Raw genomic sequence first — 106,550 nt, forward strand, 5'->3', positions numbered from 1 at the left:
TTTTCGTATATGTTGATGATTTGACGAAATCTCAATATAATGCATATCAAATCTCAATACAATGAATGTGAAATCTCAATGAAACTGGGTTGATATTTTCGTGTACTTGTGTTGAAATACTCATGTCATTGTATTGATATTTGTAATACACTATGTTCATATAAAAAAAACACGAAATGTTGCTGCGTCGAGCGAGTGAGCAAAATCCGGCAAAAATCGTCTTCTCCGTGTAGTTGCTCCGATTTAGTAGCGGCTAGGGTTTTGAAATTGGAGAGAAAGGGTTTTGTCGTGGGTTGAGGGAAGAGAGACGTTTGGTGTGAGAGAGAGTGATTGGATGGAATGTCAAGCGGTTTCAATGAAAATCACGCTTAATTGTAGGAACTGCCATTTTTAATTCATCATTGTTTTACTCTTATACCCTTATAATGCACGAAATAGGATCAATAATGTAGCATGGGATAAGTTCCACAATTTTGATCTTGACCGTCCACATCTCTAATCTAATGGATGATATTAAGAAGGAAATAAACACTAAGGGGTCAATAGGACCCTAATGCTCGCCATACATATATATTGTAACTATATTGCACGCCTATTTTATGATGATATTTTCCAATTTAATACTAGTAATATAATGCCACTTTCCATGAATAATACATGTCTATTTTGTGCAATTAGATTTATTGAATTGATATTCATTTGATGTGGCATGTGGGCATCCATTTATCAATGAGTTAATGGTGAGGTACACCAATTCGCTATGCCACCTTGGTATAGATGGACCATGGAATTTTTACATTATACATGTATTGATCATAAATATAAGAATCAATTAATGTAAAAACAATACTACTTTTTTAACTGACCTAAAAACATTGCACTAGACGTTTAAAATTAGTGTTTTTACAAATTACATTGTAAAATTAACCACACTAGGAAAAGAATGAGATCAAATTAAATTATCATTCCCATTATATTTAAACTGCGACTTACAAATCGCGTGGATTAAGTTATTACCAAGTTGATCTCATTGCGACCTAATCCGTTAAGGTCAATTATGAACACGACCTGTTAAGTAATTCATCAATCTAAATATGGGCTAGATATGATTCAGACCCGCACACGACACGAATTCGTTAGTAACATGATCATATCCATGTTGACAGAACATAGTAGCAACACGAACTCAGCAACACCTGATAACAACACGAAATGACGTGGACGTGTTGCATAGGAAATATGATCCTACGATGTGGACATGTGGTGACGATGGTCATGACAGTTAAGGCAAAGATATGGTAGAAGGCATAGTATGAAAATTAAGAAAATAAAAACATAACTACACCTCTAATAAATGTAAAAAATAAGGATCACTAGCTCCATATTATCGTGTGTTTATCGGGTCGACTCACTAAAGAATGAACACGTTAAAACTTGACGCTAACACATTGATTTTATATATACCCGTGTCATATCGAAAATTATAAGTCCTAATTTGCACTATAGTGTAGACTGATCAGCCTCCATTGCTCACATGTTTATTTTCTCTAGCACTTTCATGGGCTCAGATTAGTAATATTATTTTGTTGCTTCAAGTGCTCTTCCTATTACCAATGGTCTTTATCAATTTGCAAACCTGGCCCAAAAAGTTGTGTAGCTTATGATTCTTGATTTAATTTTCTTTAATTTTTCTTCTCATTTTAGTTCTGGATTCCCTTTTCACTTTAATATTCTGAGATGGCTGATATTAATTTTATTCAGTCCAATTAATTAATTTGACTATGCATGGACTAAATGCAGATATTTGATATTTTTATTTTAGTAGAGATCCCACAGTTTCAGCAATATGAAGTTAGAATATACTCCCTCCGTTCCAGATAATTCGACCCAGTATTCCATTTCGGGCCGTCCCACGTAATATGTCTGACTTCACTTTTACCATTTTTAGCAGTGGACCTCATATTCCACTAACTCATTCCTACTCACATTTTATTATAAAATTAATACTTTAAAAGTAGTACCCACATCCCACCAACTTTTTCAATTCACTTTCCATTAGATTTCTTGAAACTCGTGCCGGGTCAAAGTGTCCCACATTATATGGGACAGAGGGAGTATATGCACTCGCCAACTGTCTCTCCCTCCATGTTTACGTGGCAATGGAGCCAAATAATTCACATCGGCAAGGTTTTTCTTTGAATCAAAACATTATCAAATCAAACTTAACTATTTATTTAAATTTCATTGATTTGGAATTTATTCAATTATATAGAACCAAATTGATTGAATTGAAATATAGCTTATGTTATTATTTGTTTTTGACGAATAGCTCCAAAATAAAATAATTAGTATCGAAATTATTCAAAAGACCATCATTCAAATTTGAAGTGATGTGATACTTGAATAAGTTTCGTAAGTATAATTAATTAATCATAGAATAAATCAAATTTATTTTGTAATAATTGAAATCTAAATCATACAATCCTCAACTTAAAATAATTAGAAAATAAAAAGACTTCCTTAATGTGTTCAAAAGTGGAAAAAGGATATGTGATACTAATATTTAGAAGCATGTGATGATATTTTTCATTTTTAAAACTAAAAGGTCTAAAGTTGCAACATATAAAAAGGTTTGATGAAATTTACTATTAGTAAAAACCCTGATATAAATTAGGACAACTTAGTGGTAAAGTTTCAATGATAAAATTCTAATGTTCAAAACTCACTATTGCCTCTATAAATTTGAGTACGTCGCTCTTAGTTTACCAAGCATGATTTTTCAACTATTGCACACCAAGAGACTCAAAATACCTATAGTTTTATAGTAATAAATATAAATAGATGAATTTTAAATTTTTTCTCAAAATTAATTTCCTTTAAATTGAAGCTGACTCGTCAGAAGTATTACATGAGTTTAAAGTTCGGATCATAATGCCATTTAAAAAAAATTGATATCTAGTTAAAATATATACTCACTCTGTCACAAAACAATGAAACATTTTCTTTTTCAGTCAGTCCCATTAAAAATGAAACGTTTCTAAAAATAAAAACAATACTCTTTCTATGTTTTTTTCTCTCTTACTTTACTCTATTTTCATTAACTCACAAAACAACACTACATAAAATCATGTGCCGAAAAATAAATGTTGCATATTTAATGGGACGAATGGAGTATATAGCAATGGCATGATAGTTAGTAGACTAGTAGTTGGATGATCATTCCAAAAAAAAAAAAAAATTAGGAGAAATTAGAAGATAAAAAGAGAAAAAAAGGTAGTAGTAAATAAAAAGGTTTTGAGATAGCCTTATCCTTATCGTGTGAATATGTGTTCACGATTTTGATGTGAATTATGAGAAGCTAAAATGCACGTGATATTTGCGTCTTCAAACTTTTATCGCGGTCCCCAAAAAAGCGACTTAGATTTGAAATTCGATTTTGACATTAGTTGGTCTAATTCATTATTTAATATTTGCATACATTAACCCAAAAATATGTTACTAGCTTTTAGTTGCTAACGCGTAAAATTCTCCAATTTAACTAGAATTACATTATATAGCACGTGAATTTCGTGTTTCATACACATCGCTTTACTACTACATCGAATATTTTAGAGAGTTTACCAAACGCTCTATTCGACCCCTCCTTTTAGATAATATCTACTCAGTCCGTCCGCGAATAGGAGTCACATTTCTTTCCGACATAAGTTTTAAGACATGTTAAGAAAAATGGGTGGAAAAAAGTTAGTGGAATAGCCGAATAGGGGTCCCACTAGTATATATTAGTTTTAAATGATACGTGAGTGAAATGAGTTGGTGTGATGTGAGATCTCTTTACTAATTATGAATCGAGACTCTCAATCGCGGACGAACCAAAATGGAAGTATAGGAATCCTATTCGGGAACAGAGGAAGTATATATTACTAGTACTTATCTAATAATTTGTGGTTGATATTTTGATTGAATTTTGATTTTGCATATTAATATGGAAAACGTTTCAAATATTTGTTGAACTTTCATTTTTATCTGATTTTACTAATGTGTTAGATCCGACTACATTTAATTACTTGTCTGTCTGACAATATGAAAATGGCTAAATTGATCGACATATAAAACGATACATTTATGAATAATAGTCTCTAAATTAATGAATTTTGACAGAATTCTGATTTTATATGCAAAGTTTAAAATCAGTCTGATTTTTCATACCAACTTTAAAATGTTTTTTCGCTGTTGTTTGCTAAATCGTAAACTCTTTTCCATCTGGGACTTACACGGACACGGTGACCAAAGAAAATATTCTTTCTATATTTATATTTTTCTATTATTTTTTAAATTATAAATCCAAACGCTAAAACACCTAAAATCATAATCATGTTTAGTTAATATGTTTGCATTTATCGTGTGGAATAAAATGATTAAATGATTATAAATATGGAATATTGATATGTAAAGTTACTGTATATATTAATGCTTTATATAATAAAAGAAAACAAAGCCTAAAATGAAGATTGAGGTGGGTCCCTACACAAATATTGAAGCCTGTCGTGTTACTATGGTGTAGATGCGTTTAAAAAATAATACTACTATAGTATTGAAATCATTTAATGATAAAAAATTTCACTCTACAATTGACATGACATCAATAGTTTATAGATAAATAAAATTACCTTTGACATTTCAGGATAATAATTGAATAAATTGATAGAGTCATAGTCACAGAGAGATGAAATATGTAAATAAAATGGGCTCTACCATCCATAAACTTTCAGTCAATTCATGAACTGCATATGAAAAAAAAATATTGTATGACAATGTATAGACTTTTGATTTACTATTATAATTTTATTAATTCTCACAATAAAATAGTAATAACTTTTACATTTAAGTCTATATATATAATAAAAAATTTATTTAGTCTAACTATGAATAGTATTTACATTTCATTGGCACTTATAATGTTTAGTTCACCTAGCAAAGCTGAAGCACCACAATACTTTAATTCCCTTAACAATAATTTTAAGAATTATTCGTATGTGATATGACTTGGAAACTATTGATAGAAAATAGAAATATTGAAAAATTGAAAACGACCTTATTTCTATAAGAGCACTCCCAATGGAGGTGGCGAATTCTCGGCGATAAATCGCCGATTATCGCCGAATTATCGCCGGCCATTGTGGCGAAGTCGGCGATAATTCGGCGATAATGTTACCGTTGCTTCGCCGAGTGGCGATTTATCGCCGGATTATCGCCGAGCGATCGCCGGCCACTGTGGGCGACGCTCGGCGATAATCGGCGATTTTTAAAATTTTTTTTTTTTTTTTTGGCCGAACGGCTATTTTATCCCACCCCTATAAATATTTCATCCTCTTCCTCCATTCATCACCCACAAACTTCATTCACACAAATTTTCAATCTTTTTTCTCTCCATCTTTATTAAATGAGTTCTGATTCATCGTCTCGTGCTCAGTCCGACGAGGAAATATCACATTCTTCTTCCGAAGAAGAGGTACCTCCCGCTCCCACCGGATGGGATGTAGCGGGTTTCGCCAACAACCCAATCAACAACTATATCTCCCGCTGCATACAAAGCGAGATCGCTCGAATGCAGCAGCCACCCCCCCAACGGCCAATCCGCCGGCGGCGCCGATACATCCCTCGCAACCACACTGGTGCGCACGATCGGCTGTTCGCCGATTATTTCGCGGAGGAACCACGTTATCCGGCAGATGTATTTCGTCGCCGGTTCAGAATGCGCCGCTCCCTCTTCCTGCGCATTGTTAATGCGTTGTCCGCGCGTTACCCCGAGTTCCGGCTCCAGCGAGACGCAGCAGGGAAGCCCGGACTATCGCCCCTACAGAAATGCACTGTTGCCATCCGGCAGTTGGCATATGGAGGGTCCGCCGACATGTTCGATGAGTATCTGCAATGCGGCGAGACGACTGGCAACGAGTGCCTGAAGAATTTCTGTCAGGGCGTGCGAGAGATATTTGGGGAGCACTACCTTCGCTCGCCGGACGCAGCTGACTGCCAGTTCCTACTGGATTGGCACTGGAGGACCCACGGCTTTCCGGGGATGCTCGGCAGCATCGACTGTATGCACTGGCAGTGGAAGAACTGCCCAACCGCGTGGCGAGGCCAGTTTACTACCGGCTACAAAGGTACGCATCCCACCATCATTCTTGAAGCCGTTGCCGACCAACGGCTTTGGATTTGGCATGCTTATTTTGGTATAGCCGGGTCGAACAACGACCTAAATGTTCTCAATTCCTCGCCCCTTTTCAACGAGCGGATCAACGGATTAGGCCCCTCCATCGAATTCACGGCCAATGGCAATGTGCATAACATGGGGTACTACCTGGCTGACGGCATCTATCCGCAATGGCCCGTGTTTCTGAAGACGATCAGATGCCCACTCGGAGATAGAAGAAGGTATTTTGCCCGAGCGCAAGAGTCTGCGCGCAAGGATGTGGAGAGGGCATTTGGGGTGCTCCAATCGCGATTTGCACTGGTAAAGGGTCCGACGCGCTTTTTCTACCAGGGGGATATTGCCGATATCATGTATGCGTGCATCATCATGCATAACATGATCATCGAAGATGAACACGAAGGCGTCCTCGACGTCACCAACGACCCAAGTGTTGCATCATCGAGTCACGGTGTCTCAACCGAGTCCGCCCGCCAGGGTGTACCGCACAACGAACATGAACGGTTCCAGGCGTTCATGGACATACACCAGAAGGAGGCCCATCAAGCACTACAACACGATATCATCGAAGAATTGTGGGCAAATAGAAACCGCGCCCACCGCCCTTGAATTTTTTTTTCTTTGAATTTTTTTTTTGATTTTTTATTTCCATTCGTGTACTTTTTTTTTTTTTAATTTTCTTCGTTGTAATGTGTACCCGTGTTTAATACAACGAACTTTATTACTATTTATTTGATTTATCTTTATAAATTAAATAAGCTAGCTTTATTATATATAAAAATAAAACAATTAAATTAGTGATGATGTAAAAATGAAATGTTGAGTTAGGGAGAAATAAGGGAGAAATAAGGGAGAAACCATTGTAGGGGTTGGCTAAAAACTGGGGATAAAATGTGATGCTGATGTGGCGCTGATGTGGCAGGAGTTAGGGAGAAATAAGGGAGAAATAAGGGAACTCCATTGGGAGTGCTCTAAGTGGGGCTGAGTGATTATTTAGTTAGAAAAAGATATGGTGGAGTGGATTTAAAGAAATTCAATTGAAATTGATTCTTCAACTTTACTCAATAAATTGGGCCCATGCTAATTATTCGTACATATGTGAATTTACGGGAATACCCTTATATTATTTCATTTATTAAGCTCTAATATATAGTTCCACATGTGATGGCTATACACGTGATTTTTCATTTTTTCTTCTTCTTTTTACTGTCACGGGAATCCATCTAATTTGATGCAGACATGAGGCAATGATTTTCAGATATTGTGAAGCAAAATGCCATTTTTCCAAACTGAAATCAAGTTTGGAAAAGAGAAGGCTAAATTATTTAACAAAAGGTAAAATTTTAATACGTTTTTATTAGTACTATTTGACGATGAAATGTGACTCGGTTAATAAGAAAATTATATTTCAATCAATACATCGAACTGAATATGTTAATGTGGATTGTAATTAAAAAAAATTCACTATATTTCTAAAACTATTATTCGTTGCAAGAATAATTTAGTAACAATTGCTAAGTTTAAAGTTTGTGGGAATTTTTAGAAAGTTTCGTAATATTAGACGCTAATATTCCTAATAAAAAAGCATATACTCCTCTATCTGTCAACAAAAATGGTCTTATTTTTACATTTTAAATCTTCTACCAAAATTAGTCTAATAAGTTTTTTATAACGACGTGGATCCTATTTTTCACTAACACTTCAACCATTTTCTCTCTTTTGTCTCTCTCAAAAGCCGATTACACATGTGAAATTTTAAAATTTAGGCCCAAGCACATTGAAACTTCTACTTAATCATGTTGGAGTCAACTTTACATGAACAAAAGTATCGTTATGCGCAAGAATAAATCTCCGTGCATATGGAATCAACGATGAAACACATGCCCCCGTCACATTTGGCCAGAACAATAGTCCTTCACGAAGTGTTCGAATAAACTTCTCATTACCAATGCACGTATATGCAATGGCGGAACTACATGTTAATGGGGAGGGGCTTTAAAAAATTCTAAATTACTTAGAAAATTTATTTTTAAATAAAATTTAAAAGTTTAGCCCTTGCTCATATTTATTTCTGCGTACGTCACTGCGTATGTAGACGGACGAGGTCGAGAGCAGTTGTTATTATGCTCTTAATTTTCTACTATTTGCAGCCCTTCCACTAATTATATCAGCAATTTTAACATTCAAACTAATAATACTCTAACCTTCCGTCAGTTGACTCACTCCCCACGTTTTGTGGCCTAAGTTCACACACATACAAGCTAAAAAGCCATTCACATATTCAAATTTCAACATTAAATAGGAGTATTATATTATCACCATAACCCCAAAACACGTACTAACACTTAATAAATTGAACAAGACGATAATCGTGCTCATTACTTTACATAATCCTCCACGCAATCACCCCAATTTACTACTCCAACAAGGGTCAATAATGTAACGACCCCTACCCCAACCCCACCCATATATATAACTCATTTCCCCCCAATCAAACTCCACACACAACTAATCTCAATAATTCACTCTCTTCCCTCAAAAAAAAAAAAAAAAAAATCAAAACCCACTGTGTGCTCTGGTCTGAAAAAAAAGCTCATCACTTTCCGACAGAACATGTCAGCCGAAGAAACATTCTTAAACCTCTTCGACACGTACTGGTTCGGACAGAAACCCTTCGCTCCCACAAAAAAGGCGGCGGCGCCGTTATCGCAAGACGAAAAAGACGGCGCTCCGAAGAAGCTGAGCAAGATCACAACGCTGATGAGAAAATCCCACAGCGACCAAAACCTCTCCTCCTCATCATCATCGGAGCCGAGCTCCCCGTCTCCGAAATCCGTCCTCGGGCCCCACCTCCAGACGATCCTCTCCGGCAAAGAAGCCGGGAGCTTCGACGAGGAAGAAGCATTGAAGAAGATCAACAAGGCGAATGCGGATAAGGCTATTCATCGGAGGAGGAGGAAGAGAGGCGGCGCGAGCAGGAGCTTGACGGAGCTGGAGGTGGAGGAGGTGAAAGGGTTTATGGATCTAGGGTTTGTGTTTTCGGAGGAGGATCGGGTTTCCAATTCGAGATTGGCGTCGATCATTCCGGGGCTGGTGATGCGGGAGGGGAAGGGGAAGAGTGAGGCGTCGCGGCCGTATCTGTCGGAGGCGTGGGAGAGGATGGAGGAGGAGGAGAGGAGGAGGAAGAATTCGATGATGGAGTGGAGGATTCCGGCTTTCGGGAATGAGATGGAGCTCAAGGATCATCTTAGGTTTTGGGCTCATTCTGTTGCTTCTGCGGTTAGATGACGGTTTGTCATTGTGTGTGTTTTTGATTGATCACTTTGGATTTCTTGAGAATTTTTACAATAGTGATTTTTGTTGAGAAGATAGTGTGATGAGATAAATGCTTGGTGGGGATTGATACAAAGTTTGTGTATGTAGATTGGATTATTGGAATAAGAGTGGTCATAGAAAATATTTGATCGTTTATTTCCTTCCAATTGAATTGTGTTTTTCCCACTTTTTCATTGTTTTTCACTACACAACATTGGTAGATTGATTATCAAGTTCTACAATTTTGAAGCTCCAAAATATGCACATTGTATGTTAGTATTTGAAAATTAGAAAACTCGATTGATTCCGTTCTAGTCTTTTGAGCTGTTGTTGATTCCACTGTGCGTCAGCTGGGAGTAGCAATTTTTGGGATTTGGAAGGGTTATACTCCCTCCGTCCAAGTTTGTCCCATTTTTTCTATTTTCGTTCGTCCCATAAAATTTGTCTCATTTCACTTTTTACCATTTTTTATAGTGAACTGCATATTCCGCCAACTCATTCCTACTCACATTTTATTATAAAACTAATATACTATAAAAATAGGACCTACATTCCACTAACATTTTCAACTCACTTTTCATTACATTTCTTAAAATCCATGCCGATCAAAGTGGAACAATATTTGGAGGAAAAAGGGAGTAGTTCACTTATGTTCTTCTGTTCACATTTTTCGTTTTCGTATGAGTGATGTTTCATGAATCCAATATCGTCGGTAGACTCGGTACCACATGTGTAATTAATAATAGGAAAATGAAATAATGAAATTGTGAAAATGGAGTGTCTTAATTAAGTGGAAATGTACTGTTATTTAATGAGTGGAAGTGACATGGAATCCAAGGCATGAAACAAACAATATGGAGTAATAGAAATCGAGGGGAATGAATAAATGTGAAAAAAGAAAGCGGCGGCAAAAATGAATTTTATTTGTGTCAGTGCTTTAGGAATATTTAATTGAAACAAAGGGGAAATATGTGGAAAAATGATTCACTTTACTAACGTTCGAAATTCAAATGAATGAATAGAATATAAGTATGCCAATTCACATGGCATCTGGTTGCTAGAGAAAAAAAAAGAGACCACCTTTTTAATGTGATGGATAGATACATAAAGTGGTAAGTGAGATTTCAAATTGGTTGATATTCCAATACAACTCACCCACCTACCATGGGGAGAGAGAAACTATATGAGTTGGTTCACAAGTAAATGAATATCTTGTTGTTTGTATTTATAGATTATTATCCCAAAATTGTAAGCACTAGCACCAAACCATTAATTATATTGTGTAATTCACAATTAGAAATTATAAAATTATGGGAGTAATTTTATAAGTACTTGGATAGATTCGACCATTCAAACACAATTGAAAATTTGACTTTGAGATATGAAAAATCTATATAAAAACAGTGGTAAGCCAACAACATGGATGTGATGATGTGCAGAGATGGGAAGAAGAGATTATATTTTATACGTAGTATTTTATTAGCTTCCCAAACTAAAATAACGAAGTCATTTAGTCGTCCACGTCGTCACATGAATACATATATGTGCCGCTATTCATTCACGTTACATAATTGGACACATATACGCCAACTCTATAACAGATTTTAACCAAATTTCGAGATTTTGCATGAAATAGCCCTTGATTGTTCAACCATCCCTTACCACGATGACCGCTGCACTGCCTCTACCTTTTGGCGGCAACTTTTTCAGCGTATTTGACCTACTATTTTTTTTTTCAACTTGTTCTTTGTGTTAAAACTGATGTCATCGTCAGTAAACATAATAAATTGTGACAAATAGTCATAATAATGCCATTTGTGGATGTGTTGGGCAGAAACTTGAATAATGCCCCAACTTTCGCAAGTAGTTGACATAATGTAAATTATTGATATATTTTAGAGCAAATTGGCTCAGGACAACTTTAGTTATGCCGTGCTAATTATTTTCTTAATTACTATCCACTTGTTAATGCTAGTAATTAACATCCACTTGTTAAAAGATGCTTGAATAAATATTCGTCATTATTGAACTCATTTTAGGTCATTTATTGTGGCCACGAGGGCTGCATTAAGATTCTTCTGGATAATTAATGTTTTTAATTCCTTAATTGGACAAACCAGTGATGTGTAATTTTCTCCAACTCTTAAATCTACACCTTTCAATTTTGTATCAGATTTAGCTTTACTTATAAAATTCATCAATATAAGTTCATTTTCGAATTTTTGTGGTGGAGACTCGAGAGTGCCAAAATCATTATCTGGTTCTGGTCAATTTGATTGGATATTTGTACACAAAGTTTGTATATAAAGTGATTGTCCGATAATGGGCAAAGAATACCCATTTTTATCCAATAGAAATCTTTCAAAAATGATCAATTATCTCGTAGTAATTCTTATTAATACATAATTTCAACACCGGATCGAATTAATATATAGACTTTAGAGCACTCCCAATGGAGTTCCCTAAAAACTCCCTTATTTCTCCCTAACTCCTGCCACATCAGCGCCACATCAGCACCAAAATTTATCCCCAGTTTTTAGCCAAGTGCTACATTGGTTTCTCCCTTATTTCTCCCTTATTTCTCCCTAACTCAACATTTCATTTTTACATCATTATTTTTTATATTATTTAATTTTCCCTACAAATGTATTTAATAAATAGACTAATAATGAACAATTCATCGTTGTATTAATCATTGGAAAATATAATACAACGAGAAAAAAAAAACTACAAATAAAAAACGCAAATAAACAAAGATTTAAAAAAAAAAAATCTAAGACGGAGGGGCCGGAGGGGCGTCGGGATCGAGCCCCAGCGTACTCTGCAGGTGTTGGATGCATTTCCAGAGGGCCGCCTTTTCTTCAGGGGTCCCGCCGCCGGTGAAGTACAGCGTGTACATCTGGGTCAGATTGGCGACATTGCTCGAATAAGTGGCTTTTTCTAAGTCGATGACGGATTCCGACGCGACTTCCGACGTTGCGCCCTTCCCCTTCCGCCTCCCCTTCGCCTTCTTCACTCCCTCCGGGCGCTCGTGCGGACCATCCCCACTCAAGTCGATGTGGGCCGCGCTCCCCTCGCTCTCCGAAACGCTAAGTCGCGAGCGCACCGATTTCCCGTGCAGCGCGTCGTGCATTCCCGTCCGGAATTTGGGGAGATCCTTCAGCTTATCGTAGATGTTCCAATACTTGAAGCCCTTCGTCGACAAGTACTGGCTACTATACATCCGGATGGCCTCATCTCGGACCATGTGCTCGTTCTGGCCACTCGTCATGTGAGTCATCAAGTTAGAATAAATACCGTTGAAGTGCCCGCAGTCCCTCATGAGGCGCTCCCAATGCCGACGGATCGCCTCGCTGCCATGGTCCTTCATTGAGGCAGTCTTGTGGCTCCTGTACTTCGCGGCAATCCGCTCCCAGAATATGATCTCAGTCTGGTAGTTGCTGCGCTCCGCGTCCTGTGACGTGTCCGCCCAGCAGTCGGCTATCAGCTCGGACTCTTGCAGAGTGTAAGTAGTCCTTACCCGCTTCGGCCTCTCATCGGAACCCGTATCAGTCGCAGCCGACGACGCCGGCGCCTTCCCCCTCCCGCTCCTAGAAGGCGGCTCGGTGGGCGTTTCTTCCACCTCGAAGTCCTCCGCGCTCAGTGTCGCGGCCTGAGATTCTTGGTCGCCTGGGGTTGATCCGGGGGTGTCGAACTGGGGCCGATACACATCGTCGGCTGGAAAGGGCATTCTGCCGGCAGAGTTGAAGTACGGAGAAAGTCTCCGCGCCGGAGGAGTCTGCAAAGGAGACGGACCCCCGTATGGAAGTTGGCCGGGAGGAGAACCCATCGCCAACAACGACTGCATCCACTGCTCGTTTGCTTCATCCGTGTTGGGAATTTGTGAACTCGACTCTTTCCCCTTACCCTTATCCTTACCCGATCGGGAACTTTTCTTCCAAAAGCTCATAATTTTGATGAAAATTGAAGATTGGGAGAAGAGATTGAAAATGGAGAGAATGAAGATTGTGGGTGATGAATGGAGGAAGTGGAGGAAATATTTATAGGGGTGGAATGTAAAATAGCCGTTGGGTTCAAAAAAAAAAAAAAAAAATTTTAATTATCGCCGATTATCGCCGAGCGTCGCCACAGTGGCCGGCGATCGCTCGGCGATAATCCGGCGTTAGAACGCCACTCGGCGAAGCAACGGCAACATTATCGCCGAATTATCGCCGACTTCGCCACAATGGCCGGCGATAATTCGGCGATAACCGGCGATTTATCGCCGAGAATTCGCCACCTCCATTGGGAATGCTCTTAGGATGTCAAAATTGATTGATGGCTCTATGATTTGAATTGTCTTACCATATCTTCAATTTTGTTGTCAGACGTTCGCTTCTAAAGTAACCGCGTCTTGAATTTTGTCATCGAATATATGTTCTGTTCATATAGTAGTTTCGCTTCTAAGTAATCGCGTCTTAAATTTTGTCATCGAATATCTGTTCATATGGTAGTTTCGCTTCTAAAGTAATCGCGTCTTGAATTTTGTCATCGAATGTCTGTTCGCATGGTAGTTGAGTTGCAAGTTTACATGACACAAAAGCTTATTTAAAATTAATTGATTTTATAAGTATGTGTAATTCCTAATACAACATTGATACATAATTAAAATTGATACTAAAATTTTAATGTTTGGGAAAAAATAAAAAAGAGTCAGATTAAAATTGAAAAGTGATATTAACCCTAATAAAATTTCCATAGTTTTGTTAGTCAATTCATCATTTAAGAATTATATTAAATCAATAGTTACATATCTAAATATCTAAGAATCTCTTATTAGAAATATTAACTAGATATGTCTGTTATTATTTATTCCCACCACCAAGAATAATCCCTAAACAGGCCACGGTGGCTCGATATGGTATGAAAAACCGACGTGACACGTGAATAGTTAAGATATGGTACGATTGTCTGGAAATATACTAACAATATGTTGTAATGCTAAAAGTCTCAATTATGTATAACAAGGTTATATATACAGTTCTGCATACGATGCAGCGAATGAATGATCAATCGCATTTACATATATGCATATGTACGTATATACGAGGGTGGTCGAGCTAGAACTAACAACGCTTACCACTACTCCTTGTTAGAGACGGCTTCTGGAAGTTTGTATGTAGGACGTTTGTCCGCGCCTCTCCTGGAATACTCTCTCCATCTACGGGCAGCTGCAGCAGCTCGTGCTGCCCTCTCTTTCACTTCTTCCTCTGCAACACAAAATAAAGAAGATTTTCAGCATAGTTCCATTGAGATCTTACTCAAGGGAAAATGAACTTTATACCTTTATTAGCTTTACTTTCGTAGTCTTTCGTGTTGCCCCAAAGGTTGTCCCAATAAGTCGGAGTTTGGCCAGAATCTTTCTGCTTCATCATCCTCACTTTAGCCTGTGCCTGTAAGAAACGAGGCGTTTTCAAGCACTGTAACCATAACAAGTCGAAAACCAAATCTCTCTATTGAACTCATTCACTCGATGTCCAATTTGTCCGAGAAAATCAGACCATATTGAATAAGGGTCCTTACCAATACTTTAGCTTGTCTCTTTTCCCATCTACCGCTCGCCTGCACAAGCAAGAGTATTAACACGCGCATAGCCTCAAAGCGTGTCATCGGATGATACAATATACTATGTTAATAGTTTGGCAATCTTACCATCCGAAAGACATCTGAAGATCCTGAGCCCATGCCCGAGAGCATCAGAGCGACCTGATAAGCATTATTACGCTTGTAAATAAGCTACAGCAAAAAACTGTATATGCTTTATCACGACAGAATATCAAGATGATGAAATTAGAAAAGATTCTGCATAAAACGGAACATAAATACCACGATGCGTTCTTACATTCACTCTTTCTACTCTGCGCATTTCATCTTCCAGCAGCGATAACTGAGCAGCAGAAGTCCAATGAATACAATCAACGGGGCTGAAATGAATACGTACAGGACTACAGGTCATAACAAATTCCAGTAATTGGTATCCGAAAAAGAGAAATACAAAGAAACTTACCAGCTCTCAACTGCTTGCTGAACTTTGTCAAGCATCCCGGCTTGGTTATAAGCTCTGGCTCTTCCAAAGTCTTCCTCAATGGCAAAAACTTCCGAGCAAACGTTGGCACAGTTCTTGCAGCCTATGCGAAGAAACGGAAGAAATCAGACACTGCCAACTTAAAGGTATACAATGCAGATTTTGCTCGTTCCATTTTGCATTTAAACGACATACTTGTCGTAGAGAACTATCCACAATTTGAACTCGAAAGACATTTCTAAAATGAAATGTCAAAGTAGAACAGAAGTGATGGCAAGCTTACCTATGCAACTAAACTCGTCCACAAAGACATGGTCCTTCGTGCTGGAATCATCGAAAAACGGATTGATTGCAGTGAGAGCGTATCCATGGATTTCATCATACACCATTCTCTGGACAGGATCACTCAGAATCTAAAACAGAGGAGAAAGAATAGAAGATCAGTTTCCAACAGAAGTTACAAACTCACCCAAGAAATCCATAAAATGGAACTTACCTCGTACACCTCGTTTATGAACATGCAGAAATTCGTTGTCTCCGGGTCATCACCACTCAAATCTGGATGGCAAGATTTCATGCAATTATAATAGGCTTTCTTTATTTGCTCCGGGGTCGCATCTGGAAGCTATGGTACATTCAAGAATCAAAAAGAGAAATGAAAAATCAATCATCATCTTAATCACAATGTCAGTATGAGTGTGTAACAAACACTTCACCCTTATCATTCACCATTGAAATACCAATCAAATTGCTTCACAATTTCTTGAAAATAGACTAAACATATCAATCCTTACCATCATTACCAAAAAAGCCAAATCGCAACCACTAATCCTTTAATCAACACCTAGAAAGCTTTATACTTCTGAATTTCCTTTTTTTCGTTCTTATGGTATAATAGAAAACATAAAACACGGAAACTGGGAAGGCCCAATACATCAAGATTAACACACTAAGGGCGGTGCGGTTGCCATGATTACTCATGATTAAAGGCCATGACTAATCTTATCTTTTGTTTGGTTGCATTTCTCTCAAAAGCTTGGCCCCTGACAATGTATCTGGGCCGCCTCCATAATGCCAAGATTAGATTATATCTCATGATAAACCATCTAACCTTCACCCCTGTGACTAATTTAGTCATAGACAAATCTTATTGTGACTTATCCCATATTTTATCACACTCTTATCTTGCCTAATAAACCGAACACCACCTAAATGAAATTGAACCAAGTTTAAAGACAAGATTTTACCAAAAACAAAATAGTATTCATCTGCAGCATAATAGAAGACATAAAACACAGAAATTGGGAAAGCCTAATACATCAAGAGTAACAAACTAAATGTATTTGACACAGTTTAAAGACAAGATTTTTATCATTACAAGACCTTAAACAGCATAATAATCATCTGCAGCATACTAGAAGACATAAACCACAGAAATTGGGAAAACCTAATACATCAAGATTAACAAATTAAATGAATATCAGACAAGACAAGTTAAAAGACAAGATTTTTATAATTACCAGACCCAAAACAGCATAACAGAGGACATAAAACACAACAATTGGGAAAGCCTAATACATCAAGACTAACAAACAAAATGAATTTGAGGCAAGACAAGTTCAAAGACAAGATCTTTATAATTACCAGACCCAAAACAGCATAACAGAGGACATAAAACACAACAATTGGGAAAGCCTAATACATCAAGACTAACAAACAAAATGAATTTGAGGCAAGACAAGTTCAAAGACAAGATCTTTATAATTACCAGACCCAAAACAGCATAATAGAGGACATAAAACACGACAATTGGGAAAGCCTAATACATCAAGACTAACAAAAAAAAAAGAATTTGAGGCAAGACAAGTTTAAAGACAAGATTTTTATCATTACCAGACCCAAAACAGCATAATAATCATCTGCAACATCCTCAGAAGAAGCAGATTCCTGAGATGCAACCCTGATTCTCCCAACCCCTTTCCTCTTCCCTCCATAGCTGCTCCACCCCACATTATTTTTTCCTGCTGCAGCGCATCTGCTTCTTGGACACAAACTTGTCAATGGATTCTGAAATTTGAGTGCATCTGTGCAAACTGGCGGCAGTAACTGAGCCATTGCAGAGAAAAGAATCACAAAATCCTAGAATCGATTCAGCTAGGTGCAAGAAAAAGAGGGTCTGGAATAAATTGATCAAAATCTGAGATATTTTGGCGGTATGTGAATTGTAATGGACGAAATAAATAGTTGTATTTTGGAGTGGGAGGAAATGCTGAGATGGCAAAAGGAATGCCATAGATTCTGGAGTGAGGGGGAATCCAGACAAGAAAGCACGTGTCAGGACGTGGGAATTTTGGCCCTCCACGCTTTATGGATTGTTGCTGCACGATTCTTCTTCTTCAAGACTACGTTTTTTGACAAAGGCTGCAGCTTATTTTGGATTAAGCTTCTTTGTGGGGTTTATTGCATAATTGATCACTGCTTAGAACTTTTACAAATGGATATTTTAAAAAATTTGGAAAAGTGGCGTGAGTTATAATAACTAAAGGAATAGCCAAAAAGGAAAACAAGATGGTCCAAAAAGATAAATAGATTGTGATTGCCTGCTTGGTCTTGATTAATGGTCCGAAAAAGAAAATTCTTAAATCAAAATAGGTGCTTTTATACTGGCTAAATCAAGGGTATGCTTTTCTTTTCATGTCTAAAGAATTTTGATTGATTAAAGTTTAAGATTATGCTTGGACATGAGTATTCGAGAGAAAGATTAGAGTTGTAATTTGGTTATTTTTTAGTATTACACAGTTTTGCATTGCCACTTGTTGTTGTATTAATGTTAATGCACTTGCCAATGCTTCATGCAAATAAAATATTGATCATTTATATAAAACTAAAAAAGTTTTTACGTACAGGATGATCGATTGCTAACTAGCGAGACCAAGTCTTAGCTATTAGATTAGAAGATTTAGTGGTACAGGATGATCGATTGCTAACTAGCGAGACCAGGTCTTAGCTATTAGATTAGAAGATTTAGTGATTGAAATAATGTTATATGAATTATATTTTAAATTAAAATAATTATTAAATAAACTATTAATGTCAATTCCCTCTCATTAAAATCATCTCAAAACTTTAAATTTATGTAACTCCCTCGATTTAAATTATTTTTTCGCAAAAAATATATGAAATTAAAGGTAATTTTATAAGGATTCCAACGATACCTCAATTGCATATGTTCCGACGATGTTCGTGTAATGAAATTTGATAAATTATATTTTAATTTTCGTACATGTTGATAAACAGATTTTATCAACAGATGCAAAAAAAAATCTCAATATAATGTATGCAAAATCTCAATATAGTGTAGGTAAAATAACAATAAAACTTTGTTGATATTTTCTTGTACTTGTGTTTATATTCTTATGTCATATTGTTGATATTTGTAATACACTATGTTGATATAAAAAAACATCCACGAAAATTATCACATGATAACATAATGACGATATTTCCTTTTTGTTGATATTTTGTTTACTATTTATTGAAATTTATGAGCTTTAATCTCATCTACTCATTTTAAGAATATAGATTTAGTCCTAGTTTCGAATTATAATATTATAAACATTAGAAAAAAAACCCAGTATTTACAATCAATAAAACAACTTTTGATAAAAAAAAAATTGTTGACATAATAAAACAATACTTTTTGGTTTTAAACCTCCAACCAATCATGTCAAAAATATAATACTCTTTCCCTCTCATAAAGTTTTCACTTATTTTCAATTTTATTTGTATCATAAAGTCTGTTAGATTTCACTTTTACGAATTTGTTAAGTTAGATTTCAGTTTTACCAGTTTATTAATTTTTTAAAGAGGAATATTAATGATTTCATTTCGTTATTAAACTACCAACTAAATTGGGCCTACTATCTTTTATGTACTCCTAGTAGAGTAAATGGAACGAAAATCAAATATTGTTCGTCAACTTAAATTAAATTTAAGTCAGTTTCAATATGACTAGTTTTAAATATTGTTACACCTAATACAATTGAGAATTTGAGACCAAAAAGAACAAAGGAAAAAAGTTATAATTGGTTGACTATATCTACAGTTGGTTGATCACTTGATCTCATCTTCTCCTCTGCCCTCTTCTCTTTTTCACATATACTGATACGCATCCTCTCTTTTTCACTTTGAATGAAGAAAACAACATCAGAAAAATGGATAATTTGATCAGCACACTCATACTTTCTTGCTCTGTCACAGCCACTTTATTCTATGGCTGGAGAATCTTGAATTGGCTATGGTTCACTCCAAGAAGCATCGAAAAGCGCCTCCGGCAGCAGGGATTCCGTGGGAATCCGTACCGATTCTTCTACGGAGATTTGAGAGAATCGAGCATGACGAGGAGGGAAGCCAGGTCTAAAGCCATGGTTTTCTCCCATGATATTGTTCCTAGAGTCATCCCTAGCTTCCACAAAGCTATCACAAACCATGGTATACATATATTTATTTATAAATATATGGATCTTAAATTCTTAATTCATCTTGCAATATTCCTTAACTGGGAATCTTGAAAATGATTAAATTAAATTAATTAAACTGCAGGTGAGAATTGCTTTGTCTGGTTTGGGCCAAAGCCTGCGTTACTGGTCATGGTTCCGGAGATTATAAGAGAGATTATGTCGAAAAATTATGTTTTTCAAAAGCCTAGAAGCCCTTTAACTACACTTCTTGCTGGGGGACTTTTATCACTCGAGCGGGATGAGTGGGCCAAGCATAGACGACTCATCAATCCCGCCTTCCATGCGGAGAAACTCAAGGTACTGTTGAGATATTTACGTGTGAGTTGTTTCGCGTAAAAAATGTGAAGTGATAACTGATTAACTTAAATATTCAGTTGTTTTGATTTGGAACTTCACCGGATTTTGTTGGTCAGTACGCTTCAATGAATGAATTGTACTATTCATTGTCCTATGTCGAAAATGTTGAGTTGTTAGAGATTTAACTTATTATTAATTGATTGTGTGATAGAACCTCACTAAAGTTTGATTGGCCTCTTATTCATGTATTAGGCGCGTTTTAGTAATGAAATTATATTTAGCCCCTATAAAAATAACATAGTATTTTCTCTGTCCCAACTAAATTATATGTATGATGAGAAGAATTAAATTAAATTAAATTGCAACTTTATTTGTATTTTGATGACTTTTGCAAGTATAGCATATGGTTCCTGCATTTCACTTGAGCTGTGGTGAAATGTTGAGCAAATGGGATGAGATTGTAGGATCAAATGAAGGGTGTTGTGAAGTGGATGTTTGGCCTTACCTCCAAACCATGACGAGCGACGTGATTTCAAGGACAGCGTTTGGAAGTAGCTACGAGCAAGCGAGGAAGATGTCTGAACTGCAGAGAGAGCAAGCAAAGCACATTATGGAAGCCCATCGCTCTGTTCACATCCCCGGATACAGGTGCACATGTTCATCGTCTTTACTCCAATCCATATATATATAATTAGGTTAACGTAAAAATTAGTACTTTTTAACATTTGCTTATTTTAATGGCTTTAAATCTCGTGGCCAGGTTTCTGCCCACGAGATTTAACAGGAGGATGAAAGAAACTAAGAGTGAAATAGAATCAATATTGCTTGGTATGATCAAGAAAAGATTAAAGGCAATGGAAGAAGAAACATACAGCAATGACTTGTTGGGACTGCTACTTGAATCCAACTTCAAAGAACATGGAAATGATGGGTTGGGAATGAGCATTGAGGAAGTGATAGAAGAGTGCAAACTATTCTACTTCGCAGGCCATGAGACCACGGCTTCCCTACTCGTCTGGATGATGATCTTGTTGAGCAAGCATGGCGAGTGGCAGGATCGGGCTAGAGACGAGGTTCTGCAAGTGTTTGGGAGGGCCAAACCTAATTTTCAAGAACTAAACCACCTCAAAATTGTAAGTATTAAGTTTCTCGTGTTTTACTTTATAGGGCCGAGTAAGTAAGGTAACATTCATTCAAGCATGCTTGATAGTTACACGTACGGTATCATTCATTGAAGCATACGTGTAAGTGGAGTATTAAGTTTATCATGTTTCATCCTGATAAAATGCATGTAAGTTGTGTTAGATTTTATAGAGGTCGAGTGCGGTGTCATTTATTTAAGCATACTTGATACACGGTCGAGAGATCAACCAAATTGTTGATAGAAGTAGCGACTCTTTAGGTATTTAAGTTGATCTCTTTTTATTTCACATTTTCAAAGTGGGAGAATTCACATGCGAATATCTGAACAATGTCTCCTCACATGTGAACTATTCGTATTTGTTAATATCTCAACATGACCTTGTTACCTCTTACGACACATTCGGCTCGAGCATGAGGTAAGCTCTGATACCATGTTAAAAGTATCCACACCAGCCATATTTGGGAAAATCTCTCTTGATTTTGTATTGAATTATTTGCTATGCACTTAAAATGTTTTATAGAGTCACAACATACAAGGGAATTGTATAATGAAAAAATCAATTACAACTAATATTATTTCATTTGCATGGTTTGCTAATTGACTTGACTCATTCTTTCATGGTCAATTAGGTTAGCATGATCTTGCATGAGGCTCTAAGATTATACCCACCGGTGCCTGTTCTTGCTCGAACTCATCACGAGGAATGTAGGTTCGGAAGGGTTAGCATCCCGGCAGGAGTCCAGCTCATCCTGCCTGCGATTTTATTGCACCATGACCCCAAAATATGGGGTCATGATGCAACGGAAGTTAAACCCGAGAGGTTCAATGAAGGCGTGGAGAAGGCCGTGCGGGGGCAGACAGCCTACTTCCCCTTCGGATGGGGGCCAAGGATATGCATCGGCCAAAAATTTGCTATGTTGGAAACTAAGACAGCGATGGCTATGATTCTGCAGCGGTATTCGTTCCAGCTGTCGTCGTCGTATTCGCATGCTCCTCATCCAGTCATCACACTCCAGCCTCAGTATGGAGCGCACTTGATGCTTACAAAACTATAGAATTTCAAAAATAGGTATATATGTTTCTAATAATTTTCAATATACGTTTCCAATAATTTTGATTTCGTTTAACTATTCAACATAAAAATTATTTATTCCTAAATTTTAATAACTCATCCCTCCGCGATACCATGCAACAATTATCTTATTAAGCGTCCACAATTAATACTCAATAGCGATAACTTTCTTTCTTTTATAAAGACACATGAGCCTGACAATTTAAACTTATACTCCCTCTCATTTTTTTTTTACTCATTTTGGAAAAACAATAATAAATAGTTAAAGTGGATAAAGATTAAAGTAAGAGAGAATAATTTAAAGAAGACTTTTATCTACATTATTTGTTTTTATTTTACTCTCTGTTCCCACTACTATTTTTTCACTCTTATTATTTTCTATTTTACTTATCTTTTTCATGCAAATATCTTTAGGAATACTACTCCTTATTTTTCACTCCACATTAAAGCATGCATTAAAAAATTAAAATATCCAATTGCAATCTATGATCTTGACTGATTCGGCATGGTTCATGCAATAAATTAGTATCTTTGATTAGTTAGTTAAAAAACATAAACAGCTTTTTCTTGTACAATTATATATTATATACTACCAAAGATCTTAAATCTCATTGACAAAGAAATTAGTCAATATATTGTTAGAAAACTTGAAGCGTCAACCAATTCAAACAGTTTGACGAGCTTGATTGGTAAGACGTTTTCCTTCCATCTAATAGGTTGGGAATTCGAGTCACTTAATCATACAGCTCCCGTTGAAAATGACAGATTGAAAATTAAAGAATCCACACGAATTACACAACAAACCAAACCTTCATTCCAACTAATTCTTAAATTATTTAAAAATATGTATCATCATCTATAAATTCTCTATGCTTACACACTGCAAACACTAACTGAAATCAACAAAGTATGTATGTTTGCATCTTGTTAACATCAATTTCTTGCGCTGTTGTAGCTCTAATATATCTATGGAAACTATTAAATTGGGTGTGGTTTACTCCCAAAAAACTCGAAAAACTCCTCCGGCAGCAGGGCTTCAAGGGAAATTCTTACAAGCTTTTCTTTGGAGATTTCAAAGAGATAGGCAGCATTATAAAGGAAGCTGGGTCCAAACCTATGAGTTTTTCCAATGATATTGCACCTAGAGCTAATCCCATCTATCACAATGCTACACAAAACTATGGTATGTGTTAACTTTGGTATAATTATGTTATCTATTTAAACTGTGACTTTTTCAGTTTCGTCGGCTATAATTGCATCAATTTTGGTGTTGTTTTTTCCTCTTTTATTGCTTTTATTGTGTGTGTCATTTATAACAATGTGCACATACTTCTCATGCAATTTTAAATTAAAATTTTTTATTGAGTACTTAACTACAAGTAAAAAAATGATATTACTACTATTGTTTAGATGGTTACAATTGTCAGGTGAGAATAGCTTTGTTTGGTTTGGGCCAAAGCCTGCATTAAGCATCACAGATCCTGAAATGATACGAGAGATTATGTCGAAAATGGATGCTTTTCCGAAGCCTTCTGATGATCCGCTGAAGCTGCTTTCGAAAGGAATAGCATCATTCGAGGCAGAGAAATGGACCAAGCACAGGAAACTGATCAGCCCCGCCTTCCACGTCGACAAATTGAAGGTAAAACGGACAAGAATATGATCTAGATTCGTACTCCTTTCGTCCCAAGATAAGCGAGGCGCACTCTTCTCTGCATTATTCTCTATCTTAGTTTAATTTTTCTCCGCTTTAACTATTTTATACTATTATTTTCCTAAAATGAGTTTGAAAAAGAAGAGCTTTTTTTTTTCTCTTTTGATGTAAACAAACAGCATATGGTTCCATCATTCTACTTGAGCTGTGGTGATATGTTGAGGAAATGGGATGAGATTATGGGAAATGAAGGAAGTTGTGAAGTGGACGTGTGGCCTCATCTTCAGACATTGACGAGCGATGTGATTTCAAGAACTGCGTTTGGGAGTAGTCATGAAGAAGGAAGGAAGATATTTGAACTACAAAGAGAGCAGATGACTCTCATCGTTGAGGCGGCTGGCTCACTGTTTATTCCCGGGTGGAGGTATGTTCATTTGTTACGGACTTGAGTGTTAGGAAACTTATCCGACGTCCAACAGATGTGGAGTTTGTGGACCAAATGATTTTTCCAGACAGACTAGTCTTTTTGAATGAGTTTTCCAATTTGACTGAAAAAAATAAAAAATTGGTGCTTTCATTGAGTGCTTGTGACAATATAACCAAATGATCGCTCTCTGTCTTTTCTCTCCTGATAGGCTAGTCTGTTTTGCATACAGGTTTTTGCCAACGAAATTCAACCGGAGAATGAAAGAAATTGTGAAGGAAATCGAATCAATGATGGTTAAAATCATCGATAAAAAGAGAAAAGCGATGGAAACAGGGGAAGCTAGTTGTACGGATGACTTACTGGGATTACTATTGGAATCAAATTCGAAGGAGATGAAAAAGCATGGTAATGAGTCCGGAATGAGCATCAAGGAAGTGATCGAGGAGTGCAAAATCTTCTACTTTGCGGGCCAAGAGACCAATTCGTCCCTGCTGGTCTGGACAATGATCCTTTTGAGCAAGCACCAGGACTGGCAAATTCGTGCTAGGGACGAGGTCATGCAAGTTTTCGGGAGAGGGAAACCCGGCTACCAAGATCTGAACCACCTCAAAACTGTGAGTAGTCTACATACAAATATGGCATGATATAGAAATATGTTTTTAAAGGTATATATGTTTTAAGTGAAATTAAAAATGCATTCCCTTTGTTTTAAGTGAAATTAATGTTTAGCGAGTTAATTGAAAAGATAATAAAGTTAGGAAGAAAATAAAGAAAGAATAAAGTAGGAGAGAGAAAGCAGTTAGTCCTGTCAACTAATTTTTGCATGTGTAGATGAGCATGATCCTGCACGAGGCTCTGAGGCTATATCCATCGGGGGTAACGTTTACGCGGTCGACCCACACGGAAGCCAGCTTAGGAAAGCTGAGGCTACCGGCAGGAGTGCAGCTAGCACTGCAGGTGCTAGCTGTGCACCACGACACCCGACTATGGGGTGATGACGCGTCCATGTTCAATCCTGAGAGGTTTGGCGAAGGTGTGTCCAAAGCGACGCAAGGGAAGCTTATGTTTTTACCCTTTGGATCGGGGCCGAGGGTGTGTTTAGGGCAGAACTTCGCGATGTTGGAAGCAAAAATGGCGATGGTTATGATTCTGCAGCGTTATTCGTTCCGACTGTCGCCGGCGTATACGCATGCTCCTTATTCGATGTTCACTCTACAACCTCAACATGGCGCACATTTGATTCTTACCAAACTATGACACTACTATATAGGTGTGGTGGGATTTGAAACATATAGTTTTATATTTTCTATGTCTGGTTTATGTAATAATTTGTCCAGTTAATAATATCTCAAAATTACATTATGATAGTTTCATTTATAATCTCTCAAGCTTAAGAAAAAAGTCTAAGTTATATTATGAATATGGTTGGACTCCTAAGTTTATAGTCACAAAAACTGAGTTGATTTATCTTATGTTTCGAACGGAAGGAACATTTTTTAAATATTTTGCAATGCTAATATTGTTTATTGAAATTACTACTCCCTCCGTCCAGCTTTAGGAGTCCCGGTTGAGTCGGACACATGTTTTAAGAAAAAAGTGTTTGAGTGTGTAATAAATAAATATTGTAATGGATGTTGGGACCCACTTTTAATTGAGTATCCAATAAATAAATTTTATAGTGGATGTTGGGACCCACTTTTAACATTTTTTTATTAGTTGTAGTGGATGTTGAGACCCACTTTTAACACTTTTAATACTTTGTAGGTATTTTTTATTAATTTATCTCAACCGGGACTCTTAAAGCGGGACGGAGGGAGTATTAAACTATTTAAACAATTAAAATCTCTATAGACTATTGACTAGTTTAATACTCCATAATAAATGGCACGTACTATCATTAAATGTACAAAGTCAATGTAATTGTCATTTATTGATTGTTAACATATGTAAGTAAATAGTAGCAATAAAAGTGAGAGAGGAAAAATAATTTATATAGGAGTGTGTCATAATTCTAGAATACATCCACATGTAAGTTAAATAGATGGTCTCGAATCTTTAGTGAGAGTCGGCTTGCTTCAATCTAAGTCAACCAAATAAACAAAACGACAATTTGGAAAAATCAAGAATCAAAACACAATTCTTATACATCTTCTTAACTATAGATCATCATCTACAAGACTACACCTTCTCTTCTCATTCTTCTCACTCTTCCACCGCAAAAAATAAATATAATGGGTGTTTTTATTTTTATAATGACAATTTCTTGCTGTGTTGTAGCTCTAATATATGTATGGAAAATATTAAATTGGGTGTGGTTTACTCCCAAAAAACTCGAAAAACTCCTCCGGCAGCAGGGCTTCAAGGGAAATTCTTACAAGCTTTTCTATGGAGATTTCAAAGAGATACGTCGCATCGCGACAGAAGCCGTGTCCAAGCCTATGGATTTTTCCAACGATATTATGCCTAGAGCTCTTCCCATCTACTACCAAACCAGCAAAAAATATGGTAAGTTTGAGAAATCGTGAATTTTGGTCAAATTCTGATATCAACTTTGCAGTTGGAAAAATTAGTGTGGATTTGTTTGAATACTTTTGGTGAAATTATATCTGATATGTGACGTGTGAGAAATTATTTGATATCATCATTATAAGCGTATGTGGTGACAAGTTAAACGATATTGTCTATTCATAAAGTATAGTTGAAAAACATCAACAAGGTGATCGGAATTTTATCTTGAGATAGTTGCGAGCAAATCCTAGCTTTAATGTTTTTCTCACTTATCATGGGACGAAATAGAATTTGAAAATTCATGATATTGTTGATAATTTATGCTAATAGTAGTTACTGTATTTGTTCACAACCAATAGTCCTATAAACAAGATTGTTTTGAGAATCAACAAACGAAATTTTGTAATTTAATTCTATTTCTTTTTTAAAAAAAGTTAACCAAAATTCATTATTTGTTACTTGTAATGAACAGGTGAGAATAGCTTTATTTGGTTTGGACCAAAGCCTGCAGTAAACATCACAGATCCTGAAATGATTCGAGAGATTCTGTCGAAGAATTATGTTTTCCACAAGCCTAATGGTAATCCAATTGCTAGGATGCTAGCAAAAGGAGTAGCTTCATTCGAGGAAGATAAATGGTCCAAGCACAGAAAACTGATCAATCCCGCCTTTCATGTCGACAAATTAAAGGTACTCTTCAATGAACGAGATCATATCTACTCCTCGTAAACTTAAGTACTTAACACAGTACAATGATTGAGACTGTAACTAGTTTTGCCTGTTGAGATTTTACATTGGAATTGTCCTCCTATCATATCCTTTGCGTATCAAGTATGCTTCAATGAATCAGACTGTACCTAGTTTCAGTAGAATATGACGGTTTTTGTCGTTTTTGATACAAACAGCATATGGTTCCATCATTCTACTTGAGTTGTGGTGATATGTTGAGGAAATGGGATGAGATTGTGGGAAATGAAGAAAGTTGTGAAGTGGATGTGTGGCCTTATCTTCAGACAATGACGAGTGATGTGATTTCAAGAACTGCGTTTGGGAGTAGCTACGAGGAGGGGAGAAAGATATTCGAACTACAAAGAGAGCAGGCCAAGCTCATCATGGAGGCAACTCGGACTTTGTACATCCCTGGCTGGAGGTAATTAAATTGTGTATATTTGAACGTGTATCTATTTACTTTTTTTATCGTGAGAATGTGAGAACAGTGCATTGAATTTATAAAGTAACACGAGAAGTAATCTTGGTTCGACATTGTTTGTTCTGTTGCACTTGAACTTTTGGTTGTCGTGTTGTAAATAGTCGATTGTTTGTTTTGTTATACTTGTGTAGGTTCGTGCCGACAAGATTCAATAGGAGAATGAAAGAAATAGTAAGGGAAATCGAATCGTTGGTGCTCGGAATCATCAAGAAGAGAATGAAAGCAACGGAATCCATCACGGACGACTTATTAGGACTACTACTGGAATCCAATTCCAAAGAGATGAAACAGAACGGAAGCGAGTCCGGAATGAACATCGAGGAGGTGATCGAGGAGTGCAAACTCTTCTACTTCGCCGGTCAAGAGACCACTTCGTCTTTGCTGGTTTGGACAATGATCCTTTTAAGCAAGCACGAAGACTGGCAAGACCGTGCTAGGGACGAGGTTTTGCAAGTATTCGGGAAAGGCAAACCCGACTATCAAGAACTAAACCACCTCAAAATTGTGAGTAGTAAACAAATCTGTCGCTGCTATTCTGATTTTGCACACTAACTTTTGCACGTGCAGGTAAACATGATCCTGCACGAGGCTATGAGGTTGTACCCACCGGGGGTGATGCTCGTACGGTGTACTCATAAGGAAGCTAGATTTGGAAAGATAAGTATACCGGCAGGGGTGCAGCTTGTGCTTCCGTTGCTGGCCATGCACCACAATACTCGACTATGGGGCGAAGACGCGGCCATCTTCAAGCCGGAGAGGTTTGGCGAAGGCGTGTCAAAGGCGACGCAAGGGCGGGTTATGTATTTTCCTTTCGGGTGGGGGCCGAGGATTTGTGTTGGGCAGAATTTCGCTATGCTGGAAGCTAAGATGGCAATGGTTATGATTCTGCAGCGGTATTCGTTCAAGTTGTCGCCGTCGTATACGCATGCTCCTCGTACAGTGATCACTCTCCAGCCTCAACATGGGGCACACTTGATTCTTACAAAACTTTAAAATTAGTGTATAAGCAGTTGAATTTGAAAAGATGATTATATATGTTTGCATTATAATGTTGCTTAATGTACCTAATACTTTTATATGTTAAGTGGCGATCAACAAAACACTAATGAAGTTTTATCCTAATATCAATTCTTGATAAAAGTAGAGGTTCAATACGTCTTTATGTTTAATCTCCTTTTTCTTCATATTTTTTTTATATGAGACAACTCACATGTGAAGCTATCAAGAAATATTTGCTTTTGAACCTATGAATCTCAATTTTTATTATCTCAACCACTTCACCTAAGGATCGACCTATTCCACCGTCTGTCCATTAAAGTCAGAAAAACTCCATTAAATTTGGGTTCTGATGCTACCATCAACAACGTATCTGTCCCAACCAGGGTTGCAAATTCGGGTAGACATGGGTACCCGCGACAGAATTTTGTTGTTTTATGCCACACCACAACCCATTGCACGACCAAAGCATAATGCAAGACGTTTAACTCATTCCTAAGATTATGTTCAAGTGAGAAAGAGAAAGTAAAAAGTAGTCAGAGCGGTGTTGGTAAATAAAAAAAAAATCCCATAATAGTAGTGGATTAATTTTGATAGATATACTAAATGACCTAAAAAAATACTTTTTCGAACAAAAGGAGTATAGTATTTTACTAGAATTAAGTAACGACAATATTTTGCAATGCTAATATTTTTTATTGAAATTATTAAACTATTTAAACACCTAAAATCTCTATAGACCTTGACTAGTTTAATAGTAATAGGTGGTATCATTAAATGTACAAAGTCAATAAGTGCCATTTATTGATTGTAAATGTAAAAGTCATATGTTAATAAAGAGCAATAAAAGTGTGAGAGAAAAAAATCGCCATGAAGAAAATGTATCTTCTATTTAAAACAACAAATTGTTATCACATCACATATTCAATAAAATACAGACTTGAACATCTCCTATTCATAGTGTATGTCATAAACTTTCTACAATACATCACATGTAAGTTAAATAGACGGTCTCGAATCTTTAGTGGGAGTCGTCTTGCTTCATGCTCAAGTCAACCAAATAAACAAAAGAAAAATCAAGAATCAAAACAAACGGCAATTTGGAAAAATCAAGAATCAAAACAAAACAATTCTTATATATATATATCTTCTAAACTATATTGATCATCATCTACAAGACTACAACTTCTCTTCCGAATTCAGTCTTCTCAATCTTCCACCGCAAAAAATATAATGGGTGATTTTATTTTTACAATGGCAATTTCTTGCATTGTTGTAGCTCTAATATATGTATGGAAATTATTAAATTGGGCGTGGTTTACTCCCAAAAAACTCGAAAAAATCCTCCGGCAGCAGGGCTTCAAGGGAAATTCTTACAAGCTTTTCTTTGGAGATTTCAAAGAGATAGGAAGCACTATAAAGGAAGCCGAGTCCAAACCTATGGATTTTTCCAACGATATTATGCCTAGAGCTCTTCCTATCTACCACCAAGCCAGCATTAAACATGGTAAGTTTGAGAAATCGTGAATTTTGGTCAAATTCTGATATCAGGCTGGCAGTTGAAAAAGCCAGTGTGGATTTGTTTGGAAATTTTTGGTGAAATTATGTCTAATATTGACGTGTAGAAATTATTTGATATCATCATGGTGACAAGTTAAACGATACTGTCTATTCATAAAGAATAGTTGAAAAAACATCATCACGTGTAGGCGACTGGAATTTCATCTTGATATAATTAGGAGCAAATCCAAGTTTTATTGTTTTTTACATAGATTTTTAAATTTATGGGACGAAACAAAATATGATCGAAACTCATGATTTTGCTGATAATATACACGAAAATAAGTTAACAACCAATAGTCCTATTTGAATCAAACAGGATTGTTTTGAGAATCAACAAAAGAAATTTTGTAAGTTAATTCTATTTCTTTGCTGAAAAAGTAAACCAAAATTCGTGATTTGAATGACTGTGTATAAGTTACTATAGATATATGATTTGTTACTTGTGATGAACAGGTGAAAATAGCTTTATTTGGATTGGACCAAAGCCTGCAGTAACCATCACAGACACTGAAATGATTCGAGAGATTATGTCGAAGAATTATGTTTTCCACAAGCCTAATGGTAATCCAATTACTACGATGCTAGCAAAAGGAGTAGCTTCATTCGAGGAAGATAAATGGGCCAAGCATAGAAAACTGATCAATCCTGCCTTCCACGTCGAAAAATTAAAGGTACTCTTCAATGAACGAGATCATATCTAGTCCTCGTAAACTTAGCATAGTACAATTATTGTGACTGTAACTAGTTTTGCGTGTTGAGATATTTACATTGAGTTGTCCTCCTATCATATCCTTCGCATATCAGATACGCTTCAATGAATCAGACTGTACCTAGTTTCAGTAGAATATGACGGTTTTTGTCCTTTTTGATACAAACAGCATATGGTTCCATCATTCTACTTGAGCTGTGATGAATTGTTGAGAAAATGGGATAAGATTGTGGGAAATGAAGGAGGTTGTGAAGTAGATGTGTGGCCTTATCTTCAGACAATGACGAGTGATGTGATTTCAAGAACTGCGTTTGGGAGTAGCTACGAGGAGGGAAGAAAGATATTCGAACTACAAGGAGAGCAGGCGAAGCTCATCATAGAGGCAACTCGGACTTTGTACATCCCTGGCTGGAGGTAAGTTGTGTATATTTGAACGTGTATCTATTTACTTTTTTATCGTGAGAATGTGATAACAGTGCACTGAACGTATAAAGTAACACGAGCATTTTCCATGGAAAAAGGTTATATCGAGAACAGGTTTACGTAGAAATGTACGTAGTTGCTATAGTATTGAACAAAAGGTTACGCTTAGAGATTTTGTATCATGTGGTAATCCAACTCCACCGGTGACAACGGAAGTAATCTTGGTTCGACATTGTTTGTTCTGTTGCAGTTGAACTTTTTGTTATCGTGTTGTAAATAGTCCATTGTTTGTTTTGTTATACTTGTGCAGGTTCGTGCCAACGAAATTCAATAGGAGAATGAGAGAAATAGTGAGGGAAACCGAATCGTTGGTGCTCGGAATTATCAACAAGAGAATGAAAGCGACGGAATCCAGCACGGATGACTTATTAGGACTACTACTAGAATCCAATTCCAAGGAGATGAAACAGAATGGAAGCGAGTCCGGAATGAACATCGAGGAGGTGATAGAGGAGTGCAAACTCTTCTACTTCGCCGGTCAAGAGACCACTTCGTCTTTGCTAGTTTGGACAATGATCCTTTTAAGCAAGCACGAAGACTGGCAAGACCGTGCTAGGGACGAGGTTTTGCAAGTCTTCGGGAAAGGGAAACCCGATTATCAAGAATTAAACCACCTCAAAATTGTAAGTAGTTGACACAATAAGGCAAATCTGCCGTTGCTATTCTGATTTTGCACACTAACTTTTGCACGTGCAGGTAAACATGATCCTGCACGAGGCTATGAGGTTGTACCCACCGGGGGTGATGCTCGTTCGGTGTACTCATAAGGAAGCTAGATTTGGAAAGATAAGTATACCTGCAGGGGTGCAGCTTGTGCTTCCGTTGCTGGCCATACACCACAATACTCGACTATGGGGCGAAGACGCGGCCAGCTTCAAGCCGGAGAGGTTTGGCGAAGGCGTGTCGAAGGCGACGCAAGGGCGGGTTATGTATTTTCCTTTCGGGTGGGGGCCGAGGATTTGTGTTGGGCAGAATTTTGCTATGTTGGAAGCTAAGATGGCGATGGTTATGATTCTGCAGCGTTATTCGTTCAAGTTGTCGCCCTCGTATACGCATGCTCCTCGTACAGTGATCACTCTCCAGCCTCAGCATGGAGCACACTTGATTCTTACAAAACTTTAAAACTAGCGTCTATGCAGTTGAATTTGAAAAGATGATTTTATATGTTCCATGTATCATGTATGTTTGCCAAATAATGTTGCTAGTATGTTAGGAGCTAGTATATGAAAAGAAGATGAAAGTAATAATATAAGTTTGATCTCTTTTTACTTCATATTTTCGATGCGAGACAATTCACATGTGAAAATCTTAACATGCACAAGGTGTGTTGATCTCTACTTCTAAAACTATAGATCTTAGTTTCGACAATCGTACTATCGGAGGGTCGATTGATTCCACTGGCCAGTTCATGATAGTCGAAAAACTTGATTAAATTCAGGCTTTGAGGCTGCCATCGATCACATGGTGTGGCAGTTCCACCCCAACTCTTTGGAGTTGTAGTTCAATTTCGTTGAAGGCGGTGCAATGACGACCATCGCACCCGCCTTTGACAACGACCTTCTTCACCGTGTCCGATCCTGAATCGGATAAATTAACAACGAATGAATTGACTTGTGCATCAATATGAATAGTTGCGAGCGCGACTTTAGTTGAAATTGGAAATAACTGAACAGCACTTTTAGTCCAACTTCGTCTTTTCCAATTGTTTTTTTGAAAACTGAAAACTACTCTCAAAGCAAAAACTCAAACCCCTCAAAAAGGATCCATTTTCAAACACCAAAAACTCCGATGTCGAATCCCCCACCGGCCGCCGGGAACGGCGGCGAAGACGGAAGCAAAAGTGATCTGGAGAAGACGGTGGCGAAAACCGCTGGGTTCGTCGTCTTCTCGGGAATCGCGATCAGCATTCTTAAAGCCCTCAACCCCTTCAACGGCAGCACTCCGACGCTCAGTGAGAAGCCTCTCACTAAACCTCCGCCGCCGTGCTGTCGTTCCTCTCAGCAGCCACGGCTTCTTCAGGTAATCAATTTGAATTTTTTTTTTCTTCGTACAATGTATTAAATTCAATTTTAATTTGTTCATCATTTCCGGTTTTAAGAGGATTCATAAAGAATGCAAATTTGATTCAATTTTATCTTGCGCTGGGGGCTGAATCAACAGTAGCAACACCGAATTTACCATTGTTAAAATAAGTTTATTACTACGAATTAAGAGTTGATTTTGAGAAGAAGAAAGGTTGAGTTTGGCAACAAGATCCCCTCTTCTACTTGAAATTACTAAAATAGCCCTCTCTCGTTTTTGAAATTCTTGGGAGCCACACTGATTGAGATAGAGGTGGTTCAAAAAAATTGTGAATTTCATCAGTATTTTGCTTGATTGGACTAAAACATGAAGTTGGGAGCCCAAATTCCTCTACAAAAAGTGTAGTTTGGAAGCTAAATCATGCATATGCAGTTGTTGGTTGGGTAGATGTTTAGCTGTTGCTCATTCTCATCCGTATGTTGATATCATTGTGGTGAGCATGTTGATGCTTCGTGTGAGGTGCTGGGCTAGAGTTGGGCGTGTAAAGTCTACACCGGATGTACGTGTGCTTGTGTCTTCGTTAGAGACTTGATTGTGATTTTATGCAGGCCCCTGTTACTGCATCAGTGAAACCGAATATGACGGAGGCAGTGGAACAAAATGTGGTCGAATCTACAGGGAAAGCTGTGGAGATTGTGAAGGGAGATACACTTTGGGGCTTGTCAAGAAAATATGGGGTATACTTATCATCTATTGACTTACCTGGCTTTGTTTTGGTTGAGTTTTACTCTTTTGTTGGATGGGAAAGTTATGTTTTTTTCTGATGTTGGATATGGATGATTTGTGTAGGTACCTATCCAGGAAATTAAGGAGGCTAATGGGCTTACAAGTGATACCATATATGCTGGGAAGAAGCTTGTTATCCCTTAGTATGATTGCTCCTTTGCAATGGTGACTTTGTTGATCTTGGTTTTTCTTTCTTGAAGTAGGTTATGTTTAGAATGTTTTGGCAATGGTGACATAGTTCATCTTGGTTTGTTGTTCCTTTCATTTTTCAACAACTAGGTTACAATTAGAATGTTACACTATATTAGATGTGTTCTGTATCTTGTATGAAATGACAATGTTTGGGCTAAATGTATGAGAAGTGAATCATTTTGTAGCTCTAACCTCTAACTTGAAATGAGAAGAATTTGATCATTATTCAAGAGCATGGCCTTTGTTGTACCATTATGCACGAGTTGCATATATTTTACTTTTTATTTAAATAATTTTGTCACAAAAATGTGGCAAGGAATCAATTGTCTCTGAAATCTTGAAGATGATTCAACAATTTGATACATATAAGCAAGGCATATTGATATCATCAAAACAGTAGCAACTATGATCGACATCCAAAAACAATGAGAAGATAATTTAGGGTAAAATCCCAAGTACCAATCAATGTGATCTTGCTGGCAGAAGTGCAATGTAACATGAAGATCCTTATCAGAAAAGAAGATAATTTTTAAGTCAAAACTCAAAAGTAGTGAAATGTGGTTGGAAGAAAGGCAAATATGACAAGTTCTATGCCTAATGCTGAGGGTATATTGAAAACGAGATCCAAATTAAGCACCAATGTTGGAGGCCTTGTTGAGGATAACACCTTCGTATTTTACTTGGAACCACTTCATTGAATCCTCCTTTGTAACTCTGTGTTGGATGCCAACACGAGACTTGCACCTACGGCGGCGACCAACCCTGTAACCAGGGCGCTCGAGGACAACGTAGAAGTCCATACCATAAATACCGGTTGAAGGGTCATATCTGCAGAGATGGAACGGTTAGAATGATACAAGCTTTGATCAAAAGTAACAGAGTCAAATCTAGACATTGATTAATCATTGTGAATCATTATGAAGAATAATTTATCAACCATAGAATTTAACTTGTATTTAAGCAACTTACTTGATTCCAAGATCAATATGCTCCTGAATACCAAAGCCAAAGCAACCAGTTTCGCTAAAGTTTCTTCTCAACAGTTCATACTCCTTGACCTTCAGACCACTTTCAAGGAGCTGCATTGCCTTATCACCCCTCACTGTCACGTAGCATGCAATTTTTTCATTACGCCTGATTCCAAAGGAACGCACGGTGTACCTTGCTGTAAAACAAAAGGTCAACAACGAATAAGAAATACATCTTTCATGGTACCATATCTTACAACAGTTTCTTTGAGAGATCAAGCTTGAATGCAAGTTATACTGGATGGACCTCAAAACCAGATATGTAAAGAGAAATCGACAACACAATACAATATGCACTGTTCTTTCCAATTTAGTCCAGCAGACTTCACCAAATGATTTTCTGAGTAGAAGTGAGAATCAAAAAATAAACTGCCAAGAGCACCTACTACAATAATTTCAAAACAATTGATTCAGCAATCATAACAAGACAAGGTCAGTTAGCTCCACTAAATATTAGCCATAAATGGAAAAAAAAACACCTGAAAGTGCATATATCACATTTCCCAGTATCAGTTGACACCATTACATAAAATTAAGCTCCTTATTCATCAAAAGGATTGAAAGTTTTCAAACATTCAATTTGATTAAAAAAAATGTAGCCTTTACATTCTTCAGTCAATGAAGTAGAGCTTCAAAACCAGCTGCATCACAAGCTCACACAACAAACAAGGAGGAAAAAATCAAACTTACAGAACACACAGTTCCACCAAAGAATATATCAACACAGCTCGAACATTACAATTTGATAAAAACGAAACCTTTACACCTAGTCAACTAAATAGAGCTTCAATTCAAGCTGAATCACACGCACGTACCACATGAAAAAAATTCCAGGGAAAAAAAAAACAAATTTACAAAACGAATGGCTCAGCCCAAGAATTGTTACGCAATTTAATAAGTATAATTCTTTTTCCATTCCTAAAAATCTTAAAAACAAAAAAAAAACGAGAGCAAGTGTTAAAACATTACCCTTGGAGAAAACAGGGGTTTGGCCGCTAAGCTGTTCCAAGACCTAATCAACAAAACGGAGACAACTAATTAGAACGATAACGCAATAGTGCAGGTGCACCAAAAACACAGTGGGGGCCGCCGTACCTTAGCGGCTCTGGTGAGACGATCTCCGCTCTCACCGACGGAGATGTTGAGCACGAGTTTCTGGACTTTAATTTCCCTCATTGGGTTCGACAGCTTCTTCTCCGATGCCTGTTAATAACACATTTTCACAATCAATTAGAACAAAGTCGATGCATATATAAACAATAGATACATTATAGATACAAATCGACGGCGATTGGCGGAGCGCTGACCATGGCGGTGAGGTAGGGAGGCTGCTGAGAGGGTTTTAGGGATTATGAAAATGGTGAGTAAAAAAACCCTAATTTAAATATGATGGTTAGTTGGGGGTGTTTCGTAAATGCTGCTAGTATAAAGGGCCTCTTTGCAAATATCATGCCTAGATCTTTATTTTTCTTTCAAATTTATTTTTAACTTAGATTTTAATTATTTAATTTTTAGATTTCCCATTTTGCAATTTTTTGTTGATTGGACTTTTGTATTGCCATCATTTTATTGCTCATTTTAAAATCAATGGGATGACCTATTTACTACTCCCTCCGTCCCGGTTAAGATAACACATTGCTTAGCCAGCACGAGATTTTATGAGTTATTGGTTAAAGTGTTTAATTGGAGAGAGAAGGTTGGTGTAAGTATTAAAGTAGATAGATAAATAAAGATGAATATTTTAATAGGAGTGAGAAAAAGTGGTTGAGTGTATTAATTGGAGAGAAAAAGTTACCAAAAAGGAAATGTGTCATCTTAGTTAGGACAAACTAAAAAGGAAAACGGGTCATCTTAAGTGGGACGGAGGGAGTATTTAATCAACTATTCCTCGTTAGATGTCTTATTTGATAGTACCAATTTAGATATTTTGGTTGAATGTATTGTGAGTGGCGAGTGGAATGATAGTAAAGTTGACTCGAGCATGTTTTGAAAAGTTGTAATTGGTTTCGGCATGTTCATCTGTCCCACTACAAGTGAGGCGTTTCTTTTCGGTCGTTGTTTTATGAAGATGATAATAATTACTAATAAAGTGGAAGAAAGTAAATTAAGAGAGAATAATATAGGAAAGAATAATATATATATATATATATTATTCTCTTACTTACTTTACTTTCTCCCCGTTCTAACTATTTACTCCCTCCGTCTCCCATTAAGAGTCACACTTTTCCATTTCGGTCCGTTCCTAATTAAGAGTCACACTTCATTTTTACCATAAATAGTAAGTAGATCCCACATTTTACTAACTCAATTCACTCACATTTTATTATAAAGCCAATATAAAAAATTGGTCTCACATTTCACTAACTTTTTCAACCAACTTTTCTTTACATTTCTTAAAACCCGTATCCGGTCAAAGAGTGACTCCTAATAAGAGACGGAGGGAGTATTATTTTTACAAAACAACGTCCGAATTGAAACGTCTCACTTATGGGACGAAGTGAGTAATTTGGTTGAATATGTTATATAGGTTGAACTAAATTAGATGTCTCATTTGATTTTGCCACGAATTTAATTAATTTAGTGGAATGGAACGAGAACACATCCGACTATAGGCTTATAGCATATCTTGTAAAGCAAAGCTAATTATTAGACAACATAAAAAGGTTTGATCACAAAAAATTCAAAAGTTAGGTAACATTACAAAACATCAAAGTGGAATGAAATCTAAGAACCATTTATTCCCAACTTCTTCCATCCAAACCACGCCTCACGCCGTAGGAGATGGCGTAGCAAGAGGGGTTGCCGAGTTACCTGCTCCGGACGGTCGATGATGCTTCACTAAGGGAACCAACGACTGCACGACATCCGCCATCAGCGGCCTGTAATCAGCCTCCGGCTGCACACACATCGCAGCAATGGCCGCCACTTGAATCACCTCCTTCCTCGAATGCTGACCCTCCAATGCCGGATCCATGATCTCCCCGACCTTATCTCTATCCGTAAGGTGGGGCAACGCCTATGCACGTAGAGAGACAGCACACTCAAATGGTGACACAAGAATAGCCTTAGCTAGTTTTCGACTTTTGAGACAAACTGTCAAAGTGGTCGGGTCAGGCAATTCGGGCGGGGTGTAAATTTATCGAGCCGTTCTCAAAAATACATATATGGGCCGGGCCAGCCCAAACACTGGGCCAAATTGCGCCCTTGGCCCGGCCCAAGTACTTGTCAAGGCAAAATTTTACATAGCTCAAGTTTTAAGGTTGATGAAACAGAATGACTGGTTTAAGCAAGAGAGTGAGTAGGAAACCAACCCAAGATACGAGAACGCCTTCCCCGGGAGGCCTCTTCATATCCACGGGAACTCTGCCGGTCAGCAGCTCCAAGAGGACAACCCCGTAGCTATAGACATCCGACTTTGTGGTCAGGTGCCCGGTTAAAGCATATCTGCAAGACCGTTGCACGGGAATTAGAAAAGTATCTACATTTAAAACAATCAAGGATAGTGTTGGATGTGCGTACTCAGGTGCAACGTATCCCTGTGTGCCCAAGACGCGCGTGGAAACATGTGCGCCAGCTTTCTCAGGACCGTGCTTTGCCAGTCCGAAATCAGAGACTTTGGCGTGGAAGTTTTTGTCGAGGAGGATGTTGCTGCTTTTGAAGTCTCGATGGATCACCGGGGGGCTGACATGCTCGTGGAGGTACTCCAAACCTTTGGCGGCCTCTAAAGCTATCCGCAGTCGAGTTTCCCAGTTTAGATTCGAAGGCATTGCTTTATTACCTGAGTTTTGCACCAGACAAAGCAGATGCAGTCACAAATTTCTAAAACAGACTCATTTCAATAGATGATTTCGTGCATAAAACAAGAGCATCTTCACCAATAAAATCCAATCAAATTGACAAACCTAAGGCCTGTTTTAACCGCTTCTTGCATTGATCTTAGTGAACAATCGAGCAATAGCTTATGACTAACACCATGACACGAGGCAAACATTCGAATGAATGAACAACAACCAACTTTGCCTATTGCTCGAATCATAATCTACTTACCACTGATGGGATACAAATGTTCCTGCAGTCCTCCATTCGCCATAAACTCATAAACGAGCAGTTTACTATTGCTCTTCGAACAGAAGCCAATCAACGAGAGCAGATACGGAGAAGATAGCCGCCCCAACAGTTCCACCTATCATATCATTTCATTAAAAGGGAATGAAAACAAATCGACAGACACTCACAATATATCATCAAAAAAGATATCATCAAAAAAGATCCAACCTCTGCAGTGAATTCATCTTCACCCTGCTGTCCAGCTTGATCCATCAGCTTAACTGCAACCTTCCTCCCATTTTGAAGAACTCCTCGATACACAAGCCCGAACGCACCCCGGCCAATCACATTCGACTTCCCAAATCCACCGGTGGCCGAATGCAGCTGCTTGAAAGTAAACACCTGAAGCCCTCTCTCTGTAGCAACTTGGATGTTGGCAAAGTCGCTAGCTTTCTCCTCATGGTAGCTCTCTTCCAATTTCAATAGTATCACATAATCAGAAACAAACAAACACATACACACATTTAAGAAAATCAAGATAATAGTACTAATCAAAGCAACTTTAGTGTACACCTTACACCAAATAAGCTCAATTTTGGGACCTGGCTGTTTCTCTATTTTGGACTAATTGGGCAAAATTCAAAAAATTTAATTTCCCATCTACCTAAGTCCAAGCCCCACATTTTTTTTCAGCTGTCCAAATAGTAGTAAATTAGCACCGACAGGAGAAGGACCACATTGACAAAACTCAGGCTCCCATTTCTTCAACAAGGGTATTCAAGAAAACTGTCTGAAATAACAAGAAACTGGAGATTTCCATCTCATTCAAAATGCCCACATTGCGAAAACTGCCAAGATTACATTTTTATCATATGCTGAGAAATGATTTTACAGAAGCATACAAAACAAGGCAAAAAGGAAGGTTTTTGAAAAGGGTACTGACTTTGTTGCTGGATCTTGGCACGCTTGGAGAGTTGGTGGCGCAAGTAGCAGTAGTATGTTAAGGTTACAAGAACTGAAGCAACGGAGAGGGATGCAAAGACTAAGACTGCCGCCAATGCGAAGGTCTCCTTCTTCCTGTAGTCTTGGCTCTCACCTCCCATTGCTGTGAGTGAGTGAGAGAGAGAGAGAAAGGGGGGAAATGTGAAGGGTGAAGTGACAAATGGTGAAATGGGACACCCCTCACCAGTGTCTCAGTTGTAGCAAGGACTGTAACTCTCTCTCTCTCTCTCTCTCTCTCATTTATTTCCATTTTTCAGGGTGTGTTTGTCTTCTTGTGTGGCGCGAAGACCAATCGTTGACAGGTTCATCATTATTGTACCGACATCCCTCCATTTCTTTTAATTTCATCCACGTCCCTCGTGTCCAGGTGTTTTTTCCTTTTTTGTTTGCTAATTAAGGTAGGCAAACATGGTTAGTGAACTAATCCCTTCGTCCCACTGGAGGTGCCCCAAGTTTAAGGTTTCAGCGGTTAACCGTAAAATCGTAATTGGCGGTTACGGTTTCGAACCAAAACCGTGAGAATTTATCTAAACTAAAATCGTTGATTTTAGATTTGTGTTTCGGTTCAGGTTCAAAATTTTTTGAACCGAAACCGTCGGTTTCGGGCGATTCCAAACTAGAACTATGAAAAACCACCAGAAAACCGTGAAATCGAGTCAGAATCGCAAAAAATCACCGAAAACCGGCAGTTTGGAACCTAAAAAATCGCCGGAAAACCGTCGGTTCAAAACTGAAACTGAAACCGATGTTTTGGAACCATAACCGCGAAACACCATCGTGGTTCGGTTCCAATTCGGCAATTTCCAAAACCAGGACCGGCAGTTTCCAACCGTAACTGCCGGTTTCGGAACCGTGGGCACCTCTACGTCCCACAATAGGAGTCACATTTGGTGTGATCACGATTTTTTAGAAATATTAAAGAATATTGACTTGTAAAAGTTAGTGAAATATGAGGTCCACTTATTTATATTGGTTTTATAATAGAATGTGAGTAAAGTGAATTAGTATAGAATGTGAGCAGAGCGACTTAGTAAAATGTGGAACCTACTTACCATTTATGGTAAAAGTAAAATGTAACTCTTATATGGGACTGACAAAAATGACAAAATATAACTCTTATTGTGAAGGAAGGGAGTAATAATCGGTCTCTTTTGTGTTGGATCGAAAACAATAAAATCTAGTAAGTATCAAGTTGAAAATCTATTACACAGTCGGTCTGTTTACAATTACACTTGTAGTACTAACATTTTACACTTTTTTACAATAGTTGATGCATCTGTGCTACAAAATGAAATACTCCACTTTTCACTATAAATCTGCATTTGCCACAGCAAAATTGATTGTACAAGTTGCCATTAGATATGAGAATAGTCACCAAAGAGTAATTCACGCATGTCATCCGGGGTAAGAAGAGTCGTTCCGCCCAATAACACCTCAACGTCTGGCCTGCTGCTCCGCGCTATCGCCTCCTGCACTTCCCTCACCTTCCGGTGCAACGACAAAAATAAGCATCGTGTAGAGGAGCTTTATAGCTTTCAATAGAACAAACAAGGTGCGGAGAGAAGAAAGGTATAGAGTTCAAGAAAGCGAACCTCTACTGCGTTTATGCCTCCGATTACAAAAACCAGGATAATGTTATGATCCGAAAGACTAGGTTTAGCCTGCGAGATGCAACAGAAAAAACACGGTAAGATAACTTTAGGAGTGATTGATGCGTTTGAGATATACCGATTAATACCTGTCCGATGCCAAATCTTCCGAATCCACTTTTAAAAAGGCGTCCCACGGTGGATGAATGATACTCCATCCCAGGTATGGGATTGTGGTCTAAGACATTTGTGAGGATTTTATAGAGCAACCCCTTAGTTGAAGAAGGATCGTCGTTGCGTCTGCTTTCCAGAGCAGACATCCCTTCCCTCAGTGCTGAATTTCCTTTCATGCCGGACAATTTGTGAAGAAACTTGAAAAGATTATCCACCCTGTCTCGAAGTTCTAGCTTCAGCTGCATGTCACTGTACGCTTCATCTTTGCTCGTGTCTTTATCAGCGTCGTCATCTCCCCAACTATCCCACTGATCGTCGTCTAGCTCAAAACCATCCGAGTGGCCACTGGGATCTTCATTCTTCTTATTAGATTTTGTTTTGGCTTCAAGATCATCCAACAATCCTTGGAAAAGCTTTAGTCTTGACCCGGTGGGGTTCTCGAGAATGGCATCCACGATGGCTTCTTTCATGAAATGCTCCTCTTGCCATGTAAATGGACCACCAGAGCCTGAGGTTGGGAAATTCTCACCGGCTAATATATACCCAATCACTGTTAGGAGCAGTGCGTCTTCGAGTGAGAATAAGCCCTGTGATTTATTGTGCTTTTGCCCCCGAGATGCCGCTAGAATAGTCTTATTTATGAGGTCGCTGATTTGTGCAGCAAGGCTTTGACTCGTGTCCGCAGCATTCACGTGCAAAATCTTCTCCGCACTATTGAACGCGTCCCAACTTGCAGAGTGCGATTCATCTAAAGCATGCACCGTGGCAGCTGCTAACTGAATAATCCCTTTGTTTTTCACCAACGAGGACTGCCTTTTGGCCAGTGATCGAAGCATAGACTGCAACTCCGACTTAGAAGCTAAACCAGGACGGGTCTTTAAATTAGGCGTTGGACTCTCCTGACGTAGACATTCTTGAAGCCATTTCTTGACCAGCATGGCCCCATCTTTCGTCCTCCTGTCAAGTATCGCTTCTAGATACGGTGCACCACGGAAGTTATCAGTAGAGACAAACGACCCGTGCAGAAGCTTACTCTCATTAAGTTGAAAGCAGCTTTCATCATTCAGATTTTTTCTGAACTTCATGAAGTCAGCACTCGGAGCATCTGATTTGAAAGCATCCCACCCATTCAAAAATGCTTCGATATTTTCCAATAGCTGAAAATTACTTTCTTTGTCTTCTTGAACAATATATTTGTCAAGTGGAATCTGCACAGTAAGACGAGCACGCTCAACTTTGTGGGGGCTAATTTTGAGCTGGCTTTGGGAACCTCTCAACAGGCTTAAGGATGACGCTGGTTGCATACGAGGCAGAGATGCAAACATCCGATCCACAAGTGAGTCTCCATGACAGCACGGAGTAAGAAGATCGAGTGTGCGGTCAATGAGCAGTAGCCCTGCTGATCTTTTACGCCGACCAACATCATAGAGACTAGACATATCGGTCATAAGCTTCCCTACATTTTTTGACAAATCACCCAGCGAAAATATTTCAAGTTTCAGATCCATCTGCAAGTTTTAGATATAACATGATCAACGTGACAAATTTAACATTCAGCATTAACAAAGTTGACAAAGGAACGCTAACATTCAGATAATGCTTACTGGTACAACTTTTCAAGGTCGTAATCGGGGTTCAACTGTACAAACAAAAACAGTAAATCCTAATTGTATAGATTATTTTAAATGTAAAAATAAATAAAGCCTTGAAATACACATACAATCGTCAAATTACTTCTATATAGGAATATAGCAAAGCAAATTCACAGAAAGACAAGAGTGTTCATATTGTAATGAGCTTCATAATAAGATAAACAAGCAAAGGCAAAGAGTAATCGAACCTTTAAAGCCAAATGATAGAGAAATTGAGCAGTAAGATTTGCCCCAGGACTGACATCCTCAGCGTCAGCAAGTTTCCCTGTACTTAATGGAGGTAAACCAGAGCTTATCGAGCTCTCGTGCTCAGAAGATAAGCTAGCTTCAGCAGTAGATCCTTCTGAAGGTAAGACAAAGACTCTGGGTGACAACGGACACAAAATCAGAGGAAAGTGGTGCACCGAGACCACCAATTTTTGTCCAACGTCTTCTGAGCCACTGAAGTAATCTTCCCCTCGATGTTTTGCATTTGAAATGCCATAATCTCTGGAACTGTCATCATCGACGTCAGTTAGTTCCGCCCACCCTTCCTCTTCAGATGCAGAACCTTCCTTAAGCCCACTGTCGTTGACAACAGTGTGAGGTCTTTCATGTTTCTTAACAAGCTCCTCATAATCTTGGTTGAGGAGAATTTCATACTCTCGAAAAGCGTCTGGGCCGAGAGGAGAATCAGGATATGCTGGGTGAGACACCTATGTTATAAGGAAAGGCTGTATGTGAGTAAACAGGTTATTTGAATTATTGGATATGAACATTCACATTCTTGTGTATCAGCAACACTGACGGGGAAAGACAATTGGTGCAACTATCAGAGATTTTCTAGTAACTAGTCACCTGTGTTCATGCCGAGGAAGAAGCTAAAAGAAAACCCTAAAAAGAAATGTATCAGAAATTACACGACAGCATTTGTGCTCATTGCAGAATGGTAAAGAGAAAATACTGACGACAAGATCCTAGCATCTCTCACACTACTCTAATGTGAACAATGTATTTGCACAAGAAAAGAGTCATCAATAAAGAGAGCGTGTAATAGCATAGAGATGGAGTGAAGTCAACATCAACATTCGCCTCATTTTGCTAAATCAGCAGAGCATCAGAAGTTGAGAAACCTTCCCAAGAATGAGGGGTCAGTAAGATGATGTGACTCTGGACAAACTACATAGAGTCAGAAAGAACAACAAAAACGCGATACTTAGAAACATGGCAATTAAAACACTGATTGATGTCCATATTTATAATACAATATACAATCGTAGGACAAACATTCAACAGATAAAATCCTAAGCGACAATTTCTCTCAGCAGCGGAATAAATACATAGAACGGTCATTGAGGTTCTGCAAGGTGCCTGTAAAAGTTTTTGTTATGACTACTTAATAGTTGCTCCCATAAACCCATTTGAATGTTTTTAATTTCACAACATAAATACTGAACCAATCAAATTAAGCCAAATTATATAAAACCAGAAAAGCAAGTAGTCCAAAACATTTTGAAACGAATACCTCTGAGATGGACGTATATACTGCACAGCCATGAACGTTTTCAAGTGCGCTCAAGCAACGTAAAATATAGCGATGTGCATCACTCAGAAGACATGACGTGATGACCAAAATTTTACTGGCAGGATCAGAACCGGTATTCGAATCAACAGCCTATAAATAAGTTCAATGAGAGTGGTACGAAAAATAAAGGGTAATCAGAGAAAAATCCACCAAAACTTCGAAAGAGACAGCAAGAAGTACTCGGGCAAGTGATCCTACAATAATTAAAATCCACGGACATTCGACCCGTACAAGCAATCCCATGATATGACGACAATTAAAGGGGATGCACAATAACAAAAACAGGTCGTGAGAGTGCACCTTATCAACAACGGACATGTTCTCCAAGCTACAAACGGCCCGTGCCCCTAGCTCCAAAAGCAAGGGGAACGCGCCGAGGAACTGGAAGCTCTCAGCAGTTCCGGCATCCAAATACACAATTGCATCTTTAATATTCTCCGATGCCTGAAAAATATCACATTTCATAATAGATCATAGACAAGGCACAAAACCAATAATTTCCCCTTAAAACAATTCTATTGATCAATTTAATTACAGAATTCACAACAATGACAATGTAACATATAATTTAAACTGAAATTGTTAGCAAACTCTAGTGTATAGCAAAAGAGCAATGACGAAGAAAAGCTGTAACTCACTTGTCGGATGGAATCATGGCAGCATTTGATCACATCAACCGTGGCCATCGATCAGCTCCTTTTTGTTCGCTAAATCAATTGAAAGATCCGCGAAATTCATAAAATCAATACAATTAATCATCAAAGAGGTGGGCCAGCAATGAAATCAAATTGGGGCATTTGGAGCTAGGGCTTTGTGCGCAAGTGAAGATTTTACCTTTGATTACAGATTCAAAAACCCACAAAATTGGGAGTGGAGATCATCTGATGAGTGTGGAAGAACCGCTTCAATTTCTACCAGCAGCGCGACTGCAGGTTAGGACCAACGGATCCAGCTTATTCTTCGTCATGTGATTTTATATTTTTTTTTTATCAAGAATTCTTTACAAAATGAAAAATGCAATAAGAGGCAAATTTTGTGAGAGCCCAGAAAAATAAAATGTGATCATCAACATAATTTGTTAATTTTAACATAATTATCCACAAAGTAAATACGGCCAATTTTATCTTATTATTGCATTGACCGAAATTATTAAGCAAAAATATCTAATTTTTTTCCTATGTAAATGTATTAGTATAATTAATTTAAATTGAGTTGGTGAATAACTTTGATTTTCAATATTTATTTTTTATAATGTATGTTAGTACATGATTCATTAAGTGTAGTGATAAAAGGCGAATTTATATATTGTATAAACTCAAAACTCCTCAATACAGCTTCAATAATGTTTTAAAACAATATCAACACAGTGTAAAATTTCAAGATTTTAATGTCAACACAGTGTTAAATATGTGGACTATTATTTGAGCTTGATTTAATTTGTGTCTGGGCCTTTATCCTTGCTGGACTAGGCCCAGAAGCCCAGCTACTTACTCACCACTGCTGGATTGCTGCCACGCGTGTCCCTTCACTTGGATCTTGTTTCTCAGCCGTTGGATCAAGGGTTTGTGTTTTGTGTGTGATAAGTGAGGTGTGTAGGCGCCGCTTCTTTTCATTCTACACTCTACTCTTTCTCTCTCTACTCTCGGTGATACTCTGTCTTCTCTCCTCTTTTCCGATGGATTTCCTAATCAACTCATTGAGATTCTTCATGGTTTTAGTGTGATTAATCGTGTGTGAGTTGTTGAGAAGGTAACTGCTTCGGTTGCTTGGTGTTGTGTGGATTAGGGTTTCTGACTTGAGTTGTGTGCGGTGACCTAATCCGGTGTGAAGGAGCTGTGTGGTGGAGGTATTGACAGTGTGAGGGTAGACTCCAGTCAATTCATCGGTGCTCCCTTGGATTCGGTTCTAGTTGAATAGATCTGGGCTATGTGGAGGCTTCTGAGCCACATTTGTGATCTATTTTGATTTGTTATTTCACTGATTGTGTTAGTCTTTCATCTTTGATCCGAAAGGATCTTGTGTGAAGTTACTAACCTGTTTCTTTGAGTGTGCAGGTTATGAAGTGATTGGTTGAGCCAGCTAGGGTTTCGGTCAAAAAACTTGTAATAGTTAGGGTTCGAATTACTTGTATCTCCATTACATAAATACATTGTATTTTGTATAAATCAGCCGCATGGTTGAGAGTTTGGCTAAGCTCTCTTGTACAAGAACAAAGAGGTCTTGGTAATTAGTGAATCTGGACTGGTCTGATCCCTACACACATTATCAACATAATATTAACACAGCATTAATCATTGACTACTGTTGAAATTCTGTTAACATTTTCCTATTGATGTTTTTCTTTATCTGTTGACATCTATCAATGGTCCAGATCATAGTTTTGAGTTTGTACAATATTTAGAGTTTTCATTTGATCACATTCCGAGTATAAAATATCTATAAACTCGAATTCAAGAGAAGACTTCTTCACACGAGTATAAATATTTACAATCGCAAATTCAAGGGAAGACTTCTAGGCACAAGTATAAAGGGTTTACAAATTAAAAAGAAAGATTTATCAGCATGAGAATAAAAACTATAATTTACTAATGGGTTGTAGCTCTGGTGGCAGCGGAGCTGTGGTCCCTCCACCCGCTGAGAGTTGGTCTCTAATTTAGTTCAAAGATCTAGCCAAGTTAAGTGTTGAAGATCTTCTTACTTATTTTCAAAGGAAAGTTGCAAACATAGTCCTCTAGTTTCTAAAGAATTGTAAAAGTTTTTTTTTTCAAAGTGAAATAACAAACTCAATCTCTAAAGAAGAAGAAGAAACTCATTAATAAGTCTAACTATAGGCTAAAACTCAATCCAGCAGCTAACTGATAGAGTCATATAACTATATAAAATACCATACTTGGCACAAGTATAAAATGTCTACAAATTCAAACATAAAACAAAGATTTATTAACATGAGTACAAACTCAGGCTCAAACGAAACACTCATTGACATGAGTATAAATTATCTATATATTCAAATTCAAGTGAAGACTTTGACACAAATATTATACACGGACTACGAATCCATATTCAAGTTTTGACACAAATTTAAGTGAGAATTTTTTATGTGAGTAAATACATATAAAAATTGAAGACCAGCTAATTAAGATCAACTAAAAGTTCAACAAATTAAAATGGAAGATCAATATATAAGATCTCATTACTCAAACGAGTCATTATCACTTCATTTATAAGATTTTGTTCGAGATTGTCAACGCCAAATTTTACATTCCCTTAAATTTGAGGAAAGATAAATGGTTTCAAACTTATTTCCTTATCTATTCTTATCCTCCTCCACTTTCTATTCAATTTCCACCAAGTTTATTAGATCACACGAATTTGATGGTATAATCTTTCTAATTGTTCACACGCAGAATTTATTAACGTCGTCGTTTTACCATATAATGGTCCACCTATTTTTCTGGCACATATACTACATACCAATAGACAACGAAATATATACTCCATGAAGCAATGTAGTACATTTTCTTGATAAATATAGCTCAGTTTCCACAAATTCATCACACTCACATTCTATTATAAAATTAATACTCCATTGGTCCCACAATAAGAGTCATATTTTGTCATTTCAGTTCGTCCCACAATAAGTGTCCCATTTTACTTTTACTATGAATAGTAAATAACCCCACATAATTACTAACTTACTTCACTCACATTCTATTATAAAACCAATATAAAAAAGTTGACCTTGTAATTCACTAATTTGTTCAACTCACTATTCTTTACATTTCTTAAAATCCGTGCTCATACCAAATCCTCGCTCTGTCTCAATTCACCTACTTTATTCTCTCTTTACTTCTACTTCTTCTCTCTCTCATACTTTACTCTCTCTACGTTAACACTTTAAATATCAATTCCTTAAATCTATGTCCGAAAAAAGTGCTTCGCTTATCTTGGGACGGTGGGAGTATGACTTCTTCTATTGTGGGACGGAGGGTATATTATATAGATGTGGAACCCATCCCCTAAATTTTAACTTTCACTTTTCTTCATATTTCTTAATACTCGCACTGAGTCAAATGTGAACAATATTTCGCGGACGCAGGGAGTACCATATATAGGTAGCCATAGCCATTTTCAAGATACCAACTATTATCAACAACATAGCCAAAACCTAAATAGCCATGGAAGAAAATACCACCAATGCTGCAGCCGTAGTAGCATCAGAGCCATCGTGGCCGGAGCTCCTCGGCTCCAACAACTGGGACGGCCTCCTCGACCCCTTAAACCTCACCCTCCGCCGCTTCCTCCTCCGCTGCGGCGACTTCTGCCAGTGCACCTACGACGCCTTCGACGACGACGACAACTCCCCCTACGCCGGCAGCAGCCGCTACGGCAAGGCCTCCTTCCTCCACAAGGTCAAATTCCCCTTCGCCGCCGCCTACCAAGTCTCCTCCCTCCTCTACGCCACCTCCATCGACACCCTCACCGCCTCCTGGGACTACCAAACCAACTACATGGGCTACGTCGCCACCTCCACCGACGCCGTCACCAGCCTCCTCGGCCGCCGCGAGATCTTCGTCGTCTGGCGCGGCACCAAGACCCCCTACGAGTGGATCGACGTCGCCTACTTCGACCCCGTCCCCGCCTCCCCCCTCCTCCGCTCCTCCCCCGCCTCGCCGCCCAAAATCATGGACGGCTGGCTCAAAATCTACAACTCCTCAAACCCTAACTCCAAATTTCTGAAGCTGAGCGCGCGCGCTCAGCTTCAGAAATTAATTGACCAGCTTCTTGGTCAATACAAAGACGAAAACCCTAGCATCGTCGTGACGGGGCACAGCCTAGGGGCGGCCCTGGCCGTGCTCTCCGCGTTCGATTTGGTTGAAAATGTGGTCAAAGACCATGGCGGGGAAGTCCCCGTCACGGCCGTCGTATTCGGCTGCCCGCGCGTGGGAGAAGGCAGCTTCACCGAGAAGCTGAAGGAGTATCCCAACCTCAAGATTTTGCACACTAAGAACTTACTCGACCCGATTCCGCATTACCCGCCGGAGATCTTGGGCTACAGAGGCGCCGGAGTGGAGCTTGTGATCGACAGCAGGTAATGTTAATTGAGTCATTTTTCTATTTTAGAAAGTTGCAAGATAATTGAGTCAATTCTGGCACAAAGTAACCTTCTCTATTATATGGAGTATTCATTTCTCTTACTTTATTCACCGTCCACTTAACACACTGTTTTTAATTTTTGCCGAAAAGAAGCATTTTTATTAACAAGGAACAGAGAGTGTACAACTGACAATATCTTTATATTTTATTTTATAGTCGTTAATTAGAATTTAATTTGATTTAATTATAGCCTTATAAATGTGGATGTGGTATTTGATAAGAATTAATAAATAAAGAAATAAAATTATTTATATATTCCATCTCTTTCAACTATATATCTCGTGGTCTTTCCTCTTCTCTAGCTATTTCTATTTTATTTGAATTTGTAGGAAATCGCCGTCGTTGAGAATGATCCCGACCGGTATTTTCGACTGGCATAACTTGCAGGGGATGTTGCACGTGGTGGCCGGGTGGCACGGGGAGGAGGGGAAGTTCAAGGTGGTGGTGAAGAGGAGCTTGGCGTTGGTGAACAAGTCATGTGCGTTTCTCAAGGAGGAATATAAGATCCCGGGGCATTGGTGGGTGGCGGAGAATAGAGGGATGGTGCTTGATGACAAAGGAGACTGGGTTTTAAAGCCGCCGCTCGAGGAGGATCTCCCCGTCCCCAAGTCCACTTAAATGGCACTCGTCAAGGATGTGTTCACACGAGACATTCTATTTCGAGTTTATGTTATGTTTTTTCTTTTGGAATAAAGCTATGCAGCCACAACGTGGATGTCTGTATTTTGTTGATTTTAATAAAAATGAGATAATGCTTTGCTTTCAATGAAGAAGAGTATGTATAGTATACTACGTAGTTGTAAGAAATAATTAATTTTAAGTGGATTATATTAAAATATTTTGGTAAATTATAAGAAAATGAATAAATTTTTATTTGAACTAAAGTTGTGGCAAGCCACATCATAACTGGATAACATCATTGTATAAGGAGGTTTTGTGACTTTATTTGTGTAGTCTTTTGTATGCTTAATTGTGTAATGAATTATCTACTTGATCTATAGGTGCCATGTTGTACTAATAAGGAGTAGTAAACTATCCTCCAAATTTATGGAAATTAAAGATGGAATTCATTAATTCACACGTCTAGTATAAAACCCATTTTGTAGAGTCAAATTTAAATGAAACATAATAACGAAATTTCTATTTTCATTGAAACTTATTACTTATAATGTTATTAATTATAAACATGCTCATGTCTTTTTCAACATAAAAAACACGTTGAAATGTCACATAAATTCCAATTTTGCACATCAATGTGGTAGAACTAGGGATGTCAATCTAGCCCGAAACCCACGGATCGACCCGAATTTTCCGGTAAAATCAATGTATTATATTGATATATGTTATATAAATTTAAAGTTTTGGGATTTCTTTAAAAGTGAGTTATAACTAAACATGTAGTTAATTGACATTAATACCCCTATTGATATTTTTTTGAAATTAATCCTATGGTCTTATTGACGTTTTTTTATCGTATTGACATTTAGGGATTAATGTTCTAAGCCCTTAATTTGAATATCTAATGGCTATTATTTAATTGTAGTTAGCAATTAAGTTATGAATTAGCAGTATAACACTCCCCAATTGACATGAGTATAAATTAAATATCTATATATTCAAATTCAGGGGAGTGATCAATTGCTAACTCATCATTTAATTGCTAACTACAACTAATTTAAGGCCATCGGATTTTAGAAAACGTGTGGTCTACAATTTGCCACGTGTAATTTTCCTTTTTATTAATAAAATAAAAAAGATAAAAAAAAACTCCAAATTAAGGTTTTGGATGAAAATGTCAATATAGTGTTTCAAAAATATGAACACAATGCTTTGAGAATGTCAACACAATGCTTTAAGAATGTTAACCCATTGCTTATATTGACATTCTACATATATTATATTGACATGTTTTATATAGTATGTTGACATTTTTGCTTGTACGAAAAAATTAAAAATTTTTGAATTTTTTTTTCAAATTTTGACGTCGGAACATATGCATGTAGGATATCGTTGGAATTCTTATGAAATTATCTTTAATTTGATTTATGTTATATGAATTTAAAGTTTTGGGATTTCTTTTAAAAGTTAGTTATAGCTAAACATGTAGTTAATTGACATTAATACCCCTATTGATATTTTTTTGAAATTAATCCTATGGTCTTATTGACGTTTTTTTTATCGTATTGACATTTAGGGATTAATGTTCTAAGCCCTTAATTTGAATATCTAATGGCTATTATTTAATTGTAGTTAGCAATTAAGTTATGAATTAGCAGTATAACACTCTCCAATTGACATGAGTATAAATTAAATATCTATATATTCAAATTCAGGGGAGTGATCAATTGCTAACTCATCATTTAATTGCTAACTACAACTAATTTAAGGTCATCGGATTTTAGAAAACGTGTGGTCTACAATTTGCCACGTGTAATTTTCCTTTTTATTAATAAAATCAAAAAGATAAAAAAAAAAAAAAAACTCCAAATTAAGGTTTTGGATGAAAATGTCAATATAGTGTTTCGAAAATATGAACACAATGCTTTGAGAATGTCAACACAATGTTTTAAGAATGTTAACCCATTGCTTATATTGACATTCTACATGTATTATATTGACATGTTTTATATAGTATGTTGACATTTCTGCTTGTACGAAAAAATTAAAAATTTTCGAAATTTTTTTTCAAATTTTGACGTCGGAACATATGCATGTAGGATATCGTTGGAATTCTTATGAAATTATCTTTAATTTGATTTATGTTATATGAATTTAAAGTTTTGGGATTTCTTTTAAAAGTTAGTTATAGCTAAACATGTAGTTAATTGACATTAATACCCCTATTGATATTTTTTGGAATTAATCCTATGGCCTTATTGACATTTTTCGTTGATCGTATACACATTTAGGGATTAATGATCTAAGCCCTAAATTTGAATATCTAATAGTTATTATTTAGTTGTAATTAGCAATTAAGTTATGAGTTAGCAATAGAACACTCCCCCTCAAATTCAAGTGAAGACTTTGACACCAATTTATAAACGGACCACAAATCCATATTCATGTTTTGACACAAATATAAAATGTCCCAAACACAAATTCAAGTGAGAATTTTTTTATGTGAGTATATACAAATAAAAATTGAAGGCCAGCTAATTAACATCTACTAAAAGTTCGAAGATCAATATATAAGATCTCATTACTCAAATATCAAATCTAATTCAAAGCCTGATGGAACGCCAAATTTTACATTCCCCCGATTTGTCGCTTATTTCCTTATCTCTTCTTATCCTCCTCCATGTACGATTCAATTTCCACCAAGTTTATTAGACCACGCGAATTTGATGGTATAATCTTTCTAATTTTTCACATTTCGTTACAAAAAACTTCAACTCTTCTTATCCTCCTCCATGTACGATTCAATTTCCACCAAGTTTATTAGATCACGTGAATTTAATGGTATAATCTTTCTAATTGTTCACATTTCGTTACAAACAACTTCTATCGCTTCTTATCCTCCTCCATTTACTATTCAAATTCCACCAAGTTTAATACATCACGTGAATTTAATGGTATAATCTTTCTAATTGTTCACATTTCATTACAAACAACTTCTATCTCTTCTTATCCTCCTCCATGTACTATTCAAATTCCACCAAGTTTATTACCCTCCGTTCCACTTAAGATGACACGTTTTCCTTTTTAGTTTGTCCCAACTAAGATGACACATTTCCTTTTTTGGTAACTTTGTCTCTCCAATTAATACATTCAACCACTTTTTTCGCTCTTATTAAAATATCCATCTTTCTTTATCTCTCTACTTTAATACTTACACTCACCTTCTCTCTCTCCAATTAAACACTTTAATCAATAACTCCTAATATCCCGTGCCGGCTAAGCATTGTGTCATCTTTGCCGGGACGGAGGTACATCACGCGAATTTGATGGTATAATCTTTCTAATTGTTCACTTTTCGATACAAACAACTTCAGTACCCACGCAGAATTTACTAACATCGTCGTTTTACCATATAATGGTCCAGCTATTTTTCTGCCACATATAGTACAGTACATACCAATAGACATCGAAATACATGAAGCAATGTACATTTTCTTGGTAAATATAGCTCACTTTCCACTAACTCATCGTACTCACATTCTATTATAAAACTAATACTCTCTTCGTCCCACAATAAGGGTCACATTTTGTCATTTCAGTTCGTCCCACAATAAGAGTCACATTTTACTTTTACCATGAATGGTAAGTAGGCCACACATTCCACTAACTCACTTTACTCACATTCTATTATAAAACATATATAAAAAAGTTGGACCTCATATTTCACTAATTTTTCCAACTCACTATTATTTACATTTCTTAAAACCCGTGCTCATACCAAATACTCGCTTCGTCCCAAGATAAGCGAGTCACAATTCGTTTTTGAAATGTCTCACTATAAGTGAGTCATTTAATTTCCTTTTTTAGCTAAAAAATCATATCTCTTACTTTATTATCAGCCTACTTTATTCTCTCTTTACTTCTCTACTTTATCTCTTACTTCTCTCTCATACTTTACTCTTTTGGGACGGCAGTACTTAAATCCCGTGTTCAAAATATCATGTCTCACTAAAAGTGAACACTTTAAATATCAACTCGTTAAATCCCGTGTTCGAAAGAAGTACTTCGCTTATCTTGGGACGGAGGGAGTATGACTTCTATTGTGGAACGGAGGGTGCAGTATATAGATGTGGAACCCATACCCTAACTTTTTCCTCTCACTTTCTTCACATTTCTTAAAACTCGCACTGAGTCAAATGTGAACAATATTTTGCGGACGCAGGGAGTACTATATATAGGTAGCCATAGCCATTTACAAGATACCAACTATTATCAACAACAGAGCCAAAACCTAAATAGCCATGGAAGAAAATACCACCAATGCTGCAGCCGTAGTAGCATCAGAGCCATCATGGCCGGAGCTGCTCGGCTCCAACAACTGGGACGGCCTCCTCGACCCCTTGAACCTCACCCTCCGCCGCTTCCTCCTCCGCTGCGGCGACTTCTGCCAGTGCACCACCGACGCCTTCGACGGCGACGGCGACTCCCCCTACTTCGGCAGCAGCCGCTACGGCAAGGGCTCCATCCTCCACAGGGTGAAATTCCCCTTCGCCGCCTCCTACCAAGTCTCCTCCCTCCTCTACGCCACCTCCACCATCGGCATCCTCGACACCTGGGACTACCAAACCAACTTCATGGGCTACGTCGCCACCTCCACCGACGCCTACTACAAGCTCCTCGGCCGCCGCGAGATCTTCGTCGTCTGGCGCGGCACCGAGAGCATCACCGAGTGGATCGACGACGCCGAATTCGACTCCGTCCCCGTCACCCCCCTCCTCAACCCCTCCTCCGCCGCCTCGCAGGCCAGAGTCATGGACGGCTGGCTCAAGATCTACACCACCTCAAACCCTAACTCCGAATTTCTGAAGCTGAGCGCGCGCGCTCAGCTTCAGAAATTAATCGACCAGCTTCTAGGTCAATACAAAGACGACAACCCTAGCATCGTCGTGACGGGGCACAGCCTCGGGGCGTCCCTGGCCGTGCTCTCCGCGTTTGATTTGGTTGAGAATGTGGTCAAAGACCATGGCGGGAATGTTCCCGTCACGGCCATCGTATTTGCCTGCCCGCGCGTGGGAGACGGCAGCTTCGTCGAGATGCTGCAGGAGTATCCCAACCTCAAGATCCTGCACACGAAAAACTCACTCGACCCGGTTCCGCTATACCCGTCGGACATCTTGGGCTACAGAGACGCCGGAGTGAAGCTTGTGGTCGACGGCAGGTAATGTTAGTTGAGTTATTTTTCTATTTTGAAATATTGCAAGATAATTAAGTCAATTCTATTTTTGGCAAAAAAATAACTGTCTCTCTTATTTTATTCACTATCCACTGAACACACTATTCTTAAGCGCCTCTATTAACAAGGAACAGAGGGAGTACAACTGGGAATATCTTTATATTTTATTTTATAGTCGTTAATTAGAATTTAATTTGATTTAATTATAGCCTTATGAATGTGGATGTGGTATTTGATGAGAAGTAATGAATAAATAAATAAATTATTTATGTATTTCATCTTTTTCAACTCTATATCTTGTGGTCTTTCTCTTCTCTATTTCTATTTTATTTGAATTTGTAGGAAGTCGCCGTCGTTGAGAATGTTCCCGGAGATTACTCCCGACTGGCATAACTTGCAGGGGATATTGCACGTGGTGGCGGGGTGGCAAGGGGAGGAGGGGAAGTTCGAGGTGGTGGTGAAGAGGAGCTTGGCGTTGGTGAACAAGAAGTCTGAGTTACTCAAAAAGGAATATAAGATCCCGGGGAATTGGTGGGTGGCGGAGAATAAAGGGATGGGGCTTGATGACAACGGAGAGTGGTTTTTAAAGCCGCCGGAGGAGGAGGATCTCCCCGTCCCCGAGTTCGCTTGAATGGCACTCGTCAGGAATGTGTTCACACGAGTCGTTCTATTTCGAGTTTATGTTGTGTGTTTTTTTTATGAATAAAGCTATGCAGCCACAGTGTGTACGTCTGTATTTTGTTAATTTTAATAAAAATGAATAATGCTTTGATTTCAATGAAGAATGTAGTAGTAGTAGTATTTTAAGTGGATTATATTAAATATTTTGGTAAATTATTAGAAAATAAATAAATTTTTATTTGAACTAAAGTTGTGGCAAGCCACATCATAACTATAAGGAGGGTTTGTGACTTTGTGTAGTCTTTTGTTTGCATAATTGTGTTATGAATCATGTACTTGATCTATACTTGTGCCATGTTTTACTAATAAGGATTAGTAAACTATCCTCCAAATTTATGGAAATTAAAGATGGAATTCAGTAATTCACACGTCTAGTATAAAACCCATTTTGTAGAGTCAAATTTGAATGAAACATAATAACGAAATTTCTATTTTCATTGAAACTTATTACTTATAACGGTATTAATTATAAACACGCTCATGTCTTTTTCAACAAAGTATACATAAAAAACATGTTGAAATGTCACATACTAAATTCCAATTTTGTACATCATGGGGTAGAACACATCTCAATCAATCTCTTTCCCATAATCGTTACATATTTCACACAAATTAAAACGAATGGCTCAAACAACATTTACAGAAAAATCCTATCCAATCTACTTATCTTTTTCAAATCCATAACAATCTTCAATTATTCAATTTCAACAATTTCTTGACTCAATTCAATAAATCGAAAAAAAATGGCGGAAGAAGCACCGCCGCCGCCGTGGCCGGAGCTCCTCGGCAGCAACGACTGGAAAGGCCTCCTGGACCCCTTAAACCTCACCCTCCGCCGCCTCATCCTCCGCTGCGGCGACTTCTGCCAAGCCACCTACGACGCCTTCAACAACGACGCCAACTCCAAGTACGCCGGCAGCAGCCGCTACGGCAAGAAGTCCTTCTTCGACAAAGTCATGCTCGAGTCCGCCGCCGACTACCAAGTCTCCTGCTTCCTCTACGCCACCGCCCAGCTCAGCGTCGCCCAGGCCGTCTTCCTCCGCTCCCTCCGCCCGGACGCCTGGGACCGCGAGTCCAACTGGATCGGCTACCTCGCCGTCACCACCGACGCCGTCACGGCCGCCCTCGGCCGCCGCGAGGTCTACGTCGTGTGGCGCGGGACGTCCCGGACGTACGAGTGGATCAACGTCCTCGCCGCCGTCCCCCAGTCCGCCGCCGAGCTCCTGGCCGCGCCGGAGCCCGGCGACGACGACGACGACGATGAGAGGGCGCCGAGGGTCATGAAGGGTTGGCTGACGATTTACGAGTCGTCCGACCCGAAATCGCCCTTTACCAAATTGAGCGCGCGCTCACAGATGCATAAGAAGATTATGCACCTGCGAGAGCGGTACAAGGGGGATAGCCTCAGCATAATCATGACGGGGCACAGCCTCGGCGCGACTCTGGCGACCATCGCTGCGTTCGACCTCGTCGAGAACGGCGTCCGCGACATCCCTGTCGCGGCCGTGGTCTTCGGCAGCCCCCAGGTCAACTACATTTCGCTTGTCGAGACTTTTTTTTTTAAATACAGAACATTGCTGGAAAACCTATGAATTTGATTAAATTCTGGTCCGTCCTGATAAACTTGAAAACCCAACCTTAAAACCTTGATTTTATTATTTTTCTTAGTTTTTCAATGACTAAATATTTTGGTTGCTTATTTGTAATATGTTGTTGATGTGACGCACATATGTTTCAAATTTAATGACGTAACTAACTTATGTGCTAAGTGTGTTGTTAAAAATGATACACCATCGATTTCGGTGAAGTAGAATTTTTCCGGTGCTACATATTCAATTTCATCCAAATTAGATTGTGTGAGAAATTTGCGAAAAATGCTAAAGTTCATATTTTTCGCTTTAGATTTTTTTATATTGCGGTATAATTCTAAGTATTAAATTTCATTGGCATTAGAATTGCCATTTTAAATAGTACATTAAATGCGTGTTTTTAAAATTCTAGCTTCGTCACTGATACAGGTGGGAAACAATGCATTCAGGGAGCGGGTGGCTCAGTACCCGAACCTAAAAATCCTGCACGTGCGGAACAAGATCGACCTGATCACCCGGTACCCGAGCGTGTTGCTCGGGTACAGGGACGTGGGGGTGGATCTGGAGATCGACAACAGGAAGTCACCGAGCCTGAAGAGATCGATGAATACCGGAGACTGGCACAACCTGCAGGGGATGCTGCACGTGGTGGCCGGGTGGAACGGGGCGGACGCGGAGTTCGAGCTGAAGGTGAAGAGGAGCTTGGCTCTTGTTAACAAATCTTGCGAGTATTTGAAGGATGAGCTTTTAGTCCCCGGTATGTGGTGGGTGGAGAAGAATAAAGGGCTTGTGCGTGATGACGACGGCGAGTGGGTCCCGACGCCGCCGGCGGATGAGGATCAGCCGGTGCCGGAGTTTCCGTGATTGGATGTGTCGTTTTGTACATATGTTTGTTGCGTTTTGGAATGATCACGAATTGATTGTTTATATTTAAGTTTACGTAAATGATTATTTATGCATCACTCTATTTTAAAGGTTTCAATGTTATAGTGTGAAACAATAAATATTTATTTAATATATTTAAAGTGAGGGGTGCATTAAAATGACGACATCTCTTAAAGTGACACTGTGACACCATGCTAGACTGCAATATTATAAATGATAGACTACAATAGTAGGAACGCTACACTGCAATTTAAATTGAGGGGTGTGTTAAAATGACAACACCTCTTAAAGTGACACTGTGACACCATGCTAGACTGCAATATTATAAATGCTAGACTGCAATAGTATGAACGCTACACTGCAATTTATAGATTGCAGTCTAGCGTATTGGATATTGCAGACGGAAAAAATTGCAGTCTAGCGTATTGAATATTGCAGGCCTTAAAAATTTACCCTTGAGCATTTTTTATGATTGCCGCATGACAACTTATTATTCGTCCACATGTACAAATGATTGGCTAGGAATGGTGGTATGGTGTTACTTTAAGAGGTGTTGTCATTTTAACACAAACCTTTAAATTGATATTAATAACAAATTTCTATTATTCCCAACTTGTAAAAAAAGTTACTCCTACATAGGTAAAGATTGTCGGTGGCAGATTCAGGATCCGAAAACGGAGGGAGCGGAATATATAGTATTAGCTTGATTTAGTGTGAACATGGCTATGTTTTTCATTGTTCGGAGTGATGCCGGAGGCAAACGGAGGAGGCGGACATGGTAATTTTACGTCCCGATAAGGGAAAAATAGTCGCACGGAGGGGGCGACCGTCTCCTCCCCACCCCGATCCGCCAGTGAAGATTGTGTATTGCACCAGTGTTATTAGTATTTAGTAGGATGAAAAATTAACTATTACTACTATCATTACTTATAGTTCCTTGTACTAAAAATGATGTGTTTATTAAACTTTATAGTACTATTATTTAAAATTAATTTATTTTCAATTTTTTTTATACCTAACGTCAAAATCTAGACTTTCGCCGAACGCAGGACTAAGATTCTTTGCACATATTCACAGAGAAAAGGACTAACAATAATGACGATTTCCCACATGACTTTAGACAATAAATTCAAAATAAAATGATTTGCAACAAGACTTGTTAGAGAGAGAGGGCCATACTGCATTTAAGAAAGGTCGACAATGAATTTAAAGTGTATATATATCTCTTCTATTAGATTGTGATTTATATCTGAAAAGAGATTGTGATTTATAGAATCTATATATTTATGGAAATGTTTTATTGTATGCATGCAACTCTTCTATGGAGACAGCCACTAAACATGGAATGCCCCTAACTATATATCTCTATCAAACCCACACGTACACGTATATACATATTTGTATTAAATAATTAAATATATATAATAACTAGCAAATTCAGTTCATCCCCCTTGGTAGTTAGTATAGTTGACAAGAACTTAGATTCGATTTGGTTATGATTACACACTGCTTTTTTAATGCATACTAGTATATGATAGTGAGTCTATTTTTGTAATGGAATATAAGTATAATGATTTAGTGGAGTGTTTGATCTACTTATTATCAAAAACACAGAATAAAGTAAATATCTCAAAATGGCAAAATAGACATTATTTCGTGTACAATGACGTAATTATTTTTTAGTCTAATCATGAATATACGGATGATGAAACTCATACGGGCACAACAACTGCACTTAAGTAAATAAGAATACGATGTCAAAAGGAACCGAAGAGTCACAAATATTTCCCTACTTTCGAATGTGTGTCTATGAGCACACATAAGTAGCACCGTTGCATTGCAGACCACGCTCACGAACCCCGGCCCACCAACCACTCCCCAACCAGCCCTTTTTGTTTCACACCGCACCACATATCACTTTCGCTATTGCATTACGGGTGCTCTTATGAACAATCCTAAAAAACTAAAAGAAGTTATGGAAAACTATATGTTATTGAACATTCCTAAAAAAACTAAAAGGACTTGTGGAAAAACTATTTGCTGTTTTGTACGCTATATCGCATCAACTTCCCTGTTTTATTCTGCTCAAAAGATAGTCAAAGGAATATTATTGTGGAAACAATATTAACAATTTTTTCAATAATACTATAAACCATGGATTATATAAATATGAAGATACTATATGATTAATCACTACATAATTGCCTATGCATATTAATATCATATTCTCTATTATTATCATCCATTCATATTGCATTGACACCATTTGCAAAAGTGTGAGAATCTTTGTTTTGAACTTCTTAATTGTTGCTTAAAATGCTACTCCTAACGTGTGGCGTCGAATGTCACACCGACCCCCTAACTAGAAAGTGTCGATAGACTTTGGTTTAGTGATCTTTAAATTATTTCATCTCTTTTTTAATACAAAAAAAAAGCGTAGAAGAAAAAGAGAAGAATAACAAAAGAGGAAAAAAAGCAAACATTTGCGTTATCCATCATCATCATCCACGAGAGATCCGACAACAATAGTCTAATAAACATATTTTGTTCTTATAAATTGATTCATGAAATGTAAGATTTACTTTAGCCAAAAATTAATAAATAATGGCGATTTTGTTAGCTTCATTAATTTATAGCGCAAAGTTGTAGAAAATTATGAAATCTCATGTCTTTTCCACAATTCTACAAGTCATCTAGAAAACCAAGAAACTTAACATCGTTCACAATTATCATACGAGCTTTGATTCGAGTGAAGCCGCATTCAATGCGACTCTCGAAATTTGAGTTTATACCTTCATCTGAATCTTTATCAGTTTGTCAACACACTTAACATCTACTTAGTCGCATCATCAATTTGAGACACATATGCACTACTTCATCTATCATATTACTACGTGTAGGTAACACCTGCACATTTCATCGAGGGATACTTGCAGAAAGAGCTGATTGGCAAAAAAATTACGAAGTCAAGTCATTTATAGTCCGTCCAACCCCTTTCAAAATCAGACAGAATTTATTCGCAACTATCCCACAACAATAAATCAAATTATAGTCTGCCAAAGATGTTTTCCAACGAAAAGAGATCATTTTCTATACGAATTTACGATATCGTTCAACTCATGAGACGATCGCACAAATTGACCGACTTTCAAAACTGCAGAAATGACCGAAATTCGACCTAATTTCAAGATTTTTTTTTTCTCAATCTACCATTTTGCAAAAATATTGAACTTTTATAATTTCCATATCTGATTTTCAAAATTGATGGACTTAGGCATATTCACATTTTATTTATTTGAAATTCTGCACACCCCATTACTACGCCATTCAGTTACAATAAAGTGTGACAACTTGGACTAAGTCTGTCTACATTCATCGAAACTGGCGTTGGTAGATTTAGGGAGAAAAGGGCAAAATCGTCAAATCCACAACAACACAATCAAAATTACACAGAAAAGCTTCAAAGCTTCATTCTCTCAAATTCCCTTCTTTCACTCCCTCAACACAACCCCCGCCTCCCTCCACGCACCTGAGCTCTCACGCTCACAGATTACGCCTCTTTCTCCCCCCACCGATCTCCATTTCTGCTCGGAGCGCCGCGATTTCATTTTCGCCGTAAGTCCTTACGTTTCCGTGCCGCGTTTTTAATCCTTTGTTATCTGATTCCGTTTCACTGTATTTGAATCGTTTCTGCTTAATTTTATGCTCGTTGATCTATTTCGGATGTGAATTTTCAAATTTTCGATGGTTTTGGGTTCAATTCGCCTCTCCATTTGTTGTGTTAGGTTGTAATTCGTGATTAATTTGAGTAATTTGGAGTAATTTGAAGCACTGTGTTAACTGAAATTGCACGTGAGTAAGTGTGAGCCTATTTGCTTAGTTTCTTCTAATTGGACAGCTCGCGGTGGGCCTGCATGATTCTATTTTTTGGTTGATTGGGAATTATTTGAGTTGTCATATGTGTTTAACTGTTGCAATCTTTTAGGTTTTGTCGGCGAAGATGAATTGTTAAGTGAGGTGCTTATGTGGATACAGAGATTTGATTGTCAGCAGTTTTTTGCATAAAATTGGATGCAATTAACTGAGAGGGTCTTCAGCGAAGAGAGGACCCTTGATTCGGTTTGGAACCGGAGCTGTTTTTCTTGACGTTATCGTAGAGTTTAGTCGGTTCGTTATCCAGACAATGCCAGCCGTACAGAAGCTTTATAACGCGTGTAAAGCATCGCTTACGCCTAATGGACCCATTTCAGAAGAGGGTTTAGAAAAAGTTCGCAACTTATTAGGTAAGAAGAGGAAATGTTATCATCCTTTTGTTTTTATTTTTCCTGCATTCTTTTTCTTTATCATGGATCTCCTTCGAAAGATATAAACCGAAGCATTCGTTTATTGTTGCGTATGGTGACACTTGGTATCTTTTTGTAAGGGTTGATTTAGTTGTTCCTAGTTAATAAAGTTGGTAGAAGATGGCTTTCTTAATAGGGGAAAATCAACATGCGATTCGTTATTACTTTTACTTTATATATTAATTAGGATTGACTCGGAACACAAAAAAACAAGAAGATATATGAGATCTTAAATTGAGTTTAACAATCATTCTCTCACTGGAAAGGTAGTTGCCTCAAGTAGTTCACCAAGATAGCTCTTTTATTCGATGACCATGTTACCATGTTGTATACCATCTTCCAATCACGTGCGTCTTTTTGTATGGGTACCTCATAATCCCGAGCTCCTAACTAAGAGTGGCCCTTTGTCTAACTGTAGTTCCCATATTAACTGGGGTTGCAGTTTTAATGAATGAGCTGTGTAATTTTGTCGGAGATAAAGTTGCTGTTGTTAAAAGCTAGAATCTATGAATGAATATGACATGATAATCATCTTTAACATTGTAGGCTTAGATGAGGTGGTTATTGAATACTACTACAAAAGGATAAGTAGTTTTTAACAATATAGACCCATGTCTTATTTTGGATATCTCGTATCTCGGTAAGGAAATACAAAGCAGTAACTTTGGGAAAGATAGACTAGAAGCATTCCGCCATGCTTGGTAAGCTTTTTATATATGGCCAGTTCTAAGTTTCTAAAACAGAATTGCTCCCATTGCGGACGGAATGGACTTGTCAGGTACTATATGTAGCAAATCTGTCCCCTAGAAGGAAAAGTTCTCCACGAATTAAATAGAACTTTGCATCATGCATGTAATAGATGTATCTGCTAAGTACGAAAGAATGATTCAGACGAGTAACTTTATATTATCATAATTGAAGATATTACTATCTGTCAGGTTGACATCTCCTAATCTGGCTATGTGATATTCTTGTACTGAATGCATACATGATACATCATTAAATCCCACATGATACATCTCCTAATCAGGTTGACATCTCCTAATCTGTCAAGAGTATATGACAGCTCAAAATAACAATTACTTTCAGGATAATTAGTTTATACCTAACACTTCTATGTAGAGCATTGTTATGATGACGTGGTTGTGAACTTTGAAGACCTTTTACTGGCTTGGCTCTCATATTATGAGAGGGAACACCTCATACTTTGTCCACAGGCTGAAGCTATTAGAATAGAGTGTCAATTTTTACTATAGGATATCTTTTTGACAATTCTAGTCCAGTGACTTTTATACTGAATCCATATTTGTCATCTTTTTTACAACTAAAGCTCTTGTAAACCTCAACCCTTTTATGAGTTTCTATCCATCTTTATTATGGCTCTTTTGTTATCTCTATATTCGTTTGTCAAAACATTCTCATGTTCCACAAGCTATTGCCTGTCATACTTAATGTTTTGGTGGTTTAATGATTGAATTTAACTTGTGATGGAACATATCTGAAATTGCTTTGTTGGTCCATAAGGTACTTCCTTCCTTTGTTGCAGAAAAAATCAAGCCTTCTGATGTAGGTCTCGAGCAAGAGGCCCAACTATTACGGAATTGGCAGGGTACATTCACAGAACGCAATGGGGGAAATCGGGCTGCCCCCACAATCAAATACCTGCATTTGCATGAGTGCGATGGCTTCTCAGTAAGTGTCTTTCTTATGATTTATCAACTTTTCTGTTTTTCTTTTCTTTCCATTTCTGCTTTACCCAGTTCCTGTTTCCTTTAATTAGTTTGGCTTCACACAGTGCACAAATTTTTGTGATGAAATCGTAGTGTCTTTATAATTTTTGAACCTTAAATTACTGAAATAAGAAACTTCTCTTTTACAGATGGGAATATTCTGTATGCCACCTTCTTCAGTCATCCCTCTTCATAATCATCCTGGGATGACAGTGCTGAGTAAGCTTCTGTATGGTTCATTACATGTAAAATCCTATGATTGGATCAACATTCCCGGGCCTTCTGATCCATCTCAAGGTTAAGTAATTTAGGCAACTGTCATGGTGTTGGATTCTGCTTTCATACTGGTTGCCTGTGCTATTATTGAACCTCAATCTATCTCGATTCTTGAATATTGAACCTCAGTTAGATTCTGGGCATGGGATTTATGAAAGTATCTGAATATGCAAAACATGTCTAAATCTTTTTGCCATATGTATATTATACTATCAATATTAATCACTTCCTTACAATCTTAAGACTATTTGATTACTTTCAGGAGCAAGGCCTGCCAAAATTGTGAAAGATTGTGACATGACAGCTCCATGTGATACAACAGTTCTTTATCCAACTAGTGGTGGTAACATCCATTATTTCAAGGCCATCACTCCTTGCGCCATCTTTGACATCCTTTCTCCGCCCTACTCATCCGATGATGGACGCCATTGCACTTATTTTAGAATGTCCCCTGCCGCAGATCTACCTGGTAAAAGCACTTGTTGCAACTGAAAACATTTAATCCTGAAATTTCATCCTTTACTAATATCATTTTCGATTTTTTGGGCTTAAATGAAGGTACCATCGAGGTGGACGGAGAGACAATATCTGAAATTACTTGGTTAGAAGAGTTTCAGCCTCCAGACGACTTCGTCATAAGGAGAGGACAGTACAAAGGCCGCGTGCCTAAAACTTGAAGAAATTTTTGATGTCATATATTCAAATTCTATAAGCTCTCAAGAGCCAAGACTGTCTTAATTTACCTCAATTTTAGTATGGTTTATAACTCTGGTGACAATAATTTTCCTTTAGCAGAAATTAGACGTTTGAGGTGTACATAGTTGAGGTATTATATATTATTATTTGATTGACCTTACAGGGACCCTACATATCTTGAGATCATACTATTTTTATTTCCTTAAATCCTTTAATTCATGTTAGAAATATCATTTATTGGTATAAGGAATGTGATCATATGGTTGGTCTATGAAGCTTGAAATGATTTAGTCTGATTGTATAACACAAAATATTCCTTTTTAGCTTCAAGAGAAGATAGAAATTCCACCAAAAAATCAAGAAGTCTTCTTGTGTTGAAATTTTCAGCACTTGCTGCTGAACCGGGACGCTAACGCAGAGCTTGATGCCTTCCTTGCTGAGGCGGGCGCCAGAGTGCGAGAAAGCCAAGAATCTGATGGAGACGCGGGCAGAGGCGGCTGTGGTGGTGGAGGAGCAACACCCTCTCTTGTTAGCCGCATTCTTGCTTCTTCGGCTGCTTTGTTTACAGCCAGCCGTATGCTGTCTTCGCTGCTTGGATCTTGGTCTGACTCTGAACCCGAACCCGAACCCGAGTCTTCAATCATCTTCGTCTCGTTACTTGTCTTCACATCATCTCCCCTCTCCACAATTCTTACAGCATCATCAGCCAGTAGCTCCTGCAAGGTTCTGAAGCTCTGCTTGCCCGGCGCCTCTTCAAGACCGTGTCGTTTCTCATCGCTCTCACCGAGTTTGGATGCTATATTCCCTTTGTGACAAAGAACAGGACTACTTATTACCTCACTCTCACTGTCTGTTGAGGAACCAGACAGTGCAGATTCAGACAGCATTCTAGTAATCGGAAATGTCATCGCGCGGCTAATTGCAGGAACGGGATTCAGACTGCAGACCGAACTCCTCAAGCGAGATCGAGGCAGCAAGCAACATACTGTGATCACATTTTCACGTTGCTCACTCCCTCCTCTCTCAGAACTAGGCTTGCAGTGGAGTGCGACGGCCTTTTCTTCATCCACTACTCTCCCTCTCTCTTCGTCCCGTTGGAGAACTAACGAGTTCGCTCCTGAACCGTTTCCTTCATGCACATCCGGCTCACTACTTGCATCAAAACTTGGACTAGCACAGTTGTGAGACTGTGCTAGGATCTCTTCTTTCGGCCGTCCCGGGCTCTGTTCCCACAGGAAGGGAACAGAACCCGGGTTACTCATAGGACCAGAGTTCGCCTCTGGTCTACGAGTAGGAAGCCAATGTATGATTGTGAGGCCTTCCCTTTTATCAACTATATTTAAGCCCCCCTTGGGTGAGTATTTCCTCACAGATAATATTGGTTGATTGAAATTCAGCTTCTTCTCCACCATTTTTCTTCTTCCACTTCAATTAAGCTCTATTCAAAACACAAGAATAAACTTTATAGGTTTTGAAAACCATAAATCTTCAAATATTTTTCATGTATATACATGTTTTTTAGAGTTGAACACACTAGATTTTTTTCAAGTGAAAAAAACATAGCATAACATGGAATCAAGAATAGTGAGAAAGCAAGCAAAACTACCAAATTCTTGAGATGAAAAGGTTGTACCTTTTAATATCCAATAAATGAGAGATGTGTTGAAACTTAGTAGTCAAATTCTTCCTTGACATTTTTGCCACACTCACATAGTCATAATATTTATAGGAGAGAGAAAAAGAGAGTAAACCAGTTTGTACGTTTCTGCAATGATTTTAATTGGAAGAGTTCATTAAACTAGTACGTGGAGACAAAGAGAAGAAGCTTATACCTTGTGTAAAATGGAGAAATAAAACTTAGCATGCTCAAGAAATTGAGATATCGTTATTAATTATGAGAATCTATACGTTCCTTTAGTAAATTTATAAATGTATTGCCTGGATTTTCATATTCCATTTTTTGGATCACGTGACCTTATTTTAATTATGGAAGTAATGCAAAGTTGAAGCTATGGCCTCGTAGTCCTATGTCTGCGTGTGTTTCACTTCATGCACGGCAATCAACATTTTTATGGTTCACCTACCTTTTAGCAAGTAGGTCATTTAGTGTTGACACCGGAGGTGCCCACCGTTCCTGAATCAGCGGTTATGGTTTTGGAAATTGTCGAACCGGAACCGAACCACGATGATGTTTCGCGGTTTCAGTTTCGGTTCCAAAACCACCGGTTTTCCGGCAGTTTTTTACGGTTTTTCACGATCCCGAATCGTCAGTTTTTTGCGGTTCCGGCTTGGTTTCACGGTTTTCCGGTGATTTTTCGTGGATCCGACACGGTTTCAGTTCGAAAATTTTTGAACCTGAACCGAACCACGGTTCAAAAATCGATGGTTTCGGTTCAGAACCATAACAGGCGGTTACGATTTTGATTTTAACCGCCGGTTCGGTAATCCTTGGGCAGGTCTAGTTGATACGGATTTTAATATGTAATTGATAAAGTAAGAGAGATGAGAAAAAATAGTTGAAAATTGAAATTATATAGTAGATGGTGGGACCCATAAATGATAAATAAAAAAGAATAATAAAAAGTTGTCATAAATGAATATAAACTATTTCTATTGGACGAATGGAGTATTAGTTTAATGGGCTATCATGGATTCCGATGAAATCAATTTAGAGACTTGTTGGATAGTTTAGCTGGCCACAATGTCCAAAACGATTTAGGAGATGAAGAAAGTAAGTAGAGATACGCATTTCATCTCTTGTTTTCTCTAATTATCGTTGCGATATAAATTTGTTTTTATCTTTTAATTTTATTTTTGTATTTTAATTTAATATTTGTTCAATTATGCCACAAAATCAGTCTTAAAATAATTTGTGTAACACTAAGATACCGTTCGACCAATCACATCGGCACCTCATTTTATTTCACCACTCTAACTCAGATAATTTTATTTGTGTTACTATTCCATAGAAAATGTGAAATATCTTTTTGGCACCCAATATGAAATATTCGGATGCTCACCTAAATTTCCTAATCATATATTCATGTGTCAATTAGGTTCCAAGTAGATTTTTCTCCACCAATAAACGTTCCCATGTTAATTTTATGATAAAAATAATCCGAGTCCCAATCTATTAGATGAGTCAATTTATAGTTGCCTCTACAAAAAAGACTAGACTAGATTACATCATACCTTATTAATGTATATTGTTTAGGGTCAAAGAACTCGCTTCCACGGTAAGTTAATTTTGTTGCGCCTAATTTGGCTAACTTTGTTCTAATCCAAATTATTGTCACACCAATGCTCGAGATATGTACGTCATTTTTTTTATAAAATTACTTGATCATTTATAGTTTATTTTACTCCTGAATACAACAATATAATCTTCATTATGTACATTTTTGTTACAATAACTTCATTTTATAATAATAAAATTAAAAAAATAATACTCCTTCCTTCCCATAAAAATATTTGCACGTTTCATTTTTTTCCGTCCTACAAAAATATGTGCATTACATTTTTGAAAAGTTATACTCCCTCCGTTCCCAAAGAATATGCACTTTGGGTTCGGCACGAATTTTAATGCAAAATTGATAAAGTAAGAGAGAGTTAGAGAAAAAAAAAGTAATTAAAATATTATTAGTGGAGAATGAATATCACCTCAATAAAGATAAAAGAGTTTCCAAAATTGGAAAGTGCATATTCTTGTGGGACAGACTAAAAAGAAAAGAGTGCATATTTTTGTGGGACGGAAGGAGTATCAATTTACTTATTATCCACTAACACTACTTTAACTACCATTCTCCTCCTCTCTCTTCCTTTACCATACCATTCTATCAATCTTTCTTACTTTACCAATTTTGTCTTAATTCTCGAATCATACCCATTGACCATATTTTTATGGGACAGAGAGAGTATTCTTTTCGTCCCAAATTAGTGAGTTTATTGCTGGAAAAAATAGAATATGAGAAACTAAAATGGTTAATTTTTATCAAAAGAAAATGTATCACTTCCCTAGGGACGTTTCAATAAAGAATAAGAATCATTTATTATAAGGTGAAGTCAGAAGTTAATCGATTCGTATTCCTTTCCAGGATGTCCCAAGTTTCTTCGGATATTGGTTCTTTTAATATTTTCTTAAATTTCTCATCTAATTGATAAACTGAACTATGTTCGATGTCCAATATGGCTAAGTCATTTCTCATTCTTTCCTATTCATATTTGTTTTAAAATTAATATCCACGAGTCATAAGAAAATGAACTTTTGAAAATTTACTAAAATTTTTAAAACTAAGTTTAATTTATGTTTTATTTCAAAAGTTGTGAAATGACAATATGGTCGCCCGCCCGATTCATGTCCACGGTTCATGAACCGCCGGTTCCGCGCCGGTTCCGGTTTTAGGAAATGTGGAACCGGAACCGAACTGTGAGGCTATTTCACGGTTTCGGTTTTGGTTCGAAAACCGGCGGTTCCGGTTCCGGTTTCGAACCGCCGATTTTCAGACGGTTTTTTTACGGTTTTCACGGTTTTGAACTGCCGGAAACCGGCGGTTTTGGCTCAGTTTTATGATTTTCCGGCGGTTTTTTGCGGTTCCGGCACGATTTCGGTTCCTAAATTTTAGAACCTGAACCGAACCACGATTTCAAAAGTGACGGTTTCGGTTCGGTTTAAATCTCACGGTTCCGGTTCGGAACCGGAACCGCCGGTTACAATTTCATGGTTAACCGCCTGAACCGAAAACCTTGGGCATCTCTACGCCCGCCCTGCCCATCTATTAAACCCGAAACAGAACCGACCCGGAAAAGTAATTAATTATCGTTGAAATGAATAAAACCCCCGCCCCTCTCTTTTTATAAATTTCAGTTTACATCTATGCTCTCTATTTTTTCTCTCGCAACTCAATAATTCAAACGGATTGCATTGAAAAAATTTCGTCGAATTCAGCAGATGAAGTATGTTATTCTTTTCCGGTTGCTGTATTTTAAATGTAGCTGAATTTTCTCCGCTGGCGGTTAGTTCTTCAATCACAACATTGTTTTTTTTTTTTAGTTTTGATCAAATTTTATTTTCTGCTACGAAGACTAGTAATACCATATAATGATATAATTTCCTAATTTTTGAGCTGTTTGTGTTAATTTGCACGAGCTGAAGTGATCGTAGTTCCTGTTTGTGCGATCGAACTGGTGACTAATAAGGGGGTGTTCGGTTGGCAAAACTAAATCTCATGATTAAATATGTATCATGTTTGGTTCATAAGATTAACCCCCTCAACTTAATCCTAGATGGATAGTCTCATGATAATTAGTCATAGCCTCCCTCCTCCAACTAAAATAATCTCACAACTTAATCCTAGATGGATAGTCTCATGATTATTAGTCATGACAACCGAACGCCACCTACGTTGATGTTGATTTAGATCTGTAAACTTGATTTTAGTATCTGTGAAGTTGTTAATTTAGATTTGCGTGGTGTGATAGGTGTTCGGTTTGGAAAATTTGACGGTAATTAATGGCGCAGCTGTTGATGCTACCGTAATTGGTTAATGGATGTGCTTGAATTCGTGTTGTTGAGGAGGAATCGGATGCCTTACAAGTTGTTATGTGTTTTTTCTTGTTTAATACTTTCATAAAAGTTCTGAATGCTCGACTTTGATCAAATTGTCCGGTCATATATGGCCGGAGTTGGTTGATGCAGCAATAGGTTTGTTGCCTTTTGGAACCGTGCAACCGATGAGTGCATAAAAGAAGTAATGAGAGTACTGAGATAATATTGCATATTCCAAGGTTGTTCTTGATTACCATGACATTACTTCAGATTAAACTATATCATGAATTCAATATCAGTATAATTCTATACTAATCTGAATGCACGGATGCACGGATGCTTCATTTGCTTGGCTTTCTGAATGCTAAAAAACTGAGAACTCTTTTCATCTCCTTATGGTCAACAAGTTGGTAACAGTGCCAGAGTAAGTCATATGATCATTTGTTGTATTTGTGGAATCTTGTCTGTCATTATGTTCTATATTTCAATTGTATGATGTCCCCATTTGCAGCTCTTGCTTGGTTGAAAAAAGTGACTTTTTTCTGTCTTTTACATCACGTATTCTCTACTGTACTAGGGCTGTCCGAGCAATGAATGAATCTATGAAGCAGAATCGCCCTATACAAGAACATGAAGACAGTTTATCTGATTCCTTGGGCTCAAATACAAAGCACAGCACATGTCAAACAAAAGAGGTATGTATAGTGTTATTTTACTTTATTGATCAGAAGTGCTTCTTTAAGATGTACTCACTTTGCTGTCAATCCACACATACTGTTGCACGGCCACTAGTTGATTCCACATATATCTCATATTTCCAGACAGATTATATTGTAAATTTAGTGTGAGCTTCATTAAATCAGTCAATTTAACTTATAAGCTGCTGTCTCCATTTCTAACTGAACCTTCTAATTCTATGCAATTTTCCCCATTTTGAGTTACCTTGAGAGTATTTGAAGAGGATTTCTCTTGATCTTAAATGTATGTTAAAACTCTAATTCTTAGGAGAATCAGTCAAATCTAATTTCATTTAGTTCTTTGATAAAATGAAGATACCATTTCCAGGGTTCTCTGGTGAAGTTTTTCGCGGTGTTTGGAACGGAACGGAGGTTTCCATAAAACTGTTTCTAGAGCAGGATCTCACAGCTGAAAACATGGAGGATTTTTGTAATGAAATATCCATCCTCAGGTGTGATCTATGGTTTTGACTCTTCATCAAGTTTTTCTGAGATATCTTTTGAACCCGGAATTTGTCATCTGGTTTTTCTTATTCCAGTCGCCTTCGCCACCCAAATGGTACTTCTTCTCAAGCAAGCCCTCGAACTTGTTCTACTCTGACGTTTGGAGCAAATTTATAATAATTTTTGGCGATGTCTAGTTACATTAAAAAGAATCTTAAGATTGTCCTAACTTCTCATATCTAAAGCAATATGTAAAGATTCATAATATCAACACAGTTTCAGACTAATTTCAATGGTATATATATTCCCTCAAATTCTTACAAATGAAAATTGTAATCTGTGTTCTCATGTAGTTTGAACTTATGATGTTCCTGCAGTCATCTTGTTTCTTGGTGCTTGCACGAAGCCTCCACGGTTGTCACTGATCACCGAGTACATGGAAATGGGATCTCTTTACTATTTGATTCACTTAAGTGGCCAGAAGAATAAACTCAGCTGGCGGAGGAGAATCAAGATGCTACGCGACATATGCAGGTCAGTCGAAACACGTGCAGAATTTGATGACTGAAGAAGTACTGAATCGATTTTCTCCTGCTTTGGCAACCAGGGGGCTGATGTGCATACATCGAATGAAGATAATCCATCACGATCTTAAAAGTGCTAATTGTCTCGTTAGCAAGCATTGGACGGTTAAGATCTGCAACTTTGGCCTCTCCAGGATCATGACAGATGCCCCCATCAAGTCGTCATCAGGTGGGAAGCCGGAACGGATGGCTCCTGAGGTCATTCGCAACGAGTTATTCACGGAGAAATGTGACATTTTCTGTGCATGTTTAGGTTGTCCAAGCGGTTGCAAACGAGGGTTTGCGATTGGAGATGCCCCAAGGGCCGGTGGGCAGGTTAATTGCAGGTATGAGTCACGTTGGCGATCTGAGAGAATTGGCAACACAAGTGCTCTGCGCACTATACTCTGTGCGCCATGGTTTGCAGGAGAATACGAACATAGTGAATGCACTTTGTGCGCGTATGTCAAAAGCGAATAAACACCTCGGAAAGTACACAATTAAATTTATATCATCTCGTCCTTCTCAAATTGACATATTTCTAAAAAAGAAATTCATCGCAATTTTTACTTTATTTTATCGCCATTTAACACAGTAATCAACATTGCATAATATCACATGCCGAACTATAATATTTAACTTGAGACAAATCAGTATGAAATAAAAACAAGTTAAACCATGAATATTTTAAGTGAAGTGCCTAATAGTGATTTCAGGACTGTATGTGCTAAGTGAAGTGCATCTTAGTGCTTATGGTTTACAACGCCTGTGTATATTTGTTGATTCTGACTGGGCTGAACCCCATGCTCGACCGAGTTGCGAGGAAATACTGGCTCGGCTGCTCGACTGCGACTCACAACCTTGATAACACATTCCCCTGCACAGAATCTTGAATTTCCACCATATATTCCGGCATACCGTAAGATTTGTTTGAGTTTTCCATCCAAGTAATCAAGAGCAAATAAATAGCATGCAAATTTTCCCTAGATGAATGAATGAAACAGTAGCCTCTTCCCACCATGTTATTCAAAATGGCAAAATCTGTTGTACAAGTGATGTTAAAAATGAAAAATACATCATCCCACAACAGTCAATCCGAAATCCGCCGCCGATTAAGAGCAGCCTCAAAGCGGCTGCAGGAGTCCGCCCTCATCTCCGTGCTCATATCATTCTCCGGTGCCGGGTAATAGTCTTCTCTCAGCTGAACATCTCTCAACTCTGTGATCCTCAGCAGGAACATCATGAAGTGCTCATGTGCAGTCCCATGTATGAAAAGCTTCCTAAGCCCAAAACATTCCTGCAGCAGTCCCGCAGCCGGAAGGGAGAGGCTCCTCTGGTTCACGTCCCGGTCCTGCGGGGGCCAGTAGTCGAGCTCCGTCAGGTTCAGGTGGCCGATCCCGATCAGATAGAACCGCTCCCACAGGCTCAAATCCATCTGCCCGGAAGGCGCCGTGTGGGCGTACCCAATGGTGTCGCCGCAGTCCAAATGCATCTTCCACAGCTTGGGATAGTTGACAAGCATGCTCAGCCCGAACTCGCGCTCCCTCGGTCTCGACATCTCGCGGCAGTCGCCCTCCACCTTGATCCGAATCTCCTCGAGACTCGGGCAGTGGTCGAGCCCTGCCTCCACCAGAGGTGTCAAGAGCTGCCCCACTGCAATCCACAGTGAAAGGTACTCCAACTTAACCCATGTCCTCGCACTGTTTCCATAGCCGTTGCTGTTAACATCCAATTCCATATTCAAATCGTATGAATACTTGCATCTCTTCCTCGCTTTACTCATTCCATCATCATCATCAAAACCGTTATCTTGATCCGAGCAGTTAAGATCAAAACCAACTCCATCTGAATCATCTCCAAGCTCCTGTGTAGAGTCCCAAATACAATCGATGTGAAGGCGTTGGATCCTATCTTGTATCGGCTCCAACGCCTTCAAGCACTGGCGGGCGGGGAGGTTGCTGCAGCAGGAGACTCCAACATCAACGAGAGTTTTCCGAAGCAAGGAAGCCAGAGTCCTCATCCCTCTCATTGTGATCTTGCTGCAGCCATGGATCTTAAACTCAGCCAATCTACAACAACCTCTGCCTATCCCGATCAAACCCATATCATCCAAATCCCCGACGTTCCGAATCGACAGCGATTTCAGCCCTTGGCAAAGCGCCACTCCGTCCAATTTCGACTCTACAGGCATCGAGATCCCATGGAAAAACCCTAACTTGAGTGATCTCAATTTAGGGCATCTCGAATTGAGAACTTCAAACGCTGCACCACTGTCCCGAACATTGTTGCAGATGTCCAACACCAACTCCTCCAGCAATGGCAGACCGGAGAAGGCCTCGATCAAGGTAGCTACGTTGATACTCGCATCCTCCGCGGTGAATCCGTCACCGCGCGCGTTCAATAGAGTGGACGTATCGGCCAAATGAAGAACCCCCAATTTGGGGCAGTTCATCGAAACAGAAATTAGGGCTTCGTCTCCGACGAAGCCGATATACCTCGGATCGAATCTGCACGCAGCTTTGAATTCAATCAGATTGGGGCAGGATTTGGTGATGGCCTTGATCTCATCCGATTTGAATCCTTCGGAGAACGAAGGATTCAGGACATCCAATCGGGCGAGATTCGAAGCCAGGGAAGGGTAAGCCTCGAGCGCAGGCGGAACGTCGTCGGTCCAGCAGTAGAAGGAGGAGAGATCCAGCGATCTGAGGCGGCCGCACTCGGAGAAGAGCATCTTCAGCTCGTCTCCCGCGGCGGCCACCTGGGGCCGCTGGTGCCAGCGCACGAGCCTGACGTGCTCGGCGCCCCGCCACTGGGAGGCGACGAGCTGGATGGTGGAGAGGTTCCGGGCGTAGAAGGTGAGGGAGGAGAGGGAGGGGAAGGCGAGGCGGAGGACGTGGGCGATGAGGGCGGGGTCGGAGGCGGAGCTGAGGGGGTGGCCCCAGGGGGAGAGGAGGGAGAGGTCGAGGGCGGAGACGGAGGGGAAGCAGTTGGGGACCATGAAGAGGTCGCGGAGGTTGCCGCGGAGGCTGACGGCGGCGCGTGTGGCGCGCTCGAGGAGGCACCACTTGCGGCAGGCGAGGGCGGCGGAGTTGCGGCTGCGGACGTCGGAGACGGCGGCGATTATGTTGGAGAGGATCACGTCGGGGAGGTCGCTGATGGTGGTCCCGGCGGCGGCGGCGGCCATGGCCGTGGAAATCGAGATTTTTTTGTCGATTGGTGAGTGTGCTAATTTTCTAACACTCTTTTCTTTTTGTAGTATACTCTCCATTTATCTTCTATCATTTCTTTTCTTATTCTTTTTTCGCAAGATTTTTTTCAGCAAATATTATTAAAATAGTCTTTCGGTGACGAGTGTAGGTTAGCTGGTTAGGGGCTGTGGAACTAAATAAATATAGTAGTAGTAAATAATTAAATTGTGGTAAATTTAATCTTCCTTGTTAGAAATAGAGATTTTGGAGATAGATACATGTTTTAATATGAAATTGATATAGTAAGAAATGAAAATAGAGATAGGAATAATATTATTAGTAAGGAATATTATCTAACCTTATAAAGAAAAATACATTAAGTAGACCGGACAAACTAAAGTGGAAAAAAGATTGTCGGGTCGGTTGTAGTTCATGAGTGTCAACTATTTAATGTAAACTGTTTATAAATTAGGAGGCCAGTGCTTTTCCGTTTATTGAATCTTTTCTATTTTGGGGTTCGGGTTGTTAATAATAGCTTAGTTGGTATGACGTTTCTCAATCATGTAATACGTTGAGAGTTGAAGTTATTAAAAAAAATTTGTTAGGTGGAAGTTGAAATAACTAAATTGCAATTGATTTTTTAGAAGAATACAATTATATCACCACTTTTGGATAGGAGTGTTTTAATTATAACCGTAAAAGGTCAATTTGTATATATTGTATACCATATGCTTAGTTGTATGTATATGATGAAGAATCTTGCACTTTAATTAATTCATAATTTTGATTAATAACTCTCTTATTTTGTTCTATGTCAAACACTTTATCTATTTGCAATCAGCAGTCTCGATGGAGTTCGTTATGGAGTTTTAGAAATATAAAGAGAAGTACGTGGAAAAAGATAATAAAATATATATTCCATTTTTATATATTTCTATTTATTTTATAGTAAATGTGAATGAAATGAGTTAGATATTATAGTATTTATTATTCATAGTAAAAGTAAATTGAAATATTTATTGACAGATAAGATCAAAGGGAAAAATGAGATTTCTAATTGCTAATGGAAAGAATAAATGCAAAATTTTGGACTAATTGTATTTCAACAATAATATAATAATACAAATTTCGACAAAAGGTAATTAAGATTTAAGATAACTTTGTGGTAAAGAAAGTTTTCTATTTTTCTTTCGATTAGATTTGTCTGGATACGATCTAGCCCACGTGACATGATGCATGTGGACAGACGTATTGAAATTTGGAGGTTGGAATTTATAGAGCTTTTATATTTGGAACGTGATACTGTTTCACTCGAAGAAGAAAAGTTTCATAGGATAATAAATAATTAAATCAATATATGTAGTTTCATAACTATTATTCACCAACAATTTTTTATCCTTACATCTCTGTTCATAATGGCTTAGTGTGACCACATAGGTTAAGTATGATATCATTTGAAGTACCTTATAAAATTAGATTTATTTAGGATTTGATGATATGGTTGTTTAATAATTAATCTGAAATTAATATTACTTTGTTATTGGAATATCAAGACTTATTATTAATCATTAATGACTTTGTCCCACTTAAATACTGAGCCATAGTTATACACTCAATTAAGCGTCTCTAGTGGAGAGAGTAAATGGAAAGGTAAAATGAAATAACTTTCATATTTATCTCTTCTTCATAAAAGTTTATGCTCCAATGAAAAAAGTATTTGAGGAGGTATTATACTTTCTTTCATTTTGAGAAGTTATTTTTAGCTCTTCTTGATAAAAAAAAGGTATAAAATTAGTTATTTTGTTTGCTTTTTAAATTTACTTCTTTCTTTGGAGTCCATTACTTTTTAAGAAGGTATAATAACCTTTTTCAAAAAATAAATGAGAAATACTATATATTATCAATATACCTTTCCCCTTAAGATGCATTAAGACTTAATCTTGTCAAATTTATTATATCAAAAACTTTTATACTTACACGCTACTCCACATTTTTTATAGATAGGATATTTGTCTATAATTCTTCAACGTATTTTAATAGTCACTAACTAGTGTCCTTTTTTAAATAATTTATATCATCACAACAATCAATTTGATTGTCATTCAACCAAAATGGCTTCGTTCCAAAAATACATTTCAGTGAAATTCCTCCAATATTTTATTAATGAAGAAATCAATAAAATTAAAAAAAAGTAGGAAACTCGATAATGAATAGCATTAAATTTTATAGTTGGGCGAACCTCCCAAACTTATGGCTCTATTTTATGGTCGCATTGAAGTAATGTGAGTAGGTTTCTTGTATACTTTATAGTCTATCTGTTTATATTTTAAGAACAATAATACACCCTCCGTCTAAGATTAAATTTCATATATATGACTGGCACGGGTTTTAAGAAATCGATTAACTTTATAAAAGGAAAAGTTAATAAAAAAAGTTAATGGAACGTGAGTTTACTTTTATATATTGATTTTAAAGTAAAATGTGAATAAAGTGAGTTAATGGAATGTAATACATACTTAATGAATATACGAGGGTTGTTTTTTTGGATATGTCTACTACTTTGGTCGTTACATTCTCTCTCGTTCTTTTACTTTGTATGGAGTCGAAGCTCGCCAAATGTAGCAATTTTTTCTTCAGAAAAGGATGTCATGGATTTTAAGAAAATGTCTAGATTTTGCAATGTAGTTTTCTTTAAATAGGTAGATTTTATCCTTCCAACCATAAATATATACTATCTTCTACCAACCAAGTCAAAAAGTTTATCATCAAAGAAAACTAATTGAAATGTGCAAATTCCTTACAAAGTAAAAGTTATATTCTCCTTCTATTCTATCAAATAATCAACTTTTATTTTCACTCGTATTGAGAAAATATATCTAATGGCCTTCATTTATACACGTTATATTCAATACCGAATAATGTTATTTACTAAAAGAAATACTATTAACTTAATTCAAATTAAAAAAATAAAATCATTTTGAAATATTTTAAAATGCATAGATTTCTTTAAACACAAACTTTGAGAAGGGGCAATTGGCCCAAGTGAAGTGAGAAAGTGACAGTAAGAGCCCACCACGTTGTAGAGAGCTAAGATAGTGATACCCAACTTATGATTATCCAAATGTATAATAGGAATATAATTATTAATGAGCAAGCTAAATTGTGTATCACAAACTTAATGAGTTGTAGGACGTTTAAGTGCATCTTATTACTAAGACATTTTCTATTCAATCAAGATTTCAGAGGTGTAACCATGAAAATAAATGAGAAACTAATATTGATGATTTTCTCCCACCAAAAAAACATTGATCATTTTTTTAGAAAATGAAAAACTTAATCTTGGATATAATAATAAAGACCCCACTCCAATACATTCTTCAGATAAAATGACAGGAAGAAATAGTAGTGCTCCTATATTAGGGCTGGTTATTCGGTCGATTCGGTTAATAACCGAACCGACTTGTCGGTTAACCGACCCCAAAATGCCTTCAAAAAACTAATCGGAATCGACCCGATCTTCGGTTCGGTTACTTAATTAACCGACTCGGTTAGAACCGGTCGGTTCTCGGTTATAACCGAACTAACCGAATTGATTTAACTTATTCAAATGTTTATTTTGCATGATTAAGGTTGTGATAAATAACTCAACCTACACCTAATCACACTATTAGTTTATCACCGAAAGTTGAATTAACTATTTCACGGCCATCCTTCAATGATCAATGATTCAATTCAATGATTCAAGCTATAATATATAAAATTATGAAATTTTCTCACAAAGATTGTTAATTGATTTTGTGTATTCTCAATTCTATGCATTTCTGCATGATTGTAAAACCGAAAACGTCAAATTTTTTATCATATTTTTTTGCATTTTAGTCATAATCATTCAATTTTATTCTACACCATAATAAATTAATTCAAATTAAAATAGACTTTTTTGACATTGCAAATTTGCAATATGAGACTTTGACAAAATTTAGAAGTAAATTACAGATGATGATGATGATTATTATTATTATTATTATTATTATTATTATTATTATTATACTCATATTTACAAGCAATACATATATGATATATTTTTTAGGCTCTTTAATAGACTTAAACTTTAAATGATCTAAAATTTGAAAACTTTTCTCTAATAATAAGTAAAATGTTATCTTATTTTTAAAATAGTAGTATTGCTTAAGCACTTGTTAACTTTGAGAGATCTTATTTTTAAAAATATATTTAGAAACTTTATTGAATTTGATATATTATAACTTTATAAGTATAAATAACTAATAGGTAACAAATTAAAATAGATTTTTTTGACATTGCAAATATGCAATATGAGACTTTGACAAAATTTGGAAGTAAATTACAGATTCTTCTATTGTGACAAAGTTTAAAAGTAAATTACAATTTCTGTTATTATTAATTAAAAATATAATTGAATTTAAAATTATTTATGGTTTTAACTTTTAACTTTCCATCTACTTTTATTATTATTATTATTATTATTATTATTATTATTATTATTATTATTATTGTTGTTGTTATTATTATTATTATTATACTCCTATTTAAAAGTAATATATAAATTGTTTAGGCACTTTAAAATACTTGAACTTTACATGATCTATATTCTATACTTTAAAAACTTGTCTCCAATAATAAGTGAAAGGTTATTCTATATTTAAAATTAAAATAGTAATTCTTAAGAACTTTATTGACTTTGAGCTATAAATTTATAAGTATAATACTCTAATTGATAGTGACACAAATTAAAATGGACTTTTTTTGACATTGATTTAGACAAAATTTAGATATAAATTACAATTTCTTCCATTGTGACAAAGTTTGAAGTAAATTATAATTTATTCTAGTATTAAATAAACATATAATTGAAATTAAAATTGAATTTAATTCGGTTATCGGTTATAACCGACGGTTATAACCGATAACCGACTTTTAGCAAAACTTAAAACCGGAACCGAACCGATAACCGTAAATGTCGGTTATCGGTTAACCGATAACCGACCAATTTCGGTTCGATTCTCGTTTAACCGATTAACCGAAAACCGTTTACTCACCCCTATCCTATATGATAAGATAGTTGAGTGTTTGAATAGTTTGCTCAAAATGTTTTTTTATTCCAAACAAGAATTAGAATACTCCAATACTACTTAACAAAAGAAAAAAAAATACAGTAAATGACTTAATTCATCTTGTATAGTACAATTTTGTACATAATCATATAAGATAATTAAGATGTTGAATAGGTCCGGCTTAATTAGTTGATTTCGTTACTTTTTGGATTGAACGTTTTGTAAGACATTAAAAAAGGCCGTGCTTAGTTAGAGTTTGTATCGCGAAACATCAATTTTTCAATGCGTCATGCATATTGTGATGTACTAAACAGATAAAATTGTGGCATTTTTGTGTCCATATTTGTGTATGAGGTTTAAAAAAGCATGTTTGTGTTTGGTCTTACTGTATAGTGTCGATATGAAAGCATTTTTCATGACATATTCCGTCAAAATAAAACTAAAAGCATTTTGTAAGTTTCGAGATCGAGATGGGTCGGGATGCAATTACCAAAGCAATAACTAATTATACCTTCGTCCATTAATAATACTAGTTTTTATATCTAGTATGAGTTTTAATGTCAAATCGATAAAATGGAATAGCGAGAACAATTATTAGCATATTATTAGTTGAAGATATACAAATGGAAGAAATAGTGAGAAAAAGTGATATGATCGATCATATACTAATATTACCAAAAACTAAAATAGATTCATTTTTTTGGACATACAAAAAAAATATTGCTTGTTTATATAAGGAGAGAGTAGAAGCCATGTTATTATTGTTAAGGCATGTCATATTAATTCAAGTTAATGCTATTTAGTAACACTAATTACAATAAAGACCATGAATTACTCCCTCCGTTTGCCATTAGGAGTCTCATTCTTTGGCGGCGCGGATTTTAAGAAATATTAAGAAAAATAGATGGAAAAAAGTTAGTGGAATAGGGGTCTCACTTATATGTAGTACTAGTTTTAAATGAAATGTGAGTGAAATGAGTTAGGTGAAGATGAGACCCTATTACCATTTATGGTAAAAATGAACGGGACTCTTATTCGCAGACGGATTAAAATAGAAAAACGGGACTCCTATTTGCGGACGGAGGGAGTAAAACCCAATCACAATCAAATAATGATTAGATTTTTCTACTTAGCTAATCGTCGTGTCAATGGTAACAATATTAAATCATGTCGACAATGAATAGAGAAATGACTATTCGCTCTTTTTTCACTATTTTTCTTTTAAAGCTTGTATCGTAACGATGCTAAAAGAGGAATTATACTTAATTGGATTCTTGAACTTACGAATATTCTTTAATTTGGATTCTGTATTTGGTTTAGTTGGATCCTCACTTTTTTTTATAAAATCATAAATGAAGGTTCCCATACCTATATGCAATTTTCTCAATAAAAATGTAGCCTTTTGATTATCACAAAAGAATCCTAACACGCAAATGGATTGAATGCACCCAACACTTAAAATAAGCTACACTGGCTAATTAAAATTAATCATCCTAATTTATATTCTATTCATAATTTTTTTTTTGAAATTCACATAGGCACCTTAACTCTTCCAGCAATTCTAAATAAACTATAATTTTCTCTCATTATTTACAGACAAAAAATGAACTACTGGTTCTTATGTGTAATTTGTCAATAGTTTAATTTTTTTTAAAAAAATACGTATTTAATAAATTAAAATAAAAAAATATATTCACATTTTTCATCTATATTTTCTATTTTTTAAAAATGTACGGAGAAATAGAATCATAATATGACCATATAGGTTTGTGTTAAAATGACAACCCCTCTTAAAATGACACCGTGACACCGCTTATACAGCAATATTATAAACGCTACACAGCAATATTACAAACACTACACAACAATCTATAGATTGTTGTATAGTGTGTCGGATATTGCTGGACAAGAAATATTGCTGGTTAAAGACCAGCGAATTGCTGGCCGTCTTTTTCCAGATTTATTTTTGCCACGTAGCAGCTTATTATTCGTCCACGTGTACAAATAATTGGCTAGAAATGGTGGTATGGTATTATTTTAAGGGTAGTGGCACCCTAACATGCCCCTGACCATATATATCATCAACATAATGTTAAACACAAATTTTGAAAAGTTTAACCAAAACTATTGCTTAATTATTTTCTTATGTTTATATATAGCGATTTCACTCGATCACTATATTGCCGTAAACTTTATACGCAACAGAAGCATCAATTTGTAATATATATACCAAAAAAATAGAAAAAATAAATAAAAGTTGTGGATTTGGAAAAGAAGAAAGTGAAAGTTGAGAGTTCCCCAAAAAGAACATGACATATCTACATATACTATATTTTATCTTGAAAATATCAGAATCGACCAATTCTTTTATTTAGAGAGAGAGGAAGAAACAAGTATTTTGATGCATATTTGTAGTTATCTAAACCATTGGAAGCCTTATCCTAACAGTGAGGATTCTCTTAGGATTAGGTTTTGGATATGAAAGGGCCCAACCAGATTTGTCAATGTTTTCGAATGATTACTTTCACTTCTTCTCTAACATCTCATTCACTCCATTTCACTTCTCATTTATATTTGTATATAAATATATCCTTGAGATAATGTCCACATAGGAACTAATTTGGACATGTCATAATCGATTAATGCCATGGTCGGAATCGTCAAGCGGGAAACCAAGACAACATTAAAATGCATAATTTGTACGATCCGATTTTAAGCTTCTGAAAATATTTGAGAATTCAGCTAAAGTTCGTGATATTAGTGGTCATTTATCTTTATTATCATGTCTTATTTTATTAGTTTAACCGATTCTCTAGTCTTCACATGGCTCCAACATTCGGAGAACTTACATTTATATTACTTATATAATGTGTCGATTTTTCCGGAATTGACATAAGAAAAATTCTAAAATTCGGTAAAAATTTGTTATATTAGGGCATCCGCATCGCTGACTCGATGCTGGCTCGGTCTCGTCTCGACGAGACGAGACAGCATCGAGACAGCGTTGCGACGCTCGTCTTGTCTCGACGAGACGAGGCATCACGTCGCGCGACGCGTGCCGGCCTCGAGCTGGCGAGACGACGCACGCGCTGGAGTATGGCGTGACGCCCACTCGCGGGCCCGCGAGTGGGCGTCGGAATTATGATGTAATATTTTTTTTTATAAATTCAAAAAATTCAAATTTAATAAAAAAAAAATTAAACGGTCAGAAGACCGTTGAAGCCAACGGTCGATTTTTTTATTTTTTTTTATTTTCTTTTATTATTCTATAAATATACTCCATACTCCATTCACCATTTTACACACAAACACTACTCTCATTCCTCTTCCATTCACTACACTCATATATTCCTTTCTCTCAAATTGTTGAAAAAATGTCCGGCGATGGAAACTCCAGTGGCGGTGGCGGCTCCGGCAGGCGGAGCTCCGACGGGTTCGACTTGAACTCGTTCGACGATTGGGCGAGCATGTACAACTTTTTGGGTACTCCTGGTTCGTCGCCGGGCACCCAAGCCTCGACCACTCCGCCGGCGTACCAAACACCACATTTTGATGTGGATGCATACTATCGTCCCTCCCTCCCCCCCAGAGGTACGGGCAATCGCCAGGATTATCCCAAATTCCAGAGAATTTTTTGGCGCCTGAACGCACTTTGCCCGACTGGCCAATAGGTGGAGGCTCCGGCTCCGGCTCCGGCAGGATCGGCCTCAGGCTCTGCGTCAATGCCGAGGAGGAAGAGGTTGTAGGAGACGGCACCCGTCATCCATACAGCCAAGACGAGACGTTGGCTCTGTACGACGCTTGGATCAGCGTCTCGTACGATCCTGTCGTCGGGAATCAACAAACCAACAAGTGTTTTTGGAAAAAAGTCACCGAAGTTTACAACGCACGAAGGCCGAAGAACACCTTTGCCCGCAACGTGAAGATGCTCCGCAGTCATTGGGACCGATGCGACAAAGATGTCAAAAATTTTTGCGCGATATACAGGGCGGAAGAGGCGAATTATCATAGTGGAGCCAGTGGAGCCGACATTCTGAGAGCGGCGTTGCGGGTCTTCAAAGACGACGTCGGTAAAGATTTCGAGTTTGTCGATGTTTGGTCGCAAGTCCACCACCTTGAAAGGTGGGCTGGCGGTGTCGAGTCGGGCTCGAAACGCACGAAGCACACGGCGCGTGGCCACTACTCGTCTAGTGATGGCGGGGAAGGAAACACCTCACGTGAGGGCACGCCAACCGATGATACAGGGGGTCTTCTTCCGGTTCACGGCGTCGGCCGCAAGGGACCAAGGCGGCGAAGGCGGCGAGAGGGAGAGGGAGAGGGAGGGGCCGCGGCGAATCAAGCCAGGCGGGCTCGGGCTCGGGCTCGGGCTCCGGCACGGGCACGGGCACGGGCTCGAACACCCCAATGTCCATGTACATGGTCGCCACGATGGCTGACCTTTCAAAAATGACTCCTGCCCAAGTTTCAGCCCACATGGACGGAATTGAGTTTATGAAAGCTCAACTTGGTATAGGAAATCAATCTAACTTGGGTGCACCGCCGACTTCGGGGGACGATGATTCACCGGCGGAGTAGTTTTTATAGTTTAATTTAGAGTATTTTAATTATGTATTTTTTTTATTTTTTAGGATTTTAAATTATGTATTTTTTATTTTTTTTAGATTTTTAAATTGTAATTTTTATTTTATTTAATGAAGTGTGTTTTTATTAAATGAATTTGTTGAAATTAAAAATAAAAAATGAAATTGAATGAATAGTTAAGAGACGGTTAAGAGATGGAGGGATGCAGGTGTTGTCTCTTAGTTAAGAGATGAGCTAAAAAGTACAGTGGAGCCTATGAATAGTTAAGAGATGAGACGGTTAAGAGACGGATAAGAGACAGGGACGCGCATGGCCTTAGCTATCAATAAGGTAATATGTCCAATTGAGAACACTTTATTACATTTAATGGCTCTTTGGGCTAAACAAATGGAAATGACTCTTAAAAGCTTTATTGAATTTGAGAGTAGTGTGAATGTACTTTTAAGAAAAAAAAGTTTGGGCCAATAGTGTTCATGGGTTTTTACTTTATGCAGGCCTAAAATATTATTTTTGGGCTTGAGTGATTTTAGTTGGGCCAGAAACAATATATGGCCCAACATCAAAATATTTCAATGGATAATTATATTCCTAACCCTCAGTTTTACTAATATTCTCGCTTAAAATTAAAAAGATAAAGTGCAAATTAATTGCCCAAAAATTATGAAATTTGATTATATTATTATGTTTTATTCAGTAGCTTTAAAAATCATACGGAAAAATCATATAGTAGTATGATTTTATTTCCAATTATTAATAGCAAAAAGATCGTGTCTCCTACGTGTAATGTACTGTTGATGTTGTTCAACCAAACACCATCGTTTTATTCAGTAATAGATGACACCGTTTTACATCAGCGGTGGCGTCAATGTATAACTTTACATCTATTATTATAGTAGCATATATGATTTCACCCAAAATATCATCGTGATATAATATTTGCTAACAAATCCAAATTTCATGTTTTTCCGACTATTTGCGAAGTGTAGTAGGCAATTTTCGCGAAAATAAGTACTCCCTCCGTTCCATTGAAGATGACCACTTTCCTTTTTGGTTTGTCCCAATCAAGATGACTCATTACTTAAAATAAAAACACTTTACTCTCTCCTCTTAATTACCACACAAAATATAATTACATAAAATCTCGTGCCGCCCAAGGAAGGGGTCATCTTCCTAGGGACGGAGGGAGTAAAAGATAATGTTAAATATACTAATTTACCCTATAACCTATCAAGAGCTAGTAGAATCGTATGCCAATAATGTCGATGTTCAATTATTTGGTTGATATGAAATCAATCCAACTATTATAATGAACATCAAGAATTCAGCAGACGATCGGTAGTTTTCTTGATTAATTTCGTGGTTGTAGGATAAGGTCTCCATTTCTGAATGTGACAATACAAATAAGGTCAGCGCCCATGGTCAAAACCGCCCCAATTTTGGTTTGTTTTGAAAAAAAAAGAGATTTATATTAAGAACAATAAACACTCTAATGTTAAATTTAAAAATTGTCATGAATATTTTAAACACACTGTAATATTTATTCATAAAAATATTTACTTTTATTTGTTAACATTATTACTTTTCAATAATACAATATAAATGTGAGAGAGTTTTTTCACTTTTTTGTCTACAATTAATTTTCATTAAAGTTGCACCATGTTACATAACTAATGGTTTAATATTTTTAACTGAATATGTTTTTCTTCAAAAATTAGATTAAAGTGTAATAATTTGGAGGTTGAGGAAAAGTTTAATCTTTTGAAGGCTAAGGGTGTGGATCAAGGATGGTGTCTGGAGTTTCCACTTTCATACGGGCAATATATGAGGAGGACTTATTGGATCAAGGGTGATGTCTGGAGTTCCACTTTCATACGGGCAATATATGAGGACTTACTTAAAATTAGTAGGACCGGACACAAATAAAGAACCAAGCCTCTTCTTGAAGGGTGACGCAAATGTGACATTATGGACTCGTATCCCTCACCTCTGGTGAGTTGTGGTTCTTCAACTTTGTTGTCACCTGTTATTCTGTTCTATTTTTTTTTTCTTTTGTTTGGAGGGTGCCCATCTTGAACTTGTTTGATTGATTATTTCTTGTCTATGTGTGCTTAGTTTTATTTGTTCTTGTGTCTTTCATTTTATGAAAAAAGGTGTAATGTAGTTGTAGGAGTTAGTAAAGCTCATATATTCTCATATAGTTATGTATATTTTGGTATTTTCATGTATGTGTGTTTTTTTATATACAAATATAGGTATATATTACTATTGACATTGGCAGACAAGTGGGAAATTGTCGTACAAGCCAGTGGGGAATGGGGATCATGAGTATTGACATTTCCTCAAGCACCACTTCACAACTACTCGAGGATGCTTGTGGTTTGTGTCTCTCATCTTTGAATTTTTATTATTTATTTGTATGAAAAGGAGATACAATATTAATCTTAGAATATACAACTATATCTATTACTAGCAATTCATATGAAACACTAGTATCTATCATTGTTTGGATGTTTATTTGAAGACATTATCATTCAAATGTGGAGTCTCGATGGGATGTGTTGATTCGTTTGTTGATGTCTAGTTTGATCGCTTTGTGTTTTCCTTTATCATCTTTCTTTAACGATAGCTCCCTTGCTAGCTTTTTTGGGAGGGGTTTATTTTTGGCTCGAAAATTTTTGCTTTATTTCGTTCGATAGTATAAATTGTTGAGATTAAACAAGCTTAATTTATTTTGGGAGTACTTAAGTATTTTTTTTTAAAAAAAAAAACTCAAGAGTAATTGCAATTCATGTACATTATTTTTATGCTACAACAACAAATATCTCTTCACACATCATCTACGTATAAAATTGAAGTGTTTATATATTGACCTAATGGTAGAATGGTTACTAGTTCAAAACTCATACATTCTAAGTCATAAAAATTTCAAATAATTAATACTAGTTCTCAACCAAAATTCAAAACACAAAGTTGCATCTTCTCATCATTTTTTCAGGAACAACAACATACAATTAGTTTCTATTCTAACTTCGATGCTTAAAAGTTAGATCGCTCATGATTTTGGTATATTAATATTAAGGATAAAAGACAGATCAGTATAGCTAGATCATAAATAATTCTCTATGGTTTGCATCTTACATGTCATTTCTTTATTTCAAATACTCCACGTCATCTTATAAGTCGGATTTCCAAGATAGAAGTACTCCATGGTAAATTTGTAGATAATGCATCTAGTTTATAGTAGTATAAAACTGAAACAATTGTGGGCCACAGTCACTATAGAAAAATATAAAAAACACAATATATAGTTAGATTCTATCCGCATAATTATAAAATAGGCCAAACCTAAGATGATCAAAATAGATATGTAAAAAATAATAGCTAGCCACCAACTTAATTTTAATAAAATATAGTAGTAGTTGATTTATTTTTTTTAATTTTTGGATCAAAATGCCCTTTGAGTTTATTTGTATTTATATTTTTTTCTCTCACATACTATATCGCCCTAGTTCACTTATCTATCTTCAGCATTATCCTACTACCGCTAGAATTGTCACTGTTATTGTCACCACACAGTGTCAGACTATGAATTTGTGATATGCACCGACCAATTCTTACCTTTCATTCCAAACTTTAATTTGGTATTCATACAATGCAAGTTTGACAAGTGTGGTATGAATTCGGCCGAATTTATACCAAATTTGCCAGACCTACGCATGTCTGGTAATCCCGGTACGAAGGTAAGACAAAGAAGGATCGACGAGCGACCGATGATCATAGGCAGGTTTAAGGTGGAACGACGACCATGGTCTGTGTAAATACATGAGAAAACGTTTAAAAACGAAAGAAAAATCATACATTTTCAATTCGCCCGAGATACATAGGTATTATTTTCGTCCGAAAAAAAAACAATAAACCTACCACACTTCATTAAAAACTATATGTTGACACACATCTATAGTTTTTCACTATTGCCACATTATCAAAATCACGTGTGTAAAGCCCCAATTCCCCCAAATTCACCATTTCAAAAATTAATGGAGAAAAGATAATAAGAAAGCAACACATTTGGTGGCCCATTGCATGTCAACTCAATAGTCCTTTCTTCCCTTCTTCCCTCTCCCCTCCAAACTTGCCCTATTTAGCATCAAAACACACACACACACACAACAAAAAAACCTCCTCAAAACCACCAATGGACCGCGGCAAGGATCCAGCCTCCGAGCCCTCCTCCGCCCCGAGCCGCTACGAGTCTCAGAAGCGCCGCGACTGGAACACCTTCGGCCAGTTCCTCCGCAGCCAGCAGCCCCCGGCGGAGCTCCACCGCTGCACCAGCGCCCACGTGCTCGAATTCATGCGGTATTTGGATCAGTTCGGGAAGACCAAGGTCCATTTACAGGGCTGCGTCTTCTACGGGCAGCCCGAGCCCCCCGCGCCCTGCACCTGCCCCCTCAGGCAGGCGTGGGGCAGCCTCGACGCCCTCGTGGGGCGCCTCCGGGCGGCCTACGAGGAGCACGGAGGCCCCCCCGAGACGAACCCCTTCGCCAGCGGCGAAATTAGGGTTTATCTCAGGGAGGTGAAGGAGTTTCAGGCCAAGGCAAGAGGGGTTTCTTTCAAGAAGAAGAAGAAGTCCGGTGCTGGGAAGAGCGATGATCAGTCGACTTCCTCGTCGTGAGAAGACTTGTCTCGTATCGATTGTGTAAGACAACTGATGCGAGGTTTATTAAATTAAATTGAACCGTCTCCTCTTATAATAACTTAAAATTTTTTGGGATAACTTCTGTTCTGATGTTTGGTCTGTAACATATGTTAAGTACTTTTCGAATATATGTAGATTCGAATTCGATTCATTTGCAGATGGCTCGGTGTTCAACTTTATATGCCGAAATCGTTGATATATATTGACTATAAGAAAACTTGTTTCGTATCGATTATGTAAAACAACATACAACTATCTCTCCTCTTAGTATTCAAATATATGTAGAGTCGATTGATTTGCAGATGACTCGGTATTTCACTTTTTATGTTAAAATCGTTGATATAAATTAATTATAGAAAACTTGTTTCATATTGATCGTGTAAAGTAACATATGTGATGTTTATAGACTAAATGAGCGTCTTTCTTATAAGCTCATTTTTGGAATGAATTCTTGTTTGATTTGTGATGTTTACAAATACATATGCAAAATTGAGTACTTTGCAAATTGATTCAGTGTTTCACTTTCTATTTCAAAATCATTGATATAAATTGACTAAATTTGTGAATTTCATTTTACATCGAACATTCTAGCTAGTGCTAATCAGAATGTATATTATTGATGATGATATCAATTTAATTATGCAGTTTTCAAAATATTTTAATTTATGCAATATATATGTTGATGATGTTATTTTATGCGATCTATATTCAAAGAAAAACAGAAGCCAAAATGAAATCAAGAAACCCTAAAACATGAACATGAACTCTTCTTGCAAAACCATCAATTTTTCAGGTGAAATAAAGTACTATACATTTTTAAGGATGACTTTGTCCAAATTTATGCAGGCAGAAATTTTCAACCGATCATCAAAGAAGAGGGAGAAAAACACACATTCACACACATAGTACTAATATGTAGTAAGATTCCCCACCAAAAATGAGTAGCAATAGTATTTTCATGTCAGCCTTCCATTTCGTGAGCATCTTTTGAGATTGTGGCAGATCTTTTGCCCCCACAAATAGTCAATCGTGTTAGAGGGTAAGTGGTATATGTTAATTAAATCAAGAATGGGACACATATATCATAGTATTAAATAAATTATTAATATACTTCATCTACTTTTGTTAATTGGTGATATGCAACAAACCAATCAAATCAAAAGATATTGTATTTTAGACCATGCACATTTCTCATCATTGGCCATTTGGGTGTGTACGAGAAATCATAAATATATGTGGTTTATTTAAGAGATATTTGTTGCTAAAATCATGAAATTTTAATTTTTTAAATTTATTTTTTCCATAAGGAATTATTAAGGTGAAATTAAAGTCTAGCTAAAAATTTAAAATGCCAACAAAGACAAAACGTAGAACAAACTAAATTAAACGACATCGTGTTGTAGTCCTTGAGCATTTGGCACTCCTCCGAACCCGAACTTGGCACCCAAATCTACACATGATTTCAACACATGGTCAAGTCTTTCTCATTAGTTATGCGCTTCATCAATATTAATACATATAGGGGTCGTTCAATTGCCATATAACTTGTGACTATAAGTCATGTCTATTTTTTATCACATATTTGTTATTACACATAGGGGTGATCGACCGCCATGTTTACATATTACTGGAGGTCATGACTATTTTTATCTCTTGTTCGGTTGTCTTTTTCGCAAAAATTCAGCTAGTAAAACTGTATCTTGAACTATTTTTACAGTGTCGAGATTATATTGTGGAGTATCTCAAAATTATCAACCTCATATTCAACCATGTAACTAATTTAATTCCTAAAAACCTGGCCTCATTTTGACTTATTTTATATTGTAATTCATCATTACCTTGTCTAATGAATCGAAGACTACAATAAAAGTCTCCTCAACTTCTATTTACTCAAAAGTTTTTGCCGTGAAATGAGTAAAGAAAACCGAAACTTCATAAATTGCCATTCAAATGTCGAAAGTTATTTAACAAATTTCAATTCATACAAAAGTTCATGATTTTAGAAGAAATTAGCCATTTATTTCAAAACAACTTGAGATTTTGTCGTGAAAAGCCACACCAGCTCGATTAAGACATAACTCTTTATCGGTAAAAAAAATATAGTAAGAAAAATTTAAACTTCGCGAATTCATTTAAATTTTGAAAAATATCAGATAACCAAAATTAGTCCAAAGTTTACAATCTTAGGTCCAATTATTCCTTTAATTAATCACACCATAAGATTCTGTTGTCAAAAGCACCAATAATATTAATGATCCCCCACTAATAATAACTTTCTTTACTCAATAACTATAAAAAGTGAGCTAGGACAATTCATAAATTAGAATTTGAATGCCTAATTCTCTTTACATCGATCTTTAGTAGATTGCCCTCTGTCTGTTTAGATTTTGTGGGACAACTCAATTATTCAATTTTGTCCTAATGCTTCTATTTTCCTGTAATCCAAAACCAAAACATCCTGAATTTCATAAGGTTGATTATTCCCACTTTGAAAATTTATTTCAATGAGTGCAGGCTTTGTACTATTTTTCAGATATAATAGATAAATTACTTCAAATGAACTTCATACTAAATTTGCTCTAACTGGTAAAAAAGTAGACATCGTTTGGTTTGTATAGTATTATAAATATTACTATATTAGTATGAATAACCAATGACTAATGGTTTTGTTTGTTTGATTTGAAGAGTTTGAAATATAATAACATTGTGACAAATTGAAATAAAAGAGACTAACTAATTATTTATAGATATTTTTAAAAAATCACTATTAAAAAAATTAATATATTGGGCCATGTTATAATGTTACAACATTCGGCCCTTCACAATTTTTTATATGTGTGTGTACGTTGTATTTTGTTTTATTAGATGTCACTTAGGGTTAATTATAGGGTTTTTGGCTTTTTAAACTAAAACTTTTTCTCGAATTCCGGTTTCTCCCATGAACTATGAGATTTGTTTTTAAAACCACGAACTTTCATTTCGCTAGGATTTTTCCCCGGCGGGTCAACGGCGAAACCCGGGTTGTCTACATGTCAATTTTAATCCTATTTGTCACTAAATTGATTACTTGGATCCTATTTGGCACAATATTACATACAATCACAATTATTACATAACAAATGACAAATTTTGAATAAACAAAACAAACTTTAACATTTTGAATTATGCTATTCGGGTCAGAAATGTGCTATTCCGGTCGGGTTGGAAAAATCCTAACGAAATGAAAGTTCGTGGCTTTAAAAACAAATCTCATAGTTCATGGGAAAAACCGGAATTCGGAGAAAAGTTTTGGTTTAAAAAGCCAAAAACCCTTAATTATATTATTGGGATAACTCAACGCCACGCCTACCCACGAATTTGCAATTTCATACAGTATTTAAAATTTTTAAACATCGTTATTATCTTTTTATTACTTAATTGTTTCGAATCACATCTATAAAACTATATAGTTACAATTATATCACCGAGTCGGCTTATGCCTCCTTATCGATATATGTAGGACGAATTTTGCTGAAAAATTTGTAGTATATTGTAATTATAGTTAACATTTAAAATATGTATGATGAAATTTTGATTATATAAACTATCAATCCATTTGAACTCAAATTGAGGATCTATTGTTACTTTCAGGGAAAAAAAATTTAAAAGTCAATATATAAGGGCCTATAAAGAAATAGCTTTGTGGACTATGATTACCCAACATAAAAACATATTTCAACAGGCCCAAATGTCCTGGCCTGTTTTGTATTTACTCTCGTTTTCAAATATGTTGGGCTAGACAACATAATTATACATTATCTTTTGCAAGTTCTATCATTGGATGTAATTCAATTTTTAGGAAAAAATATAAAAACTATTCAAAATTGGTGTATCTCATTTTTTTTAAAGTTAGGAGATTATTAACATTGCAATTATGAACTTTGGATAATTTTGGTTGGTTTAGTTTCTTTTAAAATTTGAATGATAATTGATAAATATGAATATTTTATCTTTTTTTTTTTAATGAAATCAAGTTGCCCTAAGATCAAAACTGATGTGGGAAAATAGAACACTATGATGGATAATAAACCGCTCGATGCTATACAATTTTAATTCTCTTTATTTCACATTTTTGGTATTTATCAAAAGATTCAAAACGTTCCCATTTTGATTGATTTTTTTTGGTGGCATCATTTTCTATCCTTTTTTAATAATTATGAAGCTTACTCAAGTCATGATTCGATGACAAGCCAAGAGTTCAAAAGTACAAGCGAATCAGTGTCACAACAAAAACAGAAGCAGAAAGAGAAAAAAAATAGCAAAGAAAAGCTGAGGCCAGGGGCGGCTACAACCACCTCACAATCCTTACATAACCAAGAACTAACCATAGCAAAAAATTAAAAGATCGTTCAAGAAAACACAACACGTGCTGCAACCGATGCCAAACAGCAAGAACAACAAGAACCAAACAAAGCCTCCAAAGCAACAAGGGCCTAGGCAAACGCAGCTTCACACCATTAAAAAGGGGGAAACAGTGGAAACGTAACAAAGCCACCTCCAAAATGCCATAGGCATTTTCTTGGATTCTTTGGTCCATTCCACGTTCTAATGTTGTTTTAAATCTTCTAGAACCTGATTAAGTGAAAAGAGAGAGGTCGGACACCAAAGTCTAATCCACATACCGAGCCACCAAAATAGACGCTTCTTTTGTATATCCCAACTGGGGTTGAGTTTCTAGAAAATCACCTTGTTTCGAATATTCCAAATCGACCATGATATGATATAAAATATGGACACCCACATCTTCTTGTCAAACTTACAGAAAGAAGAATCCATCCAAATATGGAAGCACGACCTTTAGCTCTCCTGGAATGCTAAAATATAGATTCTAGCGCTCACAACAAAAGTACCAAAGACTATTTAAGAATTTGCATGTGAAGGTAAAGTGTGCAATCGACTCTGCTCCTTCCTTGCACAATGCAATCATCCTCAATTTCTATCTTGGTACATAAATTTCAATTTAGGGGCAAAATAAATAATTGAAAAAAGGGAAATTGGTCTCTAAAACCATTAACTTTGTCAAAAATTTGGTATTTCCCATAAACTTTGAAATTGGTATATAATATCATGAACTTTACATTTTGTTTGGTATTTCCCAAACTCACCCAAATATGATATTTTAGTCAAAATCTTATTTAACGTAAGCAACCGTGATATGTTTTATAATATTTTAAACCACTTTTTTAAGTTCATAACATATAGGATAAAAAGTCACGTTGAAAACCATGTAGATTTAATTGTGTCAAGTATGATTAAAAAGCCTCGTAAGTTAGTCAAATATAGTAATAAACATGCCGTGGGAAATACCAAACAAAATGTAAAGTTCATGATACTATATACCAATTTCAAAGTTCATGGGAAATACCAAATTTTTGGCAAAGTTCATGGTTTTAGAGACCAATTTCCCTTGAAAAAATTGAAAGTTCGTTGATTATCATTCAAGCAAGAATTGGCGCAAAATTCTTGATTTTAGCGCAAATGGTATTCCTATTAAGTTTTTTTTTTACCAACAAATGGTATTTGATTTTGATAGAAATGTTCATGATCCAAAATGTTGACACTTTTAAGTTTTAACTTGACTGCATTTATTTGACCAAAATCTGAAAAAAAAAATCCCTTTAGCAAATTTGCATTATTTGCCAAGCCCAATTTCTAAATTTATATGATGTACTATGATGTAATTAGTCTAATTGCCATACAAGTCATTTTCAAAATTGCACACAAACTTTAAATAGATATCGAAACCATACGATAGCTTTCATTACAATATAAATATTCCAGTGGACTAAGTTAACACAAAAAAAAAACATTTCACAGTTTACCACTGTCACAAAAGTATTCCACCAACATAGTTTCATCATACCCAGTAATTATAGATTATAATCTAAAATTAGCAAAACCTGTACGTATATTAGCTACTACTACCAAGCTACTTGTATTTTCCAAAAGGATCAGACCATCACTTTGCCAAATCTTCCTCCAACTTCTCCAATTAACTGTCTGTTACACAAAAAATAAAATAAAATAAAATAAAAATAGTAAGAACATTTTCTAGGGAGAAGTAGTTGTGCGTCATGAGTTCGAATCCCACCAATGTAACCTTGAAGGGAGTCGAATCCAATGAAGAAACACATCGTAACGCTGTAAAAGTTCATTTACGAGACACTCCTTTTGTCCCCTATTAGATGCTATTTTGGTGTCTCCGCTAATGATAATTCGTTCATTCGATTTTTGATTGTTGGGGGACACATACTATTAGCTCATCTCATTCACATTCTACAACAAACTAGTACTGTGCAAGTGTGAGATTCACTTTACATTCCAATCATAACACACGTGTCACAGTGTGCCAATTTATTAAAACTAGTGTCGAAACCAAATATGACTTCCAAATGTAACACCTTATTCATAGCACTTGTGTCCCACAATTCATCCAACAATTTCAATGAATCCTATTTCATGCTTCAAAGGGAATTGATTATTTGTATTCACATTTTCCACCAAAGCCAAAGCCTAGACTTAAACATAGTGTTAACTACATCAAAAGCAACAACATCTTTTTCATATTCATGAACCTATAGTCCTGTGCATAAACGCAACTCAGTTGTTAAGACTCTTTTCCACTAACTCGGGCAAAGTGCAACTCAGTCGTTAAAACGATATTTTCAAGCAAGAGGAGAAACATACTAGTAATATTTTGGGAAGTGCTTGAGGTTGTCAAGCTGAACCTGAGCTCTAAGAAGCTCCAAATCCTTAGCAAACTGCATCCTCTGCTTCTCAAACTCCACCATCTGCCTCTGCTTCGCAACCTCAACTTTCTCATAGGTCTCGCCCAGGCTCATTATCGCGGCCGCCAGCATCCGGTACCCGTCCCGCCTCTCCGTTACGGCCTTCTTCCTCCTCTTGGCCGCGGCCGGCGACGGACGCTGGCCGCTGTCGCCGTACTCCTCCTCGCCCCGGCCGGCCTCCATCGCGGCCGCGGCGGCCGCCATCACGGAGAAGTTGCGCTCCGTGACGCCGCCGCCGGGGCCCGACCGCTTCGACCTGGGCCCCACCGGCACCGACCACGGGAGCCGCAGGAGGGGGCTCCGGTTAACCGCCGGCGAGATTTTCCGGCGGCCGGAGATCGGCTCCGGCGACGGCGACGGCGACGGAGACGGGGAGATCTCCGGCGGCGGGGAGATTTTCCGGCGGTGGCTTCTGTTTCCGCCGGCGGCGGCGGCGGATTTGGAGAAGGAGTCGCCGATGAGGGCGTCGAGGCTGCGGAAGTGGGGCCAGGAGGAGGCGTAGCGGCCGTTGGATTGGACGGATTTGGCCTTCTCGATCTTGTACTTCTTCTTGGTGGTGTCGATGCGGTTTTTGCACTGGACGTCGGAGCGGCGGAGCTTGGCGGCGTGGGCGGCGTTGACGGCGTCGGCGACCTCGCGCCACTGCTGCTGCCGGAGATTGCCGCGGTTCAGGGCGAGGTAGTGGGCCCCCCACGCGTCGATCAGGGTCCGCGTCGCCTCCTCCGACCAGCAATCCTCGCGGCCGGGGAAGGCGGCGGCGGATTTCGGCGGCGGCGGCGGCGGAGATGGGGAATCGGGCTTTGCCGGGGAGGGAGGGGCGGGATCTTCGGCGTCGGAGGGGGGGCGGCGGGGGGAGGGGGAGGGGGAAGGGGAGGACATGGCTGTAGCGGCGGCGACGGCGGAGGAGGAGGGGGAATTGGCGGTGGCGGTGGCGGTGCGGTAGAATTTTGAAAGAGGGGTTTTTTAGAATTGGGGGACCGATTTGGAGCCTCTTTATTTAACCGAATAAATTTTATTATTATTTTTATTTCTTTTTAATTATGTCGTGGCATGTTCCTACTACTGAGATGGAAACCAAGTTATTTTTTTCTTTTTTTAATACGAACGAACTATATTTAAGATGATAAAGGAATAATTCCCATATTAAATCACAATTATATGTTTATATTGATCTAATTTTTAAAATTAGAATATAAAATCATAACTTATATAGTAGTAATATTTTTGCAATCGTCTCACTATAGTCAAAATCTGACAACATCAAATATGATGGGATGATTTTGAACGAAATAACACCAATCTATATGAAACAAAGGTGATTTTTTGTTACATCAATTTTAATTACAAGGGAATGATTGAGAAAATTTTGAAATTTTATGATTTTATATTCCAATTAAAAAAGTTAATGTACCATCAAAAGTTAGTGAAAAATTGCGATTTAAATGATAATTACCTTTCATTAAATGATGAATGACTTGGTTTATGTAGATTGATTTTGAGTGTGTGTTGCATTTTGAGTGTGAAAATTAATTATCATATTAAAGAATTTGTTGGAAGATTTGAAGTTAATATGTATTGGAAACCTATTAAAAACTGATTCAATTTAGAATAAGTTGTTAAGCTTAAAAAATTTGGAGCTCTCTCTTCTACGTGATCTCTTGGTCAATCTGGTGGCTCAGGAAGAAAGTAAAATACGAAAAGATGAAATCAAATTGGGATGTAGAGAAAAAACTATTGTACTACTTCTTTGGAGGCCTGAATCGTGGATTAAAGGGTGGTGTCCAAATTTTCCTCTCGCCCGGACATATATGTGGAGACTTACCTAAAGCTAGAAGATGGTTGGGCACAAATAAAGTATGCCTGGTGAAAGTGGCTATTCAACTTTATTGTGGTTGTTTGGTCCTTTGTTAGTGGTCTTTTGGTTGTCGAGTGCTCTTAGAGCATCTCCAATGGTACTTCGGCAAGAAATCGGCCAGAAATCGGCCAGCAGTTTCTCCCCATGCCACGTCAGCAGCACTAAAAATCCACCTGCCACATCAGATTTAGGTCACCCATAGGTCAGCCGCAATAAAAATAATTCAAAAAATACTACATTTACGGAATTAAAATTACGATTAAATTACGGAATTAAATTTACGAGACATATACGGGAAAATTCATTAATTTTATTTAAATAAAAAAAGTACATTAACTAAAAATCAAAAAAATTACATAATAAAAAAAATCTGGGCTTCCACACACGAGCCACCGCCCCACTCTACTCCTCACTAATTTATTAAAAAAATACATTAAAAATGTTAGTATGCCTTGTATCCGTTATAGTTTGCCGCTAGCCGAATGGGGGTCTCGGTCAGCGAGTCAGGGGGTCAAGGGGGGCGACGCCCCCTTGCCATGGGGGTCCGGGGGCGCGGAGAGGCCCCCGGCCCGACGGTATGACATGTTTATGTTTTAGGTCTTAATTTTGTATTGGGCTAGTTGTTGTTGTCCATCGCTAGATGTTGCTCTTGTACATAAATTTAGAGATAGAGAAAATCGCGTTTATATAGTTTTTCAAAAATTAAAAAAGAGGATTAAAAAAAAAAGAATTAAAAAAAATTAAAAATAAAATTAAAAAATAGCGCTGGCCGATCGCTGGCCGATTGGGCCGCCACAATGGCGGCCAGCGCATCGGCCAGCCACACGCGATCGGCTAGCCCACGCCAGTTTTTTTCGCCGATTTGGCGCTAGCCTGCTCCAATGGTTCGGCTAGCCGATCGGCAAGCGCCGCGAATCGGCTAGCCGGTCGCTAGCCGACCATTGGAGATGCTCTTATTGAACTTGTTATTTTGAGGTGTTGTAGGTTGTGTTTGATTTGTCAATTTTGTGGTGTTTCTTTGTTTTGGGAGAGCTTTAGTTTTTTTTCAAGCTTTTGTACTCTTTTGCTCAAACTTTTTTGAATGGTTTGAGCCTTTATTTTTATAAAAAAAAAAAATGGTTCGATTAATGAACTCGTGTATGCTTGGTGATAGAAATCCATGAGTTCCATCCTAAAACCAATTGGTTATAGGAGGAGGTGCCCATGAGACTTATATAGTGGATTAAGCTTTTTTACTACACCGATGTGGGATATTGTTACATTCATTTTATGTTTCAATTGCCAACACCCTTCTTCAAACCCTTCAAGGTGAACTTTGGAGGTGTTGGACTTTTTTTTATGATCGGTTGGACAACTGGCCCAATTTTTTTCTCGATCGGTTGGACCACTGGCCCAAATTTTAAGCGACCCGCTCTGATACCATGATAGAAATCCATGTGTTCTATCCTAAAACCAATTTGTTACAGAAGAAGGTGTTATACCCTACCTATCAGGTTGAAGACAAATTTGCGAAAAAATATGAAAGAATAACTTTGATTTTATAACAATCGTCTCGTGTTAATTTTTGTGCACAAGCTCGTAGGTAACATCTTTTATGGGACGAAGGAAGTACTACTACTTTTAAAATCTTATGACGTTTTTGCACATTTATTCGATTTTAGCTGGAATTAGCAAATTAGGTCTGCCAATTATTGAGATGACCTGATATTTTCATAGTTGGTAGTTTTGTTTAGATTTTGGTGGTTTTGAATGAACAAGTATATATGTCGCCAAAAATTAGGAGGTAAGGCATGTGTCCAAGTCCAATTGTAATTTTAAAGATTTCTAATATTGTGAAACTAGGAATTTATAGATTTCTACTAATGTTAAACTAGGATTTTATAGGTTTTGGCGTTTTGTGTTTGTTACGGGAAGAAAAATTGGAATTAGTTATGGATGAATTTGAGAAATGATTATGTTGTAAAAGAAGAGAGCGTTGATTCGTTGGCTCTCCATAGTTATGTTTATATGTTTTATAATTAAAATATAAAATATATATGTGAATTGTAGTAGCATATGTTAAGGTATTTATTGTAAATCATGTTTTAAACTGGTTGGTATTTGTGAATATTTACTTTTTCACTTTTAATGATAAGAAATTATTTATATTGCATAATTTTTATTATTATTGTCGATTTATTTTAGAAATAATACTATAGAGTGATTACTATAGAAAATCTTTCTGCGATATCTTATGGTACAATAAGTTAACAATATTCATAACCTACATAAACGTTGACAATACATCATAAATGATTGCTAGTGTCGATCTAAAGTCACTTCCTATCTTAGATGACACTAGGGTGTCATACTCCATATAACATTGAATTGGATCACAATAATAGGTAGATAAGTACTTCATTCTAGTTGAATCAGTTATGAAGCCTTGGTACTACTTATTTCTGAAATAGATAAGTACTTCATGCTAGTTGAATCGATTACGAAGCCTTATTACTACTTATTTCTAAAATTATTGGAATACTAACATAATATAATTTATACACTATTTGGACTTGTCAATCACTAGTATACAAGAATGTTTAGCTTTGTTATCCACCCTCTGTTTTAAGTATTAAAATTATGATTTCATTGTTCTAGCACTCTTATCGAATAGATTGCTTATATTGAGCTAAACATAACAAGCTTGATTACTAATGCACAGAGAATAACTTAAATAAAATAAATTAATGAAATTAAAAAGAAACTAATATTTCACTAATTAAAATTGATAATGATAGTGACTGATCAATATTCCTAGACTTTGATTAAATCAGACTTAATTTAACTAAGAGAAAAGTCTATTAGGAAAAAGCATATTTAAATTTCCTTGGATCATGAGATATCTCCCTCTCTATCTCTCCTCATGCGGTATTGTAATATTAAATTTATTTCCTATATAAGGTTTAACAGTTTATTATAATTTATATGATCATATTATAATTATGATAAATTATTTTATTTATTTATTAGGAGTTAAAAGTGATCAGTTCGAGATTTAATTTGTAAGTAATGTATCGAATTAATAATAAATTTTAGGTGTTAAAATCCAAGAAAATGTATAAAAAAACATTATTGATGATTCCAAGATGAACTAAACCAAAATGATTTTCACATCAAGCACGTGCCGTAATGTTTCTCTCTATAGGAGTATAAATTTAAAATTGCAAATTTAGTCTTTTTCTCAATATTTTAGAGCTCGTGGATATGAACAAAAATTGACAAATTCGATGTAACATTCCCATTTATTTGAGTATTTTTTTTCCTTTGAACAGGCGCTGTGGATACTCATTGACTACATAGGCCCGCTCCAATTTTATTGGCCCGATATTATTTGGGCTTAGAATAAAAAAACTAGGCCCAATACAAAGCTTCAGCGCGAGATAAATTTGAATTGTACAAAGGTACATAATATATAAGTATTTTTTTTTTTACAAACACACAATTACTCAAAATCTGAACAAAAATGATAAAGCCCCACTCTACCGTTAGACCACTTGCGTTTATGTAAATTTAATATCAATAATAATACAATAATAACACATTATTTCAGGGGTACAGTTGTATCCTTGTTCTTAGCTGGATCCGCCAGTGTTTTTTATTGATCTTCTCGATTGCTAGGGTTTTCGATACAAGCATCTTGTATCACACCCCGACAAACCCAGGAGGCCAAGACATGATGGAAGAAAAGGGGAAGAGCTAAACAATCAAGTGACAACATAAATCAATAACCACCCAAGAGCCAAATAAGTACAGTAACATTTTGGGTTCGCAATTTCTCTAGATGAAAAGAACATACCCGTGTGAACTGTGAACACGCTCTCCATACACGACCCCTTCTAAAGTTGCATTGCAGCAAAAATCAACAAAGAACAAAATCCATTTAAAATTTGGCCTATATATAATTATTGTTAGTTAATTAAAATTCTCCCCTTCGTTAGACTTGCTAATTCTTAGTTTTAGAATAGTACTCTCTGTCCCAGATAATTCGTCCCAATTTTCTATTTCGGTCCGTCCCACATAATTTATCCCACTTCACTTTTACCATTTTTGGTAGTGGACCTTATATTCCACTAACTCATTCCTATTCACATTTTATTATAATAATAATATATAAAGGTAGGACCCACATTCCACTAACTTTTTCAACCCACTTTTCATTACAATTTTTAAAACTCGTGCCCGGTCAAAGTGATCCGAATTATCCGGGACGGAGGAAGTAATTTTTTAAATCAAGATTTGGCATATATATAATTATTTTTAGTTAACTAATTGTTAATGTTTTGTAAATTTAAAATTTGTCTACAACGTGTTTAATTATACTCAATTTAGGAAGCTCTCAACACTATTTTAAATCAAAATAAAGTTTGATGAGTAATAAGTGACTTTGTGTATCATTCACATGACAAAGGGGACAATGGCTTTCTAGATGACGTGGCTTCTTCAAAACCTCTTACTCCCTCCGTCCCAGAGTATTAGACCAACTTTCCTTTTTGGGATGTCCCAACATATTAGACTCATTTCCTTTTTTAGCAAAAAACATCTATCTTATTTTATTCTCTACCTACTTTTTTCTCTCTTCTCTCCCCTACTTTTTCCCTCTCTCATACTTTACTCTCTCCACTTTAACTATTTAAATATCACCTCCTAAAATCCTGTGCCCAAAAGAAGCGAGTCTAATACTCTGGGACGGAGGGAGTACATTTTTTTTAACTCCATAATTCTTTATAGTCTTCAAAACCTCTACATTCAAATGAGATATTGCGACCATTATTAGAAATGGATAACGTGGGCCAAAAAAAGCTAGTCATAAAAATCAGAAGTACATAATTAAAAAAAAAAACTAATATGTAAAAATAAAAATAAAAATAAAAATAAAAATAAAAGTAATAGTATTGCAAATCTTTGTAGAGGTGAGTAGGCAGCCAATGAATCATAATATTCTACGGAGTATATTCGATTCCCATATATTGTCTTTACCACTTTTCAGGTTATTTGATTTTTTCATTATGTGATTTTAATTAAAAATATACTGTAATTTTCTATTTGCAAGCGCTATTTTGAGTCATTTTTCAGTTATTTGGATCAACTGCTACTTATTTCTATTAATTTTTAAAGCATGACTATTGTTATTTCGATCCTTTAAAAAAAGAGACTTCAAATAACATCATTTGAGATTTTAAAAATAATATTGTGAAATTATAATTTTCATCCGATCCTTTATTAAAAAAAATCTTTCATTCTTATCCATTTACATCATATTTAAACTATTTACAATCAATGAATTCATCAAGAATTATGATGGTTACTCAATTTATTTCCATATGTGGCTAAGAGCATCCGCAGCGGTGCTCAACGCACCGCTCGTCCGTCCGTGCCGCTGAGCACCAAGCCGTCCGTCCGCCAATGGAGCTTGTCCGTCCGTGCCAGCAGCACGGCGCTGCTCTTAGCTAAGAGCACGTCCGTGTCGCTGAGCACAATTACGTGGCAATTGCTGATTGGCCAACGGCATAGCCGTTGGCAATTTCATTTTTTTTTTTAAATTCGA

The 106,550-nt window shown here is 37.1% G+C and overlaps 19 protein-coding genes across 23 annotated transcripts; 12 read left to right on the forward strand and 7 right to left on the reverse strand.

The window, feature by feature from the left end:
• Positions 1-8,699: 8,699 nt before the first annotated feature.
• On the forward strand, positions 8,700-9,690 carry LOC125188230 (uncharacterized). The gene has a single exon (XM_048084992.2). It carries the CDS (start codon positions 8,822-8,824, stop codon positions 9,494-9,496), a length of 675 nt encoding a protein of 224 aa, XP_047940949.2. The 5' UTR covers positions 8,700-8,821; the 3' UTR covers positions 9,497-9,690.
• Positions 9,691-14,493: 4,803 nt separating this feature from the next.
• LOC125187040 (DNAJ heat shock N-terminal domain-containing protein) lies at positions 14,494-17,792 on the reverse strand. Of its 2 annotated transcripts, none has more exons than XM_048083549.2 (9): positions 17,481-17,792; positions 16,084-16,212; positions 15,871-16,000; positions 15,570-15,690; positions 15,405-15,486; positions 15,215-15,298; positions 15,086-15,124; positions 14,847-14,955; positions 14,494-14,772 (listed from the first exon to the last, which is right to left on the reverse strand). In XM_048083549.2, exons 1-9 carry the CDS (start codon positions 17,700-17,702, stop codon positions 14,645-14,647), a joined length of 1,044 nt encoding a protein of 347 aa, XP_047939506.1. In that variant the 5' UTR covers positions 17,703-17,792; the 3' UTR covers positions 14,494-14,644. The 2 variants fall into 2 exon arrangements, with proteins under 2 accessions (XP_047939506.1, XP_047939507.1); XM_048083550.2 differs by having other exon boundaries at positions 15,215-15,268; positions 17,481-17,790.
• A 1,904-nt stretch (positions 17,793-19,696) lies between these two features.
• Positions 19,697-22,719, forward strand: LOC125187664 (cytochrome P450 CYP72A219-like). Its single transcript, XM_048084290.2, has 5 exons — positions 19,697-20,078; positions 20,190-20,404; positions 20,805-21,052; positions 21,165-21,537; positions 22,178-22,719. Exons 1-5 carry the CDS (start codon positions 19,802-19,804, stop codon positions 22,601-22,603), a joined length of 1,539 nt encoding a protein of 512 aa, XP_047940247.1. The 5' UTR covers positions 19,697-19,801; the 3' UTR covers positions 22,604-22,719.
• Positions 22,720-23,529: 810 nt separating this feature from the next.
• Positions 23,530-26,094, forward strand: LOC125187666 (cytochrome P450 CYP72A219-like). The gene is made up of 5 exons (XM_048084292.2): positions 23,530-23,803; positions 24,048-24,262; positions 24,454-24,698; positions 24,931-25,315; positions 25,533-26,094. The coding sequence occupies exons 1-5, from the start codon at positions 23,530-23,532 to the stop codon at positions 25,956-25,958; spliced, it is 1,545 nt and encodes a 514-aa protein (XP_047940249.2). The 3' UTR covers positions 25,959-26,094.
• A 773-nt stretch (positions 26,095-26,867) lies between these two features.
• On the forward strand, positions 26,868-29,559 carry LOC148926938 (cytochrome P450 CYP72A219-like). The gene is made up of 5 exons (XM_089057956.1): positions 26,868-27,206; positions 27,682-27,899; positions 28,115-28,359; positions 28,551-28,923; positions 28,987-29,559. The coding sequence occupies exons 1-5, from the start codon at positions 26,933-26,935 to the stop codon at positions 29,410-29,412; spliced, it is 1,536 nt and encodes a 511-aa protein (XP_088914082.1). The 5' UTR covers positions 26,868-26,932; the 3' UTR covers positions 29,413-29,559.
• Positions 29,560-30,550: 991 nt separating this feature from the next.
• On the forward strand, positions 30,551-33,414 carry LOC125187665 (cytochrome P450 CYP72A219-like). Its single transcript, XM_089057957.1, has 5 exons — positions 30,551-30,922; positions 31,432-31,649; positions 31,857-32,101; positions 32,421-32,793; positions 32,867-33,414. The coding sequence occupies exons 1-5, from the start codon at positions 30,649-30,651 to the stop codon at positions 33,290-33,292; spliced, it is 1,536 nt and encodes a 511-aa protein (XP_088914083.1). The 5' UTR covers positions 30,551-30,648; the 3' UTR covers positions 33,293-33,414.
• A 455-nt stretch (positions 33,415-33,869) lies between these two features.
• LOC125187670 (uncharacterized) lies at positions 33,870-35,361 on the forward strand. The gene is made up of 3 exons (XM_048084295.2): positions 33,870-34,189; positions 34,801-34,929; positions 35,042-35,361. Exons 1-3 carry the CDS (start codon positions 33,959-33,961, stop codon positions 35,120-35,122), a joined length of 441 nt encoding a protein of 146 aa, XP_047940252.1. The 5' UTR covers positions 33,870-33,958; the 3' UTR covers positions 35,123-35,361.
• A 220-nt stretch (positions 35,362-35,581) lies between these two features.
• RPL16A (ribosomal protein large subunit 16A) lies at positions 35,582-37,635 on the reverse strand. The gene is made up of 5 exons (XM_048084294.1): positions 37,506-37,635; positions 37,294-37,401; positions 37,168-37,210; positions 36,140-36,335; positions 35,582-35,998 (listed from the first exon to the last, which is right to left on the reverse strand). Exons 1-5 carry the CDS (start codon positions 37,506-37,508, stop codon positions 35,800-35,802), a joined length of 549 nt encoding a protein of 182 aa, XP_047940251.1. The 5' UTR covers positions 37,509-37,635; the 3' UTR covers positions 35,582-35,799.
• Positions 37,636-38,797: 1,162 nt separating this feature from the next.
• LOC125187667 (Protein kinase superfamily protein) lies at positions 38,798-41,465 on the reverse strand. The gene is made up of 6 exons (XM_048084293.2): positions 41,189-41,465; positions 40,474-40,715; positions 40,246-40,381; positions 39,718-39,976; positions 39,510-39,642; positions 38,798-39,214 (listed from the first exon to the last, which is right to left on the reverse strand). Exons 1-6 carry the CDS (start codon positions 41,346-41,348, stop codon positions 38,966-38,968), a joined length of 1,179 nt encoding a protein of 392 aa, XP_047940250.1. The 5' UTR covers positions 41,349-41,465; the 3' UTR covers positions 38,798-38,965.
• Positions 41,466-42,347: 882 nt separating this feature from the next.
• LOC125187663 (vesicle docking protein) lies at positions 42,348-47,235 on the reverse strand. Its single transcript, XM_048084289.2, has 8 exons — positions 47,061-47,235; positions 46,865-46,933; positions 46,527-46,670; positions 46,167-46,316; positions 44,851-45,357; positions 42,986-44,518; positions 42,840-42,908; positions 42,348-42,731 (listed from the first exon to the last, which is right to left on the reverse strand). The coding sequence occupies exons 2-8, from the start codon at positions 46,910-46,912 to the stop codon at positions 42,603-42,605; spliced, it is 2,580 nt and encodes an 859-aa protein (XP_047940246.1). The 5' UTR covers positions 46,913-46,933; positions 47,061-47,235; the 3' UTR covers positions 42,348-42,602.
• A 3,049-nt stretch (positions 47,236-50,284) lies between these two features.
• Positions 50,285-52,149, forward strand: LOC125190398 (phospholipase A1-IIdelta-like). Of its 2 annotated transcripts, none has more exons than XM_048087707.2 (2): positions 50,285-51,318; positions 51,771-51,964. In XM_048087707.2, exons 1-2 carry the CDS (start codon positions 50,405-50,407, stop codon positions 51,829-51,831), a joined length of 975 nt encoding a protein of 324 aa, XP_047943664.2. In that variant the 5' UTR covers positions 50,285-50,404; the 3' UTR covers positions 51,832-51,964. The 2 variants fall into 2 exon arrangements, with proteins under 2 accessions (XP_047943664.2, XP_047943663.2); XM_048087706.2 differs by having other exon boundaries at positions 50,288-51,318; positions 51,713-52,149.
• Positions 52,150-56,254: 4,105 nt separating this feature from the next.
• On the forward strand, positions 56,255-58,012 carry LOC125190397 (phospholipase A1-IIdelta-like). The gene is made up of 2 exons (XM_048087704.2): positions 56,255-57,219; positions 57,577-58,012. Exons 1-2 carry the CDS (start codon positions 56,303-56,305, stop codon positions 57,863-57,865), a joined length of 1,206 nt encoding a protein of 401 aa, XP_047943661.2. The 5' UTR covers positions 56,255-56,302; the 3' UTR covers positions 57,866-58,012.
• Positions 58,013-58,554: 542 nt separating this feature from the next.
• LOC125186671 (phospholipase A1-IIdelta-like) lies at positions 58,555-60,466 on the forward strand. The gene is made up of 2 exons (XM_048083087.2): positions 58,555-59,441; positions 59,934-60,466. The coding sequence occupies exons 1-2, from the start codon at positions 58,659-58,661 to the stop codon at positions 60,366-60,368; spliced, it is 1,218 nt and encodes a 405-aa protein (XP_047939044.1). The 5' UTR covers positions 58,555-58,658; the 3' UTR covers positions 60,369-60,466.
• Positions 60,467-63,799: 3,333 nt separating this feature from the next.
• On the forward strand, positions 63,800-67,607 carry LOC125190614 (2-aminoethanethiol dioxygenase, putative (DUF1637)). 2 transcript variants are annotated; one of them, XM_048087957.2, is made up of 6 exons: positions 63,800-64,004; positions 64,375-64,672; positions 66,279-66,424; positions 66,612-66,681; positions 67,001-67,207; positions 67,297-67,607. In XM_048087957.2, exons 2-6 carry the CDS (start codon positions 64,573-64,575, stop codon positions 67,413-67,415), a joined length of 642 nt encoding a protein of 213 aa, XP_047943914.1. In that variant the 5' UTR covers positions 63,800-64,004; positions 64,375-64,572; the 3' UTR covers positions 67,416-67,607. The 2 variants fall into 2 exon arrangements, with proteins under 2 accessions (XP_047943914.1, XP_047943913.1); XM_048087956.2 differs by having other exon boundaries at positions 63,806-64,004; positions 66,612-66,759.
• Positions 67,608-67,665: 58 nt separating this feature from the next.
• LOC125190613 (uncharacterized) lies at positions 67,666-69,286 on the reverse strand. The gene is made up of 2 exons (XM_048087953.2): positions 69,068-69,286; positions 67,666-68,872 (listed from the first exon to the last, which is right to left on the reverse strand). The coding sequence occupies exon 2, from the start codon at positions 68,844-68,846 to the stop codon at positions 67,818-67,820; it is 1,029 nt and encodes a 342-aa protein (XP_047943910.1). The 5' UTR covers positions 68,847-68,872; positions 69,068-69,286; the 3' UTR covers positions 67,666-67,817.
• A 3,025-nt stretch (positions 69,287-72,311) lies between these two features.
• Positions 72,312-75,237, forward strand: LOC125188164 (putative serine/threonine-protein kinase SIS8). 2 transcript variants are annotated; one of them, XM_048084919.2, is made up of 8 exons: positions 72,312-72,446; positions 72,913-73,218; positions 73,557-73,674; positions 74,032-74,168; positions 74,256-74,275; positions 74,538-74,694; positions 74,768-74,913; positions 74,998-75,237. In XM_048084919.2, the coding sequence occupies exons 3-8, from the start codon at positions 73,570-73,572 to the stop codon at positions 75,201-75,203; spliced, it is 771 nt and encodes a 256-aa protein (XP_047940876.1). In that variant the 5' UTR covers positions 72,312-72,446; positions 72,913-73,218; positions 73,557-73,569; the 3' UTR covers positions 75,204-75,237. The 2 variants fall into 2 exon arrangements, with proteins under 2 accessions (XP_047940876.1, XP_047940875.1); XM_048084918.2 differs by having other exon boundaries at positions 74,768-75,237.
• Positions 75,238-75,715: 478 nt separating this feature from the next.
• MAX2 (RNI-like superfamily protein) lies at positions 75,716-78,017 on the reverse strand. Its single transcript, XM_048084917.2, has one exon. The coding sequence runs from the start codon at positions 77,989-77,991 to the stop codon at positions 75,814-75,816; it is 2,178 nt and encodes a 725-aa protein (XP_047940874.1). The 5' UTR covers positions 77,992-78,017; the 3' UTR covers positions 75,716-75,813.
• Positions 78,018-91,685: 13,668 nt separating this feature from the next.
• LOC125190631 (protein LIGHT-DEPENDENT SHORT HYPOCOTYLS 10-like) lies at positions 91,686-92,435 on the forward strand. The gene has a single exon (XM_048087981.2). It carries the CDS (start codon positions 91,781-91,783, stop codon positions 92,258-92,260), a length of 480 nt encoding a protein of 159 aa, XP_047943938.1. The 5' UTR covers positions 91,686-91,780; the 3' UTR covers positions 92,261-92,435.
• Positions 92,436-99,009: 6,574 nt separating this feature from the next.
• LOC125188229 (trihelix transcription factor ENAP2-like) lies at positions 99,010-100,005 on the reverse strand. Its single transcript, XM_048084991.2, has one exon. It carries the CDS (start codon positions 99,988-99,990, stop codon positions 99,010-99,012), a length of 981 nt encoding a protein of 326 aa, XP_047940948.2. The 5' UTR covers positions 99,991-100,005.
• Positions 100,006-106,550: the final 6,545 nt, after the last annotated feature.

This window comes from Salvia hispanica, chromosome 5 (genome assembly GCF_029641045.1).
Source record: "Salvia hispanica isolate PSC_SH4W2 chromosome 5, Shi_PSC_v1, whole genome shotgun sequence".
Classification (NCBI taxonomy): domain Eukaryota; kingdom Viridiplantae; phylum Streptophyta; class Magnoliopsida; order Lamiales; family Lamiaceae; genus Salvia; species Salvia hispanica.

Excerpts from the sequence above, each read along its gene's own strand:
- LOC125188230 (XM_048084992.2), top strand. The coding sequence starts at position 8,822 with ATGTCAGCCGAAGAAACATTCTTAAACCTCTTCGACACGTACTGGTTC.
- LOC125187040 (XM_048083549.2), bottom strand. The coding sequence starts at position 17,702 with ATGGCTCAGTTACTGCCGCCAGTTTGCACAGATGCACTCAAATTTCAG. Across the intron at positions 16,213-17,480 it reads ATTATGCTGTTTTGGGTCTG|CTTCCAGATGCGACCCCGGA; the intron begins GTAATGATAAAA and ends AATGTACCATAG. Across the intron at positions 15,125-15,214 it reads CTTCAGATGTCTTTCGGATG|GCGAGCGGTAGATGGGAAAA; the intron begins GTAAGATTGCCA and ends TTGCTTGTGCAG.
- LOC125187664 (XM_048084290.2), top strand. The coding sequence starts at position 19,802 with ATGGATAATTTGATCAGCACACTCATACTTTCTTGCTCTGTCACAGCC. Across the intron at positions 20,405-20,804 it reads TCCATGCGGAGAAACTCAAG|CATATGGTTCCTGCATTTCA; the intron begins GTACTGTTGAGA and ends TTGCAAGTATAG. Across the intron at positions 21,538-22,177 it reads AACTAAACCACCTCAAAATT|GTTAGCATGATCTTGCATGA; the intron begins GTAAGTATTAAG and ends ATGGTCAATTAG.
- LOC125187666 (XM_048084292.2), top strand. The coding sequence starts at position 23,530 with ATGTATGTTTGCATCTTGTTAACATCAATTTCTTGCGCTGTTGTAGCT. Across the intron at positions 23,804-24,047 it reads CAATGCTACACAAAACTATG|GTGAGAATAGCTTTGTTTGG; the intron begins GTATGTGTTAAC and ends TACAATTGTCAG. Across the intron at positions 24,263-24,453 it reads TCCACGTCGACAAATTGAAG|CATATGGTTCCATCATTCTA; the intron begins GTAAAACGGACA and ends GTAAACAAACAG.
- LOC148926938 (XM_089057956.1), top strand. The coding sequence starts at position 26,933 with ATGGGTGTTTTTATTTTTATAATGACAATTTCTTGCTGTGTTGTAGCT. Across the intron at positions 27,207-27,681 it reads CCAAACCAGCAAAAAATATG|GTGAGAATAGCTTTATTTGG; the intron begins GTAAGTTTGAGA and ends TGTAATGAACAG. Across the intron at positions 27,900-28,114 it reads TTCATGTCGACAAATTAAAG|CATATGGTTCCATCATTCTA; the intron begins GTACTCTTCAAT and ends TGATACAAACAG.
- LOC125187665 (XM_089057957.1), top strand. The coding sequence starts at position 30,649 with ATGGGTGATTTTATTTTTACAATGGCAATTTCTTGCATTGTTGTAGCT. Across the intron at positions 31,650-31,856 it reads TCCACGTCGAAAAATTAAAG|CATATGGTTCCATCATTCTA; the intron begins GTACTCTTCAAT and ends TGATACAAACAG. Across the intron at positions 32,102-32,420 it reads TTGTACATCCCTGGCTGGAG|GTTCGTGCCAACGAAATTCA; the intron begins GTAAGTTGTGTA and ends ATACTTGTGCAG.
- LOC125187670 (XM_048084295.2), top strand. The coding sequence starts at position 33,959 with ATGTCGAATCCCCCACCGGCCGCCGGGAACGGCGGCGAAGACGGAAGC. Across the intron at positions 34,190-34,800 it reads AGCAGCCACGGCTTCTTCAG|GCCCCTGTTACTGCATCAGT; the intron begins GTAATCAATTTG and ends GATTTTATGCAG. Across the intron at positions 34,930-35,041 it reads GCTTGTCAAGAAAATATGGG|GTACCTATCCAGGAAATTAA; the intron begins GTATACTTATCA and ends TGATTTGTGTAG.
- RPL16A (XM_048084294.1), bottom strand. Across the intron at positions 37,211-37,293 it reads GTCTCACCAGAGCCGCTAAG|GTCTTGGAACAGCTTAGCGG; the intron begins GTACGGCGGCCC and ends TTTGTTGATTAG. Across the intron at positions 36,336-37,167 it reads AACCCCTGTTTTCTCCAAGG|CAAGGTACACCGTGCGTTCC; the intron begins GTAATGTTTTAA and ends TTTGTTTTACAG.
- LOC125187667 (XM_048084293.2), bottom strand. The coding sequence starts at position 41,348 with ATGGGAGGTGAGAGCCAAGACTACAGGAAGAAGGAGACCTTCGCATTG. Across the intron at positions 40,716-41,188 it reads TGCCAAGATCCAGCAACAAA|AGAGCTACCATGAGGAGAAA; the intron begins GTCAGTACCCTT and ends TGAAATTGGAAG. Across the intron at positions 39,977-40,245 it reads ACATTTGTATCCCATCAGTG|GTAATAAAGCAATGCCTTCG; the intron begins GTAAGTAGATTA and ends TGCAAAACTCAG.
- LOC125187663 (XM_048084289.2), bottom strand. The coding sequence starts at position 46,912 with ATGGCCACGGTTGATGTGATCAAATGCTGCCATGATTCCATCCGACAA. Across the intron at positions 44,519-44,850 it reads TCTATCATTTGGCTTTAAAG|ATGGATCTGAAACTTGAAAT; the intron begins GTTCGATTACTC and ends TAAAACTTGCAG. Across the intron at positions 42,732-42,839 it reads GAGGCATAAACGCAGTAGAG|GTGAGGGAAGTGCAGGAGGC; the intron begins GTTCGCTTTCTT and ends TTGCACCGGAAG.
- LOC125190398 (XM_048087706.2), top strand. The coding sequence starts at position 50,405 with ATGGAAGAAAATACCACCAATGCTGCAGCCGTAGTAGCATCAGAGCCA. Across the intron at positions 51,319-51,712 it reads GAGCTTGTGATCGACAGCAG|GAAATCGCCGTCGTTGAGAA; the intron begins GTAATGTTAATT and ends TTGAATTTGTAG.
- LOC125190397 (XM_048087704.2), top strand. The coding sequence starts at position 56,303 with ATGGAAGAAAATACCACCAATGCTGCAGCCGTAGTAGCATCAGAGCCA. Across the intron at positions 57,220-57,576 it reads AAGCTTGTGGTCGACGGCAG|GAAGTCGCCGTCGTTGAGAA; the intron begins GTAATGTTAGTT and ends TTGAATTTGTAG.
- LOC125186671 (XM_048083087.2), top strand. The coding sequence starts at position 58,659 with ATGGCGGAAGAAGCACCGCCGCCGCCGTGGCCGGAGCTCCTCGGCAGC. Across the intron at positions 59,442-59,933 it reads TGGTCTTCGGCAGCCCCCAG|GTGGGAAACAATGCATTCAG; the intron begins GTCAACTACATT and ends TCACTGATACAG.
- LOC125190614 (XM_048087956.2), top strand. The coding sequence starts at position 64,573 with ATGCCAGCCGTACAGAAGCTTTATAACGCGTGTAAAGCATCGCTTACG. Across the intron at positions 66,425-66,611 it reads ATGAGTGCGATGGCTTCTCA|ATGGGAATATTCTGTATGCC; the intron begins GTAAGTGTCTTT and ends TCTCTTTTACAG. Across the intron at positions 66,760-67,000 it reads GCCTTCTGATCCATCTCAAG|GAGCAAGGCCTGCCAAAATT; the intron begins GTTAAGTAATTT and ends GATTACTTTCAG.
- LOC125190613 (XM_048087953.2), bottom strand. The coding sequence starts at position 68,846 with ATGGTGGAGAAGAAGCTGAATTTCAATCAACCAATATTATCTGTGAGG.
- LOC125188164 (XM_048084918.2), top strand. The coding sequence starts at position 73,570 with ATGAATGAATCTATGAAGCAGAATCGCCCTATACAAGAACATGAAGAC. Across the intron at positions 74,169-74,255 it reads AATGAAATATCCATCCTCAG|TCGCCTTCGCCACCCAAATG; the intron begins GTGTGATCTATG and ends TTCTTATTCCAG. Across the intron at positions 74,695-74,767 it reads ATGCTACGCGACATATGCAG|GGGGCTGATGTGCATACATC; the intron begins GTCAGTCGAAAC and ends TTTGGCAACCAG.
- MAX2 (XM_048084917.2), bottom strand. The coding sequence starts at position 77,991 with ATGGAGAGTATACTACAAAAAGAAAAGAGTGTTAGAAAATTAGCACAC.
- LOC125190631 (XM_048087981.2), top strand. The coding sequence starts at position 91,781 with ATGGACCGCGGCAAGGATCCAGCCTCCGAGCCCTCCTCCGCCCCGAGC.
- LOC125188229 (XM_048084991.2), bottom strand. The coding sequence starts at position 99,990 with ATGTCCTCCCCTTCCCCCTCCCCCTCCCCCCGCCGCCCCCCCTCCGAC.